Below are 132,500 nucleotides of genomic sequence, written 5' to 3'. Positions count from 1 at the left end.
CATACCATCGATATTAGCATGGTGCATAGGAAACATTTTAGACTCTAAGCTTACAAACAGGGCAAGAAGAAACAGTCTGGCAAAAGCCAAGGATGCTGCATTTCTACATTCAGAAAGAAGACACCATTGGAAAAGAGCTCTGAAAGGCTTGCCCTCAAAAACAGAAGGTCAAGAAGGAGAGTCTGTGGGTGAAAGCGAAAGAGTAGTACGGAAGTTTCAAAATTAATGACAATTGCAAATCCACATATAAAGAGCTATCTTCTGTAACATCAGAGTGAGTCAAAAGAGTATAGGAACTCTCTTCACCTTAAAGACACATCAAAGGGACCTGAGTAGAGACAAATGACTTTGTAATCTACCCATCTTCCCTGAACATCTTTCTAACACCTGCAGACTTCATTTATCTTTAACGGACATTAAAACTTTACATGCCACATACATCCCCATGAAGTCTCAGCTAATCTTTGTACAACATTGCTGTACGATATTTCTGGTCTACTATATCATCATTGTTTTTTCTTCTCGTACATGAATGAGGACCATATTGTGATCTATGACCACTGCTGTTTCTCTTCCTTTCTCATTTTCAAGTACAAAGCCTCTCGCTCATAGCAGACATTTTTACTAGTACCTACATTATTAATCCGGAAGGTTTTACAATTAACTTTTCTTTTGTTTCTGTTACTGTAACCCTCACCATTATTTGGTTGTTCCTGAAGGACACTCAGATGCCCTTCTGCTGACAGTTACTCTCAGCTCTGCACCTTGGACAACTGTCGTAACTTTTTGTGCAAAGGTTGCTAAGTAATGTCACTCCCCATGGTGACCTCTCAGAAACTCCACCTGTAACTTTAGGGCAGGTGTTTAATCTCCTGTTCAAAAGAACCTGCTGTCACCTCATTTTTAGCCAGTTACCCCTGACTTCAGAGTTTTTATGTTAATCTCGACCTTAACTGTTGATTTTTCATGTTAGAGGGTATGAGATAGTTTACTGAAGTCCGGGTAGCTTTGTTTCACCTTCTCTGCAAAATCCATTACTGAAGGATGGTGTCCAACTTTGGGACAGTAAGCTGCTTGAATCACTTGTTTCCTCTTAGCTATAAACTGCTAACTATGGACCTGTGAAGTTGATTGTGGTATCACAGTTTTCTTATAAACTTTTACTGTGTGACTTGTGAATTTATATGCCAGAGCTTTCACAATTATCAGACAGAGATTATTTGCTCCCTCTATATAAACTCACATTGAACTCAAAGACTTAAGTGTAAATTTGAGTTTTTCTTCTATCTTTGATGTGATCCTCTCACTCAGTGTCCCTTTGTACTGTGTCAATACATCCATTCTAAATTTTTGTTCTTATCAATGAGGAGGAATAAGAAGAAAAAACAAGATCCTCTTTCCTTTCACTGTGCGGCACTTTCCTGGGTACAGTGGAATGCAACTGTCAGAAGAGGTTATCTCTGCAGGACGAAATATGACTCTCGGGTATCTAAAACAGGCAAATGTAGTGCTTTCAGTATGAAAGCAGTGAAAGAATAGATTCTAGATTTAGTTACGGGCAAGCATGGCAATATTAAGCCCCATGTGGTGATTGCAGTTTTAAAAATAAGAGCCACACCCAGGGATAACAAATCTGTGATTACTGTGCCCGTTTCTGGGATTAACAGGATAGATAGAAATGTTCTGGCATCATAGGTATTGCTTCTATGAGTATATGTGGAACTGTAAAGAACCCGTGCCATTACTCGAGTTAATGGTTCAAGAGAAGAAACTCTAAAACTTAGGTGTTTTAAAAAGAATGCTGAAATAACCCCAATAAAGGAAAAAATCCCCCAGAACCTAGATGTATCTCAAATTTACTTGTACTCAGCCTGAACCAGACACAGCTTCCAATTATTCAGTGAGCAGCTGAGATGGTGCTTTTTACATTACAGATGGGTAATAGAGCTTTTACCCTGTAAACCTACAACAAAATGTCTCTGTACAGTATCCACTCTGAAATCTAGTTTGGGAAGGCAAACCCTACAAAACCTAAAAACATTAAAGTCAAATAGCCAGTTACTTGTACAACATAAACAAATAGATACAGGAACAGTAGTACCTGGCTACAATATCTATTTGGGATTTAAAAAAAAAGATATTCAGAAATATTTATTTACAGTGAAGTACTTTTTCATCCTTCATCTGTCTTAATCCTAGATGGGTGGCTGACTAACCTCCTACTACTTCCTGACAAACTTTTCTTCCCCAGCAAAGCCTTGGCAGGTGGATGTAGCTCTTCCCTGATCTCAGGGAGACAAGTGATGCTAGCATGTAACAGCAAACAGTGCAAAGTCTTTATTTGAAAAACATGAATTAAGGACATGCAAAAAGACAACTTCAGTTTTTTTTTTTTTTTTTTTTTTTTTTTTCCATATCTGCCTATTGTCTATTCAAGTCTTGTTCAGAGCCCATTTTGCTTTGCTGAGCCTGTGATTAAACCTATAAAGGCGCCCAGGCAAGGTTACCTCTGCTCAGAGCAGGACCAGGGCAAGGAAACCTCCTCTGCATGATTGGAGAAGAGACACAGTGCCAGCAGTGACAAGGTAAGCAGCAGACATCTTGGTGAGGGATTATAACAACTCATAGACTCCAGGAGGTAGCAAAAGCCACCATGGCATTGATCACCTGCGAGAAGCTTGAAAGGGTTTACTGGTATTACCAGTGACACAGCCAGAATGGGAGTGGTTTACTTGAAAAAAACATAGGCCCTATTTCACGCACCTTTCAAAAAACAATTGCAATATTAAAAAATTTAGTGGTATTAAGATATTTTTGTTCCTGATTAATCATAGTTAAATGATGTGTTGCATTAACAAAGCTGTACAAGAGTGTTTGCAGCTTGAATGATGCTTGCAAGAATTCCTGTGTTCCTAACAAGGCGAAAGTGTGATATTTTAAGTAAAACCAGAATAAATAAGCATAAGTTTTAATACGCCTGTCACACTCAGCTTAAAGCTATTAATTAGCACACATGAGGACTTATCCAAATTACATGACCCTTCTGACCTGCTTCCACAGCACATCTTCTCACTTATGTCCTACTCTGCTTTTCCTCCAGCATGCTACTGAACTCTTGTTTGATTGTTTTCAAAGGTAAGCGAGCACTTTTTTTTTTCCAGTTAGCCCCATACTCTGTTACCAGCAGTGCTTTTGGCAACCCTGGCTGTACATTCTGCACCCACCATTGTTATGTGCCTATTGGCATGGCCCCCATCCTGCTGGTAGTATCAAGAAAGCTATTGGAAATGACCTTTTTTTTTTTTTTAACAAAAGCCTACATACCTGTCGTGCTGTGGACTATTGCCCTCTGGAGTTCAAAGCTGGGATGAGCGTCTTCTCAACATAAAATACCTTTCCTGCTCAGGCAGAAGGCTTGGCACTATTTTCCTCTTTTCCCTCCATTCAGTGAGTTTACAACTAAGCAGGAATTTTTCTGGCTTTCACTCAGCCTGGCCTACCTGTAGAGCACTGAAATATTTGTTCCTTGCAATCGCATCTTCTACTTTAGGGCCAAGCTAGCTGTGGAGCTAATCTTGGTTCATTACATCACTAATGCTTATCTTGACTTTAGAACTATTTCAAAGATGTTTAGAAGTCTTTGGCATTTTTGAGCATCAGTGGTTTCTTGTTCCCACACATTGCCATTAATTATGGAAATTACTGTTCCAACCCTAATAGCCAGTCCCAGCTATCACAGCGGAGGGGGGAAGAGGGGTGGGGAAGAGATAAGAAACTCACCTAACCTTTTGCAGCATGCTTTCTAAGGAAGAGTATAGGAAATCAAGTTGAAAAAAAAAGTAACAGCCCCTGCAGTTCTATTGTATTCTGTGGGAATTTGACTGTTCATAGCCACAGGTTTTTGTTTGTGTTCAAAGCTGCTCACACAACTTAATCGGTACAAGCTATGGCCTAGAAATAAAAATTTAAGAAAGAGTGGGATTTCAGTTACTTATACTTGCCAGTGAAAAAGGGGGGGAAAAAAGCATAAAGTGGAAGGAAAGGAAAATACAGGTACCGAAGTTTATTCCAATGCTTGCGCCCAACCCCATAGGCTGCTTCTGTAGTTTGCAGGAACTAAAGGGATCACTACGGGGCAGAAGATGAACTGCCACCCACAGTGGATATGCCACTGAAATCAATGGAACACCAAGTCCTGCACACATTTCTCAGTGAGATATGTATGTCTGTGGTGCGTGTGTTATGTTAAGAAGCAGAGAAGTAATAAAATGACACATTTTTCTGCCATATTTTCCTTGTGCTGAATTTAGTGTAAATTAAGTAGCGTACAGACACCGAAGACTGATAACGGAAACATTTATCAAGGCAAGCTAGGTTTCTGAAAACCCTAACGCTTTCTGCTTAAATGTACTTACTGATGGATCCTGGTTTATCATATTTTCCTATGGCTTATGGAATCATGCTCTGTAAGTATGTCTAATGTTTGTCTGTGTATTCCTTTACAACAGCATTTGAACCCTTGATTACATAGAGTGAGGGGAGGTGCAGGAGGAGTGTTCTGAAAGAGAGTTAAACTCCTTAAGGTTTCATGAAAACAGGTACCAAGGCACGGCACAGAGACCTGTAAATAATATGACAGAGGAAGTGACTGTGCCAGACACTCTCCTTCTGAGACTACTAAGTTAATCAACCAGGAGACACAAATCCATCAGAAATCAGACTCCTGAAGTCCCTGTCATCCTCAAATTACCTATTTTTAAGCAAGGGTTTTGTAAGAAAGTGCCACCCTTAGCCCCGGTGTGGAAATACGCTCAGAATATTCACAATATGCTTAACCAGGTTTAGCTGCAGGCTGCCCTCCCAGACCTGGAGACACATTCTCTCTCACACTAACCTTCATGTGTTTCGGTTTTGGTAGGGTTGGCTGGCGGTGAAATTAGGCAGTGCAAATCCTGTGTGGCAAGGGGTCTGCGGGAGTGCGGGCATGAGGGAGGCAAAATCTCTGATGGTTTTTCCTTTGGGGGAACAATTTAGGCTGCTGCTGTTGGCATATGCAAGGAGCTCCACAGAACTAAATGAGATCATTCACAAATAGGTAAGTCAGCAGGACGTAGATGTCTAAACAGCATTGGAAAATCTGTCCCTTAAAGTCACTGATAAGGAATATTTCACTTGACAAGAGCAACATAATATAATCTTTGCTTTACCTCGGTGTCTGAATAAAATTGCAGGCGGCCAGTGTTGTTAGTACAGTTCCTAATGAAGATATACAGTGCTCTATTTTTGGAGAGTCTATAACAGGCCTCGTGACAGCCCATAGAGATTTATACTGCAAGATGTCCTCAGATATCTACTGGTTTCCCTCACACAAAGGTATTCCACAGTCCTACAGACTTCGTTCTGATGCATCTCAGGAGAGAAGGCTGCTTATTAACTGGTGTAGTGTGAAGTATTAACTGATGGCCTTGCATTATGTTTTGTCATGCATTAAGCTTTATACAGTCACTTAAAAAATCAAATCTATGCCCATTTATTCCGAATTCTTAATAGTTATTTCAGCAATAGTAACAGAAACATTTCTTGGCCTAATGCCAAAAAAATAATATTTTAAAGAAGCTGAAATACTAATCAATGATTCTTTAGGCTGGCTTGTTTTTTTACTGTATTAAAAAAGTTCTGCAAATGCTTGAATCCCCCAAAGTCTGTTGAAAAAAAATGAAATCTTCTTCTCCTAGACCACAGTGTGGTGAAATAAATTAGTATAATGATTTATGTTTACGGTTTTAGTCAATTCTGATAGAGATTATAGAGACAAAATGACAAACTGCCTTAGAGGTAAACTTAAATCATGTCAGCCAATCTTTAGTTTTTCCCTACTCTAATTGCTCCTCTTGTTCATTTATCTTCCTAGGCAATCTTTAGAAGAAATACTAGTTCAATCAGTGCATGTGCAAACCACCAGAGATAAAAAGTTTAGCCTAATTTGTCTCACTAAATTGTAATGCCTCTAGTAAACAAATCTTAGTTTGAAAGGAAACCAAGAAAATCTAAATAAACACCCTCAACAAAATGTTTCTCTCCTCTTTGCTACACATAGTATTGCCGATGTTTTATAAACTTTGCCTTTTGATGCAAACAGAACAAAAACATGCACAATATGCTTTCACAGTTACCTGGAGTAGTTGCTTTCAACCATTCGTGATAGCTTTTAAACACAAGTAATTTGGTATTATTATAGAAAAGTAATGCAAATAATTAACTGGCAGAATAAAATACTGTATTATGACAGTTGTGCAATATGTAATCAAAAGAGATTAATTTTAATTTCTCTCTCTATGATTTTGAAGACAATACAATTTTGCTGTTCACAGCACGGTGAATTGCTTAACTTGGTATAGCTTTATTGCTGTTAATCTTATCTTCCTCTCACTCAAGTGAACAGTTTTGCCACTCACTTTGAGAGAAGTAGGTTCAATCCATTAAGCTCTGCTTCTACAAATGAATATCCTTTTTCAGCGGAAGTCCTCAGCATGAAAAAGCATGCAAGTGTGTGAATCTTTGCAGAGTAGTAGAGGCATAAGACAGTGAACAATCACTGGATTGAAAACATCCCTGGTATAAATTAGTGCAAACCATTCACTTAAATTCTGGAAAGTTAAGGTCCCTGAATGCAGACTCCATTTTCTAAAAAAATCCACAGCTCTAATTCTCCAACAGCATGCAGTGGCTCATTTTTAGAGGACTATTTCAATGGCTACACTTTTGTTGTCTTTCTAAAGCAAGAGTCCTATCAATGGGAGAAATCTCATTAAAGGGAATTTTGCCCTTATAAGGCTTTCTGGATGCAGACTTTCTGGGCATCTCAGATTAGAATCTGATCTTGATAGCTAGGTTTTCAAAATACATGTGTGTGTCATTACTCATATAACTAATCCCAGCAACTTGAATCAGACCATATATGTGAGAAAATGAGCGTGTATTTTCAAAAGCTTGCCGGATCGGGCCCTAATCCTTCTTTTTTTTTGCAAATCATCAGGTTCCCATCAGATTTTATGTGTAGCGATTATTTATTTTTTTTGTATATCACTGCATAAAGCTTGGTCCTGTGGCTCATGCTCTACAGGGAGGAGAGACATTTTTAAACAAAAAATTACAGCAGTATCTATAATAAGGTCATTGGCTGAGATATCTTGTTATTAGACAGCACGCTTGCCAAATACATATGCACTGGGTGGAAAATATGCTTTCTTTCTAATTAAGAAATTAGAGAGTAAAGATAAAAGTAGAGCATCTCCATTTCTGGACAACAGAGACATAACTCATGTCAGATGCTGCAATTCTTATCACTTTCTCATTATGCACATTTATCATGGTCATTCATCTACTTATCAGGTCTGCATGATGGTACAAACATCAAAAAAGCACAAATAGCCATAAGGCCTCTAAAGGAGCATGACTTTGGGCCTGACCTTTGAAACTATATCAAAAATACATCATGTTCTGTCTCGTAGACAGCAAAAGATTAAAACTTTAAAGATTAAAGACAAGTCTGTAGTATATATAAAAAACTCTCTATTATCAACATATTTTTAATGGTCTATGTCTCTTTTTGGCTGTCCTACATTTCTCATTGCTCTGCCTGGGGAGCCAGCCTCTCAAAGGCTTTAAATCGCCGCAGCTCCCTCCTCCTAAAGCTAGTCCCAGCTGTGCCAGTTTACACAAACAGAGGATCAAGCCCACACTCCTTTCTGAAAAAGAGTTGGTCTGGTCTGCATCCCATTGTTTCAGGGCTTTAAAAGGACCTGACTATGCTTTTACGTATTGTCTCTATACCTCTGGGAACATCACAATTACACCAGTGAGAAATCAGATGCAGGTCCTCTTCAAACTGCCTCAACACTACTGGAAGCACAACAGGCTATTTTTTATTTTTTTTGTATCTTGCAGAGTCTTTACACAGAGGCTCGTAGCCTGACTACATGTATGACCCGATAAAAATAAAGGTTTCTCTTTGTTAACTTTGCCAAGTGATCAGCAGGTTCAATAAATCAGAACAATATCCTCTAAGAAAACCTAACTCCATTCCCAGAGCACATTGACAGGCTGATTTTTATAGCTCTTCTTTGTAAGGATGGCTGTCAGAAGAGCAATACATAGTGTATAATTAGGCAGTACCACTCTGAGACCTGTTGGTTTCTGGTACTGCAGCCTGGTGGAAAGTGGAGCAAGTGGTTGAGCTCCAGCAAGCTGGTCTCCTTGCATCCATTTCATCTATCCTTTGGCCAGCCCCTGGTGGAAATGAAAGATGAGTGAGGGCAGCCTGGCTCCTTACTCCATAAGGGTAACACTGCATCATAGAAATGGCTGTAGCAGATAACTGACCACCCTCTCTGGAGATGCTCCTCGCATCTCCTCAGGGTCTCATCTTGGGAGCTGGGAGCCAAGGGAGCGTGCTAGGTACAGGTGGTACACGTGGCAACCAGGATCTTTCTGATGCGTTGCTTCTGAGTACCTTTGTACAAGTTTATCTGAATGAGAAAGAAGAAGTCGAGTACCGTCCAAGGGTTCCTCTTCCCAGGAAATTAAACAAATATGAGCAAGTCACTTCTCATACAGCCCAGTCTTCATTTTCAGTACAAAGGCACACAGTGGTTATGAGATCTCAGGCATGGCACTTTACCTTTCTGGGTAAGAATTACAGAGGGTTGAATTGGGTGTAGAAAACAATCTGGCAAATGTAGCCTTTTTATGAGATACTTAAGAATAGATGACAACTTTACAAAGTAATTAACAATGTAAATCATATGATGAATAGTTGATTTAAAAAAATGTGTCTGCTACTTACAGCTTTTGCTGTATATATCATATCACTTCACATGCTGTGTCACACATTCACTGAATGGCTTCAGCATCATACTTACAATAAGCACCTGAAAAAAAACATATGGAGCTGGGAGACCATCAGACAAGAGGAGGCAAGATCCCATTCTTAAGCACTGCTTTAAGTTCCAGGCACTGCAGAAATACCTGTCCCTGGCTGCTTTAATGGTAAACAATAATTTCCCACATGAACAGTGGTATCTGTGGTCCTAAAAGTAACAATTCCAGGTTGGACCAGTGTGACTTCGCTCTCCAGCTTAGATTTGTGTCACTTCGATGGGGTTACCTGAAGACCCAATGTGACACCAAACATACAGCTGTTCTCAGCAGTTCCCTATTACCCTCAGTGAGGGCCATTAAATGGTATAGGATGTCTGACCCATAATGGAGAGACAAGGCTGAAACAGTAAATGTGAAGCAAGAAAGATGGAAGAGTAGTCTTGGAAATCACCAAGGAAGGGTAGAAAAAGCCCTTTCCTGTTGACTTGAGATTCACAGGATGGGACTTGTCAACACCTCCAGTCTACCAACGCTGCCTTGTAGGAACTGCCTTTATGAGAAAGGTCATATTCAACCTCTAGAGTTACTAAAATGCAGACTTTTTTCCCTGGGAGTGATAGCAAAAGTCTAAATAACAATCACAGAATCACAGAATCACAGAATCACAGAATGGTCAGGGTTGGAAGGGACCTCTGGAGATCATCTAGTCCAACCCCCCCGCCCAAGCAGGGTCACCTACAGCAGGTTGCACAGGAGGGCATCCAGGCGGGTTTTGAATGTCTCCAGAGTGGGAGACTCCACAACCTCTCTGGGCAGCCTGTTCCAGTGCTCTGCCACTCTCAAAGTAAAGAAGTTCTTTCTCATGTTAAGATGGTCATACATTTGCTATGGGGATATTTTACTATTACAACCAGGATGTGACTATAATGCCATGTAAAACAGGCCACCAAAGACCTACCCTAGAATAAGACTATAGAATCATAGAATCATAGAATTGTCTAGGTTAGAAGAGACCCTTGGGATCATGGAGTGCAACCATCTGCCCTACTCTACAAAGTTCTCCCCTACACCATATCCCCCAACACCACATCTAAATGGCTCTTAAACACATCCAGGATTGGCGACTCAACCACCTCCTTGGGCAGCCTATTCCAATGCCCAACCACTCCTTCTGTGAAAAATTCTTCCCCTAATGTTCGGTCTAAGTCTACCCTGTTGGAGCTTGAATCCATTCAATGAACCTATCAATGGTAAAAGAAGGCATACCACAAAAAAACCCGTAAGCAAGAAAAACTGTGTTTCTGTTACTGATCCCTTGAGTCCGCACAGCTCACTGCTCCTGTTTGCAGTGAACTTTTGATGGGGCTCTGCAAGGATTTACAATTTTAGCACAGGATAATCAATTTGAAGACTGAAGCACAGCTCTGAAACTATCCAAACAAAACCAAACCAACAGTCACAAAGAGATAAAGTGTGTGTTTGAAAGCTGTACAGTGAAGTTACCAGAACTAGATGGAGTAGTGGCATTGCATCACCAGACAGAGTTAAAATGCATGGGCAGAAGACAGATTACTAATGCACACAGCAGGAGCAGATTAAAACTGAAAGATGACAGGCTAACCATCGCTGTTTTACAAACTGGAGGCTGGGCAGATGGTTAAAGATGCTGAACATTTTACACTACTTCACATGTGCATATGATGAGCCCAAAGCCTAAGGGGAAAAAGAACACACTCCTGCATTGCTGAAATTATAATATAGCAATAAGTTTTCCTCTTTGCCCATATTTGTTGGGTCTTGATTATATTGCCAGAGCATATCACACTCTATTGCGGTTTACAGAAAACACTGAACAGGTTAACCTAGAGGTCCAATAAATTATACACAGTGTATTTTAAGGAGGTTTAATGAAGAAAAGTATGCTTTAAAGTTTAATTCACAGCAGTTTTTTAAAGCAAGACTTACGGTTCCAAATGCCTTTGAGCGGATCTTTCAAGCCCCAGAATGGAAAGTGCCATGCGATATAATTGCATAACCTGACTTCAGTGGCGGTATTAAGAAGACCAGCTGGCATTAAATATGAAACCTTTTGTGAATGTCAAATCTAATTTTTTGGGATTCATTTACTAATATATTTGCACTGCTATAAGGCATAGGCTGCATTTCTTATTTTTCTGCTCCTTTTAAAAGGAAAGATTTACCTTTCTGGAAGGTTAGCTCTCAGGATAATCTAACTTGTAATTAAGACGATGGTCTTATAAGTAATAAATTTAAAAGGGAAAGGAGTTAAAACTGTTTTGTGACAGACCTGTTTCGTAGATATGCAAAACTGAACAACTGAAATAAACTAATTGCTCCTGCAGCTTTGTACGGTGATTAAACTAACTGTAGAAGAAGATGCACATACTGAGAGAAGATTCACAGTTGTTCTAGGAAGATCATTAGCAACATTTAATCAATCAGAACAAGATCTGTTTGAGTATGAAATTTTAAACACATAAAATGAACACCCAGAGATCGCTATAGGAATATAAAAAACATAGAGTTTAAAAATAAATGCTATCTTGGTCAGTGACAGAAGCCCTCAGTTGTTGCGGGCTGCGAAATGGCATAAGCAGTATAGACAAAGCATGATGGGGCAATAGATCACAGTAATAACATTTGCAATAAACAATAACAGAACAAAGCAGACATCTATAAAAATCCCATGAGGAATTTGCCTTATCCATAATTTTTCTTTACATTTGAGAAAGTATGTCAGGAAAGGCCATTACAGCCAATGGCACCAATTAATTTCTGCAACTTTTAATGACATCTTTCTGGGTAAAAACCTCAGATAATACCCCAGGCTCATGATTGATAGAAGCCTGTGTTTGATTTGTACCAGACTGTTGATTTTTTTAGTATTTTTAAAGAGTCCCAGTGCAGCCAATCAAGCAATCAACATGAAATACTCTGATCTTCCCTTGTAAAGTACAAGAAAACAGAAAGACAATGGGACTCTCTTCGTAGTGTTGACAGAGTATTGGTGATTTTATTTCAGTAGCTCTCCAGATGATGGATTACACGAATTTTTATTCCAGAAGAAAACGATAGCCAAAATGAAATCTTTGATTCTCATGTCATTCTGGGTACTATTTCACCCTTAAAAGGACTGTTGAAATGCAGAAGAGATAAAAATAATTGATTTTGAGGGGTGAAACATAAGAATAAAGTGATTTCATATTTGGTTTTCGGGTCTTCAGCTAACCAACAGGTTTCAAGCATATGATAAAATCCAGCCTTTGGTTCTCTCACAGACAAATATTTGGAGAATTTAGAAAATGCAAACACAATTCCCTGTTTTTTTCCAGAAGAGTTTAGTAGCATCATTCTCTTATACTTTGAGATCAATTGTAGAATTAAACAGTGCCTGAAAACAGAGGTAGGTAGCTCTTTGCTGTCTAAGCGAGCTTCCTACATCCATCAGAACAAATCCTGATGTCCCCATGCTGGTAGCAGGTAAGTTATATAGAACCACTGCGATATTAAAATAACTAACTAAATAAAGTCTCAATAAACCAAGGAAAAAATCATGTGTACTCATTCTACAGTGCGGCTGAGCATGCAGGAACAGTGCTCATGCGTGTATCTCCCGCTGTCCGTCCGAGCGCTGGGGGGGTAATGCCTGGATATCACAGCTTTTAGCAAGAACGAAAACACAGTGGGAAAGTGACAGGGGCTGGTTTGCGTAGCTACCTGCTTAGCATGTGAGTGCCGTAATCGCCTCATGCTGTTCTCATGGATAGCTGGTCAGGTCTACAAGCAGCAAAAAGATACGGTGGACAGTCCTGCGAACTCTGGTTTATTGCACTGGCAAAATCGTGTGAGCCTGGCAAAGGGGCACGGGGAGAAGAAAGTCACGCAGCTGCACATCTCACAAGCTTGTAAGAGTACCTGTGGAAATTAAACTCCCCGTGTCCAAGACTCCTGACGGAGGCTTGGGTGCGTGTCCTGCACAACTGCTCAGGCACCTCCAGAGCCTCTACGGTGACCTGTCTGTATCTGTCGGTGCCTGCCTCCACATGCCTTTTTAATTGCTGTAGATGGGGTGCGTGTCCTCATGGAGACTACACCACCAGATGATTTCTCTGAGGCTTAGCTCTCAGGACAGCCTAACAATAACTTTTTCTAGTTATGAACTCAAATTAATTTGTGAGATCTGTGGCTTTGACGTTTGATGATTGCTAACTGCATGTAAATAAGCAATGGGAGAGTGGCTCTCATACATGAAACTACCTTGAAGGGTTCCAATAACATATATTTATTTGATTTATTTTGAATATTTTCTTAATGCTAGAAAGTTTGGAAATACTATAAATAAGAAGACACATACCATCTAAATTTGATCTTCTAATGAGCAGAAAATAACAGATCCCAGTAATGATCCTTGCTGCGTTGTATTTCTCAAGATTAATACTGTTACCTTGTGAGTTAATAGTTATTTTATTCCCCTCTCACTGCTGATTAAGAACCCAAACTGCTGGTGTAAATGGTAATAAGCTGTTTAGCTAAGTGCTCTCACCTGGACTGCCAGCAAGGATCGTACCAGCTCACAGAAATGGGCTAATCCTAGCCAATTTAGTACATTAGTGGAGAGTTCAGAACTGTAAATCCTATGAAGCCGATACATCTCATTCCCTCCAAGATTTGTATACACAGTATTAGAATTAGTCCTTTTTAAAAGACCCCTATGTTACCTTATGCTGATTCTAGTCAGTGCTCCAAATCTCTTGCAAATGAAGATGCCTCTCCCCAAAACGTAATTTTATTTTACTAACTAGTTCATAAAAAAAGAAATCTTGTCTATCTGTCCCTACCTGCCTTAAAAAAAAAAAAGTTATAGTCATCCCTCCACAAGCAAGCAAATATTTCCATATTTCCCTCGGACAAAATAATTTTCCATGACAGTTTTATAGTTAATACTTCTTTCATTACAGGAAATCTTGGTTATATTATAGGGGTCATATCTGCTATCATTGCCTACCATATAGCTATCACGTAACTATGATCACACTAGAGGCTAAAATTTGACTCTCGTATTCTGCAAGAATCTTCAAGTTCTTTTTATCCCAAGCATTGCCCCTCTCAATTCCTTAGTGCCATCTCTTTGAAGAATAATTATCTACCATATAAAAATAGTATCTGCGCTCGTGTATATCAGTTATGACAAATTCAAAGACTAGGAGTATTAACAAATAGTTATGTTTACTTTTATCGGCAGAGCTACTTAGAAGAATAGCTCAGTAACTGCAGTGCAGATATTAATTACTGTGTAATGATCAGGAAAGAGATTTTGCATAAAATGCTGCCGGATTTTGGATACAAGCATCCCATTTTTTCTCTCCTGCTGCCTTTGTGAACTACTGGGAATACTCAAACTAAAAAGTGAAATATGTCACAGACGACTCAAGAAAGCATGTGTTTGTTTTGTGAAAAGACGTGTGTTTCATCCCGGAGCCTAATTCAGTAGATTTATCTGCTACAATTACAGTGCTTTGATCACTCCAGAATAGGTGGTGTAGTGCGGGGTGTAGCTGTCCTTTTCCAATTCACTCTCCTTATCAGGATACATGTCTGTTGATTTGTGGGAAGCTGGCTGTTTTTCGTTCCTGACAAACTCCAGTGATTAAAATGTAGTGGCTTGCTCTTGTTCCCCTGATAAAGGTGACAGCTGCAGAGTTTCCAGTGTTAGTGGATATGGTCCATGCAGATTGCTTTTTAATGAAAGCAATATATTATCTTACCTAGAGACCCTGCAGCCTTACCTTGTTAATGTATTCTGGCTTGGCACCACATTCATCTATAAATTAGTTGTATTAAACATGCTTCTTATTATTTATCCAGTCTCTAAAGACTTAGGGTGTTTTTTTTAGTTTATTTTGTTTGTAACTTTGCTTCATACCTCCTCCAGCAGCAGCATCATACACACAATGAACAGTGGTGCAGATTTTTCATAAAAGTATCTAGCATTAAATAATACAGTCACAGACACCTCCATACTTGATGACTTGATAATCCTTCACATTTAGCCATTAAAATATACACTAAAGAGTGTGGAATCAACAACACTTGATTATACAAGTCATATCTGCAAAGGCTTTCCCCTTCGCTGCAGTTTTAAAATCAAAATGAGAGAAATAACTTATGAAATAGAACAAAAACCAAGATTAAGTTAAACAAAGTTGTGCTTCAATTTTGTAGCCATCTCTCTTCCAAATCGTCTGAAATACGGCAGATTGAAAATTCCAGTTGCATTACATCCTTTAACAAAATCTTGCAGGTCTCTGAAATACTCAAATGCCAAATTCATTATCACCACGAATGGTCTGTTCTTCAGATATAAGCAGTGCATTCACTGTCAATAATTTATATTATTTCCACCAACCTTCATCTTGAACTAAATTTCAGAAAAGGACTGGAATATCACTTAGGAACCAACTTCTTTTCTTCTTCTACCATAAATATTTTTCTAGCAAAAGATAAACATTTTAATTTCTCTCATAAAATATACATAAAAATATAGAAGTTTAATTACATCCCTGTTATTTTTTCCTAAATTCTAATTTATTATTTAGTACATTGGTATAATTCAAAGGTGATCATTACATTATCTTTAAAAATCTCCCGTATCTGTCTTAATTAAAAAAATAAGAAATGTTTCTATAATCCAGAAATGCACATATGTGAGCTACTAACTATTGTGAAAACATTTTATAAATCTTAAAAATTAAATACGTTATGGTCAGTACAAAGACTTTTTCAGTGGAGGGTATTCTGCATTTTGTACTTGAAGTATCGGAATTTAACTCCTTTAGAGTGCCTGCATGTCTCTGCTCCGTTTGTATCTTTGTTAACAATGCATGTACAGTAGGAGAGATAAGTAAGGGATTAGTAAAGGATTAAATGAAAGCCTTTGGTTTATATAGGCTCTGAACACTGCCTCCGCAGTTAATTTTTTGAATTTTTACTTTTTGTCAGAAAGATAACAAAATACCATACCTGTTTATTTCCTCCATCTAAACCAGCACCCTGCTCATCTTATTTCCTTAGAAAATGCTTTTTGATTGTCTAGATATTTTATAAAAATAAGGATACTCTTGAATTTCTTTTAGCAGCAGCTTTGATGCTGAAGAATCCTGTTAATTTATTTTCTTTCTTGCTTTTGTTTGTGTCATAAATTTGAAAGTCATCTGGACCTGTGAAGTTTTCTTGTTTCAAGGGAATAAATCGTCATCTTTTAGCTAAATACCCAGCATCCATTGAGCTTGTGAACACAAAGAAAAAGGCAGAGAAAGAAAACATGTAAACCTGTAATTCTGACTAGGGCCATCAAGCCTTCTGGTCGCTTAACCCGGAAATACCAATTCGCAGCTTGGGTGGGAACTGCACTTTCTCATGCTCTCTTTTCCCTGGCAAAGTTTGTTTCTAAAAATAGATTCACTTTTTCTCCCCGACAAATGTGTGAGATGTATTAAAGGTATAAGCACACCTCATGCAATATTGTTCTAAGTATTTTACATTCGGTCTGAAGCTCTTTGAAACCAACCAAAAGGCCTCAGCTTCCTAAGTTATTTCAGACACATGTATTTGCTCCTTGTCAATAGAAGTAATTGTATTTTTGTTTTCTTTCTTTTCCTTATAAGCATCTAAAGTCCTGATTGTATCATGCTGACATGTGAATCATATGTACAGTAAATAAACGAGATCATAATCAGAGATTTAATGCTTTAGCTGATAAATTAATACAATGGGTGAATTTGAGTCCCAACAGAAGCCAATGTGATTTTTGCTATTGCCGGAAATAGGAACAAGAATTCACACAGGCACAAAACCAAACAGCACCAATTTAACACTGTGTTTATGCCCTCTGTAGTGATCTAAGAAGGCTGCCTGTGTGTATTATATGTCATCATTCAACTGCTTGGGACTGAAGTTGATGTATCTGAATGGGTGCTTGTCTTAGCAGAATTGGTTCTAATAAAATTGAAAATATTTTATATGAAATTTTCTTTTAAGCATTGGGTAGTCTTGCAAGATCATTGTCTCTACTTTATGTAACGGTATTGTCATCGCTGTCACTGCACTGCTGTATTCTGTGGAGAGTTCATAGTAAGACTTGTGTTTCACAGGTCTAAAGTGCATTTTATTTAATTTCAGCAAATTCTTGTTTTTTGGTGGCTTTCATAAATAAAAAAAAAGCAGTAAGTGATTAGTGAAAGAGCTTGTAACATTGTGTATTATGAAATGCAAAATTTGATACCCACATAGAAAGAGGTCGAATGAAGCAACTGCATTCTCGTCTCACTAGGAGATATTAAGGACCATAATTAACTTATTTTTCTATGTCTTGCCTTTGACATGCACACATAGCCCCTTGAACACACAGCCTTGAATGCTTAGGATTTGTTCCATCCCCTCTTCTCTCATCAGCTGCGACTCAGGGACACAAAGCCACCAAATCAGATGAAAATACCTGAATCTCCCCAGCCTGCAGCAGTACCCTCCATAGTAGGGAAGGGCACCAGCCAGTCCCTATGCTGCTTCTTTGCTTGGTCCAGGATAAGGCTAGAAAGGTGAGGAGGAAACACGATGCAGCAAAGACAGAGGATATGACTCCACCATCAGGAGAGAGAGGGGAAAAGTACAAAGGCTCAAAAGTAAAAAAAGAATTTTCATTTTGTCCTCATTAATCATTTAGACAACGGTACAGATCCACAAAACATATGCAAGCAAACCCATAGAGTGCTGATTGCAGCATTTGTTCTTTACATATAGCCAACCATTGCTTTGCAAATTGGTTCCTCCGATGTATTTCCTCATAAATAATCTGTTTAAAGCAAACATTAGATACACTCTATGGGTTGTTCTCCACTATCTTTTTTTTTTTCTTTTTTTTTTTGTGTATCGCTGTTGCACAAAGAGATTTTGATTGACAAAATAACATGCTGGTATAAAATGAACAGAAATGCCATCTCATAAATCACAACAAAAAGAAAAGAGATTATCAAACAACTAAATAATGCAACCCACAGCAAAACATACTAGTAAATCATACAAACCAGGGTAAATTAGATAGCACTATCCATATACAATTACACTGGTTGGTTCCCACGACAGCCTTTAAATGTGACATGTTATTTGACATGTATGTAATTAGGGCTTGAAATCAATTTTTTTCTATTCCATTTAAAATAAAAAATGTACTGTTTCCAAATCAAATGCTACCTTTTTAGTCAAGATGGACAAGAAGCAGGATCAGGGTAGCAGCAGCATCTCAGCAGCATAATGCAAGCTGGTAAAGGATGGTTTTCCTGGATACTGTGAAAGACCAGATCCCAGATCATTACTGCACACTCTTTATGCCCATTTATTATTCCAACTTTTTTTTTCACAGGGCCTATTGTAAAAACAGGATCCACTGAAATGTAAAAACCGTAATGCACAATTGTATTGATGACACAATAAGTATCAAAGAGGATTTAGCTCTTTCCAGGTGGATTTGCACTGTAACAGAAACATAGCACCTATAGTGTGCAGACCCATGGTAAAGTTACAGGGGGGACACTCTGGTACAATGCTGAGCACAGAGCTGGGAGGAGGAACATTGCTGATGTGATGTTTCACAGGTATGAGAGTCACATACCTACTCTGCCATTGTTCTTTCACCAGAAAACTCAGAGCAGCAGTGCTTTCTTACCCAACTCAGAGGATGCATTAGAAGCTTTCACTGGTGTCAGTGAAACTTTGAGCACTAAGTTCGCTAGAAATGTGTCCAGTGCTACAGCATCACTGGGTGATAATTGCCAGCCCAAGTCCCAGCCTCCTCGTGCTTTTTGGCCACGCACTGGCACATGGGCACATCAAATGGCTCCAAGTCTCTAGGCTGGCAATGGGGTGACATGAAGTGGCCCAAAGTTCACAGAGGCACACGGGTGCAAGCAAATGATCTAGATTTCTGGCTTTTCCTTACTTCCACTTGTTCGCTCTCTCCAGCCCTTCTCATCACCCCCGGGGTCACAGCCTACTGCATGGCCCTCCCAAAAGCACTCCTTTCCCTCTCCATGAGCTGCTCCTCCTCCTTGTGACTCCACTTCTGCCACAACTGCCCAAACGCTCTCTGCCTAGGGAGAGGAAGGCAGACAAACACACTTACAGAAGAAGTGTGCTGACAGTAGCTTGGGTAGATGACAGACATGCAAAACTCAGGGATCTGCAAAGGCTTCTGAGCTGCAAGGAGCCACCAACCTCTTTTCAGCTCTTAATCTCTGTTGAGTTTATGTTCCTCGTTGTGGGGACACATGAGGGCTACAGACAGGATATATCCATTCCATGCTGTGCTGTGGGGTGCAGCAGACTGATGCTCCAGCTGCTCCTAAGCAAGTTCACCTTGATGCCACCTTGTTGATGCCTTCCCGGAGCTGGATTTGCTGCACAACTCTAGGGAAGACAGGTGACTTTCATCTCAAATTCTTGATTTGTCTTTTGTTTCACACACTTTTTCCTCATGTTTCGTCCTTAGCAGTCATTAAAACCTAGTATCTTCCTGCTGGCTTCTCACTGTTTATCCAAAGCAGGTTGTCCTGATGGATGGACAGCGCTGACAGTTCGAGGACTCCATCTGAATCATTATTGCATGTGCAACACCTCTCTCTCCTCCATAAGTTTGGCAAAGAAACAAAATCTTTCTGATCCCCAAAAGAGCAAGATGACAAAATTAATCACAAAAATTTTCTTTAAAAAATGTACAGATATTTCCCTTATACTTAAAGAGTTATACTTCATGAAGATCAATTTTGTAGTAACTTTGATATTTCTTGTGAATTTTCCTGTAGAAAAAAAATTGCTCAGAAATTCTTGTTAATCACAGCTTTTAAATAATCAGATGACTACTTAAAAACTATGAAAAAGAAAATTATGATCTCCTTTATGCATAAAACTTACACACTGATATTAAAATAGGATTATGTAGTCTGGTGCTTTTATCCCTTCTTTTCCCTCACAGTCAATCTGTTGCTCAGACACTTTAAAAAAAGTAAGGAAGTACTTTACAATTTTGGCACAAAGTCTTTTCCAGATTGTCATGAAAAATTTGGCCCATTTGAGGATTCAAATGTAAAATATTACATTGCACCTGAAGACAGAACGCCCCAAGAAGTGAGACAGCTGTGCAAGGTAGAATCCAAGGGAAAGGATAAACATCACAAGTAAATAAAACCAGTTTTTGTTGCCATTTACTGTTCCTTTCTTTTCTGTTTCTGTCTTGTCTCTGAATTGTAGGCTGTTGCATCAGGGATTGATTGCCTTTTTGCCTATATAGTCTTTGCTTAACAAGCACGAATGGAATGTGTGAATTATACATGACAATGCTGCACCCTTTTATTCCTGTAGAGAACATGAAACCTCAGGAAATAATAATTACTAAACAAAACTCTTCTGCAGTAGTGGCTGTAATCATGATTGCACTTTGTGACAGGGTCTTACAACGACATTCCCTCTTGAATACCTCTGTACACTATCCCGTTGCCATTAATGCTGTGCTGTTGAATCAGGCCCAGAGATAAGATGAATTCTGGTGATGAGTGCTAAATCAATTCTTCACTACCTATCCTTTAATTCTATGTGTGATTTAAAAAAATGCTGCCTTGTTAGTGAAAACTCATTCTGTAGTTTTTCTCAGTTTCATCCCATACACTTGTTAAGCAAAGGGCAGATATTCTGAAAAGTTGTCATTTCATGTTCTTGATTTGTGATATGTGCAAACATGTGCTCTTGTGAATTACTTTCCTGGAAAATCAGAGAGGATTGAGAGCATGACACCTTTTGTGGCTGATTTTCCTGAATATAGAGGAAGCAATTCAATCTCTCTGGATTTCTCTTCTTTTCTTTTTGAGATCTGCCCATTCCACAAACATGTAAGACCAACCTATGCCTTAGTAAAGTGAGTGAAAACATCAGATGTGCCTGTACTGGTCACCGCATTGTGATGGAGAAGTGCATTTTCTCAGATTGCCTGCTGCAGGGAATGAGGACTGGTGCAGGGAACAGGAGAAGGACACAGTTGCCCACAGTCACGCTTCTCCCGGGCTGCTAACTTTTAATTTTAGTTTTGCGTGGCCCAGCACAGACAGGAGTCCGGACAGCACGACCTCCCCCGACACACAAACGCATCCTTTAACCCAGGGCCAGCTCCTGGCAAATCTTATTTCCTTCCTTACTCCGCTTCGCTCCCTCCCCGCTCGCAGAGGACAAACGAAGCCGGCGAGTGGGAAGGGTACGCGGGGCTGGTCCGGGGTGTCGCCCCCCGCCGCCGGTTGGGCTGGTGAGGGGGGGAGCGGGGGGACGGCAGGGTTTCCTCTGCCTCCTGACCCCTTCTGACCCTTCGGGGGCTCGGTCGCTCCCCAGCGGACGGAGACATCCCCGGGAACCGCCTGCGGGGGCTGGGATGCCTCATTGCGGGGCAAGGGCCCCCTCTGCTGCCTTCCTCGAGGAAATGGGTTTCCAGAGAAAAGACACTTTTTTTTTTCTTTCTTTCTTTTTTTTTTTTTTCGGTCTGCGCTGGCGCTCTTGGACACGGGGGTTTTGTTTTAGAGCGAATGTTAAAGCCTTAGCATCTCTCTCGCTGGAGGGATGCCGAAAGGAAGGTTTGGTATCTTTTCTTTCCAGCAAGTCTGTGTGGGAGGAAAGAGAGATGATTAGGTCACTTCACAGGCGTTTTTCTCCACCTGTGCCCGTTGCTACCTGGCCATGCCACGGTCTCATATTATGTCACCAGTCATATTTCTCCTCCTTGCTGCAGCTAGCAATGCCTGCATGGGAAAGCGTGGTAGGGCAGTCATCCCATGTGGGCAGTCCCGTACCTTAGCCAGTGCCATGAAAAAGTGGGCAGATTCACAGCCCTTATTTATGATGTCAGCAGTAAGCCAATATACCATACAATCAATACACAATCAATTTTCATATCTGGAGGCAGACAGAAGGGCAAAACTCAGCAGTCATCTTCCCAGCCCTACAGTGACAAATGACTGTGTGGCAGTTCTGCTTATAAAACACTCCTGGTGGATCACGTAAAAGATCAGGTCATCTACTTCACGCATGAAAAGGGGCACTGATCTTACTACAGTAAGGGAATTCTTGGCAAATCTGCCTCCTCCGTTGTAATTGCTGTTGTATTTACTTACCGAGTAACACAGCTTCTTACTGAAGCTCCTTGCTTCACTATTGTCCTTTGACAAGTTTACCTGCCTCCAGTCTGTGGGTGTCTCGTTGCTCATTGCTACAGTCAAGAAACCCTAAAAAAAATACATAAAAGTGCAGATAAGCTCTTACCAAGTGTTGGAAATGCATTCATTTCTCCCTTTTACTCTTTGATTTTACCAGCCTGATGGTCAGCTGCAGACAGCCTCTGCTGTAGGAAGGGTTGGGCTCAGAGACCGACAGGAAACAGAGGTCCGTAACACCGAATAGCAAAAGAGCAAAACCGGAGAGAATCCAAACTTGGATAAATTACAAATCATCACCTTACAGATTACCCTCACCTTCCTGCCTCACAAAGTCTACTCGAAATGTTCTCTGACTTTTTCCAAGTGTTTAATTTAAGCACGATCTGTTCGTAAAACTACAGTAAGTGTAACTAGAGGGACAGCCTCATCTGAATAAAGATGAGCCAAACAGGCTTGTGAAGGCTTGTAGTCAGCACACAAGTAGTAGCAGAGCCAGGGAGATGTTGTGAGAGAAGTTGTTACTCTTTCTGTATCTTTTTTTGGGTAGAAAAGATATTTTAGATCGGATCAGCTGTGGTAAATGCTTGGGTTATCATGTGCTAGTGTAAAAACCAGACCTAAGAATACCATACTCCTCCAAGCTGATTCCTCTGTCTAACAAGTGGACATGTGCTGATTATTCTGGCTAGCACAAGAAATCAAACCAGGACGCCACTTTTTCCTCTGCCTGTCTAAAAAAGCTGCAGTGTTGCCTGAGAGGGGAACAGCCTTTTCCAAAGAGCAGGTTTTCTCTGTCATGGACAATAAAAATTATCTGCTCCTACTGAGATTCTTTGTGGCTGTCATTTTGTAACAGGTTCAATTCTATATTTCAAAGTGCTCTGATAGAGGTGACAAATTTGGATGGCATTTGTCCCTGAAAAAGACTGAAAGCAGAAAAGCAAGTGCGTCTCCAGCAGAGGCCAGTGGGTATTTCAAAGTAAAACAACCTCTCAAAATATGTGCCAAATGCTCTTTTAGAAACTTGTTTCTAGAAGCGCTCTCAGCACTCACTCGCACCAGGCACAGGTATTCACATGTGGTACCCCCCCGTCAGTGCCTTGTCGTTCATCATTTCACAGTCCACTCTGCTGATTTGTTTCTTTTCCTGCAGTTCTGCTTTGCACTTTCTTTTCTGACACCGAGTTTTCTATTTGTCAGTGCATAAATACAACCAGGATTGTAAAAATATTCTGCTTGGCAGCCAGGCTTGGCAGTTCCAATCAATTAGGACCATTAGTCACGATGGGATGGAGAAGGCAGCCCAGGCCCAGGGCATATAAATGTTCTCAGGGCCCAAAAATTTTCTTGGCAGCCCAAGCCCCAAACGATTCAGTCTGCTTAAGCTACTCTTTTTGTTCCAGTGTGCCTGTGCGGGTCTAGTGTGGTTTGCCTCATACTTCTGGGGTGAGTGGGACCTCAAGAATTGTTTCCGTGATGCTGATGAGGCATCTGCTTACCTTGGGGCCTGAGGATGAGCAGCAGGGATATGGAAGGTGATTGACAGGTCTCTAGCGAACAGTCCCTGTGGATGTGGATGGGCAGCCTGAGGTGTGTGATGGGAGAGAAGCTGCAGAAGTGCCCAGCTTCCCGCACCCATGCTGTGGTTACGGTCAGCCTCCATGAAAGTAATGAAGGTGGCACTTCATCTGCTCAGTGAAGCTCATGAAGCTCAACTTCATCTGCAACCCTGCTCAGCTTCTACAGTGAAGCCATAGATGAAAGGCCCCATAGGAAACACACTAAAACAAAGAAACACTAGTGGCGGTCCAACTAACAGCTCACCCTTTCCCTTTGACTAATCACTGAACAATTCCTAGTGCTGATTTTAGGGGCATGCAGTGTGCCAGTGCAACGCATGGTACATTAATATTAGCTGTTCCTCAGAATTGTGCTGTCATCTACCTCACAAGTGACTTACAATCAAGATAATTTACCTGCTCTTTACTTACATGCCTTCTACAGATTCAGCCACAAGGAAAAAAGGTGTTTTGGACAGCTATCTATCTATCCATGGCTGGGGCAGCATGTATGTGCATTGCAACACCATGTTACGTTAGCTCACCTCAGCTGTTACACAGAGCGCAGGGAGAGACCAGGACCACAAATAACTTCATTACCACTTGGTTTCACTTGGCAGCAGATGCGCTTTGTGAAACGTAGGTTCAATTTCTCCCACATGGGCGGCCTGACCTGATACCAGCTCTAGCACCCAGGTTTCAGAAACGGTAATGGGAACAGCAGACCGTGGTAGTGATTGAGGCAGGGACAGAAGAGCTCAAATTCCCCAGCTGGCTCAACACAGGGTATAGTTTTGAATTTAACATGGACTATGGTCAACGCAAAAAAGAAAGCATTCTTTGTCGCAGCTCTGCCTGTGCTGCAGTCAGTGGGTACCCGCGTGCAGCACAGACTGTGTACTGTACACACAGCGCTCTGTGTGTTATATACACATCGTAATAGCTGATCCTTTCTATCAGACCTTAAAATGTGAGTTTAGGAAAACCATTCTGCAGGAAACGGTGCTCAGGTTCCTGCAGCAGCCTAATTTTGCTGAATTGATGGTTCAGATGCTGTTCTTGTGGGCAGATTAGTCTCAAGATACGAGGACAGCCAGACATGACCATATCCTTCCTTATCTTCTCTGCTCCATTTCTCAATCTGGTCATTTCAGGCAGCCCTTCTCCAGTTCTCAATACCGTTCTGAGAGTTTCCATGTCCTAATAAGCCCCAAACCAAAATTATAATGCAGGCAACAGATTCAGATCATCTCTCAGATTAACCTAAACGGGGATCCATCCTCTTGGCTGTTAACTGCAGGCTGCCTTATAAGCATCTTCTGTTAAAATTCATAACAGACTTATTCACTGAAGTGAGGTATTTTCCCAGTTTTGCTTCTTGCCCTCAAAAAGCATGCTTTAAATGACCATTTTTTTTTTTCCTCTGGCACTGTGAGGTCTATTTGACCTACTCTTACCTCTTTTCTCCTGTCAAGGAATTCTACTTTGTGTTCCTGTACTATAAGTATTCATGTTCTTTTCTAGTCCCTGCTTAAGCTTCGCTAAACCCTGGATTGCTTACTTGACCAACAAATATATGGGTCTCATTTACCTTTTACAGTAACCAAAACTGAAATTATTGATTACCTGTTTCCTTCAGGACATGTTGTTAAACTGCTTCACTTCCAAACCAGAGAAACTGCACACAGCAGAAAATCCCCCTGAAAATGTAAAAAGGTCAATGGTGCATTTGATGACATGAGTGCTTATGAAGCCACATAATTCATCATTTGTTACTACAGAACTTGTTCCTAGGGGGATTAGCATTTGCCAATAAATATACCATATGCTGGATTCTGTATGGAGATTTTTTTAGCTACCTTACTAAGTCATTAAGGATCTCCCATGACAACTATGACTAAAATGGGCCAAACCCACCAGGGTTCCCTGGACCAGAGAAGCATGTGGGTTAAAGGATGAAGTCATGTCTCACTCGTGTACCAATTCTTCAGTAAGACGTTTACAATTAAATAGTTTGCTTGTGACTTGTGTTTTGGGAAGAACTATTACTTCTCTGTGAGGACACGGACTTAACCCTTCCTTCCTTTCACAACGAGAGGAAAGGAGAAAGAACACAGGCAAAGGTGAGGAAGAATTTCAGCAGCAGTTAGTGGCCAATGCAGTTTAGATTCCAACAGGAACCATGGAAAACAAAGAAAGGGTATTAGCAGATTCCTATTGCTATTTAATTGAAACTCATTTTTTTTTTAAATCAAAAGACCAAATAAAAGGAATAAAACTAGTTTTTGGAAGTTGATGTCTCATAGGAGAGGCTCATGTGTTCCACTTTCATGCTGTCATGGTCTTTCCTTAGCAAAGTTGCCTGAAACTGCAGAGAGAGAAAATGGGCTTTCCAGCGACTGCAGCAGGAAGCTCTGTGAGACAGACGCAGGCATGAGCTCACTCACGGTCCGTAGCAGCCTATACCAACCAGCTGAGAAAACCTTTTTGCAGTTGGTGAGAAAGCATCAAATTGCTTCTTTGGATCTCAGCTATCTTCCTAACTCCCAGGCCAAAACAGTTAATATCTCCTTTGCCTCCCATCAGCCTCTCTCCTGTTATGCTCTGCCAGTAAGTGAAACAATGGCTCTTTAAAACACATAACCTGTCCTTGTGCATGTACAGACTCAAGCGCTCACACAAAACGGTGTTTGCTTTTGGTATAAAAACATTATACATACACACTCAACACTGCATGTGCTGAACTAAAACCTAAATCCCATCACTGGAGACAAATTCTTTGAAGAACTAAGGATGACTGGGGGCAGGTCCACAGCATGTGAGAAACACTGAGGATCTCTGGAGATGAAAGACATTACTTAATTGTAAACACTGGGAAAAATTCCCAGTATAGCTGAAAATTAATGACAAAATTTGCAAGAAATTTCATTAGAAGGAATATTTGGCTCATATGACACAGTGGCTAAATTTTATCAAGATGAATACAGTGTAAATGACAAGATAAAAGAGGAAAAGATGACGAAATAAAAACAAGAGTAGTGTGTATTTTCTGAAGTGATCTTATAATGGATGATCAAAATAAACATAATGTTAGGCTTTTGCCTTCTTGAGAAAGTTTTTGTCCTGTTTAAGATTCTGTTTGCACTAGCAGAGAGATTTCCTGAAGCAAACCATGCTACACTAGCACAGAAACTTCAAGTTCAGGTGACACTGAGATGAATTCATGTTCTACCTGTAAAAGTATATACGGCTTATTTTCTTTACCCACTATGTAGAATTCATGTGAGAAATAAAAGAAACTTGGCAAGTCTGAGAGGAAATAGAATAAGAACAGTATGTGTCTGCTTATCTGTTTAAGCTTATTCTTGTGCGTGAAAAACTTCCAATAAAGCCAAATCCAAGGAGTTAACAACCAGGTAATCCTGTTGGCCTGATCAATCCAGAAGTGGTATTATTTAAGTGCTGCAAAAGAAATGGTTCATAAAACTGGCATATGGGACACTTTTTCCAAGCTAAATTTGAAACAGTTGCAACAGCCAAAATGAAGCAAGAGCCATACATGAAGGTACTATTCTGAACAGAACAAAAAGAGATATCTGATTAAGAGACTTTCTTTGCCTTTCCATGCATCAGAAGCTGCTGTGTCTTTCTTTTTTTTCTCTCCTACTCTTTGAACAGCTCTTCGTCTTACTGTGTTTGTATAGATGAAAGTTCTAACATACCTGTTAATTTAAATGAGTGCTGTGTAAGCAATCCATTCCTCCTGCACTTGTGGGTGGTACACAGAAGAAATGATAAATTTTCTGCATGTATTTTGGAATACAGAGTACTTGAGAGTCCACATTACCTTGACCATGACACTGAATGGGCTTTCAGTGAAAAAAAGTGTCTGACAGCCTGACTACTTGTAAATCATTAAGTTGCCAATTTTTTCTTTCCCATCAATAAGGTAAGATAGAAAGCAGAATGGAGACGTTTAGCCAGACAGTAAGTTAGAAAATCCAAATTCTTGAGAGCAGAGGATGTTGATTAGCTGTGGTAGCTGTGAGAAGCCATCTCATCCAGGTAATTATGATGCCTCTGAGATCTCCAGGTCTATTGCCTGGAGCAGTACCATGATTTTTGGCTGCCGGATTTTTTTTTTTTTTCCAGTAGATATTGCTACAGCCACTGTGAACTTCTAAATCATTTTTTTGGCTGATGTAAAAAAGGAAGGCTTGAGTTCATCATCCACAGGCTGATCTCACTGCTCTGCAGGTGTCAGGCCCTGGTGCCCAGACAGAGATGATCTCTGCTGTCTTTTCAGCCATGTTGTAACACAAGCTAATTACAAGCATTGCGGTTATAAAAGAGAACACACTTCTCCCCCACCCCCTGTCTCCTCCAGTATTCTGGCCACCAACATTTACATTATTGTTAACAAGTTTTGAAACAATGAAATACAGATGTAGACGTGCCCTTTTTAATAACAACAGGTTTCCTCTGGTTTGAAGATGAGGTCCCAAACACCTTTTTAGTTATCTCCCAAAAAGTCTGCACCCCAGCAAAGCACATACACACATGCATCTGTGCAGATTTGGTCAAAGCATTCACATTTGCGTAAGTATTGCATTAACTTAGAATTAAAAAAACCCAACCAAACAAACAAAAGATTACTAGTGAATCAGTGAGTCTGCCTTTATTTAGGAATATTTTGCCCTCAGCTGACATGAAGTTACTCTTCTCTCCCTCATCATATGCAGTCCCACCCTTAGGCAAACAGAGCAAAGCAGCGAACTCTGATTATTATGCATATCTATAGCAGTTTTGGAAACTCGCACAATGTTGTGGTACCTCTCCCCCAAGCGTGGCTTGCCACTTTCAGAGCTACCCTGAAATGTTACACGCTCTGTCTCCCTCTGGCGACCAACAGGGCCACACGACAGCGAGCATCTCGCTGCTGCCCTGGTTTGTCTGCTGCTGCAGTTTCTCTGGGACTCGTGTTCTGCACGCAGGATACCCTTCATTTTCCACTTAAACCCCAAATGATTGCATGCAAACAATGTCTGCATTCTTCCCCGCAAACCTTATTTTTTAACAGCTTGGTCCCTGAAATAATCATCTTGTCAACAGCTTGCTGAACTATATTCCTGTAACACTTCAATGCCAGAAGCTGGAGACCACGTTAAAGAGCTGTGGTATAAAACGTGGAGCTCACTGCACTTGAAGTGGCACAAAAAAAAGCATCTGGAATACAGAAACTAATACTCTAAGGACAGTTGCTAATTGGATGATCATACCACTGACTTAAGCATTTGCAGTTACTGGGTTTCAAATATAACTTCAATGCACACAGTTTGAACTTAACTTCTAAAAAGTTTGTATGTAAAATCTTTCCAAACTTATGTTGAAACAAGTTCTAAATATAACATTAGGAAAATTTTGGCTCATAAAAAGGCTTTTATCTGAAATATTTCTTAAACAGCTCCCTGGTGCCTTGCCTAGCATGCTTTCACTGCTTTGAAGTAACTATTATTCTGAACGAGCAGTGTTTGACTGACATATGTTCTGCTACATAAACGAATATGAGGAGCACAAAATGCCAAACAAACCCTGTTAGTTTAACAGGTAGCTGCCAAGTTTTATTTTATACCTAAGTGACATCTTAAATACTTCTGATATATATAAACATTTACATACACATATATATGTGAAAGGATATCTATGTATCCGTCTATCCATCCATCTATCCAGAGGACAAGGGTAGAAGTGAAAAATTGTTCTCTGTTAGAAATGGATTTCTCCTGTTTCTGGACCCCTGTCCTCTCTTTGATTTCAGCATAAATTCATTCTGCTCCAGTATCTGACTTAACAGTCCAAGAGATGGTGACTTCCAACAGCTTCAAAAGGTGCAGTCACAGGAGAAGCATGAAGTGGCCTCTTGACTGCCAAGCACTTCTCTAACAGACAGCAATGGAGATGTCCAAGCGTCTTAGCTTCTTTGGTTTTAATCAACACCAAACTCTCTTGCCCTTAGTCTCTGCTCGATACGGCCTGGTCCTTGTTTTAAAGGCTGTTCAGAGCAGATAATGGACCTGTTAAACACACCCAGACTCTGGCCTAAAAGTTTTACGTTGAAGTACAAATCTCTCCTCTCTTTCTATTGAAAAAGCCTGGAAAGGGATGAATAACAGCTCCCTAAAAATGCCTACGATTTGTCATGTGGCAAATTTCTTTGCCCAAGGAAACCAGAAATTCAAAAAGAGCGAACGTCACTATTTTTTCATTAGAGGATTTTTATAAATAAAACTTCAAAATAAATTGGAACATACATAAGCATTTGATCCCCAGATGGATGTTTTGTCTATTTAACACTGCCTAATGAAATACGTGCATATTTTATGTTTGTTGTAAAAGAATAATAAAAAGCAAAGGAGGAGAATGCCTGTTTTTTTTTATTGCTACAGCATAAAAAGGATTTTCTTCCTGTTTCTTTTACTGTTGGCTCTATTGCATCCTTTGCTTAGCTTGTTCGTATGAACATAGCAAAATCTTTCAGTGTGGATACCTACACTGGAATTTCTTTGTGAGTATTCTTTGCACACAGTGTCTCTTAATGTTTTGAAGTACTCTTTAAAGCACTTCCCTTCAGCACCATCAGGTTTGTTAAGACACAGCACATTTCTACTGCAAACTGGGAAAAAAATTATCTCCAGTGCTGTCACTGGACACTGGATGTCACTGGATGGCAGTTTTCCATCATAGAACTAGAGATGCTCATGAATATAGTTGACTGTTTTCTAACTACTTCATAGTACAGAGGGAAAATAGCTTCAGAAAAGCAGCTCAGGAGGGGATGCCCAGGAATGCATCAGGCAGACAGTTTCAAGCCAGTGAGACATCCAAGTGACTTTTAGGTGAGAACGGTCAGCACTTTGCACACAGCACTGCTTGCATGTTGCTTAAAAGCAATGCATTTACATTCCTTTCTTGCAAATGGATTCTCAGGAAAAGTAAGGGATCCAGAACTTACAGGATACAGATTTTGAGCATACTTCTTTCTCCCATTAAGATTTTATGAAGTTAAAGTACAATTGTGAACTGTAACATCATCTATAACGGGTATTCTCATTATCAAGTGTCTCAGAAAGTAATTAATACAAATGTAGCTGCCTCAGCCACTGTTTTGGGGTGTAAATCTTCACTCTAAAATAAAATTATTGCAGAACACGGTACCCAAGAGAGCTAGCAGTACTTGTTATAGGTTTACCCAGTGGCACCTTACAAACATTTCCCTCTGAAAAACGGGAAAAGGCTCAGCAACAGCCTGTTTTACACATGTGCTCTCTCAGTGAGGCTCTTATTTTCTGCGCAGGCCTTGCTCCCATTACTGGTAAAGCAGGCACCAGTTGTTAGGGCACCAGCACTGCTGCCACTTTGCCAGTGTCAGGGTAATGGAAATGGTAGTGGCTATTGCTAAGTGAGAGGTGGGAGCACTTTCAGCAGCAGCTGGTTTTGAAGATGCAACTCTCCTGTCCTCTTTTCCTCCCAGAACCTGGCAGCAGCAGCAGCAAGTCTGACTTTCGAGACCTCTTTGCCAGTGCACCCTTTTTGTGCCAAGAACTCAACCCTTTATCACTGGAAGAGCAAAAGTAACTTTTTCCTGTGCTGCTGGGACAAGCCACATTTACCTTGTTGATATCTGCAGGATGCTTTTTTAATGCATATCTCCAGCAAGGGAAAGACAGAATCCACGTTTGAGCAATGGGGAAGGGAATTGAGGGCTAAGTACAGCACCAGGGTCACTCCCAGGATTGCCACTCTCTCATCCCACACTTGCTATACTGTCTTGCCTGGGCAGTGGCAGCTTCTCTTCTCGAACATGGGCACCTTAAGCTGCTGCTGAAGGCTCTTCCTTTTCACTAAACCTGGACTGATCACTTACCTTTAGTAAGTGATCCCTCCTCTTTTCTCCTGTGCCACCACTGCACGGTATGGTGAAATCTGAAGATCCTGTAAAAGCACCTTTTCTTAAAGCTCAGAAACCTGGTGCCTAGTGAAAACTGGCCTTGCACTGAGCAAAAGGATTTAATCTGGTTTCTTAATGGACTAGAAACTTATTTTAGAAGCTGCCACAATTCGGGCAGACATTTTCAAGGAAGCCTAAAGTTACATCACCTATTCGATTCCTCAGCAAACCTGTATGTGGGTATTATTTGATCAATGTTCTCAGATAATAAATGCCATATCATAGACCTCTGGCAGAACTGTTGGTTGTCTTGACAGTGCTGTAAACGCCCTAAGTTGTAAAGACCTCAACAGTTTTCTCTCTTAAGCTGATTCTACCACAATTGAATCACAGACCCATTAAAAGAGAGCTGCCTGAAAGGGATCTCAGAAGGTCAGACACGTTCAAACGCCTGCCCCATAGCATTTCTGACGATTGTTGCTGGCATGTCATTTCTGACAGTTGTTTCTCCCACCTGTTCTTAAAATCCTCCAATTACTACTCTCTCACATCTTTCCCCAGGCTATTGATTCCAGTGCTATCATTAGTTGTGGAAAGTTTTGCTAACACATAACCTCCATCCCCTTTGCTACAATTCTATACTCACTGCTTCTTGCTTTACCCATAGTAGACAATGTGCAGAGCAGAAAGGAGAGGCATTTATTCCCATCCTCCTTTTTAGTTGTGTACTGGAAGACAGTTGTCTTTGTCACTTGCCCCTTTTTTTTTCTTTGCTAAATAACTCCTTTTCAGTGTTATGGCTTTGCACTTGTACACTTTCATGTTTCATTGTTTACTATATTTCTAGTTTTGCTGTCCATATCCACATCTGAGAAGAACAATGTAAAGGTTCTCTTAGAATCACAGAATTGTAGCATGGTTTGGGTTAGAAGGGACCTTTAAAGGTCATCTAGTCCAACTGCCTGGCAATAAGCAGGGACATCTTCAACTAGATCAGGTTGCTCAGAGACCCGTCCAACCTCACCTGGAATGTTTCCAGGGATGGGGCACCTACCACCTCTCTGGGCAACCTGGGACAGAGAGGACAAACTCTCTGGGCAACCTCTTCTACTGCACGTCCATACAGATGTCTATCTGCATGCATACACAGACACATATGAGTATGGCTGTGTCACAGACTTTTGCATTGCAAACCCCCTGAGTTGGACCCCATTTTGCAGTTTTTCCAAGGTTCTACAGATATCTGTACACCACCTACGTGTAAGTTTATTTTCATGTCTATACAGGAAGGAAGGTGAACTCTTTTCAAGCCTCTTCCCTTCCAGACCCACATGATTTTATTTTGTCTTTTCTTGGAGCAGTATTGGTGACTGACAAAAGAGATACATAAAAGCTAGCTCTGTGTTCTAACAGCCTCAGGATTTCTTATCAGTTTCCCAAATATACCCAGAATAATTATTTTCCTTCCTCCTGTACACTGCTTGCCAGTAAGCACACTGGCAAAACACCTAGCAGTTAGAGTGGGAAAGGAAGTGGCTGTGCAGACGTCAAAGACAAAGAGTAATGTTTTCTTCAGGAAACAGATGGCTTGAGGTAGTATTTATAGATGTCCATGTATGTCAGATAAAAACCAGCCCATGTTACAAAATCTGGAGTATCCAGAAAACTGATGATGCATTATTAAATGTGCGTAAAGAGGAGGGATGGTGGAAGCTGTGTATGTAGCACCCCTTCTTTATGTGGAAGAGGTTGTGTGGCTTATTAAGAACCTACCTGATTTCTCCTGGCTGCAGTCTCCAATACTTGGGGCAAAGTTACATAGTAACTGGTCAATATAATGAAGAAAAGAGGGGCACAAGTAGTGGACAGTATGTCTGGTGTACGCAAAAAGGTGATATGGCAGTGATACCGTGCAGAGGCAGAGAATGAACTGCAGGTTATCCAGTGCTGGGGCTTTTTCACTTGGGCAATTTCCACTCAACATAGTTCTGTGTTTGACAGACGTTTTTGTTACAGGTCGTGTGCTATACTTACTTCTCACACACAATTGTGTGCTTACTTGCAATCTCAATATGCATTTATAAACAGAGAAACAAGGTTACACAAAAGGTAATTATGTAACCGGCTATACTTGTGTACAGTTGATGTACAGTTAGAAAGATGTTTCTGATCTTACAACAGGAAATGCAATATAATTTGAGAAATTATTCCTATTATGTCATTGAGAAACCATTTCATGAGAGACAATTAAGCTTTGCAGTTTGATGCTACAAACACAGGGACTACATTTTTCACAGACCTTTCTGTCAAATTTTCATTAAATAGTTTTTAAAAAGCTAAGAAATATTTCAAGGGTACTAGGAACTGAATCTTAGTCTACAAACAGACAAAAGTTGTCTCACCATGAGATCCATTCGCTAATCCATTAATTCATAGCTAGCATATGATGTGCTGACATTTTTACATTACTTTTGACTGTATTGCATGGCCATATTCTGACATTGCTGTAATGGTAGGTGATGAAACATGCAACAAATAAGCTCTCAGAGAACATGTTTCTGAGACAGTTACCATTTTGTTATAAATAACTGGATGTTGAAGTATTTTTTTACTGTTATGCTGTCAATCGTATTTTGTTATACCATTGATCTTATGTCAGCTTGATGTTACGAAAAGGTTTCTGAACGACGGTTACAGTGAAATGAATATTAAATCAAACTGTTTGTCTCACTTGTCTCCTTCATCACCTTCACACACCAACTATGCTGACTATTGTCATTTTATTCATTAGTAACCTCATAAACCAATGTATTTCCCCTCTGTTATGGAGACTGAAAGGCAAATAAATAAAATATTACTAAAATGCTGCTCTACTAATGCAGGACAAAGGGTATCCCACCGTCCTGCTGATGAAATACAGTACCATACTTGCAGTCTTGATACTGCACGTATCCATACGCTGCCCATCTCAAATGCCTGAAACAAACAAATGATCAGCCAACCCTGAAAAAGCAAGGCTCCTAGCAAATGATTTTCATTCTTCAGAAAAAGAGAGCCAGAGATTATATGAAATTGGGAATTCACTCCTGCTCTCCAACACCCTTTTAATCACCTTTGGTACAGAACCACAGGACAGACACAGAGAGGTCTTATTCTGACTTCTTTGGGGGTGACAGAACATGAAAAGCCATTCTTTGCATCTGTGGTGTCTACAGATACAGTTTTACTAGGACACACATTGGTTCACTAGCAAATTATTTCACTACCTTCTTTTGATCAGAAATTTCTGAGTGGACAGGGAAGGACCTTTTCTGCCAAGGGTTGTAATCAAAAGGGGTTTTTGCTCCTGTTAAAAGCTTTGGCTAACTGATACTTTCTGAAGACGCTTGCTGGAAAATCCCTGATCAGCTCTTCTGCCTCTGGGAAATGCTTATGCTTTGCTGACAGAAGCCTGACTTAGACTCATGCCAGGAGGGATGTGCCTGGAGGATTATAAACCAAACAGAAGAAGTTATGGCACCTGGACTCTATAGCTACTAAGAATACAAATATGCAGAGCACACGCTTCAGCCAGCTGAAGATCACAGAATCAGCATTTCTCTAATAGGCATGACATCAGACTGTACCACATGTAGGCTTTGGGGCCCTAGGTAGGAAAGAAACTACAAATTAGGAACAATAAAATCAGCGTTTTATACAATATGAGTTCACCTTCTCTAGAGATAAAACCCTCCAGACACTACTTTTCGTGCTTACCTCAGTTTGGCCTCTCTTTTGCACTAGCTAACCCTGAAACTGCTTTCTGCCCCAGTGTGCTCAGGAACTGTGGATAGCCATATGAACTGCACGTGTGGCCCTCACTCGAAACTCCCAGCCCTCCCCAGCTGTATTCAGTTATCCAGTTATCTGGGATGGGACTCTTTGACACAACATCAATTACCTAGCAGATATCTTTAACCACAGATCCTGCACATCCTCTGGCATCCCAATCCTATCTCATTTAGTAATCTCTATTGCCCTACAACACTTGCATAATTTGATCCACCATGTGCCATATGAGAATACACTGTGTAGAAATTGCTACTCTGCAGAGAGCAGGTGACTTTTAAATCTTCAGTCTCCAGAATAGGCAATTTCTTTCTTCCAGGATTTGACAATACTTACACCTTGGTCTGTTTCAAATCCTTTAACATAAGTTCAGTTTTATCCCCTGCTTCAGCTAGATACTACAGATAGCTACGGCAGACTTTACACATCTCCAGTCAGACAAGATCACTCAGCAGGATTGCTGCTTCTGCCATTCACATGACCATAGTCAACACTCTTCACGCTCTCAAAAATGCAAATTGCCAATTTGTTTTAAGCCCATCTACCAGACACGGGATCTCTCCTTCTTATGCTTTCTTTCAGCACTCTGGCAATTGCAGCACATGTGTCTCTTCTCACTTTGCATTCAGATTTTTCATACACACACAGACGACAGGAGGCCCAGTTAGAGGTATTGCTGTTCCCGGCTGACAGATATTTTTGGAGGTTTGGTTGTTTCTTTAAACAACACAGCTCAGGTCAGCTAGAGTGCTAGGTTTATTACTTTAGCTCAAAAATCAAAGTGTTGCCAAGTCACAGATAAGAACTGTGGAAAGAAACTCAGAATTTCATTTCTGTAAGTGCATGCTTTTATTATTTCTATTTGTGGGCTTTTTTGCTGTTCCCTCAATTGGCTCCATTTTATCCAGTAGTACTCTGTGCTTATTCAAAGCCTATAAGCAGGGTCCCTGGGGCATTCAGTCATCTTGGTCCATGGTGTCTATATGGCCAAACATGACATCACTCTGAAAAGTGACCCAAAGAAATACATTTATCTCACTTAATTAAAGGCATCCAAATGCTACGTAACTATTCCAAGAGCTCTACTACCTCAACTTCCCCTGTGGTAAGAAGGAAGGGGCTGGTGCTCCTGTAAATGAGGTATCTGTAACAGGTAGGATGAATCACATTCAGCAAGTCCCTCTCTCTTCTCACAGACCAGAAAGGAGGCCCAATGGTCAACATGAACACAGCAAAAAACAGGCAGAGAAACTGCATAGAAAGCAACTCCATTGTACTTAGTCAAAATTCCCTTGAGTGTCCACTAGTTCTGCAATTGCCAGAATTTAATTTGTATAATCTCATATTTTTTTATGTCCCTGCCCACTGCAGGAAGGTTGGAACTAGATGATCTTTAGACTTTCCTTCCAACCCAAACCACTGTATGATTCTCTGATTGTCTTTGTGATAAAAAAAATTTCTTTGGCAAACTTCCTATGACTTCCCTGTGTTCCATTAGAACAGTCAGTAAAATGAATCCTCATGTATTTAGATCTTCCTCATCAAACTGTAGCAGTCCTCAAATGGAAATAGATCAATATAATAAAAATAAAGCAAATATATACATGCATATTTGATATAAATAAATGTATCAAGATTGCCTTGTAGTCTGCTTTTGGATGTTGTGCTGTATGACACATATGCGGGATGTACACATAGTTTACCAGAAATGAAGTGAATTCAGTAAGAGATTGCATTTTCTCTGAAAGATTCAAAGAACATCCAATAAAACGACCATGACAGCTTTGAAAGAATATGGACTAGGTCTTAGAAGATTACTCGGTAATTTGAACAGAGCTGAGCATGTTGCCGGTGTTTGGCAAGCGACAATAAATAGTAATTTAAAATTACATTTATACATTCTTTTTATTTCTACATATTTTAAAGCTGAAAAGGGACCACGAAACATTAAAGCAATTATTGACTCAACTGACGGACTGAACTGAAATCTTGGTAATGGACATTGTCCATTATGAACACCAAAAAGACCAATAAAACACTTGAAGCTCAAAAGATGAAACAGTGAAGTATGAGAACTATCTTCACTCAGTGTGTCTTATTAACACCATCTTTATTTCCTTTTTACAAAAACCAGAAATAACAACAGACAAAACATACTCCAAAAAATCAACGCTTTTGCCTTGGTCTCACTGAGGAGCTGAGCAGGCAGAGTCCTGGCTGAAACTTTGACAGTATATGCCATTGACAAAGGGAAATAAAGATATATGACAATATATCCATGCAAGACACAAAGTACAAAACGTGTTCTGTGGCCCAACAAACATTTTGGAGGTTGCCTGTGTCATAACAATTTTCAACTTGTTATTTTTGCTCACCCATGCCTTTACACAGCACAGCTGACAAACAAGTTACATATACACATATATCATAAAAAAGTTTTGTATACGGTCTAACTGCTACAAATTAAGGCATCCTAACAGCTGCTGCTTTGCTGGTGAGGGATATGTCTCATATTAGTGTTTCAAAAGAATATATTTCAGGTATTTCAAAGTGAGACATCATGAGATGTGGTTTAAAGGAAGAATTCCTGCAGCTCTGGCTCTTCAGTACGCTTTTGACTGACGGATTTCTGGCTTTTCCTATTGATGTCATCAGGCCTGGAGAGAAAAAGAAGATGATTATTCCTGGTAACACTAACACCATAGAGGGATTTGCCTTGAGTTTGTTTACCCTGTTTTATTCCATTTGCAAGTACTGAACTCTGAATTAACCTTTGTCTCTGGGCTTACTTCTCTAGAAGTAAGAGAGTAGTGTAGTTTTGTCCTACACAAAATAATTTTTAATACTATGGATTCTTAGTGACTTTCTTATAGCTCCTATTCTGCAACCAAAACTGGAAACAATGGGACCATGAGGAGCTTTTTAAGTCACGGTATTAATTAGTACACTGTCATAATGTTCTGGTAGTAATGGACAGAATGTCCAAAAATTCCTCATCCTTTAGGGAAGAATACCATAGTGCTAAAAATATCCACTACAACAAACATAAGACATACCCTGTTCATTTCTGACTCTATTTGTAAGGGAATCATCTAGTGCCTGTTAATAATCATGAGAGAGAAACAAACACTTTCAGAAGGTGATTCATTGGACTTTATGTGCCCACGTAAGTAGAGGACAGTGGTAAAGGCCACAGTAAAAACAGCAAGCAGTAATTCACTTTCTGACATGGGGCCTGTATCTCTTTTGACATTGTAATTTAGGTAAAATCTCAATTTAAACCATTAAGATTTTATTAGACAGGCAGATAAGGATAATTTCTCTATAGCGTGTCTTCATTTCCACACTAGATGAACTTAAATTAAAAAAAAAATATATTAAAAATCTATCACCTGTTGTGTATGAGACTCAAATGATAGCTTGCCAATTAAAGTAGAAAAATTAAACACTAAACATTTGTAACACTCAGTTTCTTCACTTCCTTTTGTATGTCCTTGTTCTGAATTCCCAGAATGTTCCCCCTCTCCTCAATCAACACTCCAGCTGAAGGATTTTTGATTAAACATCCAGACCATAGCAACTTTCAAACAGGTCAAAAGGCTCATTTTTAGTTACTACTGCTGAACAGTCAAACTGCTACAACACAATCACGACTAGCTGGTTTGCTGCTGCAGAGGACAGGTACTAGGGGTAGGTTTAACGACCGCATTAGCTTAGACTTGCAGTGCAGAAAGACCCTGTGGGTGAGTCCCCCGTGTAGAGGCTCACTGGGCACTCCAAAGACCCCATTTTGCAGCTCTGGATCATTTTTACCTAATGCAGATGTCTCTAGGTGACAAGGCTGAACAGACATGCCTTTTACAACTGTGCCTGCTGACCTCAACAAAATGTATTACCAATATTTCTAATTACTAACCAAATTTCTAGTACCTTCTGGTGCCTGTGTCCCTACAGAAATACTAAACATCCCCTCATGCAAACAGGCACTGATGCACGATCCTAATGGATCACGACAGGAACAGCTGTAAATTGTCTGGGACAAGGCCTAAATTACTTTCGTATTGATTTCACGCTGTACTAGTTTGAATCGTAACTATTTTATTAGACATACAGATAAGCATCCTTTTTCTAGAGTATCTATTTGAAATTGTAATTTATCCAGCACTACACCTGGCAGAGGAGTATCTGTTAGCTTAGATGCACTTACTATTTTAGAAACATGCCCAGTTTACTATCTGACAGAAACCTGATGGTAGATTCTGCTGATTGCCCCTGACGTATGAAGCAATTTTGGCTGTTGATAGCTATGACTTATACAGGGGTTTGTATTGATATGGTGAGTTAGTGCTTACTTTAATACACTGCAGATCTCAGATGATTTACAGTGTGGGAAAGAACCCTTCATTGGCATACATGTAAGACAGAAAAAACTACAAGCATTTGCTTGGAGTTGTAACATGCAAGAAACTAGCCAATCCTTCCAAAAGGGGAAAAAAATATCCCAAGCCGTCCTGCACATCCGAAATTTACTCTAGGTCCTTAAGAAAAATAAGGAGTATCAAATTTTGAAAGGACGTTAGAAAATTGAATACAATCCTCTACTATTAAGCTATGACCAATTTGAAAAAGTAAACTACAAAGCCTTGATATACTTGGGTATTTTGAATGAAAAAAATAAAATGAAATAAACAGAAGCTGAAGAAAAAGAAGCTGGAAACTGGTGGACAGCAATGTCATCTGACTGAAGGCAGATTTTCGATAATTACTTCAGATTTCAAAAGATGCTAATAAAATCCCCTATATCAGGGTCTAGAGTTAAAATGGGTTTGGGATTGTGTCCAGAAATATACCCCCCCAATATAATAATCTATAAAGTTTTAAAACATCAAAGACTGCACAGTTTTCCAGAAAGGTTATTTTCAAAATAGCTCTGAAGTGGTAATTACACAGTGTCCCCAGACCATCCAGGGAAAACTCAGACAGTGTCCAGGGGCTTGTAGTGCATGTGATGGTGATGTTCTTCTATTATTTAAATTTCGCAGGCTACAAGGCAGCATGCAATGGACTAACAACAGGCACCCATTTTGCCAAGGCTGGCTTAGAAGCTCTGAGAGCCTTCAGGTCTGTGTTCTGATTTCTGAAAAGCACAACACATCTTCCATCCTTGCGTGACTTTTGGAAATCTCGTGCCCACGAGATTGCTCTGGCACACAATTTGCCCAATTCTGTCCTAACCTGTGGGTACCATATCAGCCTCCTCAAGCTGTGCCTCTAGTGCATTCTGCTCCTAGTTTCCTACTCCCTGGTTTCCCAGGTGCCCACCACCACGGGGGCAGCTTCAGGACGTGGCGCCTGGATCAGGAGTGCCTGGAGGAATAGACAGGAGTTGAGGTCCAACCTTCACCCTCCCAGACAGTGACTCTGCAGCGGCAGCCAGACCTTCTCTGTCTCTCGCTGCTTCTGGGGAAATGTCATGCTGCCAGGGATTTCTCACACAAGAGCATTTACACAAGGCAATGCCGAATTACAACAACTGGCTACATCTGGGAGACGGCTCTAACATAAGGATGAGATTAATGGTTTTGTATTACTCCACGGTCTGGACAGGCAGTGGGGTGTTTTGACTGGAGGCTGCCCACTGATGCTCCCTCAAACTGCTGCTGTGCAGTCAGTTTTCTGCACTGGAATTTCCCTCTGTTTTCAGGAGAGAATGAAACCTCTTGGAAACCTTACAGTTCTGTTTCTGGTTTCACGTACACTGTGCCAACGACTTCAGAACAAGACTCCCATTTCCATTACGGAAATTGAATTTTTAAGTATGGGAAGGTCTAATTGATTAGACATTTAGAAAAGAGTAACTTGACAGCATTTTAGGCTCCCGAACTGAAGAATGACTAATTTACAATTTTCCCAGAAGTATTTTCAAATGTATAATTTTGGCGTGAATAGCAATAATTTCCAGGCCTAATGAAAGGATTTACATCTCAGTTTAACAGAAAAGAATTATCACCACAAGAATTTGTGAGTGTTAAGAGCTGAATAAAAATGACAGGTAACTTTTACAAAGCACTTGCTTATAAAATAAACACACATTTTGTCAAATGTTGTCTTTTCCAAAATGTCCTCATGGACCTTGAGGGACTGGTCTCTGTCTGCCTGAAAAGTCCTGATGGAACACGTCTAAATCAAGGAGTTTGAACACAGTCAAAGTTATCAGACTTTTAAAAACCAAATTTAACCTCAAAGTCTGAGGGAGGGTAAGAAAAATGCGTGAAAATAGGAGAGCACTAGACTTACAGTACAGCATTCTGTCTCACGTTCTCCACACTCTCCATTTAGAGATGAACTGTGGTCTTTTTGCTTTCCTCATGAGAGGAAATTTAATTTCCATTCTCATCTGGTACTTGACTTTCATTCAACAGAGGCTGAATACTCAGCCAAAGTGCGCTATACTCCCTGGTGGATTTACGATTATGAATACTTTCTATACTTGCTTGGAACTGAAATCCTGTAGCCAGTTCAATGGTGACATCAGCAGAAATCCATCATAAATTTCTGCTTTTCTAGGAATTTATATGTTCATCTATTCATATATTTCCCTTCTTGTGCATCAATCAATTCCAGTATTTCAGTTATGAATAATGTTAGCAAACACATGCCATTTGAGAAAACAAAGCAACAGAGATGCTAAACACCACCATGCATAAGCACGTACCAAGCATAATTACACAGAAGTTCTTCATTCAGCATGCTAGAGGAAAGACTGGTGTAGCTGAAGTAAGGACCCTAAGGAAGTACAACATCATATCAGTTAAAAACATGCACTGAGCTTACCACATGCATAACAAGGAAATCTATCAAAACGTGCCGTCAAATAGCCACAATAACATTTTAACAGGTTTCTTTCTGAGTTAGTAAGTGCTGCTGAATCTGTTACCTCTTTGAGATGTGTGCTGTGGTCCTTTGGGTTGGTACGAAAATGTATTCTTTCCACAATTTTGATGTTGGCAACAATGACATGCAAACACGGCCTTTTTACAGACAACATGCATTTTACAGACAACATGCATTTTACAGTGCAAGCATCAATACTGTTAGAATTCCCTCATCTAACTCTTCAAATTTCTTAGGGAACTGTGAAAACTGCTCATGACCTTGCGATCTATGAGAATGTCTCTGAAGACAGACTGTCGTCTCCTCCGCCATTAAAAAATCTGAATCACTCTTTTGAAAAAATTTGCCATTGTGTTATGAAAATACTTCTATGTTAAATCATCTGTTCGACTAGATAGTACGTGTCTTTAAAGGCTCAAATCAGTAGTTCATACTGTGATTCTGAGTAAACCTAAATAAATAAATAAAATAAAAAGAGGCTCTTCAATTTAGCCTATTAGGTCTCCTTTGAATTTTGAATTTCATTCCACATTTGGCTATAGCACTACTGTTCTAGCAGTACCCACTAATATGGACTGCTCACCATTTCCCAGTTCTCTCTTTCCACTGTTTCTTTTCCATACTCATTTTGCCTCCTCTGTGCCTAAGATTTTCCTGCATTTTTCTCCCATTACCTTGTCATTCTTTTTACAGTATATAATTCACTATTCCTCCTCCTCCTCTTGGCCTGCTTTATGTTCTTTTTTTTCATCTTGAAATTATTCTTTTGCTTCATGTCTTTCCATCCACCCCTTCCCTCCCACCCTGTCTTTCATAGAGGATTAAATCATCTACCATTCCCTCTCACTCAACTCTTTTTTATGTCTCCAGATGCTCGCACTTCTCCTCCCTGCTTCACAAACACACTGCACTTACAGTATTTCCTACCTCTGTCTCTTTCATTCAATACCCTCTCCTTTCTCTTCAAAGGTACACTTGTTCAAAGTATTTTCTCCTTTCTTCCGAACAAGAGAGCCAGCCTCCTAACTGAAGACACCCCTCTTTCTATTGGGATCCCAGAGAGGGCACTCTGTTGACTGCAGAGAGGGGATCACAGAATCACAGAACGGTCGGGGTTGTAAGGGACCTCTGGAGATCATCTAGTCCAACCCCCCTGCCAGAGCAGGGTCACCTACAGCATGTTGCACAGGACAGTGTCCAGGCGGGTTTGGAATGTCTCCAGAGTGGGAGACTCCACCACCTCTCTGGGCAGCCTGTGCCAGTGCTCCACTACCCTCAAGGTAAAGAAGTTCCTCCTCATGTTAAGATGGAACTTCCTATGTTCAAGCTTGTGCCCATTACCCCTCGTCCTATCACTGGGCAATGGATCCAGCACATTTTGCCACAGACCGACCATATGCTCTGACAGGAGCAGACTGTGTGCTGTCAGGAGATGGTGGGCAAAGAAGGCTGGGTACTGACAGCTTCAATACCTAAGGGATGGCTGCAGCTCCTGCAGAAGCAGGAAGGACCATTTCTGCTATTTTTCCTCTTTATATTCTACCACTTATTTTTATCCTGTTGCCTCATCAGTCTTGGCTATAGGACAGGACAGGGCTAGTCCGTCAGTTATTTCCCCCTCAGAAATCCCATGGATTCAAGCATGACATTCTCATTGTACGAGCTGTCATCCAGAGCAACATCAAACATTGTTTCCAGGTGAAGCACGTCTCTGTGGAAAGCTTTCAACACAGAACATGTGAACCGTGTGCACTAGGAGTTCACTCTGTATACAAGCAATACCTGCCACTCCTTGGAAAAGCCTTCCAAAATTAGAACAGTGGATGGGCTTTCTACAGGTCAAACACAGTGAAGTATTTGTGTACATCCTTTTGCTATAGAAGAGCAGGAAGAAGAAGCTGTCAAATGTATTCATTACTTAAAGAGATAAGAGAAAACAAAGAAAAGGCCCTTCCTCCTTTCAGTGCACTCACTGGCTTGTTTCTTCCTTTTGTTAGAGCTGCTGGATTTCCCTTGCTGTCTGCTGTCTTCCTTCCTAATGAGGTAAAAGGCAGCGTCGATGAGGTTTTGATCAGGTTTGCTGATTGACAGTTGTTGTTGTTATTTTGGTTGCCACTCAGTGTCTCCATTATGGATCGAAAGGTTCCAAAAGGCCTTTTCAGCTGATCCCCTGCTGGCTCCCCGGAGCTGGGTGGAGCCCGCACCAGTCCTTTGCTCCGGTCTTTATCCTTTTCCTCATTTAGTTCTGACTCTGCTAGTTCCACCTGCACCACAGGCTCCTCAAAAGTTACTCGGAGTTTCAAATTTTGAGAGGTTCTGCGCTTTGAAGATGGAGACTTGAGAGCACTCTTAGGGCTGGTGGCAACCTTCTGAGCAGTGGCACTGTCTGTGCTGGATGGAGAGTTGTCTCCACACAACTGGCTTTGAGGTACAGCACCAGACTGATATGGGGCTTCATTATCCACATCGCTGCTCTCTGAAGTAGGGGAAGGACTGTGGCCATCCACAGACTTAGAGACCCTGATACCAAAAGGGAAGCGGCGCCCTGCTGTGGAAGTGTGTTTCTTAATCATCAGGTGCAAACTCTCTGTGCTCTCAACACTCTCCACTATGGGCTGAGGCCTTGGTTTGTCAGTTCTTTTCACAGGGGTGTTCTTGTGGTCCTCACAATTAGCTGTGTCTGTGTCAGACTCACTCAATGACCTCTGCATCAGTTGCCTCAGTCTGGCTAACTTCAGCTCCCTTTTCTCTGGCAAAATCTTCTTCACGTTCTTGGAGGATGCATGAGCATCCTGAAATTCCAAACTCAGCTTTTCCTGCATACAGACATTTTCAGAGATTTCCTTCCCCAACAACTGCCGCAAGATTTTATCTGAGTCCTCATCTTTTATCTTGGCTCGAGCGCGACCAGAAGTTCCCAGGCTGCCAAGAATCTGAATCCCATCTTGGGTGTTCAATTTACTTTTTGGTGGAGACAATTCATCTCCTTCTGATGGTTTCCACTGGGGTTTGCCAGAAGCAGGGGATGATGGTGAGCTTAAAGAAAAAAAGAGGAGGAAATACCACAGCCAAATTAATGCACATACAAAATATGAAACTTCCATTTCCAGTGTACGTGTTTGTCTCCACTTATTGTTACTTATCCTCTTCATCGCTACTCACATGGAATTCATCGCTATGATGCCACAGCGAAGATTATACAAAAACCTGTTTCCACTCCTAATTAGGATTTGAGACTCCTCACTTTCTCTTACAAAGAAAACTCCTTAAAATAAAAACTTAGAGTGGTTATTTCAATGCCAAAGATGACTTTCTGAGGAAAACTTCAGAGAAACTACTGCTTCCGATTTGTGGGAGTTGACATGTTTTAAAAGGCGAAAAAACCCTCAAGGCCAAATGCCTACTATCTAAGTCACATCATAATACAAAAGTAGCTTATTCGAAATACTGCAAAAGTACCAGCTCTCTGCATAGCAGTGATTTCATAAATCTAGACTTCACCTGGTATTAATAATAGCCATATAAGACCTCATAAAAAGTCAGGGCCATTTGCACTCAAAACCTTTTCTGATATGAAATACTGAAAAGCATGAGAAATGTGACATGAGTTTATTTCAGTACTATTAGAATAATAAATTAATTTTAGAACTCCAAATGTTATATAGTGAGGAAACAGCAATCTCAAGTAAGTCTGATTTTGAAAGAACATAAATTACAGAGACCATTTCTTACTCTGTGACATATGCCAGAATTTATAATACTGCACATTCTTATTTTAAAGCACTTCTCCTCTAAGCAAGGGGATGGTGACAAAATTAAGGTTATTGTGAGGCAGTGAATTAATAAATTTAATTTCTTTTTTTTGCAAGCAACTTCTACTTTGGTGAGTCCATAGTTCTCTTAGTGTAGAAAATTCACATGCCTGTACTAGTCACCTCATCTTTAATTCATTTTGCACTTTTTCTCCTGTGGCAAACCAAAACAGACACTGAAGAATATTCATGTATCTACAGTGACATTCCTAGTAAAAGGGATAAGTTCTCTTAGATCTGCTACTGGTTCCTTGGATGATGACAATATCAACAAGTGAGGTCTAGCTGGAAGGAAAAGTAATAGCCAAATATGAAATAAAACTTTAAATAATAGAGTATTGTTTTCAGACTTGGTCACTTAACCAAAAAGATGTTGAAACTTACCCTTTTACAGGAATAAAGAATGATGAGAGATCTGCTCTCACCCAATCTCATCTGATACTGAAAACAAAACAGTTCTGGTTCTCACCAGTAGTCAGATGCAAGACCACTTGGAAAGACCAGTCAGCAAAAATCACTGAACCCAAATAAACTGGAAGACAGTATTTGGTCACATTATCCCTGTTGAGCTGGCAGACGGGGAAAACAAAGACCATAATACGAAAAAAGAGGACAAATCAACCCTTTCCAGTGTGGTTTTCTACTTCAGCGGGAGTTTGGAGTTTACAGCCCTTTCCTAGCTGAAGTTCCTTTATGCAAATGCATCTCCAATCCCAATGTCTTTGTTATCTACTTCTGTAACAATTTGCACTTGTTTGAAACAGACACATGAAATTCAGGGACATGGAGCACTTGTCCAGAAAAGCGCTTGAGATTCTGTAAGAATGTAAAAAAACCAGTCACTGATCCTACGAATTCATTCTTGATGACCCAAAGCTCTTACCATCAATGCCTGCAGGAGCTTTTATGCTGGCTTTAAACTTTAACATATATGTAGCTCCCTAACAACCACGAAACAAGAAGCTCTGTATATGTATTCTAGGGAGGAAACTGAATTAGAAGGTAATGATAAACTCAGTCCTATTTGCATGTGAGTCACTTAATTCCTTTCAAAGTCTTCTTCAGATTGCTATCAGAGAGAAGTCATGTGCTTGCTTGACTTCCATGCATCACCCTGGAAGTCTGCGGCAGAAGTCAGAGAGATATGCCAGCAGACTCCAGATCCAGTTCTCTGCCTTTACTTCTCTCCTCTTTCATGTTGCTCAGTTTGAGTCTATTTCTGGGACTTCTGATAGGATATGTAAATGATACATAAAAAACCCTGGAGTTTTGACTTTTTATACAAGCTACTGCAGGCAAAAGATTTAATGAGCGCAAGGAGTCTTATTAATCTGAAAGCAGGTTTTGTTGGTAACTGGTTTTATGAATTACTGCTGGCAGTAATGTATGGTAGACCACCACAAGGTCAAAATTTACAACTTTCCTAGGGGTTTCTAAGATCCTCTCCTATTCATCTAACACAAAATATATTCTATTCCACTGTAAATCTGATTTTCACTCTGTTGGGAAACAGGGACTACTCATTTCATACTCAAAATTTCCAATATTTATACAACATTAGACACTGTCAAATTCCAGAAGCTCAGCTTCAAGCCCACAAGGTAAAAAAACTCCACATCTACTTTACAGAACACATCTACTGTTTAGACAGGTCACAACTTCTCCTGATAACCGATGGACCATGAAACTGTGCAAGTCCAGTCTGGAGCGCAATTCCAGTCACCTTACCTTGGGGACGTGGGTAGTGACTTGCCCTCTGACCGCTGGGCTTCTAAAAGCTGCTGGAGTTGGTTCTGTAATGTCACACGTTCCACTGTCTGCCTGTAAGAAAATGTAAGACGGTTTACCTTGCATTGTAAAACTGTCAGCAATAGTAAGCTACAGGATAACTGACACTATCCCTTCAATTTTGTATTCAAAAAAAAGATGTCCTCACCACCTATACTTTACATAGTAAATAAAAAGAGAAATTATAAATAATAGCATAAACAGAAAGTTTGTACTTGTCTCTGAATCCCTGAGGACATTTTGTGATCACTGGACAAGACCAACTGAGAGTTGCTTAATTGTCCGAGATTATTTATTATACTTCATATAAGGACAAGGGTGGGATCACCAGCAGCAGTTCAGTGGAACTGAGTGACTCACATAAAATATTAGTCCAGAAGCAAAGATATGGCAGAGCAAACTTAAGGCCGCTTGGTTCTTGCTTGTTTGTGTAAAGGAAGAGGAAAGGGGCAGACTAAGAAGCCACTTCCTACATTTGGTGGATGTCTTTTACTTGGCTGAATGATAGCTCAGATAACTGCTCTCTCATTTTCTATCTGCAAATGAACTCAGAGAGGACCCTTTGCCCACTGGGAAGAGCTGGTCCAATCTTCTTCAGCTGCAGGATGGAGCTAAGTATGACTTCAGTGTATCCAGGGGAGTAGGAAAAAAGACATCTGCTTGCTGCCCAACCTTACCAAAGGTCCTACCTGTGCTCTGCACTCACCTTATAGTCAGTAGTGTTGTACTTAATGCAGTCTATCACTTTCACTGTGGTGGTGTGATCTACACTGTCTTGTAAATAACTTTAGAGACCAATGTTTAAAAAATTATAATAGTAGATATAAATCGTTAGTAATATGAAAGTGACAGCCATACTAGAAACTCCATGTACCATAGAATCACAGTCTCTGTTGCCCTGCCCCTTCCATAGGAAGGACTCAGCTGAACAAGATAATCTGCAAACCTTCACGTAGTTCTATGAAAATGAAGGAACAGATCAATTTGACACAAAATGTTCTTCTCCCTCTCCCTTCTCCCATCCAATTTAGACCTTCAAAACACGTCTTTAGCTTGTTGGCCACCATAGATAACATTCAGTCTTTCTCATGACCTGTAAGTTCCAGTGCCTCTAAACACTGCACAGAGACAAGAGACTTACAGCTTTCCGTTACTGCACATATGCTATCTTTCACCTGGAATACAATTGGTACATTTCGTTTTACTCCCTCACCCTGGTCAAGTGACCATGTGAAAATAACTTTTTATCCGCTTCTCCCGGGCTCTGCTTCTGTTGCTGTAGAAGTAATATGGTTTTAGTACTTTTATTCTTATTGGATCTGCAGAACTAATACAGTTCTCCGCCAGTGAGCTGGACTCTTTCCTAGCTTACATGCCATCAGCAGAAGAGTTAGCTGAGTTCCAAATGCAGCCTTTATAACTGGCAATGTCAAAGCCAGAAAGAATCCAGATGAATTTTTAGACCAGGGATTGTACTTGCGGGCTGGCAGAAAACAAACATTTTACTTTCAACTTATCAGAGTGGATCTGAAAAGTGCTACAGAAAAAAAGGTTGGATCTTGACATACTGCCTTGCCATCACATTTTACAATACAACCATGCTTTATGTAGACCCTTTCTTCCTTTAATTTTCCATCTTCCTTCCTCTTGCCTACACACTTCCTTAAGACTATTTTAAAATTACTCCTACCATCTGTCAACATTGGCTTATATTGTAACTCCCCAGACACTCTCTTTTAAAAGCCAGGGAAATTTTCATTTGAGATTAGATTATGATGCAATTTTTCTGTTTTATGTGCCTTTTATGCTTCCTTCAACTTCTATTTCTAAATATCTAAATAATGTAGCTAACAGCTTCTTACGCTTTTAGCTTTAATGGAAATCTCTGACGCCTCTTCTGTTGAGTTAATATTCTCATTCCACTTAAACATTTTATTATGCTAAAAGAATTAAAGTTTCCTTCATTTTCACAGCTTACCTAGTTAGTAAACAGCTCACAGAAACCCACACATCTTGCCAGCACTATCCCTAAAGATATATAATATACACATATATATCTAAGATAAGATTGAAAACAAGGGATGACAACTTCTTGGAATAGCAATACTGCTAAGTATTAAAACCAGACTGATTTAGGAGACAAGATTACTGCAGCTTCAGGGGTAGGAGGGTCTACTTACTTCATGATATTTAATTTCAAAATTCTTAGGGTCTTAGCTTAGACGATGTAAGTAACATATAAGGACCCTTCTGTGACTACTTTATTGTGGACCCCAGCTATCTTCTAATGAAAGCAGGCAGCTCAGTAACTGAACAGGGAACAGATGGAGGCACTGCGCTCTACTGAAGTATCTTTTATAGTATGATGCCTTACTTCTCCATTTTGTTTCAAATACAACAAGAATGACCGCTCTACAAAGCAGAAAATAAAACATCTTAACAAAGTAAGAACAAGATGAACATTGTAAAGTTTATACTGGGTTTCTTACTATACATCTATACTATACCTCTTACTATACATCTATACTATACTGTACCACAAAAAAACCCCAACAAACAAACCAGCAACTTGCACACACCTTACCATACCACTACGTTAATTTTTTATTCAACTATTTTTATGGCTATATCTATGAAGTTTCAGGAAAATAATGGATTTTGTTTACAGAACACAGAAAAGTGGTGGCAACAGAGGATATTCAACGACTTTCTCATCTTCATCTTTTGACTCATGGTTTGCTTTGTTCTTTCCCTTGCCAGAGATTTTGGCTTGGTAGTGTAACAAAGAGATCAACAGGTGTCTTATTCATTAATTGCTTTGCACATCCAGGTCCATACATGTAGGACAGTGCAACCCTTTGGGAATGCAGATAGGATGGTCTGTCATCATGCAGCATTGTGAAAGAAGTCTTGGGAAGCATTAATTTTATGTCATTAGCTCTGACTTGGTCTCTTCAGGCCAGGAAAGCCCAAACAATACAAGTCACTACTGCTAATGTCATTAGTGCTAGAAACCATGTATTTGTGCAGGTAGGAATTTTCTACATTGGCAACTAAGGCTTTTTTAGACAGATGAAAACAGTGAAGGAATAACTAAGATTGTAAGACCTATGGAGACTTCAGGAAGTAATATGAAAGCCAATGTTTTGTATAGACTGTGAGAAACTTTTGCGGTTGTCCTAAGCATTTTGTATAGTTCAGAAAGTCCTACTGGATTGACCAAACTTCGCTAATTAGCAAGAGATGCAAATTTGTTTTGAAGCCAGTAACAGCAGTTTTTGTGGGCCACTTTCCTTTTTACTTATGGAAAGAATTGCTTGGTTCCTTCCCTCTTTTGGGGAAAAGTCTCAGTTAATCCTCTTGTAGTTAGCACTTATTTCCTTCTTTCTAATATAAAGGCTTTTCTCTCTGAATGGAGACTTAGACCCAATTCAAAAGGTTTTGCTATATTTGCTGTATTTGTCATCTGAGCTGCTTTGGATCAAAGAGCTGAAAGATGTGAAGACTCTGGCAAAATGTGATTTTATTGTTTTGGTTTTGTGCCTTCTTTTCAGGAATGTCTCCAAAGAGTGTGATGAATTGGGATAACTTCTCTGCTCTGTGTTGCCTTGATGACTGGAAGAGCTCATAAAAAGAGAATGAAGGATGGTATTTCCTTCTTTGGTTTAGGACCTTTGAAGATAGGTCTTGCTAGTGTTCTGTCTCAGACAGTTTATGCGCTGCTGTTCTTCTTGCACAATATCAACCATTCCAGTCTTCCTGTGGTTGGGGACAAACAGTTTTATCAGAGAGAGGGTCTTATCCCTGGCTAATAAGGCACCCAGAATAGAAGAAGATTGCACTATCAGGTCATGTTGACAGCTGCTGAAGGAAGGCTGGGAAGCACATAAGGTCTTTCTGTGTTGATATTGACCATTTAAGTAATTCATCATGATACAATTATAATTCCTCTGTCTCTAGAACAATTTCTGTTAAGAACAGCAGAAGTAGGTGGGGAAAATACAGGAAAGCCAGCTCAGCTGCTCAGATTGGAGCTATTCCTATGTAACAGCAGTTTGAAGTGATTTAGACTGTAAACTGGGCTTCCATCTGTTGCCATCTGATAATTTCATGATCTTTGGAGGTGCTGTAGTCCATGAATTCTGCTATGCTAGAGGTAAGGCCCCTTGAGAAGCTGCCCCAGGCATGCACTTCATACCATCCTTGAATTTTTATGCAGGATGGGGCTGAAAAACAGGGCAAGAGACTTCTTCCATCAACCCCTCTGGCTCCAGAGCATGAGCCTCTGAACTTGATCCATTGCTTCTATGAGAGCCACTCAGGGCCGGAGGCCTGCAGCCCAAACAGCCATGCAGAAGCTGTTGTTTCAAGCAGAAAACAGAATATTTCACTGCCTCGGTAAACTACAACAAGACTTGCACAAGAGGCTTACATCCCTTTGTAGAAGAGGAAGAAAAGACTGCTGCTGCACTTAGTAGAGCTAAATCTGAAGCCTAAAAAACCAGGCTGCTGAAGGGAAGCAGATTTAGCCTCCAGCTGAGACAAGCAAAGGAACCCATCAGGAGCCAGATAAGAATCACTTAAATGACTTCCTATGCATGCGGTTTGCAAGGGGGGAGTGGGGGGGGACACTTGGAAAATTGTTAATGTTTTTGTCAGGAAAGTCAGAATTAGACTATGTCCACGGGGGTAAACAGCCTGCTGGCTGACAGAACAAGTCTTTCTTTTCCATATGAGAGGTAACACTTATATCAAGTACTGGGTGAGCACTGCAGAGAACTGAAACTTGGAGAATCTGTGGTTGCCATTTCTACCTCCTGGTGTGTGTGGTTTATTTCTGCTGAGTTATGGGCAAAATAAATTTCGTTATATATTGAGATGAGTCAGTGCTAATGCAGGCTACTCAGAAAACACCCTATTTTCTGGGGTTTTTTCCTTTATATCAGCTGATTTGTGTATTTTAGTATTTCTCTACAAATGAACCAACTACAAAACAACTGGTACTTTGAAATGTCCAGTGAACAGTGTCAAACTGTAAAATTATGAAAACTGTAAAAATTATAATAATCCTTAGTTCACTGTTTGTATTTACGGGAGTATAAATGTAAAAGAAGACTAAAGATGTCACAAAGAAGAAATGCCTTTATAACATAAAACTTAGAGCTACAAACACACAAAAAAGCATACTTCAAATGCAAGAAGGTATTCTGTAATGACAGAGAGGACTGCTACTGTCAGAACTAGGCAGAGAGGAGCGGGTCTGTTGTGGAGCCAACAGGAACCAGTTGTGTCCAGCAAAGGGCAGCCCCTCGCCTGTTCTCACAGAGGCCACACCTGCAGCTCCCCTGCTAACGGAGTCCTGTAATTTATGCCCAGCACAATTACCCACATGCTGCTTGATAAAAATGATATGGTCTCCTCCAAACACGGGATTGTCAGAAGCCATTTTCATGGCTTGTCGTAGTCAACGAGTACCTAAGTTGGAACTATTTTTGGTCAGTGCTGATGGTTTCTAAGAGTCTTATCTTATGAGCCAATTGACGTGCTAAGTCACAGTAAATGCACTAACAGCACAAAGCAAGCAATTGAAAATTCATGTTTCAAAATAACAGGCTCTTTATAGAAAATTTATTAAAATCTACACAAAAATATTGAAAACAGCTCCTACAAAGAAAAAACAGAACATAAGATATTTCCTGAGTAGCCACTGTGGGCTTTGGTGACCTTCCAAGTCTGAAAAACACCCTCTAACTACTATTTCCATTATTCTTCCCAACATCAACACACAGCACTGTAACTGGGAAGAGTCACTCACTGTACTTTAAAGCTTGCTACACGAACAGAAATTATGACCAGCACTGATGTGATCCCAAGGTATGCAAAGGGAAGAGGGACGGGATTGCTTCATATGTACCCTTTCCCACTCCCGCTCCCTTCATTTATGTTCAAAGCAAACTGCCACAAAAAGAACTGATGAAAAGCTGAGCTGCTAAAGGTGAAGGGACAAATGCTTGGGAGCAGGAAAGAGCGGAGAAATAAGGTAGAAATAGGACTTGAAAATATCATATATAAGAAGCGGAAAACAGATACCGCTAATAAACTGAAAACAAAGTGGGGTATTGTTTTAAGAATGATCCCTCTGCTAAGAGCGAAACACTTACTCCTTCAGCTGCTTAGTTAGCTTGACAACCTGAGAGGCCAATGACATACATGTCTCCACAACTACTAAGTAGCGGGAACACATGGTGTGCCCGTGTCGCTCAGCACTTTGTGAGGGTTTCTCTCCCACGTGGTTTTGCATGGTGACATTTGCTCCATATTCAACCAATGTCTGTAAAAACACAAAAGGAAACATTGACACCTGTAAGTGTAAGTCTGTGCTGTGACTTTTGGTCAACCAGAGGAACGGCTGGATGCAAATCACTCCTGAATAGAATGCTTGAAAATGTTGGTCCAAGCCAATAGTTTTTAAAAATCAGTTACCGACAAGTCCATATGCAGCTTGAAGTCAGAACGCATACCGCTAAAATCTATCACTCAGGTGCAAGGATAAAACAGAATAGTGAGCTGTGGTTCAGAAGAAGTATAAAAAGACTGTATTCTTCCTTTCTCTTCCTTTGCTATTCTACATGATTTGTTTTCTGTTCCTTTGTTTGTACAGTATAACATGACTTGTAGCATTCATACAGTGAGATGCCCAAATGAAAACAGAGGACTTACATTTAGGCACCTATTGGTTCTCTCCTGAGCCACAGTAATAAACTTTTTCGGATGCATCTGTCTATGCGTTAGTGAACGTTGTGCTAATTTGCACATGGTTCATCTAGAGAAGAAGACACAGGCAAGTGCAATTCAAAGGACATGTGTGCTAGATAACATCAGGGTCCAGGGCAGTGTGAACCCGTTGCTAGCCAGTTTATAGAGGGTGGTGATGAGCTGTAATGGCTTACCAGGTCTGGTATCTGCGGTTCTTGGGACCTCTGCAACACAAGGCATTGCAACACGCCCTTACAATCTCATTTTAGGCATGTCTTTGCTACAATATGTGCTGACTCCTTTTGTGGTTTAGCTCTCAATTTGCTACCACAGCAGAATTAATGCACAAATTTAAAATACTCAACGCAGCAGTCTCAATGTCCTGATTCCTTAGCCAAATGATGTTTGGATATGAAAGGTATGGCAAATACTTTCCAACAACTCCTTTGGGTCAGACAGGCACAAATTTCTTTTTGCAGAAAGAAATCTGTACAATGACTTTTTCAATCTGGTTGGGGTTTTTCAGTTTGGTTTTTTTTTTTTTTTAATGCTGAAAGAAGTCTCATTGCTTTGCACTTGCTTGGTTACTCCCTATTTTCTTTTAAAGAGATATGCAAATATGTGTCAGCTTTTAGTCTTTAAGAAAAATAATGGCTTATACTCTGATGTATACTCCTGTGTTACTCACAGTACTAGCGGAGAACCCTAGCTTGTTGCTGGAGAACTGTCCAGGTTCTGAGCATGACATTTGAGTTACCTCCGGGCCTTGAATCCAGAGCATTGTAAGGGCAAAAGAAGCTCTGTCAGGCTGACCTAAAGACATCCAATAACTGAAGCAAGAATTGAGACCAAACCTTCCCTCTTTCTGATCTGTTTGTGATAATCAGTGTTATGCACTATTCGCTTTACTGGAGAGCCTAGAATAGGACCTAAATGTTCTCAGCAATGTTCAGACACACATTGCTCAGCTCTTTGGAAAAATTCTGAACAAAATCACAGTGCGTGCAAAACCTACAGCATCATTAACATTACACACACATACGCAGAAGAGGAATTGCGTCGCTGAGCTGTTGGTTGACTTACGCAAGCAGAGCTGGTAAGGCACTGAGGACTGGAGTGGCCTTGTTGACTCAGAACAGCAGGCACCAAGACGCCTACATCTGCTGACAGAAAAGAGGAATGGTGGTCTGCCTGGCCTGCTAAATCTACACAGAAAGGGAACTTACGAACAGTCTTGCACTGCATCTCGTGTCAATAAATTTGGTTTAATTTACCAATAAAGAAAATGAAGAAGGGAGAGTTATGACCCTGCAGAAAGCAAATCTTATAGTTTGGAATATGATAAGAGTGTCACTTGCTTATAAACACAGTGAATGAAAGATCCAGGAAATCACTGACAATCTGTGACCTTCCATTTCTTGTACTGCTACTTATAATCTCCCTGCCTCCTGTACAGCTTCTTTCTTTTTACCAGATAACTCATTGTGCATTGTTTTAAATGAGACTATAAGCTCACGGGGCAGAGGGCTTATTTTGTTTCACAGCACAACAAAACCTCAACTGCACTTAAGACTGTGAGGTGTTAATGAAGTGACATAACCAACTTTATATATTTTTGTTGTCATTAGATATTTTCATTATTTATTTCTCATGGCTTGACTTCAACACAAAACACTTGTTGATTTGTACATTTATCTACAATAAAATAACCTTGAGAATTCTAAGTCATTTATTAAGTTCATTCTTCATGGGGAAAGTAGGGCTATTCTCTTTTTGGTTTAGTTTTACCCATGAAAACAGCCTGCAGATGTCACCACTCTGTTCAAAATCATCTACTCTCATTTCTCTTTCAAATGCATTGTACATCTTGATGAGGCACTGTTGAGTCAGCAACCCTAAGCACACACCCTACCACAACGGTGCTTCCCACTAATAAATCATAATAATTTTTTCTATCCACTTTTTTCCAACTGATCATAGCAATTGTCTACAATACAATAATAAAAATACTAGATTTAGCACAGATGTGATCATTTGTTTATTTTATTCTCAGAAGAGTTTGTACAGGGTCCATTCCTGACATCTTTAAAAGAAGACATGTCCCATCAATGACAAAATGCAGAGATGGTCATGTCCTGCAAATCTATTTGACTGTGTTCTTTTCAAATCTATTCATTCAGCTCAACTGTTTTTCTTTTTTTATTGTGTGAGACACTCAAACTGGCTTTTATGGAGTTATGTCTTCTCTGTGTCCAGATATATAAATAGACTGCTATAATAATAATAAGCAGCTATGCATCTGTAGATTCAACATAACAATATGCATGAATATATTTAGCTCTCTGAAGAGGTTAGCTAATGAGAACTGACTAGCTGTATTTCTTTTAGGGTTGAACTAATACAAACCTTCTGTATTTCCAGTGGCCCAGGAGGTGCTGTGGATCAGTTTGTGTGTGGTAACATATTTACTGATACATACCTGAACCCTTGGACTCTGAGAATTACTACTGCTTCTTAGACATGTTTTCTTCCTCTACTTGACTTGATCACTTTGATTTCTAAATCTTGCCTTTCTGCCATATCATTATTTATTTTTTTTATCCGTTCTTCTCCTATGACTAATTTGTTATTCTAATAGCTTTCTACAATCTCCTGGAATAATTTTATTATTATTTCTTATCCAAACACCTTTCACTCAAAGTGCTGACAACACCAAATACTAAAATGTACTCCTGGACTAATGGTTCTAGTAACTTTGATGGACCGAGGGTACACCTGTAATTCAATGCAAAGTCGAGACAAGTGACCTAGCCATTCAGTTCAACCCTACGGCTTTTTTGGTATGTCTGCATTGAACACTGGTACTGTACAGAGGTATCCAAACTGGTTTATTCAGATCCGTCTCCCAAAAGTACTGTAGCTGCGTAAGCCTCCTCAGGAGGACAAATTACCCTTTTCAGCAGCTCTGTACAACAGAACTACATTGCTTTCAGTGGCCAAGCTGATTCATTGAGAATTAGTTAGAAATTATCATCACGCTATATTGTTTAGCATAGATACATTCAAAGATTACAAGTCTGGCAAGGATGGCTTACTCAAGGTGGAAATCATTCAACATAGAAGAAATTTATCTGTTAGACTTTCCCAAAGCCAGAGAGCTACAACTATTCATTGGAAAAAGAAACAGAAGCAAAATACCAGAACAGTAAGAAGAGTACACATATCTACACTGGCTGTCCTTTTGTAACATAAAAACATACACATTAGCTGCTTATGTACAAACAATATAATCATGCTTTCTTCTTGCAATACAACAGATACTTTAGGCTAACAATAGCATAATTGAGAATAGAATAAAAAAACAGAGCTTTTTGGTATTTCAGTCTTGAGTCCTACTGGTTTAAAGTTCTTCCTTCTAGTATATTTTAATATATAAATAGTTACTCCTGCTTGTAAGATCTCCTATAATCATTTTAATGGCTGTTGTCAACTAAGTTTTATGTAAAGAGGTTTCTGATATAGCTATCACTCTCCCTGTATGCATCCTAGATAGCCATGCTGAGCTGCTATGTGAACAGCAGTATTTCCATCCTGGTCAACTTCATCCAGTGAAATCCCTTGTTCTTGCATAAACTGAAGAAGCCACAAAAGGATTTTCTCCTAAGGGCAGGGAGAAAGAGATGTCACAAAAGATAAGAAATAATGAAAAGCTAAATGTACTAGAGGAATACTGGTACCATCATCTGTTATTAATACTGTCCAATAATTCCTTGTTTTCAGTCTCTCTTAGTTTTGTAGGATTTAATGTATCATGGATCTGCCTCTGTTTTGTTGGGTTTTTTTCCATGGAAATAAGACAAAACACTTTATTTGTTTTATAAAAAGACATAATAGGAAAAATATGAGTACTGTGAAACTGTACATTAAAAAGCATGCATGCCTGTATGTTGGAGAGGAGACCTGAGGCAGAACAGACTGTGTGTCAATCTGGAAATCAGCTTGTGAAATTTGGTGAAACTTCACAAGTTTCTTTGGAAAATTAAAACAGGAGTATGCATAGCTCACAGAGCTAAGAAATTGGATTCTTCAAATCTATCATCATGCCTCAGCTCTGGGCTTATGTGCAAGAGGAGAAGCAACTAAAACTAGGAAATTTCTAGCCTAAGCTCTCAGTGTATTGACTAATGGACCATTTGTATGTGCCTGCATGTTGGGAAGGATGAGGAGACTTGGACTGCAAAACTTGCAAGTGAAAGTCTGGAAGCCAAAACTGAGGTGCCAACTTAATTCTTTTTAACATGGCTTTTTTGTGGGTCTATGCAGGTATAATACACATTTATATGGGTATTCTTTCCTAACAATGGAGAGTTTATATATGTGCACCAAGCTTATTTGATTTCATATTTTCCCCATCCAGTTTATTTGGAAAAATCTTCTTCTCTCTAGGAACCTTCTATGTCTCTCCAGATTAAATTTCATTATGCCCTGCTGAATGTGATACATATTGAAAATCTAGAAAGTGAGGTCCATTAAAGGATACCTGACTACAGCTATACTCCCAGTTTTTGCATCTGGATAGTTGAAAAGAATAAATTACTTGCTCGCCTAAAGCTTTTTTATTTAAACATGTATTTTTTATTATCTTCCATTGATATCTATCATGTGTTATACTGGCCAGGAGCTCTAGTTCAAAGGGGCTTTTTAGATTTTTGTGTTGGTGAGGCAAACACCAATGCACGGACTTAAAACCGAAGCACTTCAGTAGCGTCAATGATACATAAGTACATAATCATGCACAGTTAGATATGTGGGTATGTAAGAGTGAAGTGTACCCAAATGAAACCGTACTGAAAGCATGTTTAGGACTCTAAGTAGTAATCAGGTAGGAAAGAGAAAGAATGAAAATGAGGAAAGGAGATTCTAGCTAGGAATCCTGAGTATAAACCCCTCTTTTTGTATAAAAGTACTGGAGAGATTTTAATGTCGAGGAAAAGGAGATGGATCCTCAGACTTCTAGGTCTCCTCCAAACAATTCTGCCCATTCAAGCACCTGGATCTCTGCTTACTACTTCAGAAGGCTAGTCTGTCTGGAACTTAATTTGTTCATATTTCCACTTTAACAGCAGTTTTGTTTTTATTACAGGGTGAAGGGATAGGTATTTTTACTTCTCCTTGGCTGAATGCCCAATACAGCTGACAGCCAGCATGGAGAGATGACTTCAGATCACATATCCCTTTTAAAATAATTTTGAGCAATTTCTCGAGATGCCTGTGGTGTTGGCCAGCAGTGAAGAAGGATTACACTACTCCTATGAATTGCCCTTATGTTTTAATAATTAAAAGAAAAATATTTTAGCGAAACTCCTCTGTAGAGTTGGAAGACAATTATAGCTTTGAAATTATATATTTCTTTGGAACATATTAGGGACCAGAATGTTATGCATGTTCTGAAATTTTATGATTACCATCAGTGTGGAGCAAATGATGCATTCTAGTCATTTATCTTATCAACACGGAAATCAAGTACCTGGATGGCTAGATGCGATCATCTGTACTTAGATGTCTGTGCATCAGCTGTTCACAGGCACAAAGTCAGAGGCCTACTCAAATAATTTGTGTTTCTCTCAAATGACTATGGTTTTATAACAAATGTATCCTTGACCAAAAAAAAAAAAAAAAAAAAGGAAAACAACTATTTTCTTCACTTACATCTGGGAAAAATGAAAGCATCGCATATCAAAATACATCATATATTGGTTTAGTAACACTCACATGTATTTGGAAGAAAAGTGTTCTTAGGAATAGGTTTATAGTGATCAATTCAATTTATTGAGACAAAATGAGGCATAATAAAACTCATGAGACTAAGATAACCTAAAATAATCACATATTTGTTATGTAACAGGAACTGATAAATACTGATAAATTATTCCACATATCTGATAATTTTAAGACCTACAATGTTCTTATGTTGTAGCAGTGGTCAACATCCCTCTGGCATATTCTAGACCTACAATAATTCAAACCTCCATAAAAAAAAGATTCTGGGAAAATGTCACACTACGTAATTTCTGTTTTGGGACAGACTCCAGACTTTGGCTCCATCAACTGGCTTTTGGAGCAGAAAGAACAACTAACAAAGACCATTTAAATCATTAAATAGACTACAAATGGAAGGATAAGCAAGGTGAAGCCTACTGACTCTACAGCTAATCCTAGCACCATCACTTGATATTAATGAAATAAGCTGCCCTTCCCAGTACCCCTTCAGAGTAGAGGAGTAAGAGTGAGTGAAAACAACACATTATCCTTGCAAAAATGACATTAGACAGAAAGGCAATTATCCTGAGGTGCCAAAAAGGTGTGTTGTTAGGCATTTGCATATCTGAATGTCACATGCTCCTCCCCACTGTGCTCTCTCCAGCTCTACACCACCAACAAGTGGTGCACAGAAACTCTTCTAGGTCCTCAGTCATGCTGTAACTCTGGTTCAGCAAAGTGCCCCTAGACTGTCTGGAGCTCAGAGGCAACAAACTCTTGCCATTCCCCACCCTCTGCCTCTTACCTGTGCAGTTTATGCTGGACAGAAATTACCACCCTGTGAAGCTCTTAGTCAGGACTTACTATGTGCACCTAGGACTGCATCACCATCTCTTTCCTGTCACATGGTGAATGTGCCAGACACAGCTGGTACACCAACTGCCATGTACCCATCACTTATGCCTGCCATGGAGGGGCCTTGCTTCTTGCATAATCCCTTGCTTAAAGAAGCCCTTGCTAGGAGGTATGCTGATCAGGCTACAGGTTGGCTTTTAGCTCTTCTCTTCCATCAGATGAACTTACGTAGTCCCTCTCTCATTGGATCAGTATAATATCGTTGAGATGCCTTTGGAGTCAGGCCATGACTGTGGCTAGATGACCTTTAACATAAGATCTTTGCTACAAACTCCCTTTTGCTGCCCATTCTAAACGAAATTTATTGAAGAAAAAAATGGTGCGCATGCCTAATGCCTGGGAAACAATGGATGGACTGACTCTCTTGGAAAATGATTCAATAACAGGTCTTCCTTGTAAAAATATTACTCTTGTAATTCTGCCAAGACCAGTGTTTACATGGATTATCTCTCGTGTAAGTAATGGTAAAATAAATTAAAGCTTCGAGGATAGCGCCAACTACACATTTGAATTTCTCAAAGTTTTTTTCTTCTTAACACAGTTCAGTAAGATAGTCTGGCATCCCTTCAGCCTCAACATTCCCTCATGTTTGTAAGATGTTTATGGATTACAAAAAAAAAGGATAATTGAGATTACATGTGAACTTTCTTTGGCATTCAGCTAACTAAGAAAATTTATGTGTTACCTTTTTAAATTTCATGGGTGGCTGATTTTAGCTGGTATTTCTTAACTGGTAGAGCTTCCGTCCTGCTCTGAAAAGAATCTAGATAAAGTGTGCCAGATCTGTTCCTGGCAGTAGACAGCATAGCTCACTGAAAAAAACCAAAGCTTCACTGGATTTAGTTTGTGTAACTGTCTTTAGAGATGAGGACAAAATTAGGCTAATCAACTGAAGATATGAATGTAAGTTCACATGAAACTTTTTCATCCAAACTTTCTCTTCCCAGTAGCAAATATGCCTCTCTCGAATCCAGTTCTGAACTGGCTCCCAGCCTCCCTATATTCAGTTCTAGGTTTAGAGGCCAAACGTGTTACAGAAGGCAGGACGCAACCAATCGGTATGTCCATCAGGGTCCTCACTTGCACCAGTAACATCTGCATAGTGCAGAAAAGGCAATGGAGGTCTCCGCACAGCATGCAAACAAGGGTGACTGTGTGCCTACGGAAACAGCAGGAGAAAGGGCAGACTTCCAGTTCCATAGCCTTCCAAACCTGCTCCCCTCCAACCCTCCCCTTCCAGTAAGTTCATGCTTGGACAGGAACAGTTAACAGCAGAAACACGCCACAGTAATTGTATGGCATTGAATGAGACAACCATGCTTTACAATAAAGAAAAAGGTCATTTTCTTGGCTGTTACATTTTGCTTGTTCTCTCTTAACAAGTAAGAGAAAAAAAAAGCATTAGCAAAAAAATAGTGGGCTTTCTGTATTTATCCTTAATGTCTGTTGAAGAAACTGGGTGATAAAGTGGCCCATCTGCCAAAGAGATTAGAGAATAACCAATCACTTATTCCTTGCGTACTAGATCCTGGAGAAAGTTCTTTGAAGAGGGGTTATTGCAAGGTCTACTTAGGAAAAACAGACTTTGTGGGAAGAGAATGTAGTGCGATTAAGTGGTATATATTTCCCTAGACATTAGCAAAGTACTGAAATGCTGTACTTCTGTGGTTTCTCATCATTAGATTTATAGATAAGTTAGGTGTGCAACAGGATTGGTTTACAATGTATTTTTACATGCAATTCTCAATAAAACTGGCTGCAGATAGACAGATGATGTTCAAGTTTCACCACACTTCACTTCACTGCCAATATACTGAATTGCTAAATTGTCTCAATTTGCCAAAATTTTTTCAGATTAGTCTCTCCTGGAAAGAGAATGTGAACTATCCCCAAATGTTTGATGATTTTCTGATGTGTCCTAGGAGTCCTCTAGGGATCATGACAGCTAATCTCCCTAGATGTTCTTGGGATTGATAGGTTGGCCTAACATGCCAGCTAATCTCCTAGCTATTACTTAAAGCTTAAAAAAAAAAGAAAAAAAGACTGAAGAGTGAAAATACTGAAAAAAATACACAGATTAAGTGGGAAAATATTTTGCTATACTTGAACTAATTAAGAACATGGCTAACTAAAAGGCACAAAATTATAAACATGCTTTAAATTGGAATTCTTGTATAAGCATCTAAATAATACATTTGAAAAAGTAAATGAAAGTCATACCTGGCCATAGCAACCTGCGTAATGAATAAGGCTTGGGTGGTCTTTTGAGCAACTTAATTCTGCAATAGCTTCTGTTTCGCTCACCATCCATCGAACGCACTCCAGCTGACCGTTCTAAACAAATTTTAAAAAAAATTTAATTATAGCTGTTTCGGTTCTAAACACAGGGAAAAGCTTATCAGAATTATTAAAATGTTAGGAAATCCCAGTTTGTTTGAAAAGTGTGTTCTTTTATCTTCTCTCATGTAATGCACTTGTTTATCTTGCTGTCCTGGATCAACTATAGTTTGGCTATTGATTATAGCGAAAGTGGCAACATGAAAGTGGCAGTCAAATAGTATTACATACACAATCTGGTCCCTACTCTCAGATTGTTCAGAGTAAAACCATAGTTCTGTTTCCACCAGCAAGGCTCAATGACTAAATAAGATCATATGCTGAAGCAGAGTGAACAGGCTCCCTACAAACTCAAATCTTGACTGATCATTAATTAAATGCATGCTTTCAAAGCTATTCTTATGTATGTAGTACCTGAACACATCATGGAATGAAGCCTCTGAACACATCACCCATGAATCCTCATGGATTAGGACCTACCTGTAATAGATACTGTACAAACACAAGCAAGGAGATGGTTCTTGGGTTCTTGCCCTGAACACCTTTTACAGCCTAGTCCCATGATTCCCAAGCTGCTATGCACACTCCTAGTAGTTTGCAAGTTACTATGAAGTGGAATGTAGATGCTGTGGAAACAGATGAACATTTTCTTCAGAGCACGCTTGTTGCCCAGTGTAAGGGCAAGAGATTTTAGCAGCTTCTCTTGATGCAGCCCCTTTTCAGCGATGGTACCTTGGTAAATGCAATTTGTCATGACCTATATTCCAACCTGCTCTTACTTGTTCACAAAGGCTATTATATTCTATATAGCTGAAACAAATATTTCAATTGCTCAGTCAAAACCTCTCAGAGGTCAACATACATAACATAAAAAGCTGTTTGTGTGCATAAAATGGAAAAAGGTGTCATGAGAAGGAAAGAAATACCTGTTTCAAGTTGCAGTTTTATTTATATAAAAACAAGGAGAAGAATGTAATAAATATTAAAACATCTCAAGTTATATGGGAGAGAAAAATCGGAATAAAATTAATTTGATATTTGTCTTATTCCTTCCATATGTAATGTATGTATATAAACACAAAAATACACACCCCTTCACTTTACATACTTTCCTCTATTTCTCTCAACTTCAGTAATGATGTAAAACAACATAAAACTACTTGTATTCTTTATAATATTCTAGAAAAATCATCATATTTGGGTTTAAATATCAGTAAGCGTGACTAATCAATATTTTTTTTATTTTATTTTCCTTTGTATTACAACTAAGTAAAATATTTTTGTATTTTTAAAAGGTAAAGACCTAATAAATTTAAGTACCTGCTAAATAAGATAATTTTGCTAATGTAGAAAAGATTTGTCCACAGTTATTTAAAATAGATTATCAATATAACAGTGAGACTGGCCATAACACACTGCTCCATTTTCATTCTCTAGCTCATAGCTCAAGGTCAGAAAGAGGTCTTGAATCAAAAGAATTAGTTTTAATCAATTCATTCCTTACTGGGAAATGTTATGCATTATCAATAACTGTTGAAATTCTCTTCCATGGAAATTTATGTTCTTGCATACAAGTTTTCTTCTATTCTGATAGTCACCGTTCTTGTGGAACATAGGTGCATGCTCCACCTGGTATAACGTTTTGGGAGTTACAATGGTATAAAATAAGAGAAATAAGAATAAACATTACATCTACATGCCTTTCTGTGAATGTCCAAGCATGCTTATGTATTACAGAAACTAAAGGAACCAATTATTTAAAAAGCCAATCTTTCTGGAGAAAAAGGCAAAGGGTTTTATTGGCTTATAAACACACTATATATCTAGGTTGAAAAAAACAAGAAAGAAAATGATTTCCAACTAAAATGGTAAGACTTTGAATTGGCAGGCTGTAACTATTCAGTTTGGACACGTTCCACAGTGTTGAAGCTAAATACCTAACTTTTATAATAGCATTTCATTAGTACAACTAGATATCGGTTTAATTTTATACTCATATGGCTTGTCCCAGAAAAGTGAAAAAAAAAAAAACCACGCTGAAACCTGCACCAGGGCCCTAGGTCATTGAAACAATGTCTCAAAGTTGAAAACCTGCAGGTTGGAATCCAACAGCCCTCTGCCAGTTTCTAAAGTTTTCCCAAGAAGCAAATAACAATAAAACCCCGGAAGAAACAGAAACTCTTGTACTATGTTTCACCCCTTTCCTGGTTTCTTCTTAAGGTACTTAGTGGCTAAAAGGAATGGCATTCAACAGTTCAATCTCACCTACTAAAGAACCAGAATCAGTTAAATTATTGGCCCTCCTGTACACCACTATGTTTTATTTTAGCACAGAAACAGCAATAATTTTCACATTTACATACATAATAGGTTTTCTTGTTAGCTTTGACATTAATTTTTGCAGTTTCTCATAGGTTGTTCTGTAGCATGTACATTTTAACTTTGATGTGATTGTTCTAGGCAACCAAGAAGTTTCACCTCCAGATGCGGATCAGAGGTTTTTTATGGTTTGTAAACATGTTCTCACACTTGTCTTACAAGATTATAACTGTATTTGTGAAAAAAAAATAACAAAAAAAAACAAAACCAAGAAACTGTTATGCTCTCTAAAGGAACAACTGAGTCCGAGTCACATCAAAGTTCCTTAAAATATAACAATTTTTTTTTTAGAGTCAGTTAACTGATTTGAAAATGAATGTGTATGCAATGACAACAACGTATAAAATGTCAATGTTATACAGCTGATACGGTATTCTGCATAGGAATCCAAATATTTTTATGTGCTTATGTGGTACCAGCCAACAGTTCTTTTTGCTCTCACTTAACAAAATGTTTGAAAAATAACATCCGGCTGGATGTATTACTTACTGCCATCACAGAAAGAAACTGAAAGACCTTTATGTCACCTTTCAGCAGAGGCAGAGACTAAGTTACCTTTATTGCTAATCCAGCTGGAGTTAGCTGCTCAATGTTTCGTTCATTCAAGCAGTCTTCACCCATCAGAGAAGTGAGATGCTGCAGGCATTCTGCATGTCCCTTTGATGCTGCTATATGCAACAGATTGTTGTCACATTCATCATGGATCTTATCCAGATTATCTGCTGCAAAAGACAGAGTAAAAGAAGATAACATGAAAAAAAAAAAAAAAAAAAGCATTATGTTAGTTACAACTAAGGATAAAAAGATACACGGAACACTAAGCCTCACAGCCCAAGACACAAGCCAAATACAAGGATGTTTCGCCATAGGCATGCCCTTTTATAACCCAAAACCAGGAGCTTTTTGCTTCATTATACAAAACCTGGCTACTATTAGCAAAAGTGTAGGGGTGGGATGCTCACTGGCTTAACTCACTGTGTAGTTTCTCTCCTTCTCACGCAATTGCCATAAAACAGTGCAAGATCTTGAGTATCTTTAAGTCTTTGTACTAGTTTGATCAATGAAGCAGCTGCAAAAATACCCACACTTTCATAATTTCTGTTTATTTTGTGTTTGGTTACTCTTCTTTTTTTTGGCATTATATTGATGAGTAATTGAACAGAAAACATCCATGGCTTGTAAAAAGAGTTCCTGATTAATTTTGCTCATCACAAAAGTGGCAGCTTGTGTTAAGTGCAATCTAAAATGTAGTTAAAACACATTTAAACACACAACATTTATTTGATAGCTTGTTTCCATGAAAAAAATTCCTTGGAATATTTACCTGAAGTACTACATAACCGTGACCTAATACATTATTTCTACCCTAATCTAATTTTGAGACAAAACAATTGGATTAAGCAACTGCAGAAAGAAAATGGAAGAAGGAAGACAGAGTTAAGCAGTAGCAATGGTAAGTTCCTAGCCTAGAGCAGACTTGCCAGTGTACTCTTCAATGAGTATACTTCATTCAGAAGTTTCGACCAGCTTGGAAAAAGTATGCATTTTCTTTCCATCTACCTACCTGTGATGACCTCTTTTTTCCCCCCAATTCATATTTCAGGGTGAATTTAATTTGCTTTTATTTCTTACCGAGCAATCTAATATTCTTTTCTGCCTCTGCTTAGTCTTTGAATATCTGCCTTTGTTCTTGCTGCTCTGTTAATAGTGTGGCTTTGTGCTTGAGCTAGACTGGTAAACAGAGAAGCCAAACAAAAATCTAACAAAAACAGTTCTTATATATACACTGTGCCTCCACCAGCCATTCTAAGTGGAGATCACATGCTCTGCATCATTATGTTAACTTGCATCTAGTTACTTTGGAAACCATCATTGGTGGTTTTATGATCACAGTGCTAGAATTTACTAAAAAACTTCATATGGGTCAGAGGCCAATGAGGCTTTAGAGAAAGCTCCTGCCTGAGAATGCTGCTGCAATGAGACAGCATAAACACTCCTGAATAATAATCAGAATACAACAGAAGCCCCTCTGTTCCCATCATCAGCCTCTAAACAACAACTGAGGTAAACCAGCAATAATTGAACAAAGCAACCCTCACATGTTGTGAACGGCTTAAGTCAATTAAGATTTAAATTCGATGTTTAAGTGACTGCAATAGTTAAAATGCCTGCCTTCTATATGATTTCAGGGTACCGCATAAACTAGCAATCTTGGCCACGTTTGCACAGAACTAGTGTCTTGGTTTTGCTAGGTATTTGATTTAAAGATAAAAACCTTCCATTTGGATGCCCATATGCTCAATTTCTAAGGAGCATACAAGAGAAAAAGGGCAGCGATTCCAAATACGGACTTCATCAGCTTTGCTGGCTTAATAAACCACATCACAGATCACCCTTGTTCTATGTGTTTTATGAAAAAGATGATACTTACCAGTAAAGATATTTGGCCTTCCTTTACGATGTTTAAGATGGTCTTAATTTTCTTCACCTCTTCACTCTTCTCTTCTGGGCCCCCTGCACTGCTCCAGTTCATGCTCAGTTCCTCTAGCTGCTTGCTTTCTGCCACTGCTGTCTGCAGGTGGAAAGTCCTCAGGTGGCAGTTTGGCATAGTCTTCTCAGTTTTGTGAACATGAGGATCAATAAATGTCCTGCTGAGGAAGCCCTTGCCCTGGGCTTCAGATTCATGGACTGAGCTACACTTAACTAAAGGCTGGGAGAGCTCTAATTCTTCTGTTAAATGCTTGTGCTGATCAAGGACAATGGGCTGCGTTTTTCTCAGCTGAGAGCCTTTCACAGGAGACAGCACACAGAACTGCGTCCCGCCAGCAGGCGAGCTCTCTGTGTTCCCTGCAGAGCAGGTCTTGCCACTAACACCATTCACCGTTGAACATACAGCCAAAAGTTTTTTCTCAGGAGCTACCTTTGTAAAAGGAACAAGTTGCTGGCTTGATTTAATATAAGGCACATCCAAAATTTCATCCATATCCAGGTCATAGTGCTCCAGCTCCCCAAGGAGAACAGCGGGCTCGATGTTTTTGCTTTTAAGGCTCTCTCCTTCTCCTGGACTCTGGTCATCATTTGGAGGTGCAGATTGAGAATCGCTGCCTTTCTGGTATTCTCCCTTCTGGTTCTTCTGGTCATCGCTTTCATTGTTCTCAGAGCTTTCTGGCTGGTGCTTTAATGGGGAAACCCTCTTCACCGGTCTGAATTTATTGCACACATCTGCAATTCCTGTTGGTTTCTGCGCATTTCCGATAAGAGTTGAGACTCCACAGTTCCAGTTGCTGCTGGAAACTAGAGAAATAGAGGAATGTGATTTAGAAATGGTTACTACCAGACATGTGACATGATATAGCATGGTTTAAAGATATACCTGGCCAAACACCAGAAAGAAGAACTACATGCCACATTCATATCTAGGCAGATTTAACAGCATCTCTATCAAAACAGCTAAAGAATTTGACACTTCAGAAAAGAAACGTTCTTCAAACAGTACATACATTGTAATCAATTACAAATAAAGTAGTTTTAATCAAGTAATGGACATCAATAAGAGCCTAATGGTGTTTACAGTGGTCCTGTCCAACTATGCTAGTTTGCACTCTGCTTTTTTTTATTGCACAGATGCATCATAAGGTCAAACAAAGGGTTAGTCAAAACTTTTTAGTAGATTTGTTTTAACAACAGTAACAACAATTTAACTTTTATGGCCTGTTATCTCTGGGAGATGTATTTTTCATACAAGAACTGGAAGTTCATATGAACAGTGACTGAGAGCTGGGACTGCTCAGCGTGGAGAAAAGAAGGGTCAGGAGGAACCTTATCCTTGTGTATAATCACGTGATGGGAAGCAATGAAGAAGAGGAAGCAAGGCTCTTCATGATGCTCACTTACAGGACAAGAGGCAGTGGGCACAAAGTGAGATCCACAGAATTCCATCTGAACACGAGAAAACACTTTTTTACTGTGAGGCTGGTCAAACACCAGCACAGGTTGTCCAGAGGCATTGCAGAGTCCCTGTCTGTGGAGGTACTCAAAATCTGACTGGACACAGTCCTGGGCTTAACCTGCTCTAGCTGACCCTGCATGAGCAGGGACTAGATGATCTCAAGTGGTCCCTGCCAACGTAAACAATTTTGTGATTCTCTGATTTGAAAATTAAGTCTACTTATTCAGGCACGATGCTGCCTTTTTCACTTCTTCTCTGTATGTTGGGCTTCTCTGTGAAACTTTCCATCCCTTACATATATAACCTCTTTGTGTGTGTACACACACACACACACACATATATATAACCTCTGTGTGTATATATATACACACACATATATATACACACACACATATATAGCTCTGGACCTTCCAGACCATTATTTCAGAGGACTGCAAGATATGGAGTTTGACCAGTGAATCTTACTTGCAAAGAAGAAAGGGAGCTCAAGGCACCTGAACTCTTAATCCTTCTGAACTTGAACTCAATCCTACTGAACTTACGCTCTTTCATACAGTCCCAGCTGGTCACATTTATGATCTCCACATGTTGTGGTTTAGACCCAGACAGCAACAAAGAACCACGCAGTCTTTTGCTCACTCCCCCCATCCCAGTAGTGTCATAGAGGTCGAATTAGAAGAGAAAGGCAGAACTTGTGGGTTGAGATAAAGGCAGTTTGACAGAACAGCAAAGGAAAGAGGAAAACAACAATAATAATACTGATAGAGGAATATACAAAACACCATTAATGTGCAGCCACTCACTGACCAGAACCCAAAGCTCAGCCTACTCCCAAGTGGTGATTCCTGCCCTTGACCTGGCCATCTCCCCCCAGCTGTATGCTGAGCATGGTGCCACACGTACTGAATACCCTTTTGGCTACTTTGGGTCAGCTGACAAGGCTGTGTCCCATCCCAGATCCTTGTGAAAATTTACCCCATCCCTGCCAGAACGAGGACATTATCCAGCCCTTATTCTATACTATCTACATCATGCACAGATCTTATACTTTCCAGTTAATCACCACCACTTTTCCCTGTTTCTGATATATGCATATAAATATACATACAGATACCATTCCCTTAGTCTATGGGCCACCCCTCTAAAATGTCCATTGAGCTAATTTAATCCATGACTTTGGGCTCCATCTATTTTAACAGTCTCTCAGGGCAGGAGAGATGGTGTGTGGTGCTGGACTGTTGCATGCTGTATTCGGAGCTCACGGCTGGGGTATCTGGCACAGCCCATGCCCACCGTCTGTGTGTTGAAGATGTCAATCTCGAGGAAGTTGCTGGGCACCAGTTGGTAAAACCAGTTCTGGTCTCATCACTGCTGCACTTTACTTGCTTTCATCAAAGTCCACCTGTCATTAGTTTGGGTGATTCTTACTGTAGTACCATTGATATAGCTTGGAGCAATTGTGGTAGCGATGACATACAGTGGTAGGGTTATTTAGCAATTAATATCATACAATGTGATTCATTGGCTATTCTCACCCAAAACCAAATCCCCATGAGGTACACATCAGACCTTCCTTTCCTTCTGCATCACCCAGTAAATACACACAGGTTCTTGAGCAAAACCAATCCTGTGAATGGTTTTGCCTTTGCTTGATGTGGGACTAACCCAGACTGTCTTCCCTAACATATTCTTCATGTGCACTACAGGGACTTTATCCCCTTCTACAGTACATGGAAGTCTTGATTGGGCAGGGCCAGCTCAATTGGCAGATCCCCTGGTGTTGACTAACCAGGTGGCTTTTGCTAAATGTGCATCCCAATGTTTTAAGGTCCCACCACCCATGGCTCTCAGTGTAGTCTTTAGCAGTCCATTGTATCACTCGATCTTCCCAGAGGCTGGTGCATGATAGGGGATGTGATATACCCACTCAATGCCATGCTCTTTGGCCCAAGTGTCTATAAGGTTGTTTCAGAAGTGAGTCCCGTTGTCTGACTTGTTTCTCTCCGGGGTGCCATGTTGCCTAAGTCTTGCTTTTCAGGGCCCAAGACAGTGTTCCAGATGGTGGCATGGGGCACAGGGTATGTTTCCAGCCATCTGGTGGTTGCCTCCACCACTGCAAGCACATGGTACCTGCCTTGGTGGATTTGTGGGAGTGTGATATAATAAATCTTCCAAGACTCCCCATATTTATATTTTAGCCATTGTCCTCCATACCAGAGAGACTTCAAACACTTGGCTTGCAGCACATGTTTCACATTCATGGATAACCTGTGAAATAGTGTCCATGGTCAAGTCCACCCCTCGGCCACGAGCCCATCTATATGTTGCATCCCTTCCTTGATGGCCTAAAGTATCATGAGCCCACCAAGACATGAATAATTCACCCTTATGTTGCAAGTCCAGATCCAGCTGAGCCACTTCAATCTTAGCATCCCGATCCACCTGCTGATTGTTTTGATGTTCCTCAGTGGCCTGACTCTTGGATAGATGGGCATCTATGTGACGTACTTTTACAACCAGATTCTCCACCCGGGCAGTAATATCTCGCCTCAATGGGGTAGCCCAGATGGGTTTGCCTCTGCATTGCCAGTTGCTCTGCTTCCATTGCTGTAGCCACCCCCACAGAGCATTTGCCACCAATCATGAGTCAGTATAGAGATAAAGTACTGGCCATTTTTCTTGTTCAGCAATATGTAAAGCCAGCTGGATGGCTTTCACCTCTGCAAACTGGCTCGACTCACCTTGTCTTTCAGTGGCTTCTGCAACTGGTTGTGTAGGACTCCATGCAGCACTTTCCACCTTCAATGTTTTCCAACAATACTGCAGGACTCATCAGTGATCAGGGCTTATTTCTTTTCATTTTCTGGTAGTTTATTATATAGTGGGGTCTCTTCCGCTTGCGTCACCCCCTCCTCTGGTGATTTTCCAAAATCTTTGTCTTCCGGCCAGTCCATAATCACTTCCAGAATTACTGGGCAACTGGGGTTTCCCATTCAAGCCCACTGTGTGATCAGTGTGACCCACTTAGTCCACATAGCATCAGTTGCATGATGTGTTGAGGGGATCCTTTCTTTGAACATCCAGTCCAGCACTGGCAGTCGAGGTGCTAAGAGGAGCTCTGCTTCTATACCAGACACTTCCAAAGCAGCTTGAACCCTTTCATATGCTGCCAATATCTCTTTCTCAGTTGGAGTATAGTGGGTCTCAGATCTTCTGTATCCCTGACTCCAAATCCCTAGGGGTCAACCTCAGTCTCCCCTGTGCTTTCTGCCAGAGACTCCAGGTAGGGCTGTTCTGCCTGGCTGTGGTGTAGAGTACATCTTTAAGATCTTGCCCTGCCTGGTCCAGCCCCAGGGCTACTGCATAAACTATTTCCTGCTTAATTTGTTCAAAGGCTTGTCGTTGCTTAGGGCCCCATTTAAAATAATTTTTCTTATGGGTCACTTGATACAAAGAGCTTACAATCAGACTGTAGTCTGGGATATGCATCCTCCAAAACCCCACAATGCCTAAGAAAGCTTGTGTTTCCTTTTGACTAGTAAGTGGAGACATAACTGCTATTTTGTTGATCACAACCAGTGGGATCTGATGGCGTCCATCTTGCCATTTTATTCCTAAAAACTGGCTCTCCTGTGCGGGTCCCTTGACCTTATTTCATTTTATGACAAAAACAGCTTTCAGAAGGATTTGAACTATTTTATTCCCTTTCTCAAAAACTTATTCTGCTGTGTTGCCCCACACAATGATGTCATCAATGTATTGCAGGTGTTCTGGAGCTCCACCCTGTTCCAAAGCAGTCTGGATCAGTCTATGGCAAACAGTAGGGCTGTGTTTCCACCCCTGGGGCAGTCGATTCCAGGTGTACCAGCTGTCCCTCCAAGTGCAAGCAGACTGTGGCCTGCACTCTGCTGCCAATGGGATTGAGAAAAACGCATTAGCAATATCAATTGTGGCATACCACTTTGTTGCCTTTGACTCCAGTTCATATCGAAGTTCTAACATGTCCAGCATGACAGCACTCAGCAGTGGCGTGCCTTCATTCAGGCCAGAATAGTCTACTGTTAGCCTCCACTCTCCATTAGATTTTCACACTGGACATATGGAACTATTAAAGCGTGAGTGAGTCTTGCTGATCACTCCTTGGGTCTCCAGCTGACGAATCAGCTTATGGATGGGAATCAGGGAGTCTCGGTTGGTGAAATATTGCCACCAGTCCACCGTTGTAATAGCAATCAGCACCTGTTATTCTTCGACTCTCAGCAACCACACAACAGAAGGGTTCTCCAAGAGACAAGGCAAGGTAGACAGCTGTTTAATTTCCTCCATCTTCAAGGCAGCTCACCAGTTCCCTTTTGTGTCCTTGAAATTCCCTCTCCTGAGCTAGTCCATGCCAAGGATGCACAGAGACTCTGGGCCAGTCACAATGGGGTGCTTCGCCACTCATTCCCAGTTAGGCTCACTTCAGCTTCCAATACAGTTAACTCTTGGGATGCCCCATCACTCCAGAAATACAGAAGCCCTTTACGGTTTGATAATTTTAGGGTACACTGTGCACTGGTGTCCACTAGGGCCTTATACTCTTGTGGGTCTGACCTGCCAGCCCATCAAATCCACACGGACCAATAAACTCGGTTGTCCCTATCCTCCACCTGGCTGGAGGCAGGGTCCTCTAATCCTGGTCATAGCATCTGTTAGTCACTTCTTGCAAAAATGACTTAGAAGTCCCTTCAAGAGGATCAGAAGTAAGATCGGGCCTTTTACTCTGTCTGGGAAGCTGCCTGCTGGAAACTGGAATAGCACTTTTCCTGGAAGGGTCCCCTTTTGTGATTGTTCTTCCTTGCAAATCACATATTCATGCCCCTAGGGTTGGAATAGGTTGTCCATCCCACTTCCTCATGTCCTCTCCGTGGTCATACAGGTAAAACCACAGGGTGCATCGTGGTGAGTACCCTCTATATCCTTTCTCTTGAGCAGAGAAATGCCTGCTCCTAATACCCGAGATACTGGCCCGTACAGGTGGACAGTAGGACATATTCTCTTTGAGTTGCTGAACCTTGCAGGACACCTTCTCCACAGCTGAGATGAGGAAGAGAGACTTTCTTTGTATCGCCTGACTTGGCCAGCCAACTCATCCACTGTTGGTCCCTCTTCGCCTTTCTGTCCCATCACTGCCAATAAGCTGGCATAGGATGATGGTGCACTCCATACAACCTTCTACCACATGGGCCACGTGCATCAGGACCTGTGTGTTGTCCAGGTCACAATAAACCGTCTCCTGCATGGCTAATTCCCTCTCTCCGTGGTGGTCCACTTGCTTGGATGACATACAACATCTTCACTGAACAGGTACCTTTCCCACACACCTGACAGAAGTCACCTCCAGAGGCTGAGGGCTTGTGTCTTTTTCCCAATTGCCTTGTCAATGCCCGCTTCCCTAGACAGGGATCCCAGCTGCTTGGCTTCTCTACCCTCTAATTCCAATCTACTGGCCCTGCTATCCCAGCATCCGAGCGGCCACTCGACAATGTGCTCAGCTGGATGGTGGCAGAAACCTTTTCATATATATCACAGCTCACTCAGGGATAGGGATTGAGTGATTATCTCTGCTTCTGCCTCTTCCTCCTGTTCTTGTGGTGGTCCTGGTTCATCGTCATCCCTTATTAAGCAAACCGATTTCTTTGTGTATTTCTTCTTCTGTATCGGGGCAACTGATACTGGCACGGGTTGGATTTCCGGTTTGGCTGCAGTGCCTGTTACAGGGGTTTGAGTAGATGCAGCACCTGTCATACAGGTTGGAGTAGCCATAGTGCCTGTCATGGGGGCTGCTATAGCCACAGTACCTGTTGCAGGGCTTGGAGTAGCTGTGGTGCCTGTCTGTCTGGTTTCTTTCGCTTTCCACTAAGGGTGCTGTATAAGATCGACCAGTGTTTTGTATATACTGGCCAGGGCCCAGTACAGTGTGTCAAGTTGTTCCTCCCTAGAATAGCCACAGCATTTTCCTTTCAAATATTCTATCACTTTATCAGGGTCCTTTAGTTGTTCACGGGTGAAGTTACAATCTCTTGGAGGTGAGAAGTTCTCCAGATACCTGCCCATATTCTCCCAATGCCATGCCACCCCTGACTATCCAATCTCAGGACAGATCTCTGGGTGGTATTCTTAAATAGTTGTTTAACCCTAAACAAGACCTGAAACACCTTCAGGAGGCATAGCAATAGGAGGATGCTGGTTTGAACATCCCAAGGATATTCAAAATTCTCAAAAGCTGTTGTACCTGGCCTGAAGGAGAAAAGGAAGGTGAAAGAGCTGGGAAAAGTATCCCCACCTGTTAATAAATTCTGTGAGATGGTGTCTAAGGTACAGACAGGAAAGCAATGCCGCATAAACACACCAACATAACTGCCTGAACAGTGATGTTATCATATCATAAGTTGATATTACATAGGACAGCAAAATGATAATCCTGATCCTTCTCCCAGAAGTGATAAACAGCACTGTGGGGAGTACATAGAGCACATAAGAATTTACATAACACAGTCACGTGAACAAACAAAGCAACATTGTGACCAGCGACTATTTAACTAATATAATAAATTATTATAACAATATTTTTTTTAACATGCTCTGGTCAGATCTGTCACCATCTCAACCCCTCGTGCCCCACATTGGGTGCCAAAAAGGACTGTCGTAGTTTAGCTCCAGCCAGCAACAAAGAACCACGTGGTCTTTTGCTCAATCCCCTCCACCAGCAGTGGGATGGAGAGAGAATTGGATGAGAGAGGCAAAACTCGTGGTTTGAGATAAAGGCAGTTTGACAGAATAGAAAAGGAAAGGGGAAAATGAGAACAATAATACTGATAGAGGAATATACAAAACACCATTAACGTAGAGCCACACACCACCACCACACCCCACAGCCCCCGCCCCGGCCTTAGCTCTCCCATGTATATACTAAGCATGTCCCCATTTGGCTAGTTTGAGTCAGCCAACCCAGCTGTGTCCTGTCCCAGCTCCTTGTGAAAATTAACCCTATCCCCATCGGAACCAGGACACCATAATCAGTTGAACTCTGGCAAATAGTTTTCCTTATTTTCTTATTTTCAGTTGAGGTACAGCACTAAAAACACTGAAGTCTTTAGGCAGCTTCTATGCGCCTTTCAATGTACACTAAGAGTTAATGCATTTGCATTCTAAAAGTTAAGAATACTGTTTAAACAAAGCAGATTTATTACACGTGCTAAACGTATATCAGTGGGATCTAATTTGTGGTCAAAACACACAATTTGCCATGAACACCTTCCTAAGGAAACAGATATATACACTTTCAGTGCAACATTAATGTCTGAAGTGAAAGATTAGCATGGCGTAGTAGTTAAGGATGTCTGAAAATTACCTTAATACTTTTGGAACTGCTTAAGAATACATTTCCGAAGAAGAAATAAAAATAATAATAATCAAAAGGCATGTAACTTAGTGGGCCAATACAAAGAACGCACTGTACTGACTTATTTATGTATTGTATAAGATTCTAGGTTCAAAGGCCTACACTTTTATGTTGGTTTTATTTACATGTGAAATTTTTTCCAAGTGATACAGGGAAATGGATACCATATGTTTCCCAGCTGTTTTGTTCTGACAGGAACTATTAAGCACTCAGTATGGAAATGAATTCTGTCTGAGTTTTATGAAAACACTGCTTTCAACACAGGGGTCTAGACAGAGAAAAAGGCATCAACATTTTGTTTGTCGTCACTTTATTTAAGCTTACATTTATTTTGTTGCTTGGCTTTCTCTACTTTCTAACGTTAATAACACACATTTACATAATCCACTGATGACAAAATTGTAAAATCGGACACTGCAAAGAAGCAATGACCTTTGTTACAAATCTGTCTCAGATCATTGCAAAGTCACGTATTTCTCTTTTCTTTCATTACAGTTAGAGAAGAGTAAAGTAATTCAATTTTTTCACTGTTTTTCTTCCCAACATCTCCTTACAAATACTGTTTTTTCGAGGCAAAAAAACTGGACCTGTGATAACAGTTAGCAATACTTTTACAGACTTACAAACATATTCCTCACTTAACTGGCATGAATTTACACTGCATTTAACAAAGGATTAAAATATAGCACTTAACCACACAGCAGCAGGGAAGAAGGCAAGTCAGACTGGTAGACACAATCCTTCTTTGTGCTATTTTCTACTTGGGTGCTGTACAGGCTGCATCAGTGCTTAAGCAGTTACAGCATGGTTTCCTCCCACACGATGCTGAACCCATGGGCCAGAGTGGACCAGGGCGCAACTTGAATCTCTTCCATTCTGCTTTCAGAGGCTTTTCCCTGAAGAAGCAAAAGCAAGTGCTGCCTATGCCCTCCAAAGCACCAGCACTGCAGGAGTTATGTGAGTAGTCTTCAGCTGCTCCAGGGGAAAAGCCTTTTGCTCATCTCTCCGTACTTATGAACTCAGGCAGGGGCCATTAAAAGTCTGGGTAAAATAAATACTGTTTGATTCTTTTATAAACAACAGTAAAGGATGGTCTGAGTTTAAGGCAGGTGACTAGAATGTGGAGCAGCTAGCTTGATTACAAAATCTGACAAAGAATTCTAGTATAATCTTGGATAAACCATATCTCTTCTGTGCCCCAGTACCTCAAATGTAAAAAGCTGATGACAATTTTTTCCAACTATAATTCCAACAAAATTATTTCTTTAACTTTTATTCATTAATATGAGAGATTTGGATGAGCCCATTGTTGTGTTGCTGAAGTAAGAACTGGGGAGATTTCATTCACATCAGTAAAGAAGTATTGTGCTGCCTGATAGACCTGAGGTATCAAAGCATTTTCGTGGCACTAAAGAAAATAGTATCTGATGAAAACCTGCAAGGGTCAAATTTGCAAAAATAGTCCTTCACCACATATACTGGGCTCTATGCTCTTCTTGAGGGAGAAAAACTGCAAAATGTGAATAAAGAGGCCTGTAGGCTTATTTATAGTTTCACTTATTTATTTATTTGTTTATTTATAGATACCCCGGAACTACTGGGGGCCGATAACCAGAAAAGAGGACAATTAGGAAGCAACTTCTCTTGCAATTTAACCACTTTATCAGATTTTATTTTAGTAATCAAAATTTATGCTTAACTTTCTAAAAAAAGATCCTTATAACATGTTCCCAATTGGAAGCATCTGTTGACTTCAGAGCCCTTTTCAATATCATCCCTGTATCTAGGGCATAGGGAGGTGAAAGGGGAAGTTTTATCTGGTATATGAGTATCTGTAGGGTAACTATGTGAGTTTTGTACAAACATCAAGTATACCTCATGCACAGATGAAACTTTACCCTTATGACAGGCAGTTTCTGTGATACTTACAATCTAATGCAAAACATCAGAATACCTTTAAATTGCCCTGAGTATAATAAAAATAAGAAAGAACTTAGCTGTCACTTCAGCTCTAAAAGGAAACTACTACTGAAATTCATTGGTGGTGTGTGTCCAAGAGCCTGTCTCCCTGGCATATGAGTACAGTAGCGTTTTTTAAATGCTGATGGCTTCATGAAGTTTACAGCACTGGTGACACAAACAGGAGGTGGCAAATGGCTGTATATCACACACCAGTACCATTACAAAATGAACTGAACACACTGCAGGCTGGTATTTGTAGACATTGCTACGCCAGATCTTCACAAATCCAGAATGACTCACATTCAAAGAGCACTGACTGACTGAGGAAACGATAAAACTCCTAACAGTGTGTTTCTGTCACCATCACCATGGACTCATTTAGGTTTACGCTTTGACCAATGTTCTGTAGTCACGAATGCTGCCATCGAACAGCCGGGACATACAACCGGCAGTGGTGAAGGCAAGCAGGAAAATGGAGGTAAAGATCTAAGTCATTTGTAGATCAGCTGGTAATTGAGTCCATGTAGCTCTACTAGGTCACTTGACACCTACACCCAGTTTAACAGAAATGAAAAAGAGTATCCATTCACTCCCATTCTTCTGTAGGTGGCAACCAGTGATCCCCATTACTATGCTACATCCCTCAATGCAATCCTTGAGCCTTTTTAGCTTGCTGTCTCTGTTCCTTCTCAGGATGGAGAGCAGTATCTTATCATTAACTGCATTGAACCACTGTCCAGGAGAAAAACTGGATGACTTCCCTTTATCCAAACAGTTATCAGTCATTCATGACATTGATGCTTCCACCTAATGACCTGATCTGCATCCAGGCTGTGCTAACTCTAAATTCTCTGTATTTCAACCTTTGTTTACTATAAACTCCATATCTGTGCAGTCACAAACCAAAGTAAAACTGTGAATAAAGGAGAACAATACGCTTCTTGGGCCCTGGACCTGAGAGTCCTGGACTATTGTAAGACTATCTGCTGATTTTATCATGCTTACTAGACCTTTAAATGGTCTACGAACCTCTGAGGTTGAATCACAGTTATTTCTTATTGACAAAGAAGCGGGAGCATTATGGTTGCTTCCCTAATAAGACTTCCCCAAAGTAAATTACTTGCAATGTTCTTTATTGCAGCATTCGTTTGAAGAATAGGTCCTTGAGCAATCTGGTGTACCTGGAACTGCTCTGAGCACAAAGATGGCCTTTAGAGGTGCCTTCTGACTTAATTTATGCTATGATGAAGATGTAGCCACCCTGTAAGAACGCCATCTGCCTGCACATCATAGCAAGGCTGCAAAGTGCAAAACTGACAGAGACAAGATAAAACACTGTTTGGGGGCTTTTATCTCAAGACCTTGTCAACATGTACTTGGAAACTCCCAGTACACAATACTGGGTGGTACTCTCTACCCTTGTTGACAGCACAAGAAGTTCCTTTACCATTTAGGCTTCAACTGTTTACCCTCTAAAAAGGGTGAAGAGGAGGATCTTGGGAACTACTGACCAGTCAGCCTCACCTCCGTGCCTGGGAAGATCATAGAACGGTTCCTCCTGGAAACTATGTGAAGGCATATGGATAACAGAGAGGTGAGCAGAGACTTAACAAAGCTTTACGAAGGGAAGATCATGCCTTACTAATCTTAGTGGCCTTCTACAATGGAGTGACTGCATCAGTGGACAAGGGAAGGGCTACTGATGTCATCTATCTCAACTTCTATAAGGCCTCTGATACCCTTGGTCCCCGACATTCTCGACCCAAATTTGGGGACATAGGTTTGGTGGATGGACTGCTTAGTGAAAAAGGAATTGTCTGGATGTCCATATCCAAAAAGTTGCATTCAACAGCTCAATGTCCAAATGGAGATTAGTAACGAGTGGTGTTCCTTGGGGATTTGTACTGGGACTGGTACTGTTCAATATCTTTATTAATGACATAGACAGCAGGATTGAGTGCACCCCCAGCAAATTTACAGATGACACCAAGTTGAGTGGTGCAGTTGGTTTGCTTGAGGGAAGGGATGCTATCCAGAAGGACCTTGCCCAGGCTTGAGGACTGGGCCCATGTGAACCTCATGAAATTCAACAAGGCCAAGTGCAAGGTCTTGCACCCTTACGGTGAGTGTGATGAGACACTGGCACAGGTTGCCCAGAGAAGTTGTGAATGCTTCATCCCTGGAAGTGTTCAAAGCTGAAACTGGATGGGGCTTTGAGCAACCTGATCTGGTGAAAGATGTCCCTGTTCATGAAAGGGGGGTTGGAGCAGATAATCTTTGAAGGTCTTTTCCAGTCCAAACCCTTCTAGGATTCCATTATTCCATAAATAAGAACAAACTCTGTTAGGTTGACTCTGTTGCTACCAAAGAATGAATGCATTCAAATGACTTTCTTTTACCTGAAACTCTTCCTCCTTGCTTTAAAAATTCACTTACTGTGGAGTTTACTTCACTTTCCATCATCGTTATTTAGGAAGCCTGGGATTAGCATTGACAACTGCCTACACCTATTAAATATTTTTTAACTGCAGTATTTCACCATGTTGCTTGTGTACTATATAATCATTTGGGGACCTGCACTAGGTACACACAAAGTTTCATATATGGAGTTTCACTGTCCTCTGAAAGAAATAACTGAGCCTCCTTCTTGCGATATGACTTCAGCAGAGACTCTTGAATCAATTAAGACCTGTACTCATTCCAGGTCCATTTAGAGCACTATGATTCTGACTCTGTATACAGACACTGAGGTGTTGCCTACACTAGGGAAACTTTTAGAAAATTCCTCATAGTTGTTAACATCAATTTATCTCCAACACTGGCAGCAATATTGGGGGTCCAAGAGATGGAGGAAGGAGTGTCCCTTACATACTGATGAATAATTAAAACCAGTTCTGAATATCTATTTACTGTTTTTATTAATATCACTGAAATCATATTTAACAATTTTAACTGAAGGTGGCACTGTTTTACAGTTTTAATATATTAATAACTTCCAGGAGTACATTTTAGGGTTCTTTAACGTAAGCTTTACATCATGAGAACCTGAATTAAAGAAGAACCCTGCACAAATAAGAACAGAGAGGGTTTGCTCCCATTTACATGGAATTTGAAGCCACTCTAAAGGAGAAAGAAAAGATAAACAGGGGAAATAATAATTTGTCCTTTTAAATAAGCATGCAACTTCTCCAGGCAATTCAAATATTAATACAAGCCTCAGTGAATGAATAATTTTTCTTATCTTGGCTTGAGGAAGAACACTACAAAACTGTCATTTCTAAAGTAGAGAATATAGAAGAGGCAAAGAACATTTCGATATTAATAAATTGGGTTTACCCTTGTCCAGACTGATCTAAGGATGTAAAAGGGATGTAGCAAGTAAAGTTCTACTGAAAAATCAGAAGCTGTCATTCTGGTACAAAATGTGTAAAACAGGAAGAGGCAGGATGTGAAAATGATGTAGGAAAAGAAATATATATAGCTATCACAAGTGTCACTGCATACTAATTATTGGGTTTTTTTCCTGAGGAAATGTCTTTTATAGCTAAAAAAACTACCAAAACCTTGAGACAGAAATTGTGTGCAATGTTATATTCACTGGTTTATTTTTCTCAAATAGGAAACTAATGTGAATAATTTTGTGAATGACAGTTACTTTGGGAGTGAATAAAGCAGTACAGAAGGATAACGGCTGGAGATTAAAGATGAACTTGCTTTTACCAACCTGTGAATAAAGATCTAGAATAGCATATTGTCCTCATTTGAGACATACATTTAATGACAATCAAAAGTCATCATAGCTGATAGAATATACTTCAATAATGATATGGCTCAGTGAAGCTTGTTGAACACAGATGTCCTGAACCATTTACTCAAGTGGCCTGAGAAAATCTGCCCAGAAAGAAAGCAGCCAATTTCATGCTTAATAACAAAAGCATAAAGGACTGTTTTCTGTTTCAGTTCATCAATCTACGTTAGACAATGCCAGAAATCAATGGGCTAACACTTCATTTCAGAAAAATTAGTCAGCTAGATCCATTTTTAAACTATACCCTTTAATTTTCTATCTTTGAAGAAGAAGAATGCCATCTTAGTCATTATTTCGCTAGCTACAAAGATCATTCTCTTGCAGCATGATGGTAGAGAAAACAATTACCCTTAATCACCCTTTATTGTGGATAAACCAGGATTTGCCCTACACCTTTTCTCCAAACTCAGATGTCTTTTACCTTGTAATCTGGGGGTACTGATACACATAGTTTGGCTCCAAGGATCCCTTGGAATTTTCCTGAGTCAGAATTCCCTAAATCCAAGGAAGGACACAGAGGAGTCAGGACTGAGACTGGACTGACTGCGTGACTTTCATGCACGTCTTGCAAAAGGGTGAGGAAGGAACCACAGGACCTTCCCGCCAGTACAGATCACTGGCCAGTACTGTCCAGTAAAGCAAGGGGACAGCGGAAATTCAGGGAGGAAAAACTACATGCAGGGAAATCCTTTCTCAGACTTTACAATCTCTCCTTATCCAAAATAAAAAGTTATTTGAGCAGAAGCTACAGGCAGGCAGAAATAGTTTAAAAAGCCCCAAAATATGTTGAAAGGTTTATGTGAAATGCTTAAGAAAGCACACTAACTGGTAAACATTGGTATGTTTGCCTAGGATTAAAAGTGCTTAGAGTAATTTGAAAACAATGTAACCAAAGCACTTTCATATGTTACTAACATATTATTGAATGTTTACACAAAAGAGGGAAAGAAAATGGGATTTACAGAGCTACTTACTAAACTTATCAGTGAACGATGAATAGTAAGAATTCCATAATATCAGCCATATCATTAAAAAATATAATTCCACAAAGAGGAACTGTCTGGTTTAAATCTGTTCTAACAATCTTGCTGGCGAAAATGGTTGTCTGCATATTTATATATAATTTTAAGTATAAAGTTGAACCTTATTTTCTCTGTAATTTTGTCTTAACTGCCTTAGTGAACTAAATATTTTTCTGAGGCAAAGCTGACAGAGAATTATTTTTTAGATTATTAGGGTACTGACATATGTAATCCTATGGCTAACCTATGCTTAACACCCAGTTCTTTTAAAAAAAAAATCATTCTTGAGTTCTACTTCCACATTCTTCTCTGTTTTAAAGAAGAAATGCAACTTCTAACTAAGCAGGAGTCAGTATGAGGTAGAAAGCTGGATCAGCTCTTTGTAAAACCTCTGAGTTTTTCCATGTGTAGCTACTTAAATTGCCAATGGAATACATATATAAAATAGTATGAATGTCATGCATACTAAAGATTTATGATATAATCTATCTTCATCAAAAATGGCACATAGCAACAATAATTTGGGGAAGTTTTTTAATGGTCTACAGAATGAGGAATACAAGAGACTGCATCAAAAACAACTATGAAAAATCAACAGATGGAGCCTTACACAACATTGACTATTGCAGCTCGGTATTTCGAGATACCTCAGTCATTGAAGTCTGTACAGAAATATAAAGTGATACCTTCCTATTCAGTGCTATATGTTTACTCAGTGATTAAGCAGAGTAAAAATAAAACAGATTTTAGTACTATTTCCAACTCACCAAAACTCATAAGTGATAAGTAGAGAGAAAAAATAACTTTAGTACCGTTTCCAGTTTGCCAATACTATTATCAGTGCTAAAGACCTCTTTTTTGACTCAAGACTTAAACAAAGCTGTGAATTAACTTCCACTGGCAGACTCCCCAGTGCTACTACTGTCTTCCAGCAATGCCTATACTGGCTTCTGTCAACCCCTTTTCAAGGCAGTAGATGAGTGCAGATGTAATTAAAATCATCACTGAAAAACGTCCGACTGCAGAGGCAACCATGAAACAACAGAGCTACACAGTAAGCTGTCAATATCCCATGGTCTTAAGGAAGAGCTCATAACCAGTGCTTCATCCTTGCTATTGGTCTGCATTTTACTCTAAGACTACTATCTGAATTTTAAAAAGAATATACTCTTCTTCCTGAAAACAGATATTGATGCTGTCACTGTGGCGGAGCAGTCCTTATGAACACGCAGTACAATATGTCTTAGGGGCTATTCTTGCTCTCTGTCTCTGGTTCACTTTGCTTTTGGTGCAGCTGAGTGAATGCGTGGCTTTAGCTCTTTTTACAACAAGACATGATAACATCCTGCTGCCACGTGATCCACTGCTAATAGTGATAAGCAGAGATGGGGCGGGGGGGGAAATGGCAGCAGGGAGAAAATGGGGGAGAGGGAAAAGTGGAAGAGATGAAGGGGGTACTGGGTGGGGAATGAAGAGGGCAATGATGAGAGGCAATAAATGGTAGGGAGGAGAATGGTGAGAAGAACAGGAGGAAGAAGGGTCTAGAAGAATGATGGGAAGAATACTGTAAGACACGGTGGGAAGACTGGGGAAAAAACTAAGGGGAAAAACAGGGAAAAGACTCGTGGGGAAAAACGACGGGAACGACTAGGGAAGGAATAATGCGGGGGAAGAAAAGGTAAACTCTGGGGAAACAGGGGGAAAGAATGGTGGGATGAACACGGGGGAGAATGGGGATGAAGAATGGTGGGGAGGCATGGCAGGGAGAACAGGTGGGAAGACAGTGGGGAGAATGGCAGAGGGAATGGTGGGGAGAATGGGGTAACAAGAACGGGAAGAGGAATGGGAGAAGGATGGTGTGAGGAATGTGGGGAGGAATGGTAAGGAGGATGGCAAGGAAAAATGAGGAGTAGAAGGGGGAAGAAGTGGGGGAGAAAGATGGAAGGAGGAGGGAAGGAAGGAGGAGGAATGATGGAAGAATGCGGCGAGAAATGGGGAGAGAATGAGGAGAGAATGGGGGTAAGAGCGTGTAAGAAGGAGGGAAGGAGAAAGGAAGAAGGGGGAAGGAGAGGGGACAAAAGCGGAAGAAGAGAGGAAAAAAGGTATGAGGAGGGGGGAAGAAGGAGCAAGATGGTATGAAGAAAAGGGATGTGGGTGAGGCAGGCCAAGAATGGAAGGGTGTAATGGGGGAGGAAGGGGAGGGTGCGGGGAATATGGAGGGGAGGATGGCAAAAGATGAGGGAGGACAGGGGGAAGATTGGGGTAGAGTGAGATAGGGCAAATTGAGGGGGGTGAATCAGGGGTCCTCTCCCTTTCCACTTCTTCACTGCTTCTGCTTGCAGCAGGTAATAGCGTGTGTGCAATCAGGCAGTGGCATATGGCTGTGATGACCTGGCCTTTAATGACTCTGTTAGAAGAAGTAGCTCTCAGAAAGTTTTGACTTAGTTACACACCTTGGAAACTTACAACTCTCTGAAAGAAAATATGGCAATAAAAGTTGCCAAAGTACAGCACAGTTCTTAAAGCCTCCTATCATCCCACAAATTCCAGGTCTACTGTTTCTGTTATAAAAGTATTTGATGAAATAACATTAATGAAAGTTCAATTAAAATACTAGAAAGCACAATAAACTTTTCATAGCTCAACAAAAATGCTCCTCTCACCAATTCATTTCTCCTCCATCAGGAAGAGAAAAACAAAAGTGGATTAATCTGATTTACAGAGTGAAAAACAACACTGAACGCACTTTTTGTCAGGGGGCAGGGGGAAGGTCTCCAGCTGGTTCTCATCTATATGCCATGATTCTTCATTTAGTTTACACTATTAAACTAAAAAACTCGGCTTTAATCTTAACTAGTACAGTATGCCTTAGAGTAGATTCTATCATGTAGCATCCTTGATACAGTTTCAGACTCTGGCAAAACATCATCCCTCAAACTGGTCGTGGCCATATGGGTAGTAAATGTATCCAACATTTTTTCATTGGCGCCTACATTATTACGTCTTGTCACCAATGGTTTCTCGGGTTTTCAAGTAAATTGTTGCATATACTGTGGTTTGGAGCTGCTGAGATGAATCCCTACATTTATCTGTATACAGCCAAATCCTTTTTTGGAACTTTTTTTCCTTCTAATGAACTAACATCTGTTGAAAAAAAAAAAAAAAAGGAAAAAAAAAGTCATGTTTCCAGAAAGCTGTACAAAAATGAGAGAAAACACAACAAAAGAACACTGCCAAGAAGCTATTGTTGCCAAGTTGTACATGATAAAAAGCAGCCTAGAAAATGATGGGTGGACATAAGTAGGCATCATACCTGATCTGTCTTCATTTTGTGAATCACACCTTCTACATAATTCTGGGATGGTCTTGAGAGAAGTTACAGAATACTGTAAAAAAAGGAAAAAATGTGTATGAAGTAATTCATTAAAAAAGATAAAAATTAAGACTTTCAAAAGGTCATGATATCATGGGCACAGCCTAAATCTACCAACACAAGGGTACTTCCAGTAGTCTGATGGTCTTTCTCAGGTTGTATGAGAAAAGTAGATGCCATCTTCTTTAGAGTCCCACATTGAGGGACATCAAATAGACTGTCAAAAGTACACTAAAGCATCTCCCCACCTCAGATTTTTCCTCCTGCAGATCACCATTATTCAAGTCACAAATACATTTTACATATCCATCCTTTCCAAAGGGATGCAAGATAGAACAAAGGTAAGAATGGATCTAGGCTTCACAGTAAACATCGAGGGTCTCACTTTGCCCACCTAGGCATCAATTATGGTGATTATACTGCAAGATACCTCCTGCTTAAAAATTAGAATTCAAGCTTTCACAAGCCAATACGTAAAAGTAGCGTAGAATATCTGCACTGCAGACATCTGATTTCATAGAAGGTTGCATGTACATACATAGATCAGACACCAGGCTCATTTCGCAAACCTAGGCTTTATTAAAGCAAAGTTGCATTAGTACTTTGATGTGACAGGATACGCCTGATATTAATCAGTATGCTATTCTCTGAATTCAGCATTAAATATGAAAAAAACAGGGACGACATATGTATCCTACTAATAAGAACTCCTTTTCTTATAAACTTGTGGAATACCCTTGGTAAGACACATGATCCAGTGTTATAAAACTACACGTTCTGACATACAGAAATTGTTACTTAATAGCAAGCCTTCCTTAACCAAATACTTAAATGTTACAGGAATGTTCACTTAAACAAGTGAAAATCATTATGTCTGTGAAAGATCAATGGCTTTGTTCATATAAAAAAGGCCTATTAAAAATAGCATATTGGAAACTAAAACAGAAAAAAGCATTTAAGATTAGCACAACTGAAAATTTTTAAAGAATATATAAACACCACATGTTTTCAAAGAAACAGATATTTTTAGCTGGTGTGCTATTGACCAATGAAGCAAAACAACTACATATAAAACCACATGAGCTTTCCATACAAAAAAAGAAACGGTCATACGTTGTCCTGTTTTCTGTTGATAGTTCGTCATTCAAAGTTTGATGTGCTTCTAATGCACAGCTGGCAATCTACTTCGAACTAAAGTCGACCTCATGTGACGAATTGCAGAAGTAATTTACTTGTCTGGTGCAAGTTTAAGACTGTTGCTCAATTGACTGTAGTTACTTTACTAAGCCTCAAAAACCCCTCATGCCTTACTTTTTTCCTTGCCGTCCTGATTCAGGGATGTATTGAGAAACCTCAACTACAACAAGAAACTTCCGTAAGCATTCCTAGGATCAACACTGAACTGACTGTGTAGCAGCACTCCACAGAACTACCCAGTGACTCCAATCACCATTCAACAAGGCTGTGTCTATAAGACTCTGACTGCTCCAGGATGTGACAGCCTAAAGCAACAAAGAGCAGAAGAACAGGGAGAAAGATGCTACTAAATACAAATTAATACAAGTTAAACACACACATGCACAAACACCATGTGCTGCACTTCACTCTAGTTATTGTTTAATAAAGATCGAGCTGTTAAGCTATACATCTTGCTATTTCAGCACAAAGACTCAGAAGGCAGTGCCGAACTGGTCTAGCAAGATTCTTAAGAGAAACCAAGGAACACGTCTCTAAGGAATATGGTAGCTTCATAAGACCAGCTGGTGTAGTTTAAACTATTACACAGTTTGTAATTCAATTAGAATGAGGCCTTTTGTATTCCATTGCTATGTGTTTTGTCAGGCAACCTCAAAAACAGAAAGCCATTTTTCTTTTTGTCTTTTTTTCCTGTTCTTTCCTGGAAGAACAGATTTTCTTTCTATTTCAACATTGCACTGAAATGTATTCAGTTACCACCTCCCACCACCAAGAATCTATTAAATGTTATAAATTTGATTATGCATTTTAATCATATTGGATTGATCATTAATGGATTTCCTCCCACTCACCTCTGTCCTCAAAAAGACTTCTGCGCATTTACATTTCTGCCATCTGTGTTTTGTGGTCAACATGTGGAGAACTGGCTTTTGGTGCAGGAAGCAACTAAAATTACTCTTTAAAGTGGAACTTTCCCAACCATAAAAACAATTCATTGCCAGGCCTTCCCTCTAGAACTACTTTGTCTCATACTCTAGCTCCAGCTCTGATCACCAGTAATGTTTGTTAGCTTTTCTTCAACCAAAAATTTCAAAGTGACTAGTGGTATCACTAAGGGACAGCAAAAGAAGTTGAGATGGCAACCCCTCCCTGGAACAGAATTTTAGACTTAATGCTTATTCAACAGTATTTAAAATAAATTATTTCACACATTTCATTCAATAAATTTAAATTGTTCTACACGCAAAATTAAACACCATTTCTCCCATTCCACCATTAGAGTAACCAAGTCAACCAGAGCTGAGGGCCATGCCCAAAGGCAGAAGTGACAATGCGAGAGCTAAGCACATAAGTTCGCTTTGTTAGTCAATGTTTAACTGTGATTTTTGGTATTTAGTCAAAGTGTTTTGTGGTTGACAGTGAAATTCAGTAGCAAAACTAAGAGCTTCTTCCCAGAATAATGCATGTAATGGCATTTTTGATTGCGGTTTTAGGTTTGGGTTCTTTTTCTGCTTTTAAGGCATGCTTATGTCCAATATGAAATAGTGAATTTCAGTAAACCCCTTAAGGACTTTGTAAGATGGAAGAACAGTATCAACAACAAAGGAGACAAGAAGCAGTAACAAATATTCCACACAAATGCAAGATATTCCAGATTTTCTTCAACAGACACTATTAATTCAGGGGAAAATGGGACCTCAAATATCATACAAAACATTTGTTCATTATGTAAAACTGCACTACACAATTTGAATTACTGGACATGTTAACCTTTTAAATTTCACATGGTTCTCAAATTTTAATGCAATAAATTTTAAACGCAACGTATGAGAAAAAACCCTTCAATCTCTAGCAAGGCTGTTCTGTGCTGTGCCACTTGTCTGCCACTTGAAGACTCACTTGTGTCTGAGAAATATCAGAATGAAGAAATACTGGTTCACGAGTTGTAGCATAGAAGTGTATATACAAAACAGTAAAAAAAATTAAATTCAAACACAAAAGTTATTTATTAACATTCTGTTGTGGAGAATACCTTTAGTGTCTCCTGAAATGGAGTCAAAGGGCAACGCTGGACACAAAGTGTGAGTCTCAGACCACATCATCAGACCTATGGCACCCCCAAAACACTAAGGATCATGTCCTGCTCCAGCTGGAGTCAGTATCAAAACTCAACATATTCACCTTCACTAGATTAAGACACCAGTGACTGTGTCCTGCTCTTAAATGCATAGCTCCTTGTTTTCATTTAGAGAAAGCAGACACCTTCTTTCATTATAGCTACTTGTTTCCAGGTGTTATTATTATCATAAGCCATTTAACAGTCTCATTTCAGTTTATTTGCTATAGTGGCAAATAAACTGTTTCATTAGTATGCAAATCCCACTAAATTAATACCTTTATATTACGTTTGCTTAATCGTTTGTAACTCTGCAACACCACCCTTTTTGCTAGACATTTATTTAGGACTAGCAAGCTACATCGAGAACAAGTAAAACAACAATACTTGGCCTGAGGTTGCAGGAAGATATTTCTCAATAGAAATGTCAATTTAAGCAGCTCTGGAGCAAAAAAGTGGAGGAAAGAGATTAGGTTGGCACAGTGCATGTGAGAAATGACAGCTCCCTGAAATAAGCTTCTTACTGTGATCACCATCTTTGGAGTACCGGTTAGGTTATTTGTGCTATATATTGTTTATAGGATCTTATATAGACACTGCATATGTTTTTCTTCCCTTTAACTTTAAAGAAGACCTATACAGACACTAACACTGTTAAAGGTACAAAATGTCTGTCTGGATCTAACACTTTCTACGAGCATTTTAGCGGCCTTCTGTACCTTTTTTGTTTCATTTTGAAAAGGGATGGGGTGGAGGGGAAGAATTATGAATAAGTCCATCAGCTGGATGGGAAATAAATCAGCCTGCTTCAGTTAGTGACTGTGCCTGCACAGCTATGTGGGACCCTCCATGCTGAGCCCTGAAGTTCTGGTTGCTGGTGGAAGGGTGACAGCAGGCTCAGGAGGTGCCCCGTGCCACGTAAACAGGAGGCCAGGAGATCAGCCACACTCCTGACCACACATAGTTTACATCTGCCCTGCCAGGCGAGGATTGACATGAGGAAGTTTTTGAAGCTGTTTCAAAATACCTGACAATTCAACAGCTGCTTAATTATGTTTGAATTCACTTACTGCACTCACATTTCACAAACTGTACAATTAGGCCCAATCCTGCCCTGGCACCAGTGAGCCAGGCTTTCATTCATATAGAGCTGTTTGAATGATCAGAGCAATAATCTATACACTCAACCCCAAAGAGTTTACAAATATTTAGCACCAGGAACTACGCTTATGACTAGGTAATTTGGTATTATTTCTGTAAACCAAGAAATAAAATAGCTTCAATTCGCACAATTTGGCAGTGCAATACAAATCCTGCTTTTCAATTAAAGGATTAGGAAACCTTCAGGTAACCATGACAACAGCATACAACTTACAAGCAGGAATAAATTTACGGGCAAAAATGAAGAGTACTAACAGGATAAGGGGGAAAATTTAAAACATACTTTTAATAGTGTATCTATCATTTAGTGCAACTTAAAGGTCGTAAGTTTTTTTCTTCCTTTCTGTGAGTAGTTATTCATGATGAAATAAATGAAAGTACTCAGCTTGGCTGCTTAATGTCATTGCAGACAGAATATTACTTTTGTTTAATGTAAACAAGAGTCCCAGAAACCTATTCTGTTGTCTAAACTACACTCAAATACACTATGCCAGATGGATCTGGAACAGTACCATCTTTAGTTTGCAAAACAAGCATTGTATTTGCATTCCAGGGCCCTGAGGGAATTGGTAGATGTAGTTGCTAAGCCACTCTCAATCATGTTTGAAAATTCATGGCAGTCAGGTCAAGTCTCCAATGACTGGAGAAAAGTGAATATCACATTCATTTTCAACAAGGATAAAAAGGAGGACCCTGGGAACTACCAACCAATTAGCCTCACCTCAGTGCCCAATAAGACCATGGAACAGATCCTCCTGGAAGCTATGTTGAAACATACAGATGATGGACAGGTGATCAGAGACAGCCACCATGGCCTCACAAAGGGCAAATCATGTCTGACTAATCTAGTGGCCTTCTATGATGGAGTGACAAGAGCTACAGATATCATCTACCTCAACTTCTGTAAGACCTTTGGCACAGTCCTACACAACATCCTTGCCCCTAATTTGGAGACATATGGGTTTGATGGATGGATGGTTAGACAGAAAAGGAATTGGGCATGTCCAACGAGTTACAGTCAATGGCTCAATCTCCAAGTGGAAACCAATAATGAGTGATGTTCCCTCAAGGGTGCATGTGGGAACCAATACTATTTAATAGCTTCATCAATGACATTGACAGTGGGACTGAGTGCACCCTCAGAAAGTTTTCACATGACGTCAAGCTGAGTGGTGCAGTTGATTCACTTGAGGGAAAGGATGCCATCCAGAGGGACCTTGACAGGCTTGAAGAGTGGGCCCATGCAAACCTCATGAAGTTCAACAAGGCAAGATCCTGTGCCTGGGTCAGGGCAACCATGTGTACCAATACAGACTGGGGGATTTAGAGCATCCCTGCAGAGGAGGACTTCGGGATACTGGTGCATGAAAAATTGGACACAAGCTGGCAACGTGCACTTGCAGAGCAGGAAGCCAGTCATATCCTGGTCTGCACAAAAAGAAGTGTGGTCAGCAGGGTGAGGGACGTGATCCTCCCCCTCAACTCTGCTCTTGAGAGACCCCATCTGGAGTACTGCATCCAGCTCTGAGGTCCTAAGTACGATAAAGACATGAACCTGTTGAGTGGGTCCAGAGGAGGGTCATGAAAACAGTCAGAGGGCTGTACACCTCTCCTATGTAGACAGGCTGAGAGAGCTGGGGTTGTTCATCGTGGGGAAGAGAAAGGTAGACCTTCTTATGGCCTTTCAATATATAAGGGGGGCTTATAAGAAAAAATAGTGAGAGACTGTTTACCAGGGCTGATAGTGACACGACAAGGGACAACTGAAAGGCGGCCAATTTAGATTGAATATAAGGAAGACATTTTTTACAATGAGGGAGGTGAGACACTTGAACAGGTTTGCTAGAAAAGTGCTGGATGCACTGGGGATTGAGGATTGTATTGGATTTACATAGCAAACTGGCAGGAGGGGCTGCAGGTGGCTTCTGTGAGAAGACACCAGGGAATGCCCCCTGGGGAGGAAGAATGCTAGGCACCAGTATGGGTTAGGGGTGGACCTGCTGGGAAGTAGTTCTGAGGAGAAGGATCTGGGAGTCCTGGTAGACAGTAAATTACCCATGACCCAGCAATGTGCCCTTGTCGCCAGAAAGGCCGATGGCATTCTGGGCTGCATAGGGAAGAGTGTGGCCAGTAGGTTGAGGGAGGTCATTCTCTCCCTCTACTCGGCACTGGTGAGGCCACAACTGGAATACTGTGTCCAGTTCTGGGCTCCCCAGTTCAAGAGAGACGGAACTGCTGGAGAGAGTCCAGTGTAGGGCAACCAAGATGATTGAGGGATTGGAGTGTCTCCCTTTTGAGGAAAGGCTGAGAGAGCTGGGACTCTTTAGCCTAGAGAAGAAAAGGCTGAGGGGAGACCTTATTATTGCGTATAAATATCTAAAGGGTGGGTTAAAGGAGGATGGAGCCAGACTCTTCTCCGTGGTTCCCAGTGACAGGATCAGGGGCAACGGGCACAAATTGAAACATAGGAAGTTCTGTTCAAATACAAGGAAGAACTTCTTTACGGTTTGGGCGACAGAGCACTGGCAGAGGCTGCCCAGGGAGGTTGCGGAGTCCCCTTCTCTGGAGATTTTCAAGACCCGCCTGGATGCAGTCCTGAGTAATGTGCTCTGGGCAATCCTGCTTTAGCAGGGGAGTTGGACTGGATGATCTCTAGAAGTCCCTTCCAAGTCTGAAAATTCCGTGATTCCGTGGGACAGAGCCAGTTCCAGCCGACTCCAAGATGGACCCAGGGCTAGCCAAGGATGAGCCCATCAGTGATGTTGGTAGCACCTCTGAGATAACATATTTAAGAACGGGTAAAAAACACTGCACAAGAGCAGCTGGGAGAGAGGAGTGAGAAAATGTGAAAGAAACAACTGTGCAGACACCAAGGTAAGTGAAGGAGGGGGAGGAGATGCTCCAGGCATCGGAGCAGAGATTCCCCTTCAGCCCATGGAGAAGACCATGGTGGAACAGATATCCACCCTGCAGCCCATGGAGGACTTCACGCTGGAGCAGGTGGATGTGCCCTGAAGGAACCTGCAGCCTGTGGAGAGCCCATGATGGAGCAGGCTCCTGGCAGGAACTGTGGCCTGTGGAGTGGAGGCCACGCAGAAGCAGGTTTTCTGGCAGGACCTGTGACCCTCAGGGGGACCCACACTGAAGCAGTCTGTTCCTGAAGGATTATACCCTGTGGAAAGGACCCACATTGGAGCAGTTCATTAAGAATGGCAGCCTGTGGGAAGGACCCACATTGGAGAAGTGCATGGAGGACTGTCTCCCAAGGGAGGGACCCCACGCTGGAGCAGGAGAAGAGCATGAGGAGGAAGGATTGGCAGAGACAACATGAACTGAACGCAAGTCCTATTCCCCCTGTCCCCCTGTGCTTCCTGGGGCAGGGATGTAGAGAAGTCAGAAGTCATGTTGAACCTAGGAAGGGCTGAGGAGGCGAGGGGTGGGGAGGAGGTGTTTTTAGATTTGTTCTCATTATCCTGTGCTGTTGGGCAATAAATTAAATCAATATCTCCAAGTCGAGTCTTTTTTTGTCCATGACAGTAATTGGTGAGTGATCTCCCTTGACCTTGATCTTGACCTGCGAGCTTTTTGTCGTATTTTTATCCCCATCTTGTTGATTGAGGAGTGATAGAGCTGCTTGGTGGCCACCAGGTGGCCAGCAAAGGTCAATGCATCACAATGGGGCTTTGAGCAACCTGGTCTACTGAAAGATGTCTCTGCCCATGGCAAGAGGGTAGGAACTAGATGACCTTTAAAGGGCCCGTCCAACCAAAACCATTCTATGAGTCTATGATATTGGAGAAACGTACAGGTTCATTTTCTTATGTACAAATGCAACATAAAGCAAAAAAAAAAATGAAACCAAAACCAGTTACATATCTATTTGCCTTTTAAAATAAATTCCTGTCTATTTTTTCTGTCTATTACATTTTGGCTGAAATGGTTTACAAGGGTCTGGACTATACACAGTGGCTTTCTAACTCAGGTACATTTATAAGTGCATAATTTTAACAGCCTTCTTGCTGCCATTATTTTTAGTCAGTACTTTTCTGCACTGGATTAGAACCAGAGGGCTAACAGGAACAATATAAATCGCTAACACTGATGCTGTGCAGCTGCTGCTTCCACGGAAGGCTAATGATAAAATGAGAAGGTCAGGTATCTCTAAATTGTATACAGTGAGATATGTGTAGAGCACTAGAATAACCATGAATTCTCTTGTTAATCTGGATTGTAGCAACAAATTCTTGGTTCTCTTACCTGCTACAGCAGAAATTAAAACTGCTACCTCTATAATTTGTGCTGATTTTTTATTCAAGGTTCAGCGTCCAATGAAAGAACAACCTATTAAAACAGGCAGCCTGAACTGTTCAGCGGAAAAGTGAGTAACCTAACCCACCAGTATGCAGCAACAGCCACAATGGGAGAGACACAGAGAGGTTACATCTATTATGTTTTACAGTTTTGCAGAACTGAGTATAGAAACAGATACCAGGACATGATCTAGCATATAACAGTAATAAAAAGAAAGTTGCCCAGAATAAGGTATTCACTCAAGATTGGCTCGTTGTTGTATAATATTTTGGGCATTTGCCATATTCCTCTTTAATAAAAATTGAACGTTACAATAGGTTAAAAAAAAATATCCTCTCCAAAAGGAATCTGTCTGCGAATAAAGCATCTGGAATGTTTTAAAATGAATCAAGAGTCCCAAATGCTAAAGAGAAAACCAGGCCCTTTGTAATAAAAAAAAAAAAGAAATAAAAAAAGAAATAAAACTATGAAATTATGAAAAGTCTGGAAGGAGATGGTGGCACGCTTTCTTCAACCTGAAAATTGAATTAAAAATTTTTCTTCTAGTGGATTTAATTTATGTATTCAAGTCCATTATTAATCACACATTCACCATACTAGCAACACTATTACACAAATAGCAGAAACACTGGCTGTAGGAGTATTATTATGAGTAATAGAATATACTGTATCACTTCTTCCTATAAGAACACCTAACATAGATGAACAGTATTCTTCCTTGCAATTACAACTGCAGTTGTTTTAGTTGTGACACTAAGGATCAGAGCTGTCTATGAATCCCTGGAATTCCTTCTGCCTCTTTCTGTATTCCACCACGTCACAGGTAGCTATCACACCTATCGATAAAATCTTGCTGTATTTGGAGATGGCTACTGGTGGAAAGGGCAGAGTAACTACTTACATGAAAAAGGAGCAATTCAGAGGTGAGAGGGGCAGGAGGGATTTTTTAGAACTGAAATACATTCAATTTAAAAAAAGGTAAATTTTGGTGACTAAGGCTAGCATTACAGTGCATATAACTAATTCAGGACAATACAGTAGATAAGCAACCCAGAAATAAAAGTCTTAATTAATTTGATTTGCAAGTCATTTTTGCTACCTCAAGGAGATGAATTATTTTTTCTTTCCAAGCTTGTAAGATATTTCTCTTACAAAACACCTCATTTTATTCTAGATTGAACCTATTTAAACATTTAAACTATACATGAGGTAAAAAGGAGTGTGGCTTCTAATAACAGTGTTGTTTACTATATCAAGATTGAGATATCTAAGATTGTCTCAACTTGAACAAATAAAATAAGACTTGTACTTACCGATATATCATCACTAAAATCTATTTCATCCAAATCAAGGTATTCAGGGGCTTCCATTATTCTTCTATGGACATTTTGGGTGAGTCAGCACAGTAGTAAAGACCTAATTAAGAAAAGAGAAAGGGATTGTCTACTAAAGGGTCAAAACCACATGGAAATGGTTTAATATAGTTGCTAGATTACTGAAAACATTTAACTTGTATTGTAAAGTCTTTCATAACTTAATCCCAAAACCTAAATATGATTTGCCACCTCTACTTTTAATATCATCACATCATATCATTTCAATTTGTATGGAGAATAGCTAAGTGGTACTTGAACTGGAAGTCAAAATTACTTGACTCAGCATCACTCTAGAAGTTCAATATAGGTGTAAAGACCTAAGCTGTTGAGCACCCTCACGACCTTGCAACCATAGCTGCGTTAATAATGTAGCTTCTTTTATGGATGCTATTACTTTACTGTCCTGAACGCAGCATCTTCTGTTACTAGAGTTTTCTTCTGCTCAAGAAGGCAGAAAAGAACTCAGAATCATGCTGTGCACAGAGAACAAAATCCTGTCACACTTTACCTCCACCTACAAGCAGACTAACACACAACACAGTCAGTGCTTTACAGATGGGTGATTTATCTCTCCTCAGCCTGCAAGTAAACTTCCCCCAAAACAGTAACCAAGGCAAAAACAGAATTATATCAATGTGCACTGATTATCAGGGGCCTTAACCATTTCCTCACAGCAAGGGAAAACAAAGAGAAAACTCTCTTGGCTGGAAAAGTCAATACGTAATTCTGAATAAACTGGAGCTTAAACAATCAAATGCTCAAACACCATAAAACCCTCTTACTTTCTTAATCCTAACTATAATGAAGGTGTGCGTTACCACTACAGACAAGTACAACAGAAGTGAAAGAGGAAAAGGAAGCTATTTTAAAGGAAGCTGAAAAAGAAAAGTGTAATGCATTTTTAAATAATGTGAGGCACTGCATAAGTGTTAAGTATTATCATGGAAGCAAATTAAATCCTTCTAGTACTTGTACATAACAAAAGGAAATACCTGAAGAAAAAAAAATAATACAAGCCCAGTTTATTCACATGATAACTGCCAAGAAATATGTTTATGAATAATGAAGTCAGCTGTGTAGGTTCTAAATAAAATCATTGTGTGGAACATTCATATGCGGTTAAGAATTTCCTTGGATAAGGGTTTTGAAGAAAATGCTTTTCTGCAGGTGTTACACTTATTGGCAAACAAACCCTCAGTCATCAATCTCCTTCATAACACCCCACCTAAGCACAAAGCTGATCTTAAGACACCTGTTCTTGAAGAGCTGGAAAAGCAAATTTTTATTTCTCACCAAGTTACTGAAAGTAAAGGACTATTCAGCATCATTTTCTCTTTAAATGAAAAAGGAAATTAAAAAAAAAAAAAGCATGGGTTTCCTTTAATGTATTAGGATATTTCTGCTCCTTGCAATATGAGAAGGAAGGAATTCCTGGGGAGGAGAAAATGGGGAGGAAGGCAGCACGTAAGAATAACCTCAGCTACCTATTATTTGCTCTTACTGTGCCTGTTAGACTTGAGTGAAGCAGTGGAAAAGGAGATGGCTACAAAAATGTAAAAAGGTATAAAGCCCTCAGTTCAACTTGACATAAGGAAACAGAAGTAGCTATAACGTGAAACTAATCAGAAGCTGTTCATTTTGCACAATTCCCAAATGCTAAGTTTATTCTTAGATGGAACTACTAAAATCAGGCAGAATCCTTGCAATGAAAGGAATTAGCTGTTGTGAAAAGGTGTGCCACATTCAAGTCTACAGACCTTTTTCCACATTAGAGATTTTGCTTTCTTAACAGAAACATAGCATTTCAGTATATTTTTTTAAGGTTTATGCTTCAACATTGCATTTGGGTGTTGTTACAGCTTACTTGTGGCAAAGTGCGCTGTCACTGTATTGGGTTTGCATGGCAAGGTTTTGGTAGTGGTGGGGGAATTACAGGGGGGGCTTCTGTGAAAAGACAGCAGTAGCTTACCCTATGTCTGATAGAGCCAATGCCATCTGGCTCCAAGATGGACCCGATGCTGGCCAAGGCTGAGCCCATCAGTAATGATGGTAGCACCTCTGGGACAATATACTTAAGAAGAGAGTGAAAATGGCTGTGCAACAGCAACAGAGAGGAGGAGTGAGAAAATGTGAGAGAAACAACTCTGCAGACACCAAGTTCAGTGAAGAAGGAGGGGGAGGAAGTGCTCAAGGTGCCAGAGCTGAGATTCCCCTGCAGGCCATGGTGAAAACCACGGTGAGGCAGGCTGTCCCCTTGCAGCCTGTGGGAGTCCATGGTGGAGCAGATATCCACCTGCAGCCCATGCAGGACCCCACACTGGAGCAGATGGATGCCCGAAGGAGGCTGTGACCCAGTGGGAAGCCCATGCTGGAGCAGGCTCCTGGCAGGACCTGTGACCCCATGAGGAGAGCATCCCACACTGAGGCAGGTTTGCTGGCAGGCCTTGTGACCTCGTGAAGCACCCACACTGGAGCACTCTGTTCCTGAAGGACTGTACTGCACGGAAAGGACCCATGCTGGAGCAGGGGAAGAGCATGAGGAGGAAGAAGTGGCAAAGACAACATGTGATGAACTGAACACAACCCCCATTCCCTGTCCCCCTGTGCCGCCTCATGGGGAAGATGCAGAAGAGTCGGGAGCGATGGAGTGAAATTGAACTTGGGAAGGGAGGGGTGGGGAGAAAGCATTTTAGTTTTTGTGTTTGTTTCTGACTACCCTACTCTATGTTTAATTGGCAATAACTTAAATTAATTTTCCCCAAGTTGAGTCTGGTTTGCCTGCGATGGTAACGGACGAGCAACTTCCCTTTCTTGATCTCAACCCATGAATTAATTTTTAATCTTATTTTCTCGTCTTCTCCTGTTCAGAAGGGGGAATAAGAGAGCAGCTGAGTGGGCATTTGACAGCCAGCCAAGGTCAACCCATCCCAGTGTCCCACCACAGAGGTAAAGACTAGTTGTCAGTTTATCACTGTGCCTATTGATATCAGCTCAAACCGAATCACCACGCCAGTTTTAGAGGCAAGATAAATGCCAACTGCATATGTACTGTCCTACACAAATTACAGGATTGTAAAATCTACCCAGTATAATTCCATAAGGTGATACATGTATGAAGTAAGAATGAGAATTCAAACAGAAAAGTTTAAAGGTTAAAGTCATATATGGTTATGGTTAAAGTCACTATATCACACACAAACAGCCTAAAACCAAACCAAAGCTTCACTGAGTTTCAGTTCTTCACTGGAATTAAATGGATTTTTAAAAACCCCACCCAGTATGTTTAAAAATCAATGCAAGAAATAAATAAAGCTACTCCAAACATGCCACATAATTAGCCAGAATCAAGAAGTAACCTAAAGTTTTTATTTTGCAATTAAAACTGATTTATTCAGGGAAAAAAAACAACAACAAACCAACAACAAACAAAAAAAACACCATAAACAAACAACAAAACAAACATCAAACAAAACAAATCAAAACTCCACAGCTTTAATAAAAGAACTACTGTTCCTGGTTACCACATATCTCAAGATTTTAGAACACAAAGATCTTTGCTTTTCAAACTCATTTTTTAGTTCTAAATTGCAAGAAGCCATTGAGGCAAAAAAATGCTGCATCCATCCATGGCTGACAGAACAACTGCATTTTACCTAGAGATGTACAAAACTCGTCATGCCAGTCCACAGTCTTGCAACATTACTTCCCCAAAATGTTATCTTCTGTCTTCTCAAAACATAAAGACTAGAAAACCCACAAAGGCTAAAGAGAAAGTTGGTAACCAAAACAAACGCATTTTCTCTACGGAAACTTATCTTTCTGAAGATAGCGTTCAGCTATATGTAAAGAAAGGGCAAGAGACTCATGCATTCTGTTTCCTGTAAGATTTTCATTTTTTTCTTGATGAGGTAAAGCTGGACAGCAACTCAGGACAAATGCTATGACCAAATAAGATTTCCCATGACTATACTTGGAGTCTTATTCAAGAGATGCACTTTTTTGACACAATTTAACATAGTAGAACTACACCATGTATAATGCAAACCATATGGTAAGGATAGTACTCAGACTATTTTGAGACCTTTGTAATGGATGAATCCAGCATATCACCAGAAGTATAAGCAGTCTGAATAGCATTCACAAGCAGATCATAAGCACAACTGGTCAAATTTAAGGTAAAAATAATTGCAACCAAAATTGCAACTGCCAGCAATGGATGACATAAGGTAAGTAACGTATTTCCAGCATCAACAAGAAAGCAACACAGACGACTGTCTCTAGCCTGCCAGCAGAAATGTCTGACATTTAACTGATCAGTTTTCTTAAGTGTATTTTGGAAGCCAGTCATTAAATACGCCACAAAATTTTAACCCAAAAAAGGACATTTCTTGTCTGGCAATTTGGCTTGCACAGAGACACATACACACATATACATTTTATACAGGTAAAAGAAATCTTTGCTCTCAGAATTCACAGCTAAAAGAAGAAAACCACATAAACACAGTTATATGTACTCAAGAAAAAGTATTTTTTACAGTTTTATGAAACAGTTCCACCGGGAGAAATCATCCAGCTAGAAATTACCACACAAAAATGTGGTAATACTAGTATTGATATAATGACATATTGCATATGTTACATTGCAACAGATACTAAACAGTGATCAGGTTGTAAAATAAAGAAAAATAACCCCATCCTTCTCCTTTTCAAAAAACAGCAACTATCCTTTCCTTATTGTTTTTCCAAATCACAGATTTCCTCTGCTGTTGTCCTTCTCAGTTAAAACTAGTTGTCTGAACTCAAATCCTGTTACTGAGAAACATTCAATACAGTAAGGTGAATGAGGAAAAAAAGGGGCAAAAAAGCAATTCCCAGTAAAATAATAATAAAAAAGCAATGAATTACAGGGAACAAATCCATCAATTTCTGCAAACACTAAAACTCCACTCTAGACTGACGGCATGCATTCCCTACAGGTGAAATGCTTACATTGTTCACAGATTTCATTTTGAAGGTAGATCAAAGTCTTGGATTTGTCTCACCACACAGTCTCAAAAAACAGTCACACCAACAACAATCCCGAGGGGCTGGTGTGCTTTTTGAGGATGAAGATAACTCAACATGGGAATGGCAGGGAAGCTTTTATTTTTTTAATGGTCATTGCCTTCTCCATACTAATAAATGTGAAGAAAGAACAAGGCCATATAGGTGAGCATTTGCCATCTGTCAATAAACTGAGTGAATGAAGAGACTGCTTTGGGAAGCAGAAAGTAAGCAAGCATCAAGGTTGTTTCTCGTTCTCTTTGCTCAATGCAAAACTATGGAGTAAAAAAGCATAATTGATTTGTAATGACCCCTTTGCAACAAGGTTATAGTAAATTCGGTAGCTTTGAAAGGAATCTGATCCAGTTCCTCAGCCAAAAACAGTCTCAGTGCTGCACGTGAAAGACCAAATCCAAGAGGGAGCACAGGGGAAATGTCCTTTATTGAGCCAAAACAAAACAACTAATTGAGAATGCATCATTTTAATTATTTATGGATACATAAATAACAAGAACAAATAACAATAAAAAGATCTGCTGTCAATTAAACGTCTACTTCAGTTGTAACTCTAAAAAATCCTGCTAAATGCCACATGGGGTTTTATTTTCCACATCTCAGAACTGCTATAACAAAATATTTGGGGATTTACTTAAACTTTGAATCAAATATAAAGTAAATCAGATGTAAATACTTCTATAGTGGTTGGCAAAAGGCTGTTTCCCTAAGCACAGTTAATATTAAAGATTTAGGCTTTAAATGTCAGAATGCCACGATGGTTGCTTTTTAATTAGGGGATAAGGTTACATTTCACAATTATAGGTCTAAGATAAGAAAATAAACATATTGTGCTTTACTAAGCATCAGAGGCTATATAGTAGCTCAAGATGAACAAGATTCATGGGCAGAAAGGAAAGACTTTACATCTTTAATTTAAGCACACATTATGTGTTTCAAGTAACTCTTGAAATCTGGTAAGCATCTGAATTTTATTCCCTAACATTAAGCAATAGCAAGAGCATAAAACCAAGTTTCTTCACTTTCAAACAAATAGAACAGTGTAACGTTACATTATGTTAAATCTATTTAGCATGCAGTGAAAACCCCAGCACACGATTAAAATCCACAGTTCAGGAAGGCACATCATCTGTCAGGAAATATCTAGAACTTTGAATTCAGTTCCTCTACCCTCATATTCCACTGTAACACTGAAGTTCTACCAAAAATTAATTTGGCCTTGTAACCCTATTTACTACACAGTGTAAGGAAGGCACTACAGTACGTTCAGGAGCACTGCCATAATTAGGGGGTATATGAGCTGGACTACTGAATGAAAGCAAGAAAGCCTGGCCACTGGGTCCTAGCAAAGCTAGTCTGGTCTAACACTAGCACCTCTCCAGCTATCACACCTCTTATTGCTTGTGCTTAACAGAGCTCCATGGTACAAGACTAATCAATTAAATAATAAACATGATGTGAATACACCGCAACGGACTCTGGAAAAGGTCATATTTGAAGCTTTGCAGGAGATCCCCAGGACAACTGAAAATCTTTATTCACCAAATACAGATGGTACCACTGCAGGTGATAAATGCAGAACACAAGGAGAAAGCATCAAAAACACAGAAAACTTGCAGTTTCATCTTTTTAGGATCGAATTCAATCAAATCAAATTGAATCGAATTCAATAGAACAGAACATTTCAGTTGGAAGGTACCTACAATCATTATCTAGTCGTGAGCAATACTTTAAATTCAATACTATACATACATGCACTCTTAAGAAGACCCCAGCTTCTCATTCATATTTGCATTCTCTTCATTATCTCTAAGGGAGAAATTACTTGGATATAATCAATAAATATTAAAGCACATGACTCCAAGAAAGTAAAGAGCGACACTGCAGCTCAAATGGCGGTTCATTTGCTTCTCAAGCACACCACTTTAGCTTCATGCATTCAAATAAAATGACAACCTGACATATGGCTGCACTACGCTGACATTTTAAAGTCATGTAAGGGTTTCTGATATTATAATGCAGACTGAAGTGCATTGTAAAACCAATTTTTGTTACCTTCTAGGGCTCCCAAAGTGTTTTTTCTAATTATATGAAACAACATTTTTCCTATTACTTGTCATGCTCAGTGTCTGGATTGTCTATTACTTACTGAGCACCCCTCTTGTCCTAGTTTGTTTTATTTACTTTTCTTTCTGTGTAAGCCAAGAAAAATATATCATACAAAGGAAATCATCTGTCCAGTCAAATTTAAATTGAAAGGCTCAATAGGACCAGGGGTAAGAGTAAAGATGAATTTTCGTAAAAAAAAAAAAAAAAAAAAGAGATGTTAACAGCGAGGCTGAAAAATGATGTGATTTATTTTGGTGAAGGAATGAATTCTGAGACCAGGATTACCTTATCCCTTATCACATTTATTCAGAAGTTTTCCTGAGTTTAAAAGTTCACAGCAGCAATTCATAATAGTATGATACTTCTAAAGCAAGTCAAAATAAAAGCACTGCTTTTAATCACCATGCAAGTACCATCAGTGCACAAACTACACTGATAGGACAGGAGGAAGGAATGCAGCAAAGCACAACAATTTTCAAAGACTAAAAGATGCTATTTTTAAAATTTAACTTCAGAAAAACTCTGTATTCCAGACATGCAGAAACAATCCACCCACAGCCATGAAGAGGCACAAATACTAAGCCCAATTCTGTTCCTAATGAGGCTAATGCACATTAAGCACTGGTTTTCGATAAGAACAAATATATTTGTTTCTGGCCAAACATAATTGAACTTCTCCTAGTTGTCTACCTAGACCTCAAGATCACATATTCATCCCTATTGCCTGGACAGAAAGCAATCCTATGGAGTCTTAAGGGAGACTAGCTGGCAATGAACACCTGCAGCCCAGAAGGCCAACCATATCCTGGGCTGCATCAGAAGAAGGGTGGCCAGCAGGTCAAGGGAGGGGATTCTTCCCCTCTACTCTGGTTAGACCCCATCTGGAGTACTGCGTCCAGCTCTGGAGTCCTCAGCAAAGGAAAGACATGGACCTGTTGGAGCGGGTCCAGAGGAGGGACACAAAAATGAGTAGTCATGGAACACCTCTGCTATGAGGAAAGGCTGAGACCAGTTGGGGTTGTTCAGCCTGGAGAGGGCTCTGGGGAGACCTTATTGCAGCCTTTCAATACTTAAATACAGCTTATAAGAAATATAGGGACAGACTTTTTAGTAGGGCCTGTTGCGATAGGACAAGAGGCAATGGTTTTAAACTAAAGAGGACAGATTTAGACTAGATATAAGAAAGATATTTTTACAATGAGAGTGGTGAACCACTGGAACAGGTTGCCCAGAGTGGTGGTAGATGCCCTATCCCTGGAAACATCCCAGGTCAGGTTGGACAGAGCTCTGAGCAACTTGATCTAGTTGACGATGTCACTGCACATTGCAGGGGGGTTGGATGAGATGACCTTTGAAGGTCCCCCTTCCACCCCAGACTATTCTATGATTTTGAAGAAGTCATGTGAAGGTAGGTAATACTGTATGGTGTACTCTATCTTCTACCCCCATGAACTGCATGGAAAATTCATCACAACTGGAAGCATTTTATCATCAGTATTTTTAACAACTACAATGACTGACACTATGTAGTCTGTAAGTAGCACTGGTGAGGCCACACCTGGAATACTGTGTTCAGTTTTGGGCCCCTCACTACAAGAAAGACATTGAGGTGCTGGAGCGAGTCTAAAAAAGAGCAACGAAGCTGGTGAGGGGTATAGAGCACAAGTCTTATGAGGAGCAGCTGAGGCAACTAGGGTTGTTTAGCCTGGAGAAAAGAAGGCTGAGGGGAGACCTTATCACTCTCTAGCATGACCTGAAAAGAGGTTGTAGTGCGGTGGGGGTTGGTTTCTTCTCCCCAAGTAACAAGCAACAGAGCAAGAGGAAATAGCCTCAAGTTGTGCCAGGGAAGGTTTAGTTTGGATATTGGGAAAAATTTCTTCACTGAAAGGGCTCTCGAGTATTGGAACAGGCTGCTCAGGGAAGCGGTTGAGTCACCATCCCTGGAGATATTTAAAGAACATGTAGATGTGCTGCTTAGGGACGTGGTTTAGTGGTGAACTTGGCAGTGCTAGGTTAATGGTTGGACTCGATGATCTTAAAGGTCTTTTCTAACCTAAACAATTCTATGAGTGTATGATTCTACTCTGTATGTCAGGATGCACAGAATGAAGATAAAGTATGCTTATAAGACACAGTTCCTCACATTTGTTGGGGTTTTTTTTAGCACACTGAATAGCACTCCACATAACTTAGAATCATAGAATCATAGAATAACTTACATAGTATCACTTGCTTTACTGCAAAAGGGAAGTGTTACCCCAAGGATGACATCTGAGCTCCAATTTACTACAAGCAAGCTTTACCATTAATATCTGTGTGACTAAGATGTCACCCACTTTGAGGAAAGGAGTGTCTATTTGGCTGTTAGGAAGTACTTTCTTCTTGCTTTTCTAAATACTACTCCATGTAGTGCTCCCATGAATAACCACTACATTTAATATTAAAAAGAAAGTGGTTCTACTTCTTTATTCCCAAAAGAAATCAGCAACCTAACAAAAAGAAACCAATATTCAGGCTACTGAGTGATCTAACTGCTTTTACTATAACACAGCTTGAAAGACATCTGCTCGCTACAAACCACCCCAGATTTCTCATAATAAAACCATCCTTTCCACCCCACCGTTTTCATATTTCCTTCAAGATTCAAGCATAAAGAAAACTGGACTCCAAGCATTCAGACAGAATATATGCACTTGAGCATTCTGGAATAAGGCCTAGAAAAACAAACTTGTTTGTTTCAATCAGCCTTGAAGGAGAAACCTTCAGAGCTGGAATGAATAGCCGCTATTTTAAAAGTGAAATAGCACACATGATTCAAGCCCTGTACAAAAGCTAATGCAGTGTCTGCTTAGCTTTAATAACAGGTTCAAAACAAATAAGAGGCCAACTGATCTATTGAAAAAGGAGATATTTCTTTGGCTGTAATTGATTAATTTACGTTTTTATTCCCTTTGAACTACTAAAAGGCTATTTGCTCTTTGTGTGAAATACCCTACAGTCATGCAAAATTAATATGCCTACTTCGTTCTACTCTAGCTTATATGGCAACTGTTTCGGTTATTTCACACCAGCTAACTCTTTCCATGGGCTTTAAGACTCACCAACATGCAGATCAAAACCAGATCAAAACACTCTCCTCTGTAAATGCCGTATGTACATATATGCACAAATGGAGGGAAAGACCAGACAGAAACCTCACTAGAACATGCAGCAAGAATACATGCCATTCCATCACCATAATTTATTTCTGTAATGCCACTGTTTGTAGTAATCTAGTGACAACAGAGGCCAGTGCAGGATAGTAGCTGTACTGGACGCTCTGTGAGCATTTGGAGCAGAACATACAGTTGCTGCCTTGGATGCAGTGTGCAGCCAAACTGTAAGAAAAGCAGGTGGCGGGATTTACTCCAACTTCTAGCATCTTAACCTTTGCATTAGAAGTGGAACCTGGTCTGGCTCTGCCACTTACGCACTTGCCAACTTGTGCTAGTAAGAAAAGCAGTGCTTTAAATGAGGTAACGCTGACTGAGTGCACTGCAGCAGCATCCTTTCCTCTCCACTGTGACACGTTATCCTTCTCGCACACAGGGACCACAAAGTAACTTTAACCATTAATTTCTATAAGCTCATTCCTTGTTTAGTAATTTTCCACATAAAGAAGAGATTTTACCTCTGGGGGAAGATAAAATGAAACAATGCACTGTTCTTTCTTCTCAGCCATTTTTTGTCGAAGGGCATTAAACTAGTGAAGTGTGGAAAATATCCTGTAGTTTTACTTATTTCCACCGCTACTCTCATCCCACTTACCTAAGCTGTGGTGTACAGCTTCCCGCCAGCCGCTGACCCTATTTGGACATGATGGCTGCTCCCTTCACTTGTTTAAAGAGGGTCTTTAAATGGTAACAAGCTTCTGCTTCTTCCTTTAAACTGTTCTATGAATATGTATTTAACTTCATGTTACCTTCAGTTACGGCTCATTCTCAAAATGAATTCTTTCAGTTTTCCCACTAAACGTTTTGTGACAGCATGACTCTAAAATGACAAAGAGTGTCTGCTTAATGTAGAGAGTAATAGTTCTCCAATCTCTGTTACAGGACAAATACTAATGTCCATTTAAAAGTGTCTACTTGTAAATTTAAAAAATAGTGATCTAGAGGTATATGAAATAGTCACCAAAAAAAAGAAAGCTACTTAAAGTGTGACGTTCTTATCATTTCAGTATGAAAGGGCCATTTTTTCCACTCACAAAAAAGATCAGCATCTTCAACATAAAATATACTTGATTTTCTCATACAAAATGTTCCAATCGTTTCCAAAAAATAGACACTTGAGGCAACCAGTGCACTTACAAGCAGAAATTTTAACAGCAAAGACCAAATTTAAAAAAAGTATTTTTTCATCAACAAAAATCAACTTTCAGAACCTTGTCCTTCACCTTGTTCTCCTCTTCCTCCTTCTCCCTTGCTCTAGGCCTTCCCTCTGATCTCAGGTGCCTGGGATTCCTGTAGCCTGTCATACCAGTAAAGACTTACACAAGACTTTGAGTACCTTAGCCTTTCCTGTGTCCTTTGTCACCTGTTCCCCTGCCCCATTCAGCAGTGGCTTCATGTTTTTCCTCGTCTTCCTTTTGCTGTTTATGTACTTGTAGAAGCCTCTCCTGTTACCCTTCACATCCTTTGCCAGATTCAACTCGAGGTCAGCCTTAGCTGTCCTCACCCTATCCATGCTAGATCAGACTACTCTATACTGCTCCTGGGCCACCTGCCCCTGTTTCACCTCTTGTACATTTCATGTCTAAGTTCAGTCAGGAGCTCCTGGTTCATTCATGCACCAAGCAGGACTGGCTCCTGCCACCTTTGTTTGATTTCCTGGTTGTTGGGATGGACTTTTCTTGAGCTAGGAAGTGATCCTTGTAAATCTACAAGTGCTTTCAGACTCCTTTCTAGGGCTGTAACCCATGGGATTCTTCCAAGCAGATCTCTGAAGAGCTGTACAGACTAGTCTTGGTGGCTGTTATGTTAACAATGACTTCTTTCTCTACGCATTTATTTTCTATTATTTTGCTAGCTTATAAGTTTGCGTGAAACTAAATAAAAGGAAGTTTACATTGCAAACACTGGCTATCATAATGCTAGTAATGTAGGATATCCAACATTGAGAACTAAACACAAGGCAGAGATGAAGACTAATTTTGTATTTTATATACATTTTTACAGGTTGGCATGGTTTCAATGCTTTTTCATTTTAGTGTCCTTCTTATATATTGAAGTATTTAACAGAAAAAAGAACAAAAAAGAGACAATACTGTTTAAAGACTTTTTAGGGTGTGTAGAAACAGAAATACCTATCAAAATAATTGTTTGCGCAACCATGATATAAACAAGCTGCAATTAGGATGTACTTATCATTTCATTATGCTGCTCATTATGACCAAGATATCTTGTTTGTTCTGCCTGTTCAAACAGAAAAAAAAGCCAACCTATTCATGAAAGCAATTCTTTACAGTGTTTCAAAAGGAAGCTGGAGCTGGTAAACACATGTTCTTATGGGAAATTGCCATAATCCTGACTATATCCCAGCAGGGTCTGAAAATATTTCTCACAAAGTCTCTTCTATAAAATCTAGAACATATGTACGACAGACTATGTTTCACGTCCCTCTAAGGAACTTGCTAGATTAATGAAGAGGACATTACTCTTGCATTTCCTTTCAAATGTCTGCCTTTTGATACAGGTATTGTGCACGGTCTGTTTTCTCTCCTATTTTCATGATTTCTGCACTTTCATCAGTCTGTGAAAAAGACCGTGAAAGTTTACATCTAGACCCCCCACTGATAGCATCTTACTGTAGGCTTCTAATGCAGTATATCCAACACATCGTCTATTGATAAATGCATTTCATTACATTCATACTATTAAGCTCCTACCATTCTTCCAGGACAATTATCAGGGAAATCAATAAAGTTGTTATTTTTTATGTGGCTGCTAAGAGGTTTTGAAATTGATCCTACAGTTTTTTTATTACTATTGACTGATACGCCAAAAAGAACACAAACAGATCAACACAGCTCCCTTACCAATTGTCATTCAGCTAAATACCTATAAGCCGTTAGGGATGTACAAAAGTCACAAATTTCTTGATGGAGAACACTAACAGTGATGAAAATTTTAAAAAACTTCACCACTTGAAAAATGCAGATCTCTCTTTACAATCTAAAATGGACAGCATGATTCCCTCAGCTATTTTTTCTTCAATCCTTCTTTTTTGAGTTTTCATCCTCTTGGATCAAACAAGGCAATTCAGTCAAAGAAAATGAGATCACACTAGACATGGAAACACTCTGAATGCAACCAGAGAAAAATGCAAGAAGTATCTTCAAATTTTAATTCTAAATATATTCTTTCAAATCCGACACCTAGCAATTAGTCTTCCTGAAGAGCTCTGTGATCCAGTATCACCTACTGTAATTATATATTTTTACCAAACCCAGAACCAGTAGCAGTCAGAACTCTGCCAGGACTACTGTGTATGTTGTCCCTGAAAACACGCATAATTTCCTCTCAACTGCTATTTTTTCCAGAATTGTTTACCAGACAGATGAACAGGCATGCCTCACTGTCTTCCACTCACTGAAGCAATACTGACCTTTACAATTTCTGCAAGTTTAAATTATGTGTTTAAAAGATAGCACAGATAAGGAAAGGCGGTGGGTGCACTTCTGCCCTGTATAATTTACTACGTTTGTAAAAAGTGGATTTAGAAGTCCTCCATTCTGATTTACCAGTATTTTACTGTCACTTACACTTACTCTGTCTCGGTAGAAATAGCTGCAGAAAATGCAGGCGAGGCAAAGAAAAAAAATCAGACCTTTAATGAACATACAGAGATTTGTAACCAATGCACTCCATGTTGAAGTATCACAGATGGCAAGATTAGTTTCTAAACCAGTGTGCTTTCCTTTACCACATGCAAAAATATTGCAATAGTATTTTTAACTTTTTGGATGTCAGTTGGCCACAATGACTTGCTACTACAGTTGGAAACCAGACCACAGATGTCCTACCGCTAACGTTTAAATCTATCTCTTGGGTTTGACTCCACACTATAAATTACTAAAACAAACAGAAAACTTTTCATTTGCACTTCTGTTACTTTCCATCCAGGACTCTACTCTCCAGACAACTATTCAGACTCCCCTGCTCCATTACATGTGACTCTCTTAAAGCCCAAGATTTTAAGTGCTTTGCCTAAAGGACTCTAGCTACTTCTGTGGGTGTCACTGTTAATTAAGGACACATGGAAAGGAAATGAAGGAGCCAAAAAGCAGCCTTGTTGTCTGGAAAAACACCAGAATACATGGACATGGGTGACAACAGTAGGAAAAATCAGAGTTGGATAACAGGAAACGTTGGCAGCTGAGAGAAACTGTCTAGTGCCTCGTGTTCAAGCATTTGAAGAAATCAAATGACTCAAAAATCAGCCTCAAATGAAAAATTGGGGTAATGATGTCAAAGTTTAAAAGGTAATGGAAAATACAAAAATATTAACACCAGGATGAGCCTATCAAAACTGTTAAAAACACATTTTATTATCTTTTTATATATTCTACTCAAACTTCACTGAACAAGGTGTCATTCATAAAGCTATCAAACTGTGTTGTGAGCTAAACAGTGAGAACCAGGAAGCTTAATAGCTAAAGAAGATCAGACAGGGCCTGGTGATTAACCAGAATGGGACAACAGAAATACACTTATGTACTGACTGATTTGTAACTAAGTTTTTTTTCGTCAGCAGTAGCTTTATTTTTACTCCACACCAACTGTATTTGTGTTCAAGGCGACAAGAAAGAATGCCAAAACCAGATGGTTCTGGTCTCTGGTAACTATTAAGTAATATCCAATTCTGATTCCTAGCTGCTAGTCTTCACAAGTAAAATTATGCAACTGTATCTTTTAGGGTGACCTCTGCAAGGGACTGTAATTTAAGATACAGAAATTGTATGCCTGATCTGCTTATCGTACAGAGAAAGACTGAGCTCTCACTACTGAGCTATCATCTTCATTTCCAGTCCCCCCAACTCCTCCACCTCCACGGAGATAGCCTGTACTGCACTCTTGAACTCTTCTCTAGTAGTGACTATTGGGCCCACCAGGAACAGCTGTTACATTTAGTACAATCTGTTGACAGGGATTATTGAAAGAATGTACGGCCAAACACCACAACCTCTGTTTTTTCACTAAAAATTGTAAAAACCAACATTTCTAGTTCTAGGACAGCATAAAAGAATAAAATTAGAAATGGGGAAAACATTTATTTACTGAGGAAAAAAAAACCCAAAAGCTGAGAACATTTGGCAGACAGCAGCTTAGCTTCACAAGCAAATATTTAGTTATCCGCAACTGACAAGTAAGCAGAAACACTGATTGGCTAGATTTGGTTTAAAATCTGCGCAAGTAATTTAGCATCAATGTTACAATGTTTAGTTTTTAAGTAAACAACATTGTCATAGGAAAGCTTGTGCTTGTGGATAGTAGCACTATAATTTGTAGTTTTATTAACATCATTTTCTGCATCTATAAAGCACATCATCAGCCTTGGCATGTGCCCAAGGTACAAGTGTAGTCACTTTACTGGGAATAAATGCAGTTGGCTAAGCAGTGGTGTAAGACTGTTATACCATTTTTCCCAACAAAGGAATATTTCTTTTACTGACCCATTTTCCCCCACACACATACACCGAAACAAGCAACAACGCTCCAGGTAGGATCTGTCCCAGTTCCAGGAAGAGAAGACAGCTTTAATACTGTTCAGAACAAACCAGTGCCAGTTGCAACTGTTTAAGAGATTATTCCTTTTAAACCAGATCCAACCTTTTCCATTCACTTGTTGCAAGGTAAAGGGGCATTACATCTGGTGAGTAGGGAGGAACGTGGACTTCCTGGTTCATCCGTCCTACTACACAGAAGAAAGTGTTGCCAATCCCAGAATTTGAATTGTGGAACGCTGTCAAAGTTGGGAACCTTATGTGATCCAGGATGTTCATATGGTGTTTCAATTATACAGATGATTCACTGATCTTTATCATAGCCGTATAGTCTGAAAAGGAGCTCTGGATTGCAATTTCAGTTCAGCACTTAGCTGCTACTGACGAATATGATCTTAGGCTGTTTGTTATCTAGCAAATATATCTTCCAAGAAGTATATTCTTGCTACTCAAAAGTCAGTTGTAACCCTCATGAATACTCTTAGGAGATGAGAGATGATGTCTTACAATTCCAGAAGAACACCGTCTGGGTAAAGAAAAGAGTGCATTGTCTGCAGCTGTCAGGGTCCTCTGCGAACTGGTGTGGTGATTCAGGCTCATGTAAAATATGAACGTCCCTTATGTCATCACCATCAGTTCTTTTCGGTGAATAGTTGCGCTATCACAGTAGAACCTTATGTGAACTACAGTACAGATACTGAGCTGAATAGGCAGTTACTCAGACATATACATTTTGCAACTTTACTGCCTTAAGAATGATACTGATTTCAGAGAAGGCAGAATAACACGGGCAAGTGAATTCTGAATCTGCTGGAAATTCTGGATTCGACAGAATCCGTCATAGCCAAGTTCTCAAAATTCTGACCATTTACGATGAATTTCACCCACTTTGGGTGCTCAAACACTCAAAGATCCAACACAGTCACAAGTGCAGATGAGCAACTGAGTTTTGTAGCAGTACCACTCTTTGTGGGTTTGCAGAAATGCATGCAGAGCCGTAAGAAGTCCTGGGGAGTCACACAAAGAAACTACTAAGCAGCTTACAGGAGAGTTTCGACAAGAGATTACGCACATCTGTAGAACCTTAAGTGGTAAAGACAATAAACTCTCCTCTAACTTATAAACTCAAAGAACCCAACACCGAAACACTTAGGAAGCCACATTCTTCCCTGCAAGATAACTGAACTTTCCATTTGCCTGCGAGATAGTTAAGGCTTGTACAAATTCTCTAAAAATGGAGCAGGACCTTTTAAGCCGTTATTTCCATGCTAAGGAAAGTGGATCTAAGTCAGATCTAAGTAAGATCTTTCAGAATCAGCTGGCAGTCTCACTAGGGCAGAAAATACATTGTTGTGTACTTGTGTATACATAGAAAAACCAAGAATGCATATAACTAGCAATTCTACAGAATATCACGCTCTAATACACTACAGAATGCAAATTTCAGATTTACACTGAGCAACCAGACAGGATTTGCTGCTAATGTAACTGACATTCACGTATGCACCTGAATACCAGAGCTGCCAAATCAGCCAGTGTCCAAAACCGAACTCAGGGGAAGGTACTTTTAGCCCCCAGAAGTCATCACATACGTCCACTTTCCAGTTTAGAAATCTGAAAAGCTCCCTTTGAGTCTAGAAAAGAGCAAGCCCTGATTATCCTCCTGCTTTCACCAAGGAATGACCTAACAGTTCTGGCGTCAGCTGCGCTGGCTCCAAGTCACCACCTCTCCGCCAGGACAGGGTGCCTTAGAGTACTCCATGGGCTGTGAGAGAGGGATGCAAAAAAAAAAAAAAGTGTACATCTTTCCTGATGTACACTAAATTTAGTTTTCAAAGCAAGAAAGAGAATGACTTCGTTCATTCTGCAGAATTACAGTGATGTAAATACAGCACTGGTGATTTTTTCACTTTCTTCATTTTATGGAAGCCACCTCTTTCAAAGCAGGTTATTTATTATGTGGCCATCCTGGAGGCCCATGTCTAAAAAAATTGCAATCTGCAAATATTTTTAAAAGATTTTTTAAGTGCTGTAATTTCTCAAGCATCCTGTTTGGTTTAAACCACTCCATTTACGGGAAAAAAAATTTGTGTCTGTTGGTCCTGGTGAAACTTGCATTTTTCACATTGCAGTTGGAGATCTAAAATATAATTAGGGAACATTATATTATGCTATACCTGTAGTTTAAACGTAATTTTCACTTTCTCCCCCATCACAGCAATCAATCTTAGCATCTTTTTAAAACAAAAAAAAAAGGAAATGTTTTTCTTAATTTGGATTCCAAACTGTTTCAAGAGCCAAAATTACAGCAGTGGATTGATACGGCAATATTTTATTATGGAGGTTCTAATAAGTTTGAATTTATAATTAATCACACTGCACTATCCCCACAGTGAAAACAACCTCTGAAACTGCAAGATGTCAGCAATATGTAAAAAGCAGATCTGCTAAGAACGTCTACGGAAGGGCTTTTCCTTTGCTTTTTGAAATGGTGAAAAAACATAAAGGATATAATAATGAATGGAGTAAAACAAAACAAAAACAACTGAACCAAAGGCCAAAAAAAAAAAATTACATCTCCTATCAAGCTATGAATAAGATTAAATTAGACCAGAAGCACAATCTGGAACAATCAGTAATAAAACAGAACATGCACAACAGTGGGAAATCTGCCATTGATATATTTTGGAGCACTGAATGTACAAAGGCTCAAGTTTAAATTGTGCAGCTAGTAACTAGTTCTTTGTACCTCCTCTGTGCTTTAAAAATATTTTCTTAAGCAGAGCTACCCAAAGAAGTCTTCAAACATGTTTGTTTTGAGTATCAGTGATCTAATGCTAACACCAAACCCAGGTTAAAATAATACATTCCCATACAGATCAGGAGATGGTGTATGACATAACTTTCCATGGAAAATTATCACTGAGCAGAAACATCAAGAATGAACAAATCTGTTCTTCAGTCATTTCAGAAACATGAAATCTGACCAGAAAAGCTTGCTTAACAAAGTAAGCTTAAAAGATACTCATCCTTTTTCTCTACTTTCTGCAAAATTTTAGGAAAAAGAGCCGCTTCTATTGCAAAGTGTGACTCCTTGGAGAAAACACACAAACAATATTTGCAATTACTAGGAAAAGCCCGCTGCAAATTGAATTTATGACTTTACAGGTGAAAATACAGCAGCTGAACTAACAAAATCAGGTTGTGTTGATTTTTTTTTTTATAACTACCTTTTATATCAGTAAATTCTATGACAGAAATAAATTTTATTTCCTGTTACCTATCTGTTCTACTTGAAATACCAATGGCAATGCAGGAAGTTCATAAATGTGAATCCTCAGGAGGCTTACACGCATCACTGAGAACAGTAAAATGAATGGTTACACATCTGCAGTCTGAACTTTGAGATGAATACAAGCAAATTGTGAATGCGCATTTTTCAAATGATTGCGCCCATTATTTTCCACTGACTCATGATTGTTGGCAGAAATGAATAATACATTTTAATATAGTATAGAGACTCAACAATCACAAATACAGAGAGTATGTATGGGTATATACCCATCTTCTATGCATACATAATACTAAAGCTATAGGTTGTCATCTGTTTTTAATACTAAAACACCAAATAATTTATAATGCAGAGCTGTAAAATATATATAGAACACTGCATCAATCATGTACGAGCACTAGTGCTGTTCAACATTTCTGTAAATCCTCCATTAAACTCAGATTTGAAACTGAACCAAAGACTTATATGGATCAAGTCATGGTTGCTTGGAACACTGAAAGAGAGACATAAAATGCTGTGCTATTTCATGTCAAGATTATTTGCAGTTCACTTCATTATTTCAAAGAATACTAGCGACTGAAATACAGTGCACTCAACATTAAAGCCAGTTCTTATTCCTTTTCTTTCATTCAGGAGGCAACTACTAAATGACAATTGGGAGATCAGCTGACAGGACTCCTAAATTATTGGTCACAATCAGTACACTGCTAATGTAAGCAAAGAAAGAGCAGAGCCTTGAGAAGCTAGGAACATCATCAAATAAGAAGGAAATAACTATTTGAATACTAACGGTGTCTTGCTTTGTGTTTCCACATTTTCTATCAAGCTTCCTAATGTACCATAAGCCATTAGTCAAAACAACAACCACGACTTGTTCCGTATGGAAAGGGCACAGAAAAATGAAAATTCAGCCATTATATCCTCAACGGTGCCTGGAAGTATAAAGTCCATGTGCCACCTAAAACCACTTCATAGTACCGTAAAACTTTACCAAACTAAAGCAGCACCATGTGAGAAAGTGTGTGTGAGCGTACACACTGTCCTTGTATTTACTTGATCAAGACTTCAGAGACATGCATTTTTAGGAGAACTAAACATAACATTCAGGAAATAAACAGTTACATGTGATTCCAAATCAACTTCAGAAGGAAGTGATACATACAAATATGCATGATGTTTTGCCTTAACAACAGTTTGCTCCAGGTACAATTTGAAAAGTACTGTGCTGTAAAAGTGTTCACAACTTCTAAAGTCTCTTGGCAAAGGTAATGAATATTCAACATCTGCAGGGCTGTTGCAAGTTCATGAACTACAGAAATAAAAAAGATGCCTTCTTTTGGTAGCCTAGTCCTCGTGTAAAAATCCAAAAATAATACACCCTAGTAACGGCATCCACAAGGAACCAGATACTTGGCCCTAAAGTAAGACAGAGCAGCAAAGGGCTTATGGCAACTACGACTGCTAATGCAGGCTCCAGCACTTATGTTAGGACGAAATCAAGCGTAGCAGAGCTCAGCCTTTCCAAACCATGCGTTGGTTTGGGGGGAGGTGGGGAATTCTGTGTCAATGTCTTTAATAAAGCAGATGTGACTCATTGCACTCTCATTTAAAATCAGAAACCGAGGTCTCTACTTTTTCCATTGAATCAATGGCAGCAGCACTGGGGGCAGTAGCACTGGGGCAGCGATCCTTCATGAGTGTCTGCTCTCAGTACGATCAGTTCAATTATATCGTAGTATCTGACACTGCAGTTTCGTGATGCAGTGCTCAAACCCTGGCTTTGGTTTGTCTCCTTAATGCCGTGCAACACCCTTATTCACCTTATTTTCTGCAGTGGCACTGATCATAGAAAAACGTGGCATTAATATAATCAGTATACCATCCCCATAAATCTTCCTGAGCTGCTTTTTTCATTGAAGAACACATTTCATTTATAACTGTTGTTTCAATAAACCACGTAATCTGAGATATCTTTGCTAAATATATTCTGAATGCTCAAAGCATCTGTTAGGTCATGTTGGGTTTTGTTTTTTTTTTTAATTATTATTTTTAAGACGAGAAAAAGGCATTTTTCAAACACTTCCCTGCATCTTTCATGTTCTCATTTAAATTCCTCAACCCAAATTCAATAATCATCCATTAGAGTTTCAACACCTTGTAGTCCCGTAGTGGTCTGTTCAATTACTTTCAGAAATATCCTGGGAAAGAACTAATGCCAAACAGTACTCTCTTAAGTTTGTAACATTCAAATGCTGCATTTGAAGTTAGAAATTTAGAACTTGCCTCATTTACATTTGCCTGCCAAAATATATATCCTGCATTTAGTCCCATGATGATTTTTTGATGCATGTGAGCTTTAATTATAAATTTAAGTGAAAATTCGTATGTAAGTAACATTGCCTGCAACGGTTGCAGTATGTCAAGTGTATCCACCATTTGTGTGAAGACTACACGCTGCCTTGCTCACGTGTAGAAGGCCTGTTTGCTCTGCAACGAGGGCCAAACCACTTTGCTATCCTGTCCTCCACCTGCACCATTCTTTTCCTCTTTTTTACCTTCTGGGCAACCAACTCTCCTGTCCCATCCTTTGCACACTGACGTTCACTGGGACATTCAATGGCTAAATTCTAACAAACTGTAATACTCCCAATTTCAAAGTGAAACTTCCTGTGTCTGCAGAGAGGGTTTTTGCTCACGGTCAGGATCAGAGGCAGCAGTGGGTAACCAGCATCACACTGCCATTTGGTACGTGGCTCAGCCTTCGGCAGGGCACGTCACACAGAGAATATATCTGCGCATACTGTGGCCGCGGGCCAAACCTCCAAACCTTGAACTCAGAAACTCACTCACAAGAACTCACTCTCCTTGTCACTCAGTCCAGCCCACTTTCATTTGAGACTACTTGATGAATCACACAAATTTGACTGTGTGCAGGTATTACAGGTATTTACTTTTAAAGCAAACATACACTATTGAAAAGCACTTAACAATTTTACTGCAAATATTAACTTTTCTCATAATTAGCAATGGCACTTGACCAGTAACATCTGTGCAAGTATCTTTGTTTTGACAGAATTAAAATGAAGAAAGGACAAAAACTTGACAATTTTTCATACCTTATTCCCTAGACATAGACTGTGACGTTGTTCTTAGAACTTAAACAGTGTAAACTCCGGTAAATTTAAGCACTGTCAAACAAGAACTTTTCATTTCAGTTAAGGTTTGGTGGAAAATGGAAAAATTGGTGAAAAAAAAGCTAAATTTTTCTTGAGAGCCATCTGTGCCCCTGAGATCAGAATGTAGTCTTCTGAAACTGTCATTATTTTTCCATTTGAGAAATCAGACTGCAACTGCACTTCCACAGCTATGCAATGCTCTCCTAGGTACTGTACTGCTATCCAATACTACTTGTTTTAACTAATATGGGCAGCAGATATGACACAATATTAGTGCTCAGTTGTACAGATATTAGCACTCTAACAAAAGTGTGGGACGAGACGAAGGCAGAAATGCCAACTATAGAAGATGTAATATTATTTTAAGCTTTAATTTTGTAGCGTCTTCTTTCAGAGACTCCTAAAACCCTTTACAAAAACTGAATTACATTTTTGCAACTATGCTAAAGAAATAAACCTCACTACATCAAAATCCACAATGTTACAAAATTTGTCCATGGGGACATTCATTTGCTTGTACTGATTTTGATACACACTTTATGTTTTACAAAAGGTTACCTACCTCATGCAGAGCACAACCAGAACTACTCAGAAATATGATGTGGCTATTTCCCTTTCTTGTTTTCCCCCACCCAACACTTAGTTAGTCTAAATGTTATTTTTTTCAGTCTATCTAAGCCCTGTAGTGAATGGAAGATCATTCATACCTTTACCGCTCTTTCAAGGAAGTTCACCAGTATTGTCCAAGTGTTTCACAAACGTTCATTAATTCATTCACGGTATCCACTACCAGATGAAAACGCACTATTACCCCCGTTCAGAAATTGGAAACAGAGACAAAGGGAATTAGGGGAAGCCACAGAATAATGCAGCAGAAGGGCCAGGATGAGAAACTGCACATGGGAGTACCTGCCTATCTGTCCATATCTCCAGACTGTATTGATCTCTGCCAGAAGTGGGAGACAGCTCTCACTGCAGTTAATTTCTTCTACATATCAGATGCTGAAAGGCTCAATGTAGACAACCTAAATGTGAAAGCATACAGCTTTCGCGGCCACCTGCTACATAATGATTTGGGTTTCACGGTTAGCACCATACAAGGCCACCAGCACAGAGGCAGACACAGACTAGTGAGTGTTACCTTGTCTGTATTAACTATAATGTCTTTTTTTTTGTTTGTTTGTTTTTTTGCAGTTTCACAGAACAGTTGGTGTTGGAAAGGACCTCCAGAGGTCATCTGGTCCAAACCCCAAGCTCAAGCAGCATCAGCTACAGCCAGTTGCCCACGACTGTATCCAGGCGACTTCTGAATACCTCCAAGGATGGAGACTCCACCAGTTCTCTGGGCAACCTGTGCCAGTGCTTGGTCACCCTCACAGTGAAAAAGTATTTCCTGGTTTTCAGAGGGAACTTCCTGTGTTTTGGTTTGTGCCTGTTTCCCCTTTTCCTGTCCCTGGGCACCACTGGAAAGAGCCTAACCCCATCCTCCTTGCACGCTCCCTGCAAGTATTTATATATATATTGATGAGATCTCCCCTTGAGCCTTCTTTCTCCAGGCTGAACAGTCCCAGATCTCTCAGCCATTTCTCATGTGAACTGCTCCAATCCTGTACTCATTTTTATGGCCCTTAGTTGGACTCTCTCCAACATGTCCATGTCTCTCTCATACTGGGGAGCCCAGTGTTAAGTAGAGGGAAAGGATCACCTCCCTCAACCTGACTGACATACTCTGTCCAATGCAGCCCAGGACAACACTCACTGGCTTTGTCAAAAGGGCGCACTGCTGTCTCATGTTCAATCTGGTGTCCAGCAGGACCCCCAGGTCCTTTTCTGCCAAGCCAATTTCCAGCTGGGTGGCCCCCAGCATGTATTGGTGTGTGGGGTTGTTCCTCCCCAGTTGCAGGGCTTTGCACTTCAGCGCAGCAACTTGAGAGACTACTGTCACTTCTCTAGCCTGTTGAGGTCCCTCTGGCATATCAGCCACTCCACCCAGTTTTGTGTCACCTGCAAACTTGCTGAAGGTGCAGTCAGATCATTATTGATGATGTTAAGCAGGACTGGACCCAGATTTGACCTCTGGGGTACACTGCTAGTCACTGGTTTCCAACTGAACTTTGCTCCACTCGTCACAACCCTCTGGACCTGGCCATACAGCCAGTTTTCAGCCCACCTCACTGCCTGCTCATCCAGCCCGTACATAAACAGCTTCTCTGTGAGGATGTGTGAGGCAGTGTCAAAGGCCTCACTGAAGCCTAGGTAGACACCATCGACTGCTCTCCTCTCATCACCCAGGCTAGACATTTCTTCATTGAAATTTATAGAGTTGGTCAAGCATGACTTCCCCAACAGGCTGACTACTACTGATGATTTTCTTGCCCTTCATGTGCCTGGACACAGTTTTCAGGATTATCTGCTCGAGCATCTTCCCAGGGACTGAGGTGAGGCTGATCAGCCTGTAGTTCCCTTCTTGCCCTTCCTTAAGATGGGGGTGACATTTACCTTCCTCCAATCTTCAGGAACTTCTTCCAGTCATCATCACTGATCTAAGGCTATTGAGAATGGCCTCACAGTGACATCTGCCAGGTCCCTCAGCACTTGCGGGGCAACCCATCAGGGTCCATGGATTTGGGTCATCATCTCTGAAGGTATTTAAAAGACGGGTAGACGTGGTGCTTAGGGTCATGGTTTAGTGTTGGTTTTTGGCAGTGTTAGGTTAATGGTTGGACCTGATGATCTTTAAGGTCCCTTCCAACCTAGACAATTCTATGATTCTATGACCTATGTATGTCCAGTTTGCTGAACTATTTTATGTCCTGATCCTCTTCCACCAAGGATACATCTTCCTTGCTCCAATCTTCCGCTCCCCGAGAAGGCCAGTCTTGCTAGTAAAGACTGAGGCAAAGAAGGCATTCAGTACTTCCACCTTTTCTATGTTCTGCGTAAACAGGTCCCCCATACTGTTTCTTTACCCTGTTATCTATGCCTTATCTGTGCCTTCCAGCTCCATTAGCAAATGAACCAAGGATATCTGCTAAACATCCCTGACCACCATGCAACCTGCCAAAAAGGGGAAGAGCAACAACAGCATAAAGTGGCTCTCACATCTTTTAATTGCAAAGCACCTGGCTTTGTAACTATCACAAATCTTTTAACTAGTCCAGTAATTTCCAATGATGGCTTTTTCTTTTCAAAGAGCTTCAATCAAAAGATGACATCAAGTTCTTCCCTTCCAGCACACAATGAGTTACCTGTGTAGAGCACAGCCCTGTGGGAGGACTCCCCTAACATTGTGCAGGACCACTGAGGGGACGGAGGAAAACTAAGCACACCACCGGAGATACACTCAGCTTGTAGCACCTTCAAACTGTGAAGGTGCTGGAGCTGTTCAGGAAAAGGATGAATCTTTTTCATAATGCAAAATAATAAGCACTGTTAGATCGCCATATTACAAAAAGATGTTGCCATTGACAACTCTGCTACTGCAGTTCCCTAATATATTTTCTTCTCATTTTATAGGGGGATAAGTGAAAAGAGTTAGATAATTTATTCAAGACCATGTGGTGCTGGAACAAGGCTTAGCTGGTATGTGTTTGAATCGTTAGGCTCCATCAGGTGAACCAAGGCTGCTCTTTTTCCTCAGGAAAGTGTCTAGGACAGGCATAAGAAATGCTTTTTTAAAAGAACTGTTTAAGCAAAGATGAGGGAATATTTTACTTATTTTAGCTCAATCATTTATCTAGAACAAAATATTTTCATGGCAGATAAGTAAGCTGCAACACTACACCAGGCTGAAAAGCTCAGCTTCACCTTACTCCTCTACAATGTGTCTCATGTCACAGAAACATATGCCTTATTAGAGTCTACTTTGTATTCCTCTTTGTTTGACAATACTCACTTTTATGTAAAATATTTTTGTGGCATGAAAAAAAATTGCATGAATTCATCTTTTTATGTCCTAACTTCAATTTTCAAGCCATGTTTTCTCCCTTGTCTTTGTTAAATAGCATGGAAATTGCACAGTAAAAGAATTGTATACTCAACAGATCTTTTCAGACTATATCCTTAGAGACACATCAGTTTTGCTGTTTTTTGCAGTCTTGGTTGGTTAGTGGGTTGGTTGGTTTTTAATGAGGAAGTGAAAGTCTATTTCTGAATAAAAAATACTAAAATCTGATGTGCAAGTATACTTGCTGTTGTCAAACTTTACTCATAAAACATGGTACCTTCATTAGAAGCACACTTCATTGACAAGACTGTGGAATAGCTTAACAATTAATCTGACCAGTAAGGCAAAACCAACCCTTATTACATCCACTAAAAAAAACCCCCAAAAAATCAAAAAAACCAAACCAAAACAACAAGAAACTCTTAGCAGTGCAGGGCTCTTCCTTGAAATGTTCAAAAACCATACACATTACTTCTCTTAAAAATATATTCAAATCCTTTTAATTAAGTGGGACTGTGTTTTATGTATGATAACCACCTTACAGTCATTGCTGGCATTTTTCATATAATTTCACAATTTTTTTCACATAGATGTATTCTAGAATCCACGCTTTCATAAAGAACATTTTAAAATGCTGACTTTCTATAATATTGCTCCATCAACTTGGTTTCTCACCTGGATTTTAACACTTGCAAAAATGTGTGGCCTGGATCTGGAGGTTCTTTAAGGCTGAGCTTAACAATCAAACTTGGTATAGAGACTATAAAATGAATTTTTGGAGTGGAAAATTGCCAGAAGTCTCTCCTACACTCTGCTGCTCTTTCTATAATTCCTTACAGAGGGGAATTAAATTGTGAAATAAACAACTAAGCTCAGTGGAAAAGAAAACTAGACTGTCTCAGTACAAAGAATAAGGGACGCACGCCCAGATGCAGAACATCCACCGACAACGTTGTAGGGCATGCAGTCGTGAATTTATGTCAGCATGTGTAGGAGTAGTCACGGTAGTGCTAATCTAGATAGCTCAGTTAAAAATAGCAGTGAAGACAGATGAAAGCAGACTTCAGCATGGCTTAACAATCTGTCCAGAAGGCTTGGACAGCCCTCTCTTAAGTCTAGGCTGGCATGTCTGCACATCACATATAGATCAAAGCTAGTGCAGATCTGTCTGCACGTCTTGCAATCACACACTACTCGATTGCAGTGTAGACACATCCAGAAATAGTGCTACTGTAGATACTTTCATCTAAAAACTGCATTTGCAAAAAGCAAAGCCTGGGAACATACCGTAAAGCATATGGGACCTGATGAGGAACACATGCTGGAGAGTGTCCATTTTGCTAAATTGTATTAGCAGGGCTAATTCCTTCCCCTACACAACCTGCGTCCCTTGTACTCCTGGAGGACACCATAACATGGGCTGGTTGGCCTTTCCTGTGGGGATTCACAGAGTCAGGCCAGATTAACCTGATCCTTCAGGTACAGTCACTCACCTACTCTCTAATGAAGAGACACTGTGACACTTTACAGGCAGCTGGAGGCAACTGTGTTCTGTGTAAATGGCACTCATTCCTCTTCATAACGTACTAATGCCGGACACCAAAGCACTAACCTAAGCAGGCACATTAGTTATCTGTTTCAAGGCCTGTTATTTCAGAAGAACATCAAGATACTAACAATGACTTCATCCACTACTGCTGCTACTAGGGGCAGAAGTTACCGTGATGCAGAAACCCAGGAGCTGATGAAGTCCTTCAAATTCAGGACCTCCCCTCCTCAAACAGTGGTGTGCTGTACAGCTGCAACACTACATCCTCTACTAGCTACAAACTACAAGCTACTACTACGACCTCTCAGGGATGGCTTACTACCATTTGTCCAGCAAGTATGACCAAAGGGATTTACGCATGTTCGTAAACTGACTGCGTAATGAATGATTCACTCCAGGGGGATTCTGTGTGCATTTTGCTAAATCACAACCAGAAGACAAGTTAAGAAGGAATGCAGTTCTTCAGCACGCTTAGCTGCCTTATGAGGAGAGTATAAAGACACACAAGCTAGTGTTGACTCAGACAATTAAAGTTCTGGTAGGAATCAGATCACAGCAGCAGGGATTACATACGGGCTAATTTACCACGGGAAGAAGCAAGCTAGTGAAATATAGAAAATTTTGGGCACAGGGATAAAAATCCTGTGCTGCTGCCTGTCCCTCTACAGAAACCCGGAGGATGTGCACAGTCGTGCTCCACTTGGCTCCACTTGGACCTGGGCATCTCGGCACTCAGTCACAGCTAAACCTCCAGTTATCGGGCAGCACTGTTCCACCCATTTCATCTCAGATCTGATTCATGAAGCGCTTTACTTGGAAGTGCAGAGAGGCAACGGTTAACTCCTCCACATAGAGAGCATCACATTAAAGAGCAGAAATACAGTTTCCATTACGCTGTTTGCCAATATGCTTCACCTACGACCCTCAAGAACAACTGTAAGGAAGTGGGTGAAAGTTTAATTGCTCTCTGTTCAGTCTTAGAGAGCGATAGCTGAAGTTGCCAAGTATGGTGTGAAAAACCTGCCCATTAGACTGACATTATCAATACTTTTGAAAGCACTACCGAGCAGCTGAGATAACTGCTAAATTTGTGTCATGTATAACAGTAGTTGATTCATGATGCTGAAAAATAAGTAATGATTTTATATTAATCTCTCAGATATTGGTGTTCCCAAAACTCTGTTCCGAGAAATGTTGTATTGAGCTGTTTGTAAACAGAGGCTTCCTGAATCTAGAACTAAGAGTCAACTTATCACTAAAAGCAGTATCATTACTATTCATCAAAAATGCAACATGGTACACTAACACAAACGAACATTAACAGAAACATGTTGAACTAAATGCAAAACTGCCAACCATTGATTTTTGGAACTCCACCGCATCCTCTGTAACACTGTATCACAAATTTGGTTCTCTTTTAAATTGCAACTAATTGCTTTGACAGCATTTTTTCCAAGATCTGGCCTGTTCAATCATAACAGCAACTACCGTTATCATAATCAGACTTTAAAAGGTAGTTCTCCCTTTCCTATGGAAAACTTCAAATGCCATATGCAAATCACTAATACAAAGGTGTATATAGAGGAATACAAACAAATCACTAAAAATTATGCTATCAAATTGCTTTCAGCAAATATCGTACCAAGATATTGTAGAATGTATCATATTCAAAAGGACAGCGCAAAGCAGAATCCTCCTTTTTCTAACCTGTTGCTTGTTCCATGGGTACACCCCCTCACTCCATCCACATCTACCACAAAGTTGCCCATTAACTTCAAAATGAACAATTTTAGTCAAGGGGCCCAGGTAACTATGATCCGACAGATATGAAGTGAAAAGCACTGGCAGAGTTGAAGATTACAGTGTTTATTCAAAGTTGCTTGCATTTAGCCACCACAAATTCCTTTACCTCTACTTTAAAATCTGGTTTAGGTTAATGAAAAGCAAGTAATTAGTGATGTAAGTATAACTCAATTTCCTGGTGATTCCATTCCGTAACTCAAGGTAAGTTTTTTCCCATGTCCTAGCAACAAGCACAAATATTGTGCTTTATCCAGTGCTCAAGGTATCAGTTTGCAAAATGATAATATCCCAGTATTTAACATAATTAGGACACATACCTTAGGACTTCCTGCATCTACCAGAGGAGAAATAAGTATACTCAGACTGAGCACAATAGAAGTGTCGGTTGGGCAACGAGACATGCAGCTTATTTACCTTGCTAGCACTCTTCTGTTTCTCTGTGCGCTGTATTTCCCACTTTTATTTTGCTTTATTTTGTTTGTTTGGGGGTGGGGGTTTTTTTTTGTTTGTTTTTAAAAACATCTTGGACACAGCATTTACAAATATCCAGATCTCTCATGGTGCTGACAACTTCAACATTTAAAATCTTGAGCCAATTCAAAAGCAATTCATAAATTTACTACTGTGACTCAACTGGGACTGACAGCATAGCATACAAAAGGCAGAACATTCACAGTTGTGTTTTAGCAGGAGAGAACACAAGATATGTACATGCACATATAAACATGCTAGCACTTATATGTTGTTAGTCTGGACAGTTGAATGTATTTCCTATTTCTCAGGAAAAATGCCAGTCGGTATGGCCAGATCCTGCAAAAGAACTACATGGATGAATAACCAGCAGAGCAGTAGAGCTTCAAGTCATAATCATCTGCATACCCCTGTCGTACACATGTGAGAAAGCTATGCAGCACAGCCTGATTTTTTACTCACAGATGTAAACAACTTTGCTAAAATGGGGGGGGGTTGAAGGGAAGTGTTAAGTTCCTGATTAGAATTTCATTTTAACTGGCAAGTTCCAGATTGATACAGTAACAATAAAACAGATGGGGGGAGAAGGGGGAGGATTTATACACAAGGAGAGGTCATGTAATACACTGTATTGAGTTTAAAAGATAAGTGAGACAATGCCTTTTTTTCCAGTATAAACAAAGAAAAATAATGCCAGCAGTTTGACTGCAAACAAGAACTGGGGAGGAAACGGAACTGAAAAGGAAATGCTTACAGCAAACCTTCCAAAACTAATGCTAGGTTTTAAACAGAAAAAAATACATTTTCAAGCGTTACTCAATAATTCTTTATAAAGTGCAAATCAACCACATTCATATTCAAAATAAGCTTTTGTAAATGCTCCTTAACGTACAAGAAAATACACCTAGTGAAGGATTACCCCAACTGCCAAACTATGACAGCTGAATTGTATTTCTCTTTGATACTTCTAAGATCTCCATATCTCACTTGAAGATTTATCTTAGAAGATGAGATTACAGTTCCACCTTAGACAGGTAAGCAGCAGGTCGTATTTCTATCACAATAATTAATTAATTATTCTTTTACCCCTCAGCTGAAAACTCTCTTGGGACCCTAAATCAATAAGGTATCTAATGCATATGTTCTATTTTCTTGTTTCCAATGGTTCTATTGTGCATAGAAATCTATCACACAACCACATTTGCATTTAAAGAGAAATTCCCTTGTGTTTACTATGCACCTGCTCCATGTAAGCCTATCTTCTTTGCCTCCTTTGAGAAAGAGGCAGATCTGCCAGAAAGAGAGCACAAACACAACACTCTTCCACGTCCTCTTACCAATTATCTAAGCATTATTTCCTTTAGTTTAGCTATGGTCCTATTCTGACAACAGTTGAAAAGAACAACTACTTGACCTTCCAAAATCCAGTACTTCTAAAGTTTTTAACATATTTTTCATCTTGACCACAAACATATATACTTCAACCATACAAAAATCATTGTATTTCCTAAGCAATATACAGTACAGCACCAGCAAACAGGTTCCTTACAAAGGCTTTCACCTGAAAAATATGAACTTTATTTTACTTAGCGTTAATTAATATGTCTGCATAAGGAAGGATGTAACCTGAAATTGATGTAGATTTATGCTAATAAAACAAATAAAAGTGGTAATTGTTCCCTTCTCTTCCCCTCCTTGCTCCTGTCACCATGCTCGTGATTCATGGGTTGCTTCTGGAGCTCCATGGAGGTAATCAGAGACAGACAGGGGTGGAAATAAAGCTCTGCTGCACATCCCATCTAGTCAGCTGAAACGTTAAAAAAAATGGGTGAGGGGAGATAACATGCTGCATCCCACAAAGGCTGCTGGAACTGCTGATCTTTTGTTATTGGTCTTTGTGCTTGTGAGGTGGAGCATCACCGCCCCATACATACATGACACCAAATGATGACACAACTACAGGTACCAGCATCCGTGAACTATTGCCAATGTGACTTCTGTGCTGCTGTCCGTCACGGTTGAGTTCCCTCACCGGGCTGCCTCTGGCTGTGTGTTCCCCTTTCTTATTGGCATCTCTTCACGGCATGGAGACAGCGCTACCTGCTTGTCTCTGTTTCAGAGGACAGAAACTAGAGTAGCCACAGCAGGGCTGTCACGCTTTCCCCTTCCTGGTTCTAATCAGGCAAGTGTCCAAGCAGGACGGAGCTGCTGTGGGTCTAGAGAAAACAGGGGCCTGGGACATCCTGGAAGAGGACTGTGCAAGAAGGAGAGCTGTACCAGTGCAGATGGTATCCCACCTCAGGTACACATGGGAAGGCTTCTTGTGCCTATGGAGTTTGCATGGGGACAGGTTTCGACTCCCAGCAAGACTGGACAATTGGGAAGCAGAAGGGCAGTAAGAAGCACTTCCCAGTTTCTTGAAGCTCTGCTGATGCTTTGCCAAAAGATGGTTAAAAAATTTGTAGACATTTGGGATTATGGTTTTCCAACCACAAAAGAAATAAATGCAAAGCAACACATCACTTACTCCCAGTACTCAGAGGAGGGACTGCATCTCCAACAGCACCCCTCAGTCACCTTGCCCAACCAGTATACCTTTTACATACAGCTCTTTGTAAACTCAGAAGCTGCTCCCAAAGAAATCACATCATATTTACTTACCACATTGCTGTCATTAGACAAAAACATTAAAAGGAGGAGCAGTTGCTAATATAATTTACTATCTTCTATAGGACTTCCTTAGAGGAAAGCCCGTCCATCTCCTTATGCCAAAATGCCACCTAAAGTATTCTGAGTAGCCTGCACTGGACTACTCACTCAAACAAGGAGTTTTTTTAACAGACTGGTCTCTTACAGACTCCTCAGATTTGGAGATAAGTCTTCATTGGCCTCCTCCTCTGATATAATTCTATTTCATCCACTTTTTCAACAAGCTACAAGCCACATTTGCTTTCTACAGCACATTGACTCAATGACACAGATCAGAAACTACAAAGATCTGAAAAATGCATGAGCTGCTGGTTTAAGATACCATTAGTGACTGGGTGAAGTGGAACAGTCAGTTTGCATAAGTCAGTCTTTGACACGGGAAAACACGCAGAAAAGGAACATACCACACCTTACAAAGGGAACCTTTTCACAGCCATGGGCACTATGCCTCTGTGTTAACTGAAAGAATACCTAAAGGAAAAGCTGCTATACAATTTTGGAACTATAACTATAGTGGTGAGGCAACTTTCTTCTTAACAACTGGACAGGTCAAATTCTAATTGTTTTATTCACATGAAAACCCCTTCTCCCTGTGTTTTAACTCCCTCTTGAGCAACCCCTCAAGCCTGCTCTCAGGACCAAGTTTCCAGCTTACATGCAAAATCTTCAAAATATGGCTCCAGGATAGCACCAGGCACACTTGCAGGCTTAGCAGTACCAAGAGAGAACTGGCTTACCATGTCCACCAGGCAGCCCATGAGCTAGTTGCAAAGGATTTTAGGGTGAAGAAGCTCATGTTTATGGGTGGTAGTAATGCAAGAGGTCATATCATTTATGGCTCATTGGGAGTACATGCAGTACATACACCTACTAAATTTAGTAAGGGCAGGACACTATGAAAGTCTGCTACAGCATGTTGCGCAAGGCTTGAATACATGCACATCATTCAACATAATTCCTGTCTGCAGGATCAGAGTTATTTGCACAAGATAGAAAGTAATTTTGATTTTCCTCTGCTACAATTGTATCCCTTTCTTCAGCCATTTAAATAACACAAAAGGGTCCAACAATCAAGTGACTTGCTTCAGAATAATTTTTTAAAAACTTTTTTAGCTACCTTTTGCATTTGGATCACTGAGGTGTACAATGAGACCATGCTTCCAAGATTTTCTATGGAACCATAGGCACTAGCAGTTTTTTGGTGGGTTTTGGAGCGGGGGAGCTTTTCGAGAAGCAGTTGTGACTGATTAGTATCTCTCTAAGAGCTGTGGCTTTAAGCCAGCCATTGAAAGTGCCATGAGGTGATAACACTGACAATGAAGACTGAGACTATTTAGGAGCTGGTTTGTATCCAGGACCATCAGGGCCCGATCCTCGAGCTCTTCTTCATATAGAATGCATTCGCTTGTGTAAAAATTCTCACTGATCCAGGTACGAAAACGGTTTGATCCCTGGAGCTGCAAAAACACGATGTTGGACCGACCCAAGCGTGAGCCAAGGCGCAGTTTTTCTACCAGACAACTTTGCGTTTGCTTCCCAGCAGTTACACACACGCAACCCCTACTTGATTTTCTTCCAGATTTCGTGTCCCCCCCCTCCCCCGCGGGGGGACAGGAGGGTGCCGAAGGCTGCGCCCCCACCAGGGTCGCCCGGCTGCGGGCCGGGCAGGGGCACACCGTTCGCGCCGGCTGCGGGTCTCCGCGGGTTCCGCCGCGCTACGCGGGGTTTCGCGGCGGCACTTCGCAGCGCTGACATCACCTACGTGCTCAGCCCCAATACCCCCCCC

General features: G+C 40.1%; 1 protein-coding gene across 1 annotated transcript; it reads right to left on the bottom strand.

The window, feature by feature from the left end:
• Nucleotides 1-37,573: 37,573 nt before the first annotated feature.
• On the bottom strand, nt 37,574-97,831 carry SNCAIP (synuclein, alpha interacting protein). The gene is made up of 12 exons (XM_009893822.1): nt 97,775-97,831; nt 87,617-87,689; nt 68,550-69,412; nt 67,977-68,013; nt 66,674-66,840; nt 63,623-63,736; nt 58,267-58,387; nt 54,133-54,307; nt 47,912-48,004; nt 44,345-45,407; nt 42,193-42,263; nt 37,574-38,134 (listed from the first exon to the last, which is right to left on the bottom strand). Exons 1-12 carry the CDS (start codon nt 97,829-97,831, stop codon nt 38,050-38,052), a joined length of 2,919 nt encoding a protein of 972 aa, XP_009892124.1. The 3' UTR covers nt 37,574-38,049.
• Nucleotides 97,832-132,500: the final 34,669 nt, after the last annotated feature.

The sequence above is a fragment of the Charadrius vociferus genome, unplaced genomic scaffold, assembly GCF_000708025.1.
Source record: "Charadrius vociferus isolate BGI_N301 unplaced genomic scaffold, ASM70802v2 scaffold158, whole genome shotgun sequence".
In the NCBI taxonomy this organism is placed as follows: Eukaryota; Metazoa; Chordata; class Aves; order Charadriiformes; family Charadriidae; genus Charadrius; species Charadrius vociferus.
This window is presented reverse-complemented; position numbering and strand designations above follow the sequence as displayed.

Bases quoted from the DNA above. Each gene is read 5' to 3' on its own strand.
- SNCAIP (XM_009893822.1), bottom strand. From the start codon at position 97,831: ATGGAAGCCCCTGAATACCTTGATTTGGATGAAATAGATTTTAGTGAT. The intron at 66,841-67,976 runs GTAACTAGATGC...TGTCTTTTGCAG, and splicing joins CACCAATGATGGTTTCCAAA to CAGATAATCTGGATAAGATC. The intron at 45,408-47,911 runs GTAAGGTGACTG...TTTTTCTTTAAG, and splicing joins TCACTACCCACGTCCCCAAG to CTCACCATCATCCCCTGCTT.